Genomic DNA, 121,896 nt, shown 5'->3' on the forward strand with positions numbered 1-121,896 from the left:
TAGAACTCAGGAAATTATGTCCAGTTTTAACTGGTTTCATAGCACACATTTAACAACTGACTTGGCACTGATATGAAACACTTTTTCCCCATCCCTTCATTGTTTGGAAGCTGTATGTTTAATCTTTTCCAAAAGATCATGGGTACATAGATTTACAGTATTTACCACATAAAATGTACATTTTAAAACCCATTCACTGACATGCATACACATCCTCTTTGCTGTTTGGAGTCCAAGAAGTGTCCATATAAAATAATTTTAAATGTGAATGTTTTATTTCAACTCCATCTATACCATCTGGATTGAGAATGAAATCTTAAACCATTGAGGACATCATAGCAAGGCCTACTGGAGTCACTAAAATTATGGATTTGCCAGTCAGAGTTTCTATTATAGACCCTTATTCTCAAAGGTTTATAACTAGATTACAAAACTATGCTTGAGGATGAATGTTAGTTAGAAATGTCTCTTGAGAAATTTTCTTCCAAATTTCAAAACTAAAGTCAGCCACTTGTGTACAAAAGTAAACAAATACCAATTTTAGTTTGATAGACTCCTATCATTCACAAGTGATTTTGTGTTACAACTCATATCTTGCCGTGAGGTTGTCCAAAATGTGGAATTAGCTCTTTTGTTTTTTAATTCAATAGCTGATAAAAATAGGTGACTACATACTAGTGGATACATTTCTCCATTTTAATGTTATGTGGATTTACAAATATGCCTAACTGCTCTAAAGTTGTTGCAGTCCATCTGCTAGATAAAATGTATTTTTAAGTTTCCCAAATATGTATTTTCCCATCAAGGGCCATAACTGATGGTCAGATGAATACATATGAAGACCATAAATAAAATGCATATCATGGGGACTTACAAAATGTGAGCATAACCCTGAAGTCTTTATTCACATGAGTAGTTCTTATTTTCTCACAGAAGGGTTTGTAGGATCTTACAAAAAATAGGGCCAGTACAGTATGCCCAGAGTATGCTCAGTATGCTATGGCCACTGGCTTTTTCAAAAAAGCAGGGCAGCATAAGGACTGTGATTATTTGTGAAAGCTAGTGTGAATAACCAGTGTTTTGTAGGAAGAATAATGATCAATTTACAAGCCCTAGTCATCAGTTTACATTACAGGCTACCTTTGCAATAAAAGAACAGGACTTCTTTTAAAAAAAATATCATTCAGAATATGTGAAGCACAGAAGTCAAATTGCAAGAAAACAGGTGGTAGTACTCTTCTAAACTCCAGTCATAAATAAGGTCTGTCCAAACGAATCACCAAAGTGAGGCACCACTTACACTACATGGTGCAGATGTGCAAAATTGAACTGGCTCTCCATGATTCTATTAATAGTGTATGCTTCCTACCAAGCAGCTTCAAGATTTGCTAAGGCAGATCAACATATTTCTGTCCTTTGTATTGGTGACCAGAAGCATTTAAAAATGTTCTGTATTTTAACATTTTAATTTTTAGTTTTAAAGCTCTTCATAGTCCTGAGTCCTCAGATCAAAAGCCTGCTTGCAAAGTGAAAACTGGGGAACTCTGCTGATCAAGATGACAATTTGTAGACTTTTGAGAGGAAAAAAGTGAATATGTTCAGCAAAGGGAATACAGAAGCTTCTTACCCGTACTTGTTTTTGGCTGGAATGTCACAATATGACTTGAAATGGGTACACACAGAGACCAGAAAGGGGTCAGAGTTGCAGTTAGTCCTGTAACCATGACAGCTGCCAACCTGATGTTGCTATAGAAATTAGGGGCTTGATTCTCACTTACACACTGTGTACAGGGACCTTAAAATGGGTGCAAATGTAATTTTCACCTGCTTTAAGATCTCTTTAAAATGCTACAGCAGTGTAAAGAGAACCTCGTGTAAATGAGACTCCTTATCTTTTTCACTTCTGATTTTTGTGTTTGGATTTGTGAATTTGGCATTGCATTGATATAGGCTGGGCTTCTTGTTTTGGTGCTGTCCATATAATTATAGAGAGCAAATTTCCTGGGTCCATCTATATTGTAATATAATATTAAATCATATCAATATTTGTCTAATTTTCCCCTCCTCACAACAGGTTCTGGCTCTCCTCTACTACAGTTGGTATTGATACAGATGGAAGAGAGAGCTACTGAACCACTAATACTACATCTTGCAGCATCTTGAATTCAAGTCGGAAGTTTTCCATCTGAGTACTGGCTTGCCCTGCCTCTGCTGAGTTTGTAAAACATGATAAAAATCACAGCCTAAGGTGGTACATCTGCAGTTCACTTAGAAGGTATGTCTGGCCACCAGTTAGCAGCCAAACATCAAAACATAAGTAGATCTAAATGTTAGATCCTGAAGTGTATGTATTATAGAGGTATCTGAACTCAGTTTAGATTTCCTTCCTTATTATGCAGGCTTCGAAGTCAAAGAATTCTTAGAGCAGCAGTGCCATCCAGGGGCCAGTTAATTAATGGTGTGTAATAAAATAATTGCCTAGAACTGATAATATACGTATAAACAATAATTTCTGCTGTGATTATATTTGGAATTATTTCTTCAAGTGTATTCATATCTGATTTTACATAATCTGAAGAGTGCAACAGATTAAAGTGTAGAAATCTAAAACAATAACTTTGATTTTCAGCTGTGGCTGTGAAACCTGTAACTGGAATAACATAGGAAATATATAAAGTGGTTTAAGATGATTGCATTTAAAAATTATGTGGCAATTCACTGTAGCATAATAAATCTGAAGTAAAGGAAAAAGTATCTTTTGATGAAACCTTGATAAACAGTTTAAGCCTCAATCCTGAAAATACTTATACAACACATGTGCTTAACTTGACTTCATTGAAACTATTCACAGTGCATAACATTAAACATGTATCTAAATCTTTACATGGTTGAGGCCTTACATAGCTTAATTACTGTACATCCCATATTCTGCTTTCCAATAAAAGTGGTACTTTAATTAGCTTGGGTCTAGAGGAAGTTATTTTTTTACAGGCATTAAATTAAACAATTGCCAAGAAACTTATCACTCTGCATGTTATGCTCTTATTACTTTTTTATTATTGCTGTATGTTAGCCTTACAATGGCAGCAACTAGCATCAAAATGTGGATGTAATCCACTCCGTGGGAAAGACTTAATAAGACTGCTGTCTGGAGCATAGATTTCTATTAGAAGATTGTCTCACTACCAGCATTTATCTTCCATATTGCATCTGTGTTTTTTCATTTCTTTTTTAGGCTCCAATTCTAAAAAGACTTATGCATGTGCTTAACTTTAAGCATGTGAGTAGTATCACTAAAATACTGTACATTGAAACTACTTATTTTCACTTGCTCATAACTTTCTCCTTTTAGGCTGAAACTTTCCCATGTTTGATCTCTGCACAATTTTAAAACAATGTATTCAGCTTTTTTTTATTTATAAGAGAATGGGGAATAAATATATTGCTCTGTTATTAACATTGTTTAGATTTCTTGTGCATTCAATTAGCTGAATTTCAAACTGCTCACAGCTACTTTGCAGTGAGCCAAGTCTCGTTACATTTGAATTAAAACAAAAAGTAACTCTTCCTTTATTCAAATTCCTTTCCCCATGGTACCAAATTTCTTTCAGATTTTGAGGGATGTAGTATCTGAAAATACTATAGACTAGGTAAAAGCTTAAATTTTCAATTCCATAGCTGGTAAAAATAAATTCAAACCCTGTGGAGCATAATGAAACTCAGACACATGGGGTGACTGGGTGGCTCCCCGATGAATTCTTTATAATTCTGTCATTTTTAAAAACTTGTTAGACATGTAATTTGTTTATTATATGAAATGCAGCAAGGGCTAGACCCAGTGAATCTAGAGGAAGGTATATTTGTTTTACAGGGTTAGACTGAACAATCGCCAAGAAACTTGCCACTCTGCATGTTATGCTCTTACTACTTTTTTATTAGTGCTATATGTTCGCCTTACAATGACAGCAACTACCATCAAGTTGTGGATGCAATTCACTCCGTGGGAAAGACCTAGCACGGGCTAGAACCTGTGTCAGCATGAGCGTGGATCCAGGGGCAGGACAGCATGAGGAGGGGGGGCTATGTCCAGATCCTGCACACACACGTGAGTGGGTGTCTGTGTGCGGGATCTGCACACACATGTGAGTGGGTGTCTGTGTGCGGGATCTGCACACACACGAGAGTGGGTGTCTGTGTGCGGGATCTGCACACACACGAGAGTGGGTGTCTGTGTGCGGGATCTGGACACACATGTAAGTGGGTGTCTGTGTGCGGGATCTGGACACGCACGTGAGTGGGTGTCTGTGTGCGGGATCTGCACACACACGAGAGTGGGTGTCTGTGTGCGGGATCTGGACACGCACGTGAGTGGGTGTCTGTGTGCGGGATCTGCACACGCACGAGAGTGGGTGTCTGTGTGCGGGATCTGCACACAGAGCCCTCCCCTCCCAAGCGTGAGCTCGATCACAAAGCTCCATTATTCAATGTATAAAACGTCCTGACAGAGCCACAAGCTGAACTCACTGAAAAACAAAGGAAAAATATCTTCCCCCGCCGCCGCGCAGGTCACCCAGCAACTTCCTCCAGCTCTGCCCCGCGGTGTGCGTGGTTCAATCAAGTCCGCTCGCGCCAGCGAGACGCCGCCGGTGCCTAGACTGGCCCTCACCATCGAGACGCCACCTAGAGTGTCTCCGCAACGCCGAGAGCAGTGCGCATGCGCGCAGTTTCGTTTCGTGCTCGTCTTTGCAAAGAGCGTGAGCCGGGGGGCCGCGCTTCCCCACGCCCCGGGGCTGCTGGCTCGCGTGGGCTGTCGCGGTGTGGTGGGGCCCGGAGCGGCGGCCGCCGCCATGGCGCAGGTGCTGAACCTCAACAATGAGGTGAGTCTGCACGCGCCCCCCCTCCCCCCCGCACGTGGCCCGCGCCGGCGGTTTCCCGGCTGCTCCCTCCCGGGGCTCAGAACCGGGGGCCTCTGGCAGGGGGTGCGGCCCCCAGGTGAGGGGCGTAGGGAGAGCGCCGGGGGGCGGGTCCCGGGCTGCGCCTGGATGGAGGGAGAGTGATGGGGAGGGGGGTCCCAGCCGGGGGCGAGTTGTTTCTTGGTCGTTTAGCTCGTCTCCCATTTCAGGGGGGCGCTGGGATCAGTATGTTGTGGCCCCTCAAAGCCTGGCCAATACCAATCAGAGGAGGCCCCAGTAGCTTTACAGTGTGGCCCATGGAGCCCAGGGTGTTCACAAGTAGTGGCCTGATCAGATTCGTGGTCCATTTTGGTCAATTTCAAGATCATCGGCTTTTAAACATAGTCAATTTCAGGGTTTTAGATATTTACACCTGAAACTTCACAGTGTTGTAACCATGGGGGTCCAGACCCAAAAGAGGTTGGGGGGAGGGGTTGGTATTTTCACCCTTATTTCTGTGCTGTTGGTGACAGCTGCTGCCTTCAGAACGGGGCAGCTGGAGAGCAATGGGCTGTGCAGATCTGAGGGCTGCATAGTATGGGGGCATCAGCACTTTTGGGGGGCAGGGCTGGCCTTATGGCAGCCTCCACTAGTAGCTGGAGCCTGGTGTGTGGTAGGAGCCCCTGGTGGGGCACCCCCAGCCCTGCCTCTCCCTGGCAGATTTCATGGGGGGAGACCAGATTTCACAATCTGTGATACATTTTTCATGGCTGTGAATTTGGTAGTGTCCTATTTATAAGTCTCTAGAAATGTTTGGTCCATGTTCTGCCTCTGTCACCTGGATTGGGTGGACACAGGATGGTGTAAACTTCATGTTACACCTTCATGTTGACACCACTGGGATTGAGAGATGGCAGGTGGAGATGTTGTCTCATGGGCTGCTGTTGTTTGGCTCCATGGGTTCCAGTGGGCTGTGCCCTATCCTGATCCAAGTAACAGTAACCAACAGCAATGAGTACCAGCCCTTCTGCGCAGCTCAGAATGGTGTTTAACCTGATGGACTCTGTAATTTTGTTGGCTGTTCCTTTTGCTTTAAAAGTAAGAGCAGGTTCAACAGTTTCTTCCAGTTTTTAAAAACTACATGCATCCCTTTGGCTTCTGGCAGATTGAAATGCTGCCCTTAGATGGAGCTAGCCTGATGAAGATTAACAAAAGAGTAGGTTGCCATCACCCATGTTCTGGGTAATGCCCTAATGGAAAGCACAGACTTTCTCCCTTGAGGCTGCTGAGAAGAGAAAGGGTGCTGTCATTCAGTGACCCTAAGAGCCTCTCAGTGCCAACTGGCAAAGGGTTCACTGTCATGTAACAGTAACTCCTATCAGGACTGACAAACACACTACATCTAACACATTGCTATCCTCGTATTTAAATATAAAAATGTCTTGTAAGGTATTCAATGAAAGCCAGTAGCCCACTGGTCATTAATATAATTGTGATATGTATGTATCTATATGGAGAATTATGATACTTGCTGATGATATACTTTAAAGTCTGTAGTCAAACAAAGGGAGAAGCAGGCTTTCTTCCACACAGGAGGGAAGGTATTTATCTCCTTGTCTCTAAAGTGAATTAAGAATTGTGGAACCAACACAAAGCCCTATTTGCATGTACCTCGTCAGGAAAAGCTAGATTGTCTGGAGGGATGTAAAATCAGCATAGAAGGAGACTGGAGTCTGAACCCCAAGCGTTCATCTGGAAACAAATACAGTAAGTTCTGGGGAAATAAAAAGTGAAGCAAAAAGACACTTTGGTGATCCATCACTGAGAGCAGGTCTACACTTAAAACACTGTGACAGAACAGTTGCACTTCAGTTAGGACACTACTATACCCATGGGAGACCTTCTGTCAGCATACTTTATCCACTTCCACCAGAAGTGGTAGTTAGGTCAACAGGAGAAGCCCTCCTGTCGACATAGCGCTGGCTACACTGAGGGTTAGGTAGGAATTACTGTCTCTCAGGAGTGTGGATTTTTCACACCGCTGAGCCACATAGTTATATTGATGTAAGTTTATAGAGTAGACCTGGCCTGAGAGAGCAAAGAGGACTGTGTCTTTGGATCCATGTTTTGGACCCTGGCCTGGAAGGGACTGGTAACTGAGAAGTTGCTATAGGTGAGAAACTTAACATAGACATAGATTTTAGCCTGTTGGAGTTGTGTTTCATTTCTCAGAAGCATGGTATACTTTTTTTTCATTTGTAACAGTATCTGTTTCCACTATCTTTACCCAGTATCATTCAAATCTCTATTTATTAATAAACTTCTTTGTTTATCCCAAGTAGATCTCAGTACTTTAATATTAAGCAAAGTGTGAATTCTTTGTTGACTCAGCTAAGCTGGTGTGCATGCTATCTCTTTGGAGGCAGTGGACTTGGTAATTACTGAGTGTCCAGTGATGGACTGGATACCACAGGAGAATGCTCTTCTCGGGGCTCAGGACCTGGGATACTAGTGTTACCTGCTAAGCAAAGTGACAGAGTCCTGAGAAGTTTCAGTGGTGGCTAACAGACTAGCTCAGTGGTTTGAGCATTGGCCTGCTAAACCCGGGGTTGTGAGTTCAATCCTTGCAGGGGAGCATTTGAGGATTTAGTTGGGGATTAGTCCTGCTTTGAGCAGGGGGTTGGACTAGATGACTTCCTGAGGTCCCTTGCAAATCTATGATGCTGTCACCCAGTTTAGCTCCAGCAATTCTCTGTTGCTAAGGCAGAGGGGTTGCCAGGTCACCCATACTTGTGGGTGCCCTGAGAGTGTCACAGGTTCCAACTCACATGTTATCCCTAAAACCTTTTAGGGGCTACATCTTTCATATTAGCTTCTGTCAAGTATTTGATAATATGAAGCCATGCTCACTCCCTGATGGAAATAGGAAGCCCAGTCTTTCTTGCCTCCCTCTGAGTCTTCAACAGGAGGACTGAGGACAAAAGGAAGAAGTAGATTTTTCAAGCTCGCAATCAATACCCAGGTATATTGCAGTAGACAATTAATGAAGGTTTAGAGCTAATGAAGGGTTAATGTTTTACTCTCACTTCTCTCAGTATGCACAGTATCTTAAAACAATTCTTAAGCCTTGTTTGTATGTACAAGGAAATAAGGATATTCTTGACTAAAGTTCAGTTGTTACTCTAATTGAGACAGGTAGCCAATCGATATTCATCTTTCCGGAGACATTCTTTTTGGATTAATTGCGGTAAAACTAAAAACTCTACTTCTTTGTTCTGTTACAAATTACCGAATCTTTTAAAACATTTCTTCCTAATTTAAGCTGTCATACTTTGACATCAGTTTTAAATGGTCCTGCATTATTGAGAGCTTTCAAATTAGAGAATAAAATACCTGCAGTCTGATTTTGTCCATCTTGTGAATGTGCAGGACAGCAGGGGGAGCATGAGACATAGTATTTGGGCCTGTATTTTGCAACTGATAGTTGAAGTTAGGACTGGTCTACAAAGGGGGAAATTTCCCATAACAAATATTCTACGTATTCTTCAATAGGTATTCTGATATAATTTAGCTAACAGGTATAATTCCCCTTTGTTGTCACTAGTCTGCAGTAAAAGTGACTTTAGTCTGGAATAACTACTCTGCTTTGGACACAGAGTAATTATTCAGGAATAAAATTACTTATTTTGGAGTAGAGTGTTAATATAGTAAATTATTCAGGAATAGATATCTGCTAATGTTGTGCTGGTCAGATGTCTGTAAACAAGCCCTTAGAGGAGGTGACACAGATGCAAGGGATCATGCATTTGGTTGGGTACGGTTGCCGACTCAGATCCCTATTATACACTAAGGTTATAGAAGCCTTAGAGCTTAAGCTTACTCTCTCTCTGACTTTAATCAGGTCATTAAATACAATTGTTTTGTATTCTTTTAACTTCTTGTAAATTGGGTAGGTTCTGGGCTAAGTCGGTCTAGATCCAGACCTATCCTTTTGACTTCCAAATATTCAGCATGATAGAAACCAGACAGAACAGGCAGTCTGTTCATACAAAATTGAAAAATAAACATGAGTATCTGTTTAGTGACTTTGCTCTTTGCGTGCTACCCCACTTGAGATTTGGGATTCTAAAATATTAATTTGTACTTGAAAACAAAATTGCAGTTCTACTCTCTAAAGTGTTTTAAAGCAATTCACTGTGCGGCTCCACATTTTCCAAAGGTCTACGGTTACTTTTTGCAGTTTGAGTATAAAGATACTGTTTTTCTAAGTGCTAATCATGTAAACTTTTAACTTGGATTTGAAAGTCATGTTGTGTACTTTCCTCCTTGTAGGTTGATTCTGGTAATAAAGATTCAGCTAAAAGGCTTAACCATGTATAACTGAGGTTGTTTGGAACAGAATTAACTATTCTGGATGAGTTTATGGATCAGCCAGAATTGAATCCAGCTTGCTTGTGCAGCTGTGTTGACTTTCAACTGCTAACAAGAATAAAAAGGACTACAAATAGGCTTGGCAGAATTCAATTTTTATTTTTTATAATTTTAACAGATATTGGTTTATTTTAAAACATTTTAAGACTTTTTATTTATTTAAATTTTCATAGTTGCACATAATTAGAGGGTCTAAGCATTTTTAATTTTTTTTATCAGTTTAGATTTTCACAGTTGTGGAAACTTAGGAGAGTAGGGGTCAGACAATGGGAATCTCACTATAATTTAATATCAGTAAACATTAACAAATAGTTTAAAAGCTTTCTATAATTATACTATGACAGTAGACATTGAGATTCAAAAACTTAAAAGCTTTGTAACTGTTAAAACACAAGTTGTCAACTTTGTGTGTCAACATCTACAAAGCAAATATCGATAAATCAAACACTAATAACTAAGTTCTCAAGCAACATTTTTCTTACGTTGCCTACCTGTAAATTTTGATTACCATCAATAGAAATACTTTTTCGTTGGTTTGTATGAATGGTGAACTGGACACTTGCCGATAATCTAATCTTCCCAAACCTAAATATAAACTTATTTTTGGCCCTAAAGTTAGTAGACATGATTTTAAATACACAGAGGGAACATATTTTTGATTGAGTGTAATTTATACAGATACTTTTCAAAGTAGAACCACACTAGTAAAAATAACTAATGAATGTGGGAAACATGAGTGGTGAAGGCAAGTGTGTTACACGCTAGTTTTGGCAATTGTTTCATTTAGTGTTATCACAAATTGCATTATTTTGTCTTTAAGATAATAGAAGAGTTTGTGAAGTCCTGGAATTGATACCAGTAATCGTAAAAAAAAAATAATACAACTTAAAATGAGTTGGCAAAAATCAAACAAAACCAAGCCACACAAATTTTGTGAAAGGTCCTGATCTCATTTAACATAATACATTATTATACACTAGGGAACTAAGCAAAAGACTGACCACAGAATACATGCATATTGCACTAGTACATGCTAAATTAGAAATATCTTTTGAGTTAGTGAAAAAAATCCACATTGGAGTTACTCAGGGATGATAATATAGCTAGAAAATGAAGAGAAGATATGGTAGAGCTGAACAATAGTAGTACAAGAAAAAAGCACTTTCAAACAAAGTATACAGGTAAGATGGGAGACTACTGGAGGTACTAAGTGATGTGGGGGAAATGTGTGGGTTATTTGAGAGGGTATTATGAAGATTCTTGATCTTGTTAGCAGCTAATAAGGAGGAACAGAGTCTGGGCTCTGAAATCTTGTGGCAGTATTATGAGATATTGATGAATGACCATGTTTTTTCAGGAATCTATAAAGGGAAAATAGAAGGGATACTGAATTTCTTATAAAGAAGCTAGTGTTTGTATTTAAGATATTCATCTTGCAGGCAAAGAGAGGAGCTTTACCATTTTCCATCTTGGGCTTGTGCATTGTTTCAATCATGTCAGCAGAGAATCTAAGATGAAAACCAGTCAAGCAAGTATTCTTAAAAAGGACTGTTGATGCTCAGCAAAATTTAAAATTAGTTATATAGAAAAAATATATTTTCTGGGAAACTAAACTGAAATAAATTACAAGGGCAATTGTTAATAGACCAGGTAGAACGCTCTGTCCTATGTTCAGGAGATAGTGGAAATTGACAGCGTTGGACTAGTTTGATTGCATTGCCTGAACATAGTGTTTCTCTTCTCTTAAAATCCAAACCAAATACCGATCCACAAATTGAAATGCTTCAGATAAGCTGTTTAATTTTTTGTTTTAAAAATGTACACCTTTTTTTATGGCTGCAAAGAGAAACATTAAATGTCACATCTATTAAATAAAAGCAACAAAGAATCCTGTGGCACCTTATAGACTAACAGACGTTTTGCAGCATGAGCTTTCGTGGGTGAATACCCACTTCTTCGGATGCAAGTAATTTATAATTGCAGACATAGTTAAATTTGTTTTGGGTTCTGTAAGGGCAAATGTTTGGTTACTTACTAAAGGCACCTCTTGGACTGCAGAAGGCTTTTAAAGCAAGGTCTACAGTCATTTAATGCTGTAGTCACCTCTTGTTTTTCTTTTTCCCCCCATCCTGTAGTGATACATCATGGAGGTGATCTGAGCCTGCTAATTCCAGCCAATGTTTTAAAGATGCTTTTTGGAAGCAGAGAAATTTTCCAGCTGCTTTTCTCAAATGCCTTTTTATTTTGGGAACCCAGTTACCCATAATGTGGATATCCAGTCTGAACTATGACCATGTTTATTTACAAGTCATGTGCTTGTAGAGTTTATTTGAATAGAGACTGTAGCTTGTCCAAGTTTCTTTGAGTAAACGGCACTGTTTATGCTGTTTTGTGTTTTTCTGGAAGCATTTATCAAAACAAAACACACAATCTGAGATCTGATCATGTTCAAAAGTTTTCAGAGATACTTGTCATTAAGTGACGGCTGACAGGTTGTTAAGTCGACAGTGTTGATGTCCTGCTGGGAACTAGACTGAGGCAGAGGAAATTTATCTCCTCAGTGGAGTATATGTGAAATCAGATTTTCAAAATTGCTGTAAGGTAAGGTCTGGTACTCTTAATTTTTTTTAAGTGTTTAACTTACTTTTTACAAAAATACAAAATTTTCAAAAATTGGTTTCATACTTGGTCCAGTAATCTGATGCATTTTCTGTATCTAATCTGTGTCAGGCATTGTTAATCTGCATTAAGATTTTTATGGATTTAATTTCTGTAATTAGATGTACTGCTTTGACTACCTTTTGATATTACGTTGCTATTTTCCTTTTCATTCCCTTGGCTAAGAGATCATCAATAGGAGGACCCACCCCCCCCCCCCCCCCCCCCCCCCCCCCCCCCCCCACCCCCACCACCCTCACCCATGTGAACCCCCCCCCCCCCCCCACCTCTCAGCCTATATTTCGTGTGCAACTATCTGTAACCTGTTGTTTGTATGAGTGATGTACCACCGCTACTTGCCTGTACCTACTTGAACTGACACCCCACCATACCCATGGGGGGGACGACAGACTATATGTATGTATATGTGCTGCAACACCAAAAAAAAAACATCCCCCCACAATCTGTATGTAACCCCCAATGACACAATAACTGACGCATCAAACACTTTGTATCGTTTATTATAAACATTCTCTAATAAAATTTATATCTGAACAGACAGAGTTTGAGAACAGTGTTGTTAAAAAAAAATCTGTTGGTTTATGGTAGTAATAGATTAGAAGAGTCATATTAGTGTAAGGGAACCTGAACTCCAGTTGTCACATCTGGGCTTTTTCAGAGGCTGGGCAGAGCAAATAAAGAACTTCCTACATCATGGAGGGGTTAAAGAAAGGTTTTGAAAAGCTTTCTTCAACCTGTTTCCTAAACATTTCTCAAGGAGAACTTTTTCACTGTTAACATTCTCCTTCCTCTCTCTCCTCCCAAAGGATGGTCTAATTCCTAATCCCAGTCAGTCAACCTCCTTCTCAGAGCACACACCCCGTCTAAAGAGTGCTGAAGCAGTTACTAATTTTCTCTTTGCCAGCCCCTGAGCGTGAAGTACTTAATTGTACAAAGTGATTGAGGTGGTCTGGGGGGCCCTGCAGCTGGTCTCTGGGCGGAGGGGTTCCATGATCCTGGGCTCTGAGGGGTAAGGGGGTGGATGTCTTGCCTGGGGGTTGCCCTGTAGCTCATCTGGGGAGGATAGGAGGTGTGGGTGTCTCATCTGGGGGGTGCCCCGCAGCTGGGCTCTGGGTGGAGGGCATGTGGGTGTCGGGGCACCCTGCTGGGCTCTGTTGGGGAGGTGGCAGAGAAATAGGAGCTTGGTTGTCATGGAGGTTCTCTACTCTTGGGGGAACTTTTTTTGTTTCTGTATTGTTGCAGCCATACTTACTGATAGGTATTTTGAAATAAATTACCAAGATAATTGAAACTGGAGTGATATATATTAGTGTTATTTCAACAAATAAAATATGCAGAATCTTAAAATATAGTGTGCTGAATTCCCCCAGAAGCAAAGTGTAGAATTTCCCCCCACGTAACTGCACTCAAAAACAAAACAAAATGTAAAACTTATAGGCTCTAAAGTCCACTCAGTCCTACTTCTTGTTCAGCCAGTTGCTAAGACAAACAAGTTTGTTTACATTTACAGGAAATAGTGCTGCCCGCTTCTTATTTACGATGTCACCTGAAAGTGAGAACAGGTGTTCTCATGGCACTGTTGTAGTTGACGTTGCAAGGTATTTACGTGCCAGACATGCTAAACATTCTACAAGTAGAAGCATAATCTTTTATCTTTTTACAGTGCAAATATTTGTAATAAAAAGAATATAAGGTGAGCACTGTACACTTCGTATTCTGTGTTGTAATTACAATAAATATATTTAACTATGGAGAGAAAATATTTATAATTTAAATTAGTACTCTGTTTAACAGTACGATTAAAACCGCAATTAATCACAGCTATTTTTTGTCTCATGATTAATTGAGATTATTTTTAATCACTTGGCATAACTAATTTTTAGTTATGTTTTAACTTATTACTTAGCATGTTTCTAAAATTTAGTGTAGACAGAACACAGACATATGTTGCCAACTCTAGCTACAGTCTTCATTACAGTGTTAGCTCAGGTTATCTACACTTGGATTAATAATTTAAGTTAGCCTAGCTAAAGTAAGGGCGGTCACACTGCACAACACTTGAGCAGTCAGAGTGTTTGTATTTGCAGCACAAAGTAGTTGAATCCTCTCTGCATTACTAGCTGGAGCATCAGCAGCACTTGAGCTACAGCCCCCAACCCTGATGGACAAGCTAGCTCAAGTTTAAAGGATCACTTAATTTGAGCTAGCGATTTTTGTGTGTGCATGGGAATCAGGTTAGGAGCAACACTCGGATTACACCTCAAGTTAACACTGCAGTGAGGACATGCTCTAGGTTTAAACATGACTAGCAGCAAGCGTTCGTTTTGTCTACACTAGAATATTCAATCATATTAGTTAAAACATGACTAAAACCTCAAGTGTAGGTATACCATCATGTTTCCAGAGGATAACTCATTTTCTTTTCTTGATATGGCAGTGTTACCTGGAATGTTCTATCTTCAGTATGGTCATTTAATTCTGTGTTTATATCAATATTTTATGGGGTTTTAAGATATAATTCAACAAATATTTGACTGTTCTATTTTATACATATAGAAGGAAACCCAAGCTTTGAGAGAGTGGAATTATTCTTCCACATGGGCATGACTTGTTTAAAACACAGTGGCAGACATTTTGTTTACTAATCTTTTAGTATTCCATGATGTGTGACTTCAAAGTATTAGAGTTTCAAAACTAGTTTTGAAACTAATTCATAATTAAAAACAGCTATCTCCTGTATAACTGACACAGTTGTGTTAAAAAATTGAATGTTGATTTGCAGTCTGTCAGCAGAAAATTTTAACTAAGGAAATTTTAATCAAGAAAGCACTTAAGCATATGTTTAATGTTAAGAACATGAATAAGCATCTGTCCTGAATAGGAGTGCTTAATGTGCAGAAATAGCAGCAAGACCAGGTCCTAACTCATCAATGTGCTTAGTTCTCCTACAAATGTGCTGCCTTCTTTTTGAAATCCCATTTTTACATTCTGATGATGGCCACATTGGATTGCTTTAACCCCATTGGTGTCTGTGCATGCAATGTGCATCTGAATAGGTTTGATAATTCCATTTTTATTTCCATGTAGCACAGTGGGGTGGATAGGCAGAAAAAGGAGGAGGAAGGTAGAAAGTTGGAGCAAAGCGGAAAGATGAGAGAAGGGACTTTTTAGAAGGAATGTGGAGAATAAGATGCTGCTTTCATCTATAGTGCAAGGAAATGCATATTACCCTCCCCAACTGTTTTTCCCTAGGGGAGAGTGATAAGAATACAAACAAAAGTAATTTGGGGGGGGGAAATCTTTCATCTTGTGAACTCTTACATCCATTGCATACTTGTATGCTTCCAGTGTTTACATTCATTAGGCCACAATTGTCTGTTCCCCCCCTCCATCCTCTCCTTATGTCTGATTTTGTAGTGATCTTATATTGAAATAATATCTTGTCCATGAATTGATGACTGTGAACTTACATGAAAACAAGATCTGTGTTTGAAGGTATTTCTAGGAATAAAGAATGAGGGAAGAAAAGGATTAGAAAACATGGATAGTACACCAGACATATTTCTAGTTACAAAGCCTTCTAAAGTTTGGTCCTAGATACAGTAGTCTGTCAGAAAGCATGTGTGTGGATAAACTAAATTCTTCTGAAAAATTTTGCTAGATGGCAGCACATAATCAGTAACTATTCTTGTCAATGACAGCTTTAGAGAGATCTATGTCATATATATATTCAATAGGGAAAAAAAGGATTGTTTTTCATCTGCAATATAGAGTACAAGAGTGAAACTGATTACTATTCACAAATACAGTTATGAGATTTGAGTTTATTAATCATAACCAGTGATTTTAGGCAGTATTGGCCTATTTCTATTCTGTGGGACAGCACAGTTACAGAGACTGAAAGTACAGAATTTGGTCTTATTTGATTTTTTTTTTTTTTACGTTTCTTAGGTTTTGGAAACGTGTTGAACATGTGGTCAAACAACTGAGGTAGCAAAAACACAAAATATATATAAAAAAATGCATTTCACATATGTACATGTTAAAGTCCAGGTATAACAAGGTGTCATATTTTGTAACACAAATTAAATCCCCACAAAACTGGCAGTGGTGATCCATCACTAAGACATGCTGAAACAGGGTAAAACTGATATGACGGTTCGGGGGAAATAAATGAAAATCAACAATTATGTTTGTATATGCAAGCATTCATCATAATACCCATTTAACTGATTTTTTGTGGTGTGTCCTTCCACCACGCGTGCCTGCCCCCGCCCCCAAATAATCTTTTGGACTACCTAACAAATTCTCTCCAAACTGAGTTTTAAAAATGATGGGACCTGTTCCTGCAGAAGTCAAAGGCAATACTCCCATTCATTTTATCAGGAGCAGAATTGGACCATTAAAAGGACTGTATAAACCAAAACTATTCAGTTCCCAGGATGTGGAAGTTTAATAATCTTTGTGTTCTCCATGCGTATTTTGATTGCTCTATATATTTATTATTTTAATTTAAAAAATATCCCTTTGATCTGGGAAAAAGGTTTTATAAACACTGTCATTTTATGAAACATGGTGTTTCATAATCTTTTCTTACCAGAATGGTAAATCCAGTTCTGTCCAACAGTGGGCACTGCATATCTCTCAGATTAATAAACTGTTGATCTCCAATCACCTCCCAGAAGGTGTAGGTTAAGTTTTATTTTACCTTGGCTTGTAGTTCTTGCTCAGTCTTGACCAAGCTGAAATAGAAAACTCCATTAGTGGATTGGACCAGAGATGTTTAAATTATTAAGCATTTTAAATAAGGGATGCGCTCTGGAGAAAGGCCCCTCCTCCCGTTCCCCCTCCCCCGCAACTTGAACAATGAGGAAATGTATGACTATTTGGGCCCTTGAGATGGTAGGAGTTGTAATCGGCACTATGCAGCCAGAGGAGTGCTGCCATTGAGACAGTGAGGATAGTTGCTCTTCTCTCATGTCATCTTCTTGAGGAAGAGAGGAGATAATGGAGGAGATAGTGCTCCAGGCCAGAAGCTGCTTTCTCGTGGGTGGGTTTTCCCCCCTTTACTTTCCATGGTTCCTTGCTGTTCTATTATAGTGTATTTGCAGTAGCAGAGGGCGGGGTGGGGGGGAAGGGGAGCTAACATCCTAAATTTCTGAAATGTTCTGTGGGGTGCTTCCAATAGCGAGATGTTTAGAAGGGAAAGCTGAACTTGTAGTTAAAGCACTAAACTGGGTCTGGGGACACTTGAATTCCATTTGTAACTGTCACATAATCTTACTAAGCTTATGAACAGTACCTGCCTAGCACAACAGGGCTCAGATCTCCAGGGCCGCCCAGAAGATACAGGGGGCCAGGGGTCTTCGGTGGCAGGGGGCCCCCACTTCGGCGGTAATTTGGTGGCGGGGGGTCCTGCCGCTCCAGGACCCGCCACCGAAGTGCCCCAAAGACCCATGGTGGGGGCCCCCCGCCGCCGAATTACCACCGAAGACCCGGCACTTTGGCGGCGGGTCCCGCTTCGGCGGTAATTCGCCGGCGAGGGTCCTTCTGCCCCGGAGCCGAAGACCTGGAGCGGAAGAAAAACTCTTGTGGGGGCCTCTGCGGGGCCCGGGGCCTGGGGCAAATTGCCCCACTTGCGCCCCCCCTCCCCCCGGGCGGCCCTGCAGATCTCAGTTGAGGCCTCAACAGTATACTGTAATAGCCATTTTCACTCTCTTGTTGTCACTGTTAACAAGACCAGTAGGAAAATGTGGAGTGGGGGAGCTGTTGGGAAATAGTAGTGTGTCCTTAATGGCAGTGAAAATCATCTTTAGTTTGACTGCAGATTTTTTAGTCTATTATTTATTAGACCATAACTTACCAGAAAGTCTTTTTGTACTGATTTGTGTGTGTTTGTTTTTGTAGAGTGTGCAGGCTGGAGCTCTTAATTTCTAAATTTGTATTTGTTATACAATTGAACTATAACACTCCTTGTATAAGAAGAAAAAATAATATGAATATAAAACACGAGTGAAAATAGCCGTAACTTATGAAAAAAGACCAAATATATTAACTTTCAGAGCCCCCAGACTATACACCAGAATATATTCTCTCTGTGCCCAACTTGTCAGTCAAGTTTAAGAATTCGATCAGAGTGAAGCCAGAGGGAAGTTTTGATTTGGGGATCTGTGTATCTCACAGGGGACTGTGCATTCCCTTATTTGTGGGGAGGCTGGTTTGTATGTTGTGCTATGTAGCATTGATAAGTATTGTTCTCCAGGAGCTAGCCAGATAGTGGTTGTGAGGAAATTTCCACAGCTAAAATGAGAGAAGTACATAGAAAATCAGTTGGTGGATTCTTATTCCTTGCCTGTCTTTTCTCCAGAAATGTTATTTCTCAACTTGTAAATTGAATGGCCAAACACATTCTTTCATGGTATGTTCCTTTGCAGATACTGGCTTCTGTATAATGAGAAAAACATGTATTCTCAGTCTCCTTGGGGTAGAGGGTGGAATTTGAAGGAAGGATGGGAAAATATGATAGGGTGATATGTTCTGACTGAAGCTGAGCTGTCTGACTTGCATAGTTCAGGGCTGTGTAGATTAGTGTCTAAAATGTTTAAACAATGGCTTTTATATTTAATAGTTTACTTATCCATGTTAGACTTTATATCTTGCAAGTTTTACACAACTCTGCAATTAACACTATTAATGTCAATCTAATGGATCCCAGTACAAACTGAACAAATGAGAACCATTTTGCTGTCACTGAATGGTAATCACTCTGATTGCCATTAAATACCTTAAATATTTAACAATTCAGAGCTAATCCTCCATGATGTATATCTTCCATCACCCAAAGTTGGTTCTTGACAGATTTCTCATTCTTGTTTTCACTATAGCGCTCCACACTGGGACTCGTTTTCAGTTTGTGTGGCACTTATCCAAGTTTGCACTACCATATTGAATTGTCATCATAAAATGAAAATTTGAAGTTGTGTTAAAAGTAATGAACTCTTTTTGCTTTCATAGTTAAGGCTGGAAAAACAGGAACTACTTTTAATATGTGAGGCATCCTCTCACAAGACTCCCTCTTTTTCAAGAGAGTTGCTGAAACATTAAAATCAATTTGGATAACTTGTTTGGATACTTGGTGCATGCACCAAAAGAACAGACTAGGCCATGGTGTCTTAAACTATGGTCTGTGTAGTTACCTGTTGGTCTTCACAGTGGTGAAGTGTTAGTCTTCAAGCAGTGACACTTATGTGAATTAAAAATAACAGGAATACTTGTGGCACCTTAGAGACTAACAAATGTATTTGAATGGAACACACAGACAGAAGATATTTATACATACAGAGAACATGAAAAGGTGGAAGTACACATACCAACTGTAAGAGTCCAATCAATTGAGATGAGCTGTCATCAGCAGGAGAAGAAAACCTTTGAAGTGATAATCAAGATGACCCATAGAAGGTGTGAGGAGAATTTAACATAGGGAAATAGATTCAATTAAGCTTATGCTGAAACAAATTTGTTAATCTCTAAGGTGCCACAAGTACTCCTGTTCTTTTTGCGGATACAGACTAACACGGCTGCTACTCTGAAATTTATTTGAGCGTAAGCTTTCGTGGGCTACAGCCCACTTCATGGGACGCATAGAATGGAACATATAGTGAGGATATATATATAATATACACATACAGAGAACATGAAAAGGTAGGAGTTGCCCAACCAACTCTGAGGCTAATTAATTAAGATGAACTGTTGTCAGCAGGAGGAAAAAAAAAAACTTTTGTAGTGATAATTAAGATAGCCCATTTAAGACAGTTTGACAAGATACTTAACATGGGGGAAATAGATACAATGTGTGTAATGGCTCAACCATTCCCAGTCTGTTTAAGCCTAAGTTGATAGTATCAATTTTGCATATCAATTTTATGCATTCTATGCATCCGATGAAGTGGGTTGTATCCCACGAAAGCTTATGCTCAAATAAATTTGTTAGTCTCTAAGGTGCCACAAGTACTCCTGTTGTTTTTGCGGATACAGACTAACAGGGCTGCTACTCTGAAACCTGTCATTATGTGAATTAAGATTTTGATCTCATTGCCTCCAAATTCCTGAATTTGCAGGCAATTAGGAGATCTGGTACTAATAAGTACTATTGTACTTAGTTCTTCATCCAGGGAAAAGAATAGATAGATAATTGGGAAGAGAAAACCAAACAGCTGCACTGCTGAATTAAAGATATTTTATATTTATTTTGTTTTCTCACCTAATACTACTTTTTCTATGTAACCAAGGTCTGTTGTTGCTGTGGGGAAGGTGTTGGATTTGTGCTGTAAACTTGAGGTAGGTTGAGGGGGAGAGGTTCTTCGATAGATGAAGTTCAAAATATGAACGTTTGAGAGCCACTAGATAAACCCATTGGGAAGAAGAACTTTTCAGACAAGCTATTGCCACTGAAGAACCTACTTCTTATCTTTTTTTTTTTTTTTTCTTTCTGTTCACACTGGTGTGGGAAGAGTGTTGACCGGGATAGAAAGAGAACTTACTTTATCAGGTTGGGCTGACATTCCCCCATCTTCCTGGTCCAAAATAAAAATAGTCAAAAGATAGATACCAGTTGGGACCTTTTTTAATATCCCTTTTTAAATGGTTTGGTTTTTTTGAGGCCACAGCTTAGAAATGCTGCTCTACAGAATCTTATGCTTTTTATTTTAAAAAAATAAAACAAAAAGGTTAATAGTTGGCATCAAAGTTGATATTGCTGCTTAAGTAATTTTGTATACAACTTATATTTCTTTTTATTACATCTTTAATTACATTGCTGAGGAATCTTTATCAATTGGTGGAAAAACACTAATCCTAAATTATAATTTTCAAAGTAACTTTATCTCTAGAGCACTAAGCAAGGCATGAGAAATCATTAAAGCAAATGTACTGGCAGTTTCAAATTCTACCCCTTTACCAAATGTATTTTTTTCATGCTTTAGCCAACTTGGGCAGATACAAAATTTTAGTTAGTTAGTGTGTATGTATATAATATAATATGCTTTGACAGCATGTGTTATAAATGTGTAGGGTGTTATGAAGAAAAAAGTATGTACTCTTTAACCTCTGAAATACTTGGCAACAGTCATCTTTAGCTCTATGGAAATACATGTAAAGCTTTTTGTTTTACTTTTGTTCCTTTTAAATAATCCTCAATACAACAGTTTCTGGAAGAAAAACAATTTATAGCTTGGTCTTAAGTTCTGCCTGAAATGATTCATATGTTAAATTACTGACATTCTTTTACAGACCATCTAGATGTCCTAAGGAAAAGGTCTCTTTAAAGCTTATGAAATTTCCAAATTTATACCATGTGAGAGAGAATTCAGAGGAACAGTACTTTTTCTAGGAACTCTTCCAGCAGCTGTTTTTAAAGTTCCTAGAGATGCCACATCATCAGTTATACTCTATTAACGGCAAACTATGATCAGCAGATCACACAGATTTTCTTTCAGCAAATTGCAAAAGTAATTAAACATGTAAAGCAATCCAGTCTTTGCTGTCACCTATATTGTACACAAACAATATCAAACTACTGTACTTGAGAACAAGAACTGAAAGTTTTCCTTAGCTCTCAGTAGTTTATATAAAAGTGTGTGTGGTAGGCCACGTAGGCTAGTTAGGTGCTCTCATAAAATAAAACATCTGTGGTTCTTTGGTATGGCAGTGTATAATAATGAAAAAAACATGCACACACATAGTCATGAGAAACTGCTGTAGATTTTATTTTATTTTTAGCATAGCTGCAGCACACAGATTATGCTATATAATATAGTTTACCAGTACTAATTTATTGGTATATATGCATGTGTATATATGCATATGACAAATGATTTAAAAAGAGGGAGGAAATGCAACATACTTCAGTATGGCTTGCTGCTATCTACATAATGCAGAGTTCCCTCTCTGTTCAGCTTTTGAATTGTTAGTTTGCATTACAGGCTTGACGTGTACAAATTCATGAAGAAAAATGCAGGATTGTTGTGAGAGGAAGGAGGGGTTATGCTACAGTTTTTTCTTCCAAATTAGAATGGAGGTGCTATTGAGGTCCTTTTTCTAGAAAACTAAGAGCGAATAATAGTGAGTGATTATGACTGCTACCTAATTGGGGCAGTGTTGATGAACTTCCATTCAATTTGGCTCATGTTATGGAGTTAAATAGCTGTGACATTCTGATTTCTCATCTCTAATACAGAAGTTACCAGATAATCATTAAAAGTTCACTGAAATCAGTGGAAGTCTTCCTGTTGACTTCAGTGGTCTTTGGATCTTGCCTTAGGCTAGGATGAAATAAGCATGGAGTAAATTGAATGTCCTCTTGCATCTGTTCAGAATAGTACTTAAGTCTTTTTAGACTTATTTTTAAAAATGACTTAACTGAGATATCTTCTTTATTGGGAAAATGGTCCAATGTGTCTTCCAGTTTCTATAATAACAGCACTATTCACTATATTACAGTGTGTATATTTGAACTTAACACTTGGACTAGATTGTAGATACATTTTGCATAGTTTTTAAATGCAAGTATTCCACTCAAATTTATGTACTCTGTTCTGTGAATGTCTGGCTTCTTAAGGTGTCATGGCTTTCCATTTCATAGTTCATATTTAATTAAAAGCTAATATCGTATGTGGCATGGGATTTGAGTAATCATTCTTAGAGTATCTCCATTAAAATCATTGTGGAGTTAGACCCAGAGATCTTCAGGTTACAGCAGTGCAAGCCAGGGTTATCTAGGCACTCTGTTTCACAAACTTAATTTGTTGTCTGAAATCCAGGACTCTGTTCATTCACTCAGTTAGGTATTTGAAGCTGACATATGTGGTGCAGGGCTTGTTTAAAAAAAAACTTCCTCCGAGGTCAGGGCCATCATTACCCATATGCAAAGTACACAGCTGCGTAGGGCTCTAGGAAATTTGGTGCCCCACGCAGCTGCACGCTGCTTCAGCCCCTGCTCCACCTCTTCCCCCTGGCCTGCGCCCCAGCCCCGCCTCTTCCCATCCCTGCTCTGCCCCAGCCCCGCCCCCACTCCACCCCTTCCCCAAAGCCCCCGCTCCTGCTCTGCCCCCACCCTGCCTCTTCCCGGCCCTGCTCTGCCCCAGCCCCACTCCCACCCCCACTCCACTCCACCCCTTCCCTTGAGTACTGCAGCAGGGGTCAGGTCTGCACTCACCGGGCGATGGTAAGTGAAGTGACCTGGCCCCAGCCCGCGCCGCTGCTGGGGGGCGGTTCCACCTGTCCCCCAAGCCCCAAGGCTGGGAGCCAGAGGAGCAGAACGGAGCAGGCTGGGGCCGGGTCACTCCACTTCCCACTGCCCCGGGAGTGTGGGGTCGGGCCCGCCCTGCAATCACCAAGTGGCAGGAAGTGGAGCGACCCAGCCCCAACCCGCTCCACTTCACTCCGCCTGCTCCTGCTGGGGAGTGGTTTTCCCCCCCTTCCCCTCAAGCCTGCTCCTGTGCCTTCCCATCTCCCCCTGCCCCCTCCCGCCCCCCCGCAGAGGCCTGGGGCCACACCCTCTTCTCCCTCCCTTGGGGGGGTGGGGGCTGCATAGTGCACCAAAATGGTTAGGGATGGCCCTGTCTGAGGTCAATCAGACATTTAACATGAATCAGCACTAAGCAATCTCATTGAATAGTTATCAAATTTAAAATACTGTTGTATTCAAATAGTCTCCAAGGATAAGAAATGCATACAGTTATACAGAAAATTGAAGCTAATTAAACATAAATTAATGGTAAAATAGATGCATTGGTAAATGTACAGTGCAGATAAGTTATAATAATGAATAGGAACAGAAGCTCAGAGTAAGAAACAACATTTTAGCGAATGTCTGTAAAAACACTGCAAAGCTCTTTTTTGGAGGAGTTATGAGCAGGGCCCCTAAATAGTTTGTTTTGTGTATTCTTGAAAATTATTTTGGATTAAATTAAGTGTGAATTTAAAGCACAGTAGCAGTTCTGGAATAGCTTCCTATGTGAATACTCTGATTCTAGAGTAAGAGTGCCTTGTTCTGGTTTAGCTTAATCCGCTTCCAAACAATGACCTCATTATATCAAATTAACGTGAATAAACCACTTTCAAGCAAGGATTCTCTATACCGATTTTTAAAGTTGATTAAAATGTTATTTATCTGGGAATCATCTCTGCGCTCTTCTCTTTTGCATATTTCCCACATTGCCCTCATTTTTTAGGAACCCTCAATTCAATGGAAAATAAGGGCTGGCCCCGAGGATGAAATCAGCCAATGGAAAACTAAATTTGCCCAGCACGAGGGAATCATTCCTGAGGATTCACATCTCAACTCTGAAATATTAAGGCAGCATTTCTTCTTCTTTGAATAAAAGAGTGCGCTGTAAGAGCTACTCCTTTCACTTGGAATTATTAGAAAGCCAATTGTGGGGCAGAGCAAGCAGGAAAAGATAATAGGAATTTTAACTAAAACTCTGCATCAGTGAAGTGTTTAATAGTGTCTTAGAGGTCCTGAAAGCAACAGGCCTTGAATATCTGAATCTCTAAGATAAAATACAATTTTTCTCTTAAATTTGGAACTTCTGTGATGCATCAATTTATTATTTCAAAGTATAGCCTATAGAGTTTCTCAGTATTTGGGGAAACCATCTTCAGGCAGCATTCATGTCTCTTTTTTCAGCATCACTTTTATGCCTGTATCCAGCGTCCAATTTTGTGAGGGCTTAAGACAAACTTTTTACCTCTCCACCTCCTCCCCCCGGCACAGGGCGGAGCTGTGTGGTGCTCCTTCCCTGTCCCCTGTGGGGGGCTGACCTGGGCCCCAGCCGGGTCCCCGCTGAACATTCTCCGTGCCCCCCTAGGGGGCTTGCCCCACAGTTTGGGAACCTCTGGCTTAGGAGAAAATTGCTCAGAGACCTGACACACATGCTAATATGGGGAGATGAGTAATTAGAAACAGATTCATCAAGAGAGGTCAATGAGAGCAGTTTTGGATGAATACCAGGTCAAGAGTAAAAGATCAAAGGAGACCCATCATGTGTGTAGCTTAAGTGTCTGAGAGTGTTGAAACAGAGGTTGAAGTTGCCAGTGGTAGAGTCTGGAAGGGAGCGTGAGAGGGGGATCCAGGATGGAAAACAGGACTGAAGTAGTCTGCTGAGAAGAGGTTAGCAGTGCTTCTTTATGAGGAAGGGAGAAAGAGTAGCTGGAGTCTGGTGGAGTGAGAAAGTGGGATGCCAATGCTATTACCAGAGTTTAAGGGTAAGAGGTGTGAGAACGGTACTATGCAATGGCAATGGAGACTGAGTCATAGAGTGAAGGTTTTAGTGGGAATGAGGAGTGGGAGAGCATGTTTAATTGTTTGAAGTAGGCATTCCAGAGGGTACAGAAGAAAAGGGCAGTTGATGAATAGAAAGGATGTTGCCCCTTGTGGAACTGGTCTGGTTAGAGGAAGGAAGATAGAGTAAATATTTGTCCAAATATCTCTAGAGCCAAAGATGGAAGTGAGAGGTTGATAGAGTAAGAGGGTGTGTAGGAGAGGAGGAATTGGAATAAGCTAAAAGAATAGATCACACAAATGAAAATGGGAGAGCAGGTGGTAGTAGTGGGAGGTGGGGAAGGGGCAAGATAGAAGGGAAGAGATTCCCCAACAGACTGGTTAGTAGATGTAGAAAACGAGTCATCAGTACTGTGACAAGGCAGTAGATTTTAGTAAATGGGATTAACAATGTGAGAGCAGCTGTGTTCCTAAAGCATAAAAATAGACTTGCTGAAACCTTCCAGGGCAGTAATAAGTAGCACTTAAAAGATGGTGTCAGTAATATGTGGCATCTCATGTAGGTTGGGGCCTTATAGGCTGTCTGGGGGAGAATTAACTATGCAGGTAGGAGCTTTATACAAACGTATACTGTCAATCAAACCTCTAGCAGGGATATTTTAAGCTCTTTATTTCTTCTCTTGTCCTCTCCCATGGGCTTCACCCCCACTATTTGCTTTTTCTTGCAGAAAACATTTGTGTGTAGACGGCAAATTACTGTCCCCTTTTAATTTCAAACAAAATTCAATATCAAACTTTGTTAAACCTGTGCTCTGTCTGGCTTAATCAGTAAACGCCAGGTGGGGCTCAGAGTTCCTACTGAAGGAGGCAAATACACAGAAATGATAGAACTACCCTCAGAGGAGGAGCTTTTTCTTGTGGGATGTAAACACTTGCTAACACTGACATTATCCATGTGGCTATGTTTCACAATCTGGCTGGCCAATAATACCAAAGCATACTTGTGGGCAGCAGAAAGTCCTCTTCATCTTTTGGCATCTATAGTAGTTCCAGGCAAATGCAGGGTATTCACCCTCTCCAAATAAAATATGAAAAGAACTGAAGCAAATCTGTGAAACTTGTAGATTTAAATAAAAAAAGGAATGTTTTGGAACAGATACAACAGATGTGGAAAAATGCACCTTTCAATAAATTCACCATACTTCTGATTTCATTGCCTCCTGTTCTCTGTTCTTTCCCTATATCCTAGTTTTTTGCATCACAAGTACCACTTGTGTCCCCCAGCGCAGTGGTAAATCTTTCTTTCACGTTATCAAGCTATGGAAAACCCTATTTAAAATCAAGCTGTTGGTCAGCTTCAAACACATTTTTTATCAAAGCTCCTTTTTGTGGCTTTCATTAAATTATTTATCTGAATAAAAGAATCCAGCCCTACTCCCTGAGCCTCAGTTTCCTTGTACTTGGTCATTCTGTTTGAAATGTACTCGTATTCTTCATCACCTCTGTACATCTAACTTTGCTTTCTGTGTGTGATATTCACTGATTGCTGTTAAGGTGTTGATATCTAGGGTATATAGTTTTTTTCCCTAAAGTTTAATAGTGTTGTATTCATTGAGCTTAATAGGTTAAAGTAGTCAATTATCATAGGGCTTATATTTCCCAATAGGGGAAAAATATCAAAGAGATTATTTCTTTAGATAAACTTACATCTAGCCAAATTTCTATGACAAAAGCCTGTAGAAAATGTGACGACGACTTCCTAAGAGTAAAGTTCCCCTTTCAAGCCTTGCAGAGCCTTGACACTTTTGAAAGTCATGACACTTGTGTAGCCCAAGTTATTACAGAAAGAACAGATGTACTATATCTTTACAAAGAGACTTCATCTAATATGAGCAAACAAAAATAGGTGGGAATCTTCTAAGGAGAACCTTTTAAAGTTTCATTTTAGTTCAAGGTATGTGTTTTATATTTGGGGAAAGAAATAGAAAGTAAATGAATAAAAATATCACCTACTATTACACTGTACTGGAGTGCAGTTGTACACTATTCATTTGAAACATTTATTAGCCTGTATGATATGAAAACTGAGGAAGAATAAAGAAAAGAAGACAGTGACAGAAGGAAGAGGAAGAAGGAGAGGTTACAAAGGAAGAGGACCCATAGGTCTGTGTGATGAAAACAATAAAATGTGATCACGTGTTTTGTTTTTTTATCTGAAAAATGTCTTCCAAGATCTTCTGGGATTGGTAGAGCAAGTCCAGGTTGCTTGTTCTATAGAGGATGACCTTTTTCTGCTTATAAGGGTAGATACTAAATCTGTTACCAGGAATACAGTGGTCCCCTGATTTATTTAGCTTTGCAGGTCTAAAAACCATGGCTAGAACTTGAGCAGAGTCCACCAGAAATGGTTGAAAGGGCTCCAAATTGTAGCCCAATATTATCTGTTTAAGGGCTATATCCTGGACTGAATTGCTTTGTTGAATTAGAGCTATAGTGCTCAGAATCTTATAGGATCAAGCTCTAAGTGAATAGTTGTGTTTGCTTCAGACTGCTCAAGGGAAAATGAAATGACTATCCATTTCTGGGCTCATGTATTTGAGATGAAGAAAATAATTATACAAGTACATTTCTTTAACAACTAAAAGTTTAAACATGAATTAGGACATGGGTGATGTAAATATGATTCTTGTATGCAAAATTAGCTGCTACTTGTACATAGCAAAAGAATAAAAAGCTCTGATTTTATAATGTCTTTTTGAAATCTTATTCAGATCATCTAATACCTGTATTTCAATATTTTAGAACAGACTACACCTAGCTAGTCTTGGGATAATATGTGAGCATTGCTTATTTTTGTCCCTTAACCAGCTGGATTGTTAACTTCTGCAACAATCTGCTGACACTGTAGTTGAAAATATAGACATGTACCTTTCTTGCTACATCTCCCAAATCTTTAGTCATATTCTCCTAGATTAAAAAGAATTTGGCCAAATGTTTGCTTAATTTGGAGATGAGCTCCCTCTACAAACTTTAAAACAAGCCCCAAATGCATCCAAGCATAACATTTTATTCTAATGTAATATTCCTTTGAGAACATTTCCACCACAGTCCTTGAAATCTGTGGACTTAAAAAAAGGCTCTGGGAGGAGAGAGTGAGGACAAACCTCATTAGCAGTGGCCTTCTATGTAATCTATGAATGTCTTTCTGTGCCTGTATCTGGGATTCAGTTATCATTAATGCATATGTGGAGCTATTTTGGGGGAGAGGGAGGGCTGCGTTTTTTTCAGGTATCAGCCAGGCAAGTGGAAGGATTTTAATAATAATAAATTAATAATAATAATTTAAATATAGATAAATAAAGGATTTTTTGGTCTCCCTTCTCCCCCACTTCTCATCAAGAAACTAGCAAAGCATTGTTTGTAGAAATTGCCAACTTTGTTTAAATTGTGCAGGTAATTTCTCAAATAACAAGAAAGAAATAGAAAAGAGTGTGTGTTGTATGCAGTGACACTTTCTTCTCTTCTGTCATGCATTTATTTTGCTTCATACTATGTAAAAGCAAATGCTACTTGTCCTGTAAAGTTGGTCGGTGCAGCAGTCTTGATCAGAGGCTAGTTTTGGTAAGCACATCAGTAAGTTCAGTCACATTAACCAAGATGAAAATATATAATGGTAAGTAACATCAGAATCCTCAGACCCAATCTCAAAGAGCAAGTTTAATAACTCTGTTTCTACTTCAGGGAAAAGATGTTAGAGCTGTGAATATTTTGTGGGTATCAGACCTAGGGGACAACATATCGTGCAATGAGTCTAATCAATTTTCCCCAGCCTCTATTATGCTTGGTCACAGTAATGAAAATGGTAAATCTTTTACAGGATCCTAATTGATGAAGTCTTTGAGCAAGATGGTAAAAATATATATAACTCTCACAATAAGGAATGAAGGAAAAAGAAGAATCTCAACTGTCTGACTTCTATACAGTACTTGCAAAATTTAGATGGTAGTGTGAGTTACTACAGAGAATTCTTTCCTGGGTGCTGGCTGGTGTGAGTCTTGCCCACATGCTCAGGGTTTAACTGATAGCCACATTTGGGGTCGGGAGGGAATTTTCCTCCAGGGCAGATTGGCAGAGGCCCTGGAGGTTTTTCGCCTTCCTCTGCAGCATGGGGCACGGGTCACTTGCTGGAGGATTCTCTGCAGCTTGAGGTCTTCAAACCACAATTTGAGGACTTCAATAACTCAGACATAGGTTAGGGGTTTGTTACAGGAGTGGGTTGGTGAGATTCTGTGGCCTGCATTGTGCAGGAGGTCAGACTAGATGATCATAATGGTCCCTTCTGACTTTAAAGTCTGAGTCTATGAGAATATTAGAGGTGAAGGATTACATGACAGAGATGTGGCTAAACCCCTTGTTCACTAACTGGGTCTAATATTTGGATTTTCTCGGAAGTTGTAGAATTTTTTTTTAAAGAAAGTAACTTTTGATGGGGATGGAGTATGGTGAACTCTACTGAAGTACACTTTTCAATTTGATCTCTTTAACAGTTTTTTGTTTAAGAGTTTAAATTGGGTGGAGGTATTAGGCTAAAAGGAAGGAAGCCTTATCCTAACAGATCTTACGAGGCCTACCAAAGTGGGGTTCCCCTCCTGCAGACTTTGGACGGTACACAAGAGAGGTGTGATGTGATGGGAGTTGTATATGGATGGAATATATATGCTATGTAGTGGAAGGAGAGGGAGGCAGCTCTTTATCCATTTGAGAGACTTCAAGCACTGACACCCTGATTCAGCAAAATACTTCAGCATATGCCTGATTTTAAGTATGTGAGTACTCCCATAGCTACCCAGTATAATTATAGAGTGTTATATATTTCTCCATATTGATATCTGACCACTGAAATGGCAGAAGGCTGAAAAAGTACTCTGTTTAGGATTAAAATGCAATTAAGCACACTATTTAATTTTTCATTCTGCAAAAATATTGTATACACTATTTGCAGGATCAAAGCATGACTGAACTGTCTAGTTTTTTTCCCCTAACAGCTTGGACACCAGCACTTCTGAGAAACTACTAAATGCTGGGGAGGCATTCCTAGTGCTGGCATGCAAGTCAACATGTCATATATTTCACTTTCTCTTCTAGAGTTCCATTATCCAATAATGACACTGCAGAACACTACAAAATAGATTTTCCCAGGCTCGGACCATAACTATGTGCCCGTTTGGACCATTTTAACCTATCAATATAATAGAGCTACAGTGGTGATTAAACTTACTGTACTGATTTAAGCTTCTTATAATTGTTGCAAATGCAAATTATATCTAAAGTCAGTTTTGTTACTTACTCTGCTAATTTGTTCTTTTTCAATGTTTCTTCTTTCTGTTTCTTTCTGTAGAAAGGAAATATGATCCAGTGATTTAAACACAGTACTAGGAGTCCAGTGATGTGGATTTATCCTATCTGTTCCATAGAATTACTATGAGACCATACCTTTTATACCTCACAATTCTTTCATCTTCAAAATCAGGGATATTTATGTACTTAACTGTGGTGTTCAGAATTAGTTCACTGGTATTTTGTAAAGTGCTTTGCTATCTTCTAATGGAATATACTGTAGAAGTGCAAGATATTATGATTATTTTAATGTAGATAAACCCACTATAAATGAATCTGACGTACTTGAATGCATTTGCAAGATTATTTAAATGCAAAATACAGAACTCTGATTCATCTGTTATTATTGATCCAAATATTTAAGTTGTGAATAAATATATTATAAAGCATACATATGTATATGCTTAGTATTAGTCGTAATTGATGTATATTGGGTGAGATCCTTACTCCTGTCCAGCCCCTTTATGTTGGGTAAAAGGTCTGGAGCAGTGTAAAGGGCCCTAAAAGCCAGGGATTGATTGGGATAGTCATCAGCCTACCTTCTACAATAATGGTTCTCAACCAGGGGTACACATACTCCTGGTGGTATATACAGAGGTCTTCCAGGGGGTCTAGTTATTTGCCTAGTTTTATAACAGGCTACATAAAAAGCACTAGCGAAGTCTGTACAAACTAAAATTTCATACAATCACGTTTATACTGTTCTATGTACTAAACACTGAAATGTAAGTACAATATTTATATTCCAATCAATTTATTTTATAATTATATGGTAAAAATGAGAAAGTAAGCAATTTTTCAGTATCAGAGGGGTAGCCGTGTTAGTCTGGTTCTGTAGAAGCAGCAAAGAATCCTGTGGCACCTTATAGACTAACAGACATTTTGCAGCATGAGCTTTCGTGGGTGAATACCCACTTCTTCGGATGCAAGTAGTGGAAATTTCCAGGGGCAGGTATATATAAGCAAGCAAGAAGCAAGCTAGAGATAACGAGGTTAGATCAATCAGGGAGGATGAGGCCCTGTTCTAGCAGTTGAGGTGTGAAAACCAAGGGAGGAGAAACTGGTTCTGTAATTGGCAAGCCATTCACAGTTTTTGTTTAATCCTGAGTTGATGGTGTCAAATTTGCAGATGAACTGGAGCTCAGCAGTTTCTCTTAGAAGTCTGGTCCTAAAGTTTTTTTGCTGCAGGATGGCCACCTTAAAATCTGCTATTGTGTGGCCAGGGAGGTTGAAGTGTTCTCCTGTAGGTTTTTGTATATTGCCATTCCTAATGTCTGATTTGTGTCCATTTATCCTTTTCCTTAGAGACTGTCCAGTTTGGCCGATGTACATAGCAGAGGGGCATTGCTGGCATATGATGGCATATATTACATTGGTGGATGTGCAGGTGAATGAACCGGTGATGGTGTGGCTGATCTGGTTAGGTCCTGTGATGGTGTTGCTGGTGTAGATATGTGGGCAGAGTTGGCATCAAGGTTTGTTGCATGGATTGGTTCCTGAGCTAGAGTTACTATGGTGCGGTGTGCAGTTGCTGGTGAGAATATGCTTCAGGTTGGCAGGTTGTCTCTGGGCGAGGACTGGCCTGCCACCCACGGCCTGTGAAAGTGTGGGATCATTGTCCAGGATGGGTTGTAGATCCCTGATGATGCGTTGGAAGGGTTTTAGCTGGGGACTGTATGTGATGGCCAGTGGAGTCCTGTTGGTTTCTTTCTTGGGTTTGTCTTGCAGTAGGAGGCTTCTGGGTACACGTCTGGCTCTGCTGATCTGTTTCCTTATTTCCTCGTGTGGGTACTGTAGTCTTGAGAATGCTTGGTGGAGATTTTCTAGGTGTTGGTCTCTGTCTGCGGGGTTAGAGCAGATACGGTTGTACCTCAGTGCTTGGCTGTAGACAATGGATCTTGTGGTGTGTCCGGGATGGAAGCTGGAGGCATGAAGGTAGGCATAGCGGTCGGTAGGTTTTCGGTATAGGGTGGTGTTAATGTGACCATCACTTATTTGCACCGTGGTGTCTAGGAAGTGGACCTCCCGTGTAGATTGGTCCAGGCTGAGGTTGATGGAGGGGTGGAAGCTGTTGAAATCGTGGTGGAATTTTTCCAGAGTCTCCTTCCTATGGGTCCAGATGATGAAGATGTCATCAATGTAGTGTAGGTAGAGAAGGGGCGTGAGTGGACGGGAGCTGAGGAAGCGTTGTTCCAGGTCGGCCATAAAAATATTGGCATATTGTGGGGCCATGCGGGTGCCCATAGCGGTGCCACTGATCTGGAGATATATATTGTCATTAAATTTGAAATAGTTGTGTGTGAGGATAAAGGCACAGAGCTCAGCAACCAGTTGTGCTGTGGCATCATCAGGGATACTGTTCCTGACAGCTTGTATTCCATCAGTGTGTGGGATGTTTGTGTAGAGAGCCTCTACATCCATGGTGGCTAGGATGGTGTTTTCTGGAAGGTCACCAATGCATTGTAGTTTCCTCAGGAAATCAGTGGTGTCACGGAGATAGCTGGGAGTGCTGGTAACATAGGGTCTGAGTAGAGAGTCTACATATCCAGACAGTCCTTCAGTGATAGTTCCAATGCCCGAGATGATGGGGCGTCCAGGATTTCCGGGTTTGTGGATCTTGGGTAGTAGATAGAATAACCCTGGTCGGGGCTCTAAGGGTATGTTGATTTGTTCTGGTGTTAGTGTAGGGAGTGTCCTGAGTAGATGGTGCAGTTTCTTAGTGTATTCCTCAGTGGGATCTGAGGGAAGTAGCCTGTAAAATTTGGTATTGGAGAGTTGTCTGGCGGCCTCCTTTTGGTAGTCAGACCTGTTCATGATGACAACAGCACCTCCTTTATCAGCCTCTTTGATTATAATGTCAGGATGGTTTCTGAGGCTGTGGATGGCATTGCGTTCTGCACAACTTAGGTTGTGAGGCAAGCGATGTTGTTTTTCCACAATTTTTGTCTGTGCACGTCGGCGGAAGCATTCAATGTATAGGTCCAGACTGTCATTTTGACCCTCAGGAGGAGTCCATGTGGAGTTGTTCTTCTTGTGCTGTTGGTGGGAGGGTAACTGTGTATCAGTGCACTGTTCAGTGTTGTCCTGGAAGTATTCTTTGAGTCGGAGATGGTGAAAGTAGGCTTCCAGATCGCCGCAGAACTGTATCATGTTGGTGGGAATGGCAGGGCAGAAAGAGAGTCCCCGAGATAGGACAGATTGTTCTTCTGGGCTGAGTGTGTGGTTGAATAGATTGACGATATTGCTGGGTGGGTTAGGGGTACCATGGTTGTGGCCCCATGTAGCAGGTAGGAGTTTAGACAGCTTACAGTCCTTTTTCCTTTGTAGAGAGGTGAAGTGAGTAATGTAGATCTCTTGTCTTATTTTAGTGAAGTCCGTTTGTATGGAAGTTTGGTTATTGATGAGAGTCTCCAGGTTGGAGAGCTCTTTTTTGCTGTTTTCCTGTTTGCTGTATAGGATGCTGATCAGGTGGTTCCTCAGTTTCTTTGATAGAGTATGGCATAATTTCTCACTGTGGTCTGTGTAGTATGTAGATAGCAGTGGATTTTTTACCTTTAGTCCATTAGGTATGATGTCCATCCGTTTACATTTGGAAAGGAAGATGATATCCGTCTGTATTTGTGCAAGTTTCTTCATGAGGTTGATGGATTTCCACTCCATACGGCTAAATGCAGTGCCTTGCATGGGTGTCAAGTATCAGAGTGGTAGCCGTGTTAGTCTGGTTCTGTAGAAGCAGCAAAGAATCCTGTGGCACCTTATAGACTAACAGACGTTTTGCAGCATGTGCTTTCGTGGATGAATACCCACTTCTTCGGATGCAAGTGAGGTGAAACTTGGGGGTATGGAAGACAAATCAGCCTCCTGAAAGGGATACAGTAGTCTGGAAAGGTTGAGAGCCACTGTTCTAAAACACCCTTGAAAGAAATGGCATAGGAAGTATGTTGAGGGCATGGCTCCAGCATACAGTACTGCAGAGATTCTGGGTAGCATTGCAACCCATGGAGCAACACAAGAAGCTGCTGTAATTTAGACAGCACTAAGAGTCTAAATTTCATAGTCTATAAATTATAAGGTCAGAAGGCATCACTGTGATCTCCAGTCCCTGGAATAGCCCAGAATCAGGAGGGTGCATAGAGGTCTTGCAGCCACCTTAGCTGTGCCCTTCTCCTGGGCTTTGAGTTCTGTGTTGTATCTCCAAGAGGCACAGCATAGAGTTGCATGCATTATTTCTGGCAAGATTCCTAGGAATGACTTGTTAAATGTGTTGACATATCTTTTGCTACGCTAGTGTTTATTACACATTTGTTTTTAAAGACACAAAAACTGGTTTTCTTTCCATGATGACTTTTCAAGTTTTAGGTTTTTTATATCTAAGCCAACTAGACAGCACCATTCTGCAATGACTGTCAGAGCTGTCTTGACGGAAGGAGAGCCCCACCATTCCCATCCTGCATTGCAAACAATTCTTGGTCATTCTTTCCACTGGTAGCCACGTAGTCTGTGGACTTCCAGCCACTCTAGAATGTAATTTTCCAGGACTGCTGTTGACAGAGGAAATTATTTGGTTTGAGGTTTACCTCTGGGGTATAATTAGTCTCTTCTGATTTTTGTTTGTATTTTTATATCTATGTGGAAGGAACTCCCCATCACCAAGTTTCAGGGGCTACTAAGTCTGGGGAGTTCTGATACATGGTCGTGAGCCTACCTCATACCCCAGTCATTTTAGAGGCTTCATTTAAAAGGGCTTCCACTTCCTTTACTGCTTGACCTTCTGAAACATCAGAGTCCTGCTTGGCTATAGACCCTATTTAAAAAAAAAATCTTTCTCAACTGAGCAGTTATCCAAGAAAGAAACATCTAACCCATTTTTGGATGTCAGAACTCACTGAACATTGCTACAAATAATAAAAGATGATAATGAGGAGCCCCAGTCATGACCAGGACCCCATTGTGCTAGGCACTGTACAAACACAGAACAAAAAGACAGTCTCTGCTTCAAAGAGCTGGTCATTTTCATGGGAATAACTTCAAGAGGACTTCCAAGAGCCCAATTCACACATACCAACCACTGGGAAAGAAACAGCCACAGGTTGGTTACTTTGATATTTTGTGGCTGCTGGATAGTGGATACCTCTTCTTGTTCTCGCTGCCATCCAGCTACAGAACTTTATAATTGGCTGGCAGCTGAAGAAGTTGATTTTTTTTGGTGCAGCTGGTCCCTAAAAAACATGCTCCATCTGCATTAAATGTTCCTAGAAAAATACATTACAAAGCATATTGGAGAGGAAACTAAATGTATATGTTTGGTTATGTAATGACTAGCTGTGCTTTTTAAATTAGTGTATGCTTTATTCAAAGAATAATCTTGGGCTTTTTTATTATAGTGTGTGGATTTTTTGCTGCAGTGTTAAAGAACCACTATTAAAGCTTCCTATGAAATAAGACACACTCATTTTTTCTTTTCATTTAAGAAGTTCTGAATGATCTCGAGCTTAAATGTTTTCCAGTGTGTATTCAACTGTACAGACTGCAGTTGTCAGAACAGAGCTAGACGGGCAATGTCATGAACTCCAAGGAAATAGTTTTCTCTGTAGTTATTTAATTACATCGTCATCTTTGTACATTTAGGGGCAAGAGAAAGGTAATAATTGCTCAGAGCATCTATCACATCTATAGTTTACATTTGTTCTCAATGCTCATTTTGAAAAAGTATAACTTTGCAAGACTTTTTAAAGACAGACTTCCTATTTGTACAGTTGTTGGATAAAGGGTGTCTGCCGGCATGAAAATTTCTGAATAGTAAATTATTGCAGTTCTCCCAGACTTCACATTCATGACCAGTTGGTTTCAAGGTGCAAACACACTTTTGCTTTGCGGTAAACCTTTTAAGAACCTGTAGTTTATTCAGCATGTGCAGTGGTATACAGATGTTCCTGCATTAGAACTATTACTATTAAATTAAAATTGAAATAGGATCTGTACTACCTTGTGAGAAAAATGTGCTTCACATTCTGAATGTAGTGAGCTGAGTACACATAATCAATAAAAGCCAAGCTGAAATATTTGACACTTTTACCATTGAAACTTTAATCAGAACACAAATCATCTTTACTGTTTTTTTAACTTAGGTTAGGGGAAGGTTAGGGGAAGGGCTGGTGGTACTTCTCCCTTTTTCCACTTTTGGCTTCCTGAAAGCTTAGGACCCTTCTTGTGGGCTGAGGAAACAGACTTTTTCTTTGGACTATTGTAACACCCCTTGCAAAGGACAGAGACTCTGAATGGCACAGCCAAAGGGATGTGCCCTGGAGTCCAAGACAGTAGCAGTGCACACTTAAGGGGACACTAAAAAGATGTAGCCTGCTACAAATACTAGAGAATATAAGCGTTCACTTCCCAGCCCTGACACTAGGGTAAATTAGAGGGAAATTAAAAGTCCATACACGAGAGAGTCAGAGCACCCAAGCAGAATTGGTCCAGAGCAGTGGTACGAGTGACTGACAGAGAGCCAGAGACAACAGGCAACCTAGCAACAGCCATTCCAGCACCAACTGTTGCAACAGTGCACCACTCAACAACAGCTGCAGACAACCCAACAGCAGCAGCTGCTATGCAAGATGGTGAGCCAGCAGAAAGACTTGCAACAAACCCTGCTATAACAGCTACTGTTGGAGCTGGTCTGGGCAGCCAGGGATCTGATGACTGGGGCCGTGAGCCCAGGGCCAGTGCTTCCATCAGTGCCCTTTGTGATGCCAGTAAACCAGTTGCCAGCTCATGCCAAGTCTTTAGGCATCAGCTGATCACTGACAAACTCATAACTGGAAATCAAACCATCTCACCTGTATGTTATTCAGAATAGGTATTAGTCTTTTATTAGAATGTATTTAGTGTTTAGACTCTAATGCATACAAAAATTTACAAGCATTTCATAATCTCACTTGTAATGTCTATTCCATGCCAAAAAAATATGTAAGTTTTGCTTATAGCTTTGAAAATGTTTGCTCTAAACTTGTGAATCTAGGTATGGGAATCATCCCCTCCGCCTGTTCAGGAGGCCTGTCAAAATTAAGTTGGCAATTAACGAACATTGCAATACAAAGATTGGTGAATGACCCCATCACATCTTGGAAATGCTTCGTGCAAGGTTGCTCATTTCATGGGCTGGAAGGCTTAAATGTAAAAGATAAAATGGGCAAAAGTAAATTTTTCATTTCTTTGCTGTTTGAACTCTCACAGGGCTAGAGACACTAAACTAAGGCAGAGATCCCCAGGGATTAGCCTTGGGTCCACCTTGAAAGACATTTTGAATTGAAAGATTACTATGTTTAGGAACCATAGATGGTAACTCATTTGTGTGTATATGCTTGCTTGCTTTAACCTGTAAATAACTCTCATATTTATTTTTCTTAGTTAATAAACCTTTAGTTAGCTTATTAAGGATTAGTTAGAAGCATTGTCTTCGGTGTGAGAACTGAAATATAAATTGATCTGAGGTATAGACTCATGTGACTGGTTCCCTGGGACTGGAAGTAACCTGGATATTTTGTGATCTTTGGTCCAACATGCCTGGATGGCAAGATAGACTGGAGAGCCTGGGGGACTGTGTTACTGGGTTGATTAAATCTAATTACAGAGCATAGAGTTTGGAGAGTCTGCCCTGGTTTTTGACAGTCTGCCCTGAGGTAGGCACTTAGTCATGAGCTACTCCATGAAAACTGCCTAGAAACTTCAGAGATGAGGGCAGGGAACAGACTGAGGCTAAGAAGCCAACCCAACCTGATATGAACCCCAGGCCGAAGAGAACACTCTCTGTTCATCAGGGACAAGTGCCCTCATGTTCAGTGCATCGTGATTTAGAATGACTGACTTTGGATGAGTCACAGCAACAGGCTAGTAAGGGCCTGGACAAAACCTAAAGAGTGTGGTTGGCTACTGACACTGCTGCTATGAGGGAATAGTGTGAACTTAGATGCCAAACCACTAACCAACAAGATTGGTAGCAGGTGAGAGAATGGGCTCAGACCAAAACATGGTGGCCTATTCTCAGGTGGGCAGCCAGAACACTCCCAAAGAGAATACCCCTTTATGGAACGTGAGTATCCCAAGGTTTGGACAGTGGAAAGCTGAGTGTGGAAGACCAGACCTGCCAAAGTAATGGTCCCTGTATGGATCAATGGGACAGAAGTGCAAGATCGATTGGACTCTGTATATAGCCAGGCCCTGGGGCAGACTCCCTTACCTGGGGCAGAAGGGACCCCAGGGGAAATAATCTTCCTACAGTGCATTCACACTCAACTGAAGGCCTATCTCTGCAGATGCCTATGGCTGTCTGTGAGATGACATATGGCTCTACCCTCGCTGTTGTCCTATCCTGGGATTAGCAGTACCTGTGGGAAATTATCCATGAGCTAAGAAAATTGGATACAGTGGCTGCTGAACCCAGTGCTGGTACCTGGGGAAGATCCTGGAATGATCGATCTAGCTGAGTTAAGAGACTTAGGCAACCCCCTTTAGGGAAATTCAAGATTCACAGGTCATACATCCAGGTTGTAGACAGGAGTGGTAGCCAGGGAATTGCTGCTGCCAGATTTAGGGAGCTTTGGCTCATGACACAAATTTTGTCTGGGAGCAAAGAAGACCTTGTGCTGAGCAGGGCCTACAACTAAATTGCTGCTGTGAATGACAAGGTGGTAGAACCCCAACATTTGTGGATGTTACCCCAATTTATACTCTGAGAACAACTATATCACGTCGAACACGACAAATGCACGGGGGAAGAGGGTTCCTTGATTGTACCACTGGATGCTTCTGCAACTAGTACATGATATCACTTGTACTGGGCAGGAGAAGACTTGCATAGACTTCTGAAAACTTAATTCCGTCTCAGTTTGATGAACACGCAATGCCATGAGCCACTGGAACATTTAGGGTCTGCCCTAGGTATATCAGTATTTTAGATCTTATATGTGGATATGCATAGGGAGTGTGCAAGTATTTTAAGATTTTGTCTGTAGTTAAAAATAAAAACTCTGGGTACAATAAAGAGAGATTCCTCTATGGAATTTTAAGAAGGGTTTGGCAACTTGGCATACAGTACAAATTCTCTGTCCAGGAGTAAATTTTAGGATTTCGCTACAATTTTACCACAAATACAAAAATCAGACAATTTTTGTTCTGTTTTCTTTTTCTCTCCACTTTGTGGATTTTAACACTGTTTTACTATTGATGATGGTAAATCACTCCAAAAAAGAAAGTTTTAGAAAATGTATTTGGAAAATGTATTGCTAAATAGTTTGAAATTTCTGTACACTATTAATGTACACAAATGGCCAGGTCATCAGTCAGCAATGAGATGCTGTTATCATCCTACACCTGAAGTCCTTGTATTTTTATGAAAACACTAACTTTCAATAAGTTTGGCCCTGGAGAAATTTCATGGCAATTTCATTTGCTGGATTTACCATTTGTTTATCTATGCTACATTTTTTTAAAAAATGTGTTTTTTGTGGGATGGGCTGGGGAGAAATAAAACCCAAGTAGGATTAAATATATATTGATGTAAGTCTGTAAATTTACAATTTGCAAGTATAATTCTGGGTGGTGGAAATGAAACTAAATTTAATGACAGTCCATATGTAGCAATGTGGTTTCATTTGTTTGTCTGTCTGTTCTTGTAGAATTTAGAATGGCCTTTGACAGACGGTCTATTATTGAAGAATGAATAAGTGTTCGCTTTAGCAGCTTTTTAAAGAACATTTAAATTGTCAGTTAAAGGTAGTTTTGTTCCATATCGTGCTTTAACAGAAAAGTACAGGTGCATTTTCAATGAGGTGGGAATACAAAATGAATGAGCAAAAAATAAATGTAAGCTGTTCAAAATTCTAGGCCAGCGTGGTTCTAAGAATAATATTAAAATATGGCTGGTTAAGAATGCCTTGGCTTTTTCATGTCTTGTTCCTGTTCAGACCTCAGACACATTTTTAGACTGTTGGTTTGTTTTCCTCCTCTGATTGATGTTTATGGAAGCAGTTCGAGTTTAACAGGAATTTGAATTCATTTGAACTAAGATTTTTGGTAAGCAGAGGAGTGAACTGTGTTCTCAAAATATTTTTCTGTTTATTGAATCAGTTTAAAAAAACAAAGGCATAACAGATATATTGATTAGTTTCTGTACACAAGGATAAATAGCTTTTCTAACATATTGTCCTCCTTTCAAATAGGTTGTGAAGATGAGAAAAGAGGTGAAGAAGGCCAGAGTTCTTACCATTCGCAGACTCACCAGACACATTGCAAAACTTAAATTAAAGAAGTTAGTTTAATATTAATATGCCTTTATTTCTTAAAAAAATTTAATGCTGCATTTATTTTAAATGACTTAGATAAATATTGAATAAACTGTGGGGAAAAATGAGTGTCTACATAACATTATTTAACACTCCACACATTTGAGGTGGATAGTGGGGCAGTAAATTAATTGGATAGTTAATACTTTTATTAAGAACACAATATGTTTTTAGAATGGTGTTGGTCTTGAACTGTACTTTTATGAATGCGCATTAAGTGTGTAAGATGTAGTAAATCTTATTTATAGATTTATGTCAACATTTTACTTATCTTAATATAGTTTAAGGTAATATGAATCTAAAAACAATTTCTCAAAGCAGACTTGAAGTAAAGTTTTCAGAAGTGCTTAAGTGACTTTGGAGCCCAAGTCCCATTTTCAGAACTGGTTTAAACACTTGACCGAAGTAATTTTGAAAATGAGATTTAGACTAAATCACATAAGCATTTTAGAAAAGTTTAGCCTTATGTTTTAGATCATCACTGTGTTACAGAAAGCTTCAGCAGCTTCCTCAGTGCAAAGTTCAAAGTACTTCTGCAAATTTCAGTGCAAGGAGCACTTTTCGATATGCTTTGAACAAATAAGTACTGTTTTTGAAACTTTTAATAATGTTTTTAATCAGTGTTAATGTAATCTTTCACATGGGGCAAAGTGATTTGTGACACTTAGTACTGGAGACCAATGGAAGATGACAAATCTACTGTTGTGTTTAAAATGTGAAGAATACAGCTGTTTTGGTTTTTTTTAGACACTTCACCCACTGTAGCAAATTGTGTACGATTTTTAGCAGTATCGTGGCCTCCATTACATATTTAAATTTTGTAATTAACATTTAATTTTATTGTAAATTTTACTCAGAAAAGTACCTCTTGCCATCTAAATTTTCAGGATTCTATCTTCAGCTAACTCACTTTTTTTTTTTTTTTTTTGGTAGGTATTCTTTAATCCCTATCATCTCTTAAGGTTTGATTATTATATCCTATCTAGGGTCATTCAAAACTTAATCATAATGTACTTACACAAATTTTAGAAGTAAACTTTCAGCATAATAATCATTCTCGGGCTTGATTAATCTCTTATCTAGTTTGAGCAACCTTGACTTACACTGGTGCTAAACAATTTATAGTGTTCTCTAGACACTACATTTAATTCAACAGCTCCTATAGAGGATGCAGCAGATTCTTCTGATTTTAAAAAAGTCCTTGCCAAAATGTTGCTATCAGATATATTACTACTTGCCATCACGTTTTTAGAATTCTCATAATATTTCTTCTGCATACTAATTTCATCTGTAAAAGCTGGGGATGCATTGATGTTTCTATATCTAGTTAGTTGTTCTGAAAACTTACATTTAACATAAAATAGATATGAACAGTAAAATACAATTGTTTATGTTGACTTTTGTGATTTATGTTGCTGCAAATAGTAACTTCCTTGTTGAGAAATGATTGCAAATCAGTATGTTACCCAGTTAAACACAGTCTTTATCTACAGGGGTTCGGAAGATGTGGTACTAAAGAACCAAAGGCGAGCAGAGAGATTACTAGAAGAAATTCATGCCATGAAGGTAATGTCTTCATATACATATATTTAATATTTAGTGTCACTTATGTTAGTAACAAAATCCTGGGCTTGTTTTCGCGGAAGGTGAAATCATGCATAGATCTGTTTTGACTGTAAATGTAACAGGGTGGAACATTAGGAATTTTGCATAATGTAATGTAATTGGAGACATACCAATCTCCTAGAACTGGAAGGGACCTTGAAAGGTCATCAAGTCCAGCCCCCTGCCTTCACTAGCAGGACCAAGTACTGATTTTTGCCCCAGATCCCTAAATGGCCCCCTCAAGGATTGAACTCACAACCCTGGGTTTAGCAGGCCAATGCTCAAACCACTGAGCTGCCCCCCCTGTATTCCATGTTTGTTGCTACACCTGTCAAGGTGTTAAACTAATTTGACTGAGACTTGCCAAACTAAACTTGCATCTGTTCAGAAATGCTCCATTGCCTGAAGCTTTCATGGTAACAGTTAAAAATATAGGAATTTAAATATTTGTGCTGTTCAGGGGTGTAGATCTGTTGAAATTGAAGTTGCAGTGGACTGACGAGACATTGAATCGGATATATTTTCCTCTCTTTAGACAGGGTGTTTGTTAGCATAACTTTCAAGTCATTCATTTCCATAACACTGTGACATGTAATTAAATGTCTGGTTGTCTGTTTTATAACAGAACTTTAAAACCACATTTGACTAATAATTATCCTAAATGACAGGTTGAATTTTCATGAAGGTTTTTTTTAAATTATGAATATTGCATTTGAGTAAAATTCCAGCATTCAAGTTTGAGCGTAAGGATGCAGTATGCTCCGAGAGCTATTTTCTCAGTTAGATAATTGCTGAATCCCCATCACTATACCTGTTGTGTCTTTCCTCCTGATGTCTCTGGAGACTCTAGGTTTGAGTCATGTACAAAGGAATGCAAATTGGAAAGTCTTTATTGACAATGTAACAGTAAGTAAGCTGTTCTTGGGCAGATCTGTAAACTAGCTGGGTACGTTCTCTCCTCCAGCACGTTTCTCTTACAACTGATTCAAAACCAGGCAGTCTCAACAGATGAACAAGAAATAGACAGAAAAGCCTCTCCCATGTGGGTAATGAGAATACATAAAGTACTGCATTTTAACATGGAAAGGAATTAAAGAATGTCAGATAATTGATTCAGAGGCATTCCATGTGTAATCTTTCTGCTAGTAGGGTTGGCAGCAACAAGGGCCGGGCACTTATATTAGGGGATTCTCTATAGCTTCTGTTTTTCTTTTTGGCTCAAACCCCCACCAAGTAATCTGGGAACCTATAACCGCTCTGGGTGCCTTTGCCAAGCTAATCTGTACCCAGTCACAAGCACAGAGGTTTAAACGTGAACTTTATTGGGGAGAGGGGAGAAAAGGGAAAGAGCAGGTTGAACTGAGACAAGTATTTACAATTTAACTCCTTCCATCACCATTTACCGCAGAAGGGTGGAGGGATGGATAGCTCAGTGGTTTGAGCATTGACCTGCTAAACCCAGGGTTGTGAGTTCAGTCCTTGAGAGGGCCATTTAGGGATCTAGGGCAAAATCAGTACTTGGTTCTGCTAGTGAAGGCAGGGGGCTGGACTCAATGACCTTTTGGGGTCCCTTCCAGTTCTATGAGAGAGGTATATTTCTATGCGTAAGTCACAGACCCAAACAACTGGTCTTTCAATGGCTGATACTCTCACTCTGCAGCTCTCCTGTTGGAAGCTGTAGCCTGTGGGTGAATCCAACTGTCGCTTTGCTCTGCCTGCTGGGTGCTGTGGCTGGGCCCAGTTGCCGCTGCTCCGTCCGGAACTGTTGCTGGGCTCTGACTTCTGCTTGCCACTGGCTAGATAATGAGCCTTGGTGAGCTCTGCCCACATAAGGTAATTACAGCTCTTAGCTCGGCTCTTTCAAATACACAGGGATCAGTGGCCTCAAGAACCCATCAGAGTCCTTGTCACCTGAAGAGGTATTCCCAGCAGCAGTATAGGAATGTGCAGTCTCTATCCCCCTTGCTCTCTAGCTCTGTCCAGGGCCTCTTACTCCACCTCAGCAAACATCGGTTTTCATCAGGATGACGCCAAACCCAGTCATTGTTCAGGCTTTGCCCAGGTGGGTTCCCAACAGGGCAGTCTCAAAAATATGGGCCCCAAGTCAAAACTTAGTCAAATTATACCCCAATGTCCCCAAACTACCTGCAATTGGTAAACCTCTCTGTCGACTCCCCTGCTCTTCAACAGATGTCTGAAGAAGAGGTTACTGTAAGCTCAAAAGCTTGTGTGTCTCACCAACAGAAGTTGGCCCAATAAAATATATTATTTCACCCACCTTGTGTCTCTAATACCCTGGGGCCGACATGGCTACAACCACACTGCATCAGAGAGCTCACTCAGTTACCTCCCCTGCCTCATAGGCATCAAGCCACACAGCTTGCACATGCTTGTGACTTCTCCCTACCTCACATTCTTTACCTGTTGGCTTATTCATTGATTTTTTTTTCTTTCTTGTCCAACAACTGTAGCATGAGACTTAAATACATTTGAGCATTATTGGCACTTTGTACCCTAATTATAGGAGCCTATAAGAGATTTGAGCTATGGCATTTCAATATAAGAACAAGCAATATTTGCGAAAAGTTTAGGTTTAGGACTATTTGATCAACTGTTTAATAATAGCTGATGCTTTTTAGATAGGCACAAATAGGCATAGACTGTGCAGTTTCATATTTGTACAGCATGTCATTTTAAAAGATTGTATTCTGTTTAAAAAAAAAAAGATGTAAAGCAACTGCATGTAACTCAGCTTGGAAGGATTAGATTTTTATCAGTAAATGTCAGTTAAGTCAATTTCACTTGCGCACACCCAAACTAACTAAAAAAATATTTCCATCGATAAAAGAAATTTACAGATAGGCAACATAAGAAAAATGCTGCTTGAGAACTTAATGGTTTGCTTTGAGAATATTTATTATGTATATTTTGACGTGATGTTGACAATTTGTTTTAATGGTTATGAAGCTTTAGCTTTTTGACTCGGTGTCTGCTGTCATTAAGTAATTGTCTCTGCTCCCCCTCCCCCACAATTTCCCACAATTATGAAGATTTAAGTGGATAACAATAGAAAAAATACTTAAGAATAAACATTGATATGAATTCTACCAAGCCTACTTGTAATGCCTAGATATATCATTTGCCACTAAATAGCCTAGATAGTAGTATAGATGTATGTGTTAGTAAAGATTGCAGTGTTACCATACTGAACCACTTGTAAAGAATGTTAGACTCAAGTGAACTTATGTACCATAACAAATATGGTACTTTATTAAAAATATTCCCGTCATACATATAATGCCTATATGGCAAAATAAGCAACTTATTGTCAAATTCTACTTGCCGTTGATGTTAAAATATAGTATGTATGAAAAGTACTTTTCTCAAATGAGATGGGGAAACTTGCCCATCCTCACTCTCTGCACATCTGTTTGTCAGATGCTCTTTCACTCTGTCCAGTATTCCATGTTTTGGCAGATGTTACAAGAATCTCAGTCTCCTGGTGCATTCCTTTTCATAGTAAAAATCTTTCTCTATAGCATCAGTTCCCTGAGAGTAATTTCAAAGTTGGGTTTTCCTTTCATTCAGTCCTAAGACCAAGCAACTTTGACAAGACAAGCCTAAGACAAGCCTCTTCAGCTGTATGTGTTCCTCTTCTACAACTGGGAATCTTATTTGACTTTTGGATTTGGAGGCTTGTAGAATATGTCAGAGTTGAAATGGAGAAGTATGGCAGTCGCAGTGGAAGTGCTTCATTATTGACTATATAAAGTTTGTGTCCAGTTTCCAAATCCAAAAATGATGTAGGTGGCTTTGTTTTGGTTTTATTTGTTTGGGGTGTTTTCTTTGGTTGGTTGGGTTTTTTGTGTGTTTTTTGTTTTGGTTTTTTTAAGGTTCCCTAAAGGTTTGGAACTTTTGGACCCAATTCTAGCTGTCTATACTTGGGGAAAAGTCTCAAACCTCAGCTTTACTCTTAGGCTCTTTTTGAATTATTGATGCTAAGAGTTCAATGGGGAAATTCGTGATTCAGAACTTGTAGAAAGGAGCTGACGTATCAACTTTCTATCCCAAGAGAGACACTCTGATACGTGGTTTCAGTTGTAACTCTTAATTAGTGCTTTCTTAGGTCTGCCATTTTGAACTAATGTTTCCTACCTATATGCTGTCTGTTGGGCAGGAAGTAGCCCTTTTTGCTGTCCCTGAATCTTGCGGTTGTTCAACATTAATTTCTAAAAATTAAAGTGTAATATTTAATAATACTTTAGAAATATAAACAATCAGACAAGACAAATATCCACAAGATAAGATACAGGACATTAGTTTAGGAAAGTGATTGTGACGATTACTGAATTATTAACTGTATTTTATTTCTGCTCTGCCTTCTGATCTTCTTAGTAAGAGATCCCATGCCTGCATACTGTACAGCCCAAGTATGTTTTCTATTGTTGGCCTGAAATATGTGACTTGCAGCACACTGTTGCCTTTTGTTCTCTGAGTAGGATTGGAGCTTGTATTTTTTTCTTCACATTCAAAAGCAGGGGTCGGCAACCTTTCAGAAGTGGTGTGCCAAGTCTTCATTTATTCACTCTAGTTTAAGGTTTCATGTTCTGATAATACATTTTAACATTTTTGGAAGGTCTCTAAATAATCTATAACTAAACTATTGTATGTAAAGTAAAAAAGATTTTTTAAATGTTTAAGAAGTTTCATTTAAAATTAAAGTAAAATGCAGAGCTGCCAGGACCCAGGCAGTATGAGTGCCACTGAAAATCAGCTTGCGTACCTTTTTTGGCATGCGTGCCATAGGTTGCCTACCTCTGCTCAAAAGTATATTTTAGTAGGGCATGAACAATTAGGGTTTGTGCTCTTTGGCAAGTTCTTGTGCAGTTGGGAAAATTCCTGTGCCAGCAGACCTCTTCCTACTCTTACATGCCAACAATGGCTTGTGAGTTTTTGACACAGTTTAATATGGAGTGGGAACAGTTAAAAGAAAGGAAGAGTGGAGAGTTTAGGTCCTGTTTAAGATGGAAATTGAGGAACTAATTCCCCTTTACCCAAATGATGTCTTTTTAGAGATCAAGAGTGGTAAAGGGGCCAAAACAATATTGCATATTAGCTACTCTTGGTATTGGATTTTGAGTTGGAAAAAGTTCAGTTGCTCCAAGTTTATCTCCCTTCCATGTTTTGGGGAAGGAAATGTAAAATAAAAAATAATTTATTTCTCAGTGGAGAAGTAATGGAGAGTAGAAAAACAGGTCTGCTTTTCTTGAACTAGGGCCGCCCAGAAGATTCAGGGGGCCTGGGGTCTTCAGCGGAGGGGGGCCCCTTCTTCGGCGGTAATTCGGCGGCAGTGGTTCCTTCTGCTCTGGAACCTGCCGCTGAAGACCTGGCACTTTGGCAGCGGGTCCCGGGGCGGAAGGACCCCCCGCCATGGGTCTTCGGGGCACTTCAGCGGCGGGTCCCAGAGAAGAAGGACCCCTTGCCGCCAAAGACCCGGAGCAGAAGAAGCTCCAGGGGCCCAGGCCCTTCGAGAGTTTTCCGGGGGCCCCGGAGTGAGTGAAGGACCCTGCTCCGGGGGCCCTGAAAAACTTTCGTGGGGGCCCTGTGGGGCCCGGGGCCTGGGGCAAATTGCCCCACTTGCACCCCCCCCCCCGGGCGGCCCTGTCTTGAACATGCCTGTTAACGGACTGAGTGTTTTCCATAAATCAAAGAAGCACTAATAATAAGATTGGCTTTCAAAATTACAAATATATTTGACTGTTTCAGGCATAACTATTTGCCTGCTAAAAACAAATGGTAATATCAAAGAAAAAAGTAAAAGGGGGGGGAAAAAAGTCCATTTTTAAGCAAAGGAAAGACCTCTACATATCCTTTCCATCAAAGAAGAATCTTTAGCGTATTGCAAAGAAACACCACAAATTATCCTGTTCTTGCTTTCTCTTTTAATATGGTACTGTGTTTTAGTAGGACTCAGATATGCAAGACAGAATGGATATGTTTTTTTCTTCCTTAACATCACCCTCAAATGGTGGAGTGGAAAGAGAACCCAACTTGCCAAAAATCTCAGGAAGATCCTGGCTATGTAAATACTGTAAAATCATATCTTGAAAATTCATATTTTGTTAACTTTCAAGCCAAAAAAGATCCCCAGTTTGGAGGCCTGATTTGACTTTTCACTGAAATCATATATTTAATGTGTAAAAGCAGCAAAGAGTCCTGTGGCACCCACTTCGTCAGATGCATGCACGGATGCACCAAGTGGGTATTCACCCACGAAAGCTCATGCTCCAATACATCTGTTAGTCTATAAGGTGCCACAGGACTCTTTGCTGCTTTTACAGATCCAGACTGAGACGGCTACCCTTCTGATATTTAATGTGAGCATTCTGAATGAACAAGTAGTACATAAACTCTTCCAGATTACTGGGAGCTTAAGGTCTGGCCATATGTCATTCTCAAGAAAACTACCCAGATTTTTAATAAAATCTTCCTAAGCTGTGACCTCTGATGTTGATAGGGTATTTTTAATATTAAATGCAAAAGTATACATTGATATAATATGAACATTGGTCACTAAAGATAAGTCTAGAAATGTAATGTTCTACAACAAAGTTAACTCAGTCATTTTTCACTTATTTTCTATGATCTCTATAATAAGTTGAGACAGAGAGCATCCACCAATTCAGAGACCATACCTTTTGGTTAGTTTGCCCACAATCAGCAACAGACAGAGCACAGATGAATGCTTCAGGTAGGTGTTCTGAGGGTCTCCGAGAAATGGGTCCTTTGCATGCTTCAGTTCACCACCTCCATCTAGAGCTATATGCGGCTGTCCCTCTGAGCTCTGTTTTTTCTCTGCTTTTTTGTTTTACTTCAGTTTTTTTCACACTTTTTTTATTTCTCTCTCATTTGCTTTGCCTTCAAAAACCATCTTCAGAGCCTTCTCCACTTGGCCTGTTCAGACATACAGCTACAGGACCCAGGCTGCCAGTCCCTGTCAGTGTGCCTTCACAGCTGAAGAGTCAGAATGTTTAACCCTGCATGACTGCTGCTCTTACTTTGTCACCAGGCCTGGGGAATACAGCAAGGTTAAGGATGAGAAACGTAAAGAAGATAAAGACAAGGAAGGCAAATTTAGAGGGGAAAAACACAATAGTGGGCAGATAAATTAGCTGGGTTAGAGCCTAGGAAAGAAAATGTTATCTCCAGAACCTATTTAATCCATACCCTTTTTCTTCTGCACTTTTTTCAGTAGATGGCTACTGTAACAATATTTAGCACGTACAGTGTAGATGTCGCTACGCAAAGTTATTAAGGTTGCTACAGTTTTAAAGGAAACGCAGCTTTCTCAGTAATCTCAAGAAAGGAAACGTCAGTACAAGTTAGTCCTTTTAGGTTTCTGTGTAAAATCAGCAGAGGCAGCCTTTTTGTTCTTTCAGAACTAATCGTTGATTTTTTTTCTGTTTCTGAACACGCAGAGGACCAGAGTTAGACCACCTTTCTCCATCAACAAGGCTAACATTAAAAAAAAAAAAATTCAAACCTGGGAAAACTCGCACTGGCTTCAGAAGTGATCAGAAAGTGGTAGTCTGACTCCCCCTTTACTCAATTTCATAAAGTCCTCATTTCAAGTACACTATATGAAGAAAATGTTTTTCTTAAGCTTGATTTAGAACTCTGGAATCTTGGAGCAATTGCATTCTTGTTGCTCCTCTTCATCATTTTCAGAGCAACACTCAAGCATCATCTTTGCATAGAAAAAGTGTAGGGGATTTGAGCCCCAGTCTGAGGGACTTCTCTCCTCAGCAAGTGTAATGAGCTTTGAATTTCTGCTTGGAGACCCTCCTACCTATTCATCTCTCTGGAAATTATCGACATTCAATTGGATTAAAAAATAGCAGGCCTTTTTGTACTGATTCTTTCTCCTTTTCTGGGATCTGAATCTCATTATTGACCAACATTTAAATAATTTCAGTCTAGCCACTGTTATCCTGAATTCTTTTCTTTTTTCTTCCTGGTGGTGGCATGTGTGTCTGAAAGACATCTTAGTGCTTAATTACCTGGGAGATCTGCTGATCAGCGCTGTCTCCATGCAACACAATGAGAGTTGTAAATGCTCTGCCCTTTTCAGGATCAGACCTTTAACATAAGGAAAGCTTAAGTAACTAGGCCTGGAAAGTGAATTTTCCCAAATGTGTTTTCATGGTTTATGTATGTGTATTATACATGCGTGTTAAAAATTTCCCTCCAAATGTACATTTTATGTGCCCCATTTCTCTGCTTTGCATAACCAAACTAGTTTGGAGGGGGTATTTTTGTTTTTATGTAATTTTAAGAGAGAATTAAGGTTGCATGCCAGCATGCAAAAGTCCTAATATGGCCATATTAGCCCTGAACTTTGTCCCTGTATGTGTTAGGTTCAAGAAGAACTGCTGTCTTTTCTGTACCCAGACCTCTTCCCCTTCCCCTGCATCCACTCTTCTATCTAGCCAGGACCACCCAACCCCTCTCCCCTCCAGTTTAACAACATGGGAAGGGGAGAGTAGTTGCAACACCTTGACACCAGATTTAGTGCTAATTTTATTTCTCAGATAATACAATAGCAGACAATGAACTAATTTTACAGCCAGTATACCACGTTGGAGGATAATGTTATAGCATACCTGAAGAACAACAAATATTATGCCATGTTACAGAGACTTAACTTTTAAAAAAATCATATATAAATAGACATAGAGGCAAATAATGGTGAATATGTTGAAACCGAAGGATATTTTGTCACTTGTAGATAGGAAGAGCTTTTTTTATTTACAGCAAATTTGTTCATAGGGTAAGTTATATGACTGTGGTTTGGAACAACATTTGTTATTGATGCTTATGTATCTTGGGGATTTTTGGTAATACAGGGGAATTAAAGGACAAGTAGTCGCTTTAAATAACAGTGAAACGTGTTTAGAGTCATTGCATTTCTCAAGCACAGGAATTAGGAATGTGTTTTATGTGGGAGATGGCAGTGGTTAAAAATTCCAGCTACGTGGATGCAAGAACTAGGTTAATTGTTTGCAGGAGTTTTCAGAGCTATTGGAATAGAACAGTGTTTTTGGACTCTTCTGATTTCATTTTGCCAGAATTGAATAAAACATTTATTTTAATGTTTCTCAAAAGAAGAAGAAAAAAAGAAAAGAACAGTGTGATCCTTGGTAGCCTTTCTTATAAGTGATTTACTTTATAGAAATAAACAAATGACAAACTAGAAAGATAGGAATATTTTTAAAATAGTCTTTGCCTTGTTTAAGGTATTTTCCAAATGGATTATGGTTTGACTTCACAGAGTTTTTTATCCTATTTTTTTAAAAAGTGTAATATTTAATAATCTAGCTTTCTTTACACACTATACTGTCCAAATGTTGAACTAATCACAAAATAGCCTCTCAATTTTTAAATTTTTTAACAGAAATAGTACTTAGTGTCCAAGATTTAACATACCTGCTAAAAAAAGTCACATTTGCACATTGTGTGATTTGCATTATTAGATATTTACTACATTAATTGACTGTGCCCCTTTAAAAAAAAAAAGGCACTCTTTTTTAAGATTGATTTTGTTTTCTTATCCCAAACTTATCTGATGGGAGAATCTCTGTAGTGGAATTATAGAGGAAGGGTAAAGCCCTCCCCTTGATCAATAAAGGGAAATGTGTGGGTTCCACTTGCTGGTAGTGAGCAGCAGTTAACTGGCCAGTTCTACTAACCGAGCAAGAAGTTGTTGTTATCCCCTCAAACATGAGGCTCCAGGATGATTTTAAGAGCATGAGGCTTGAGAAGAAAATTAAGATCTAAATTCGTGAAAGCCATAGTGCAGTCAATGACATGAGGAAGGAAAGGCCTGGAGGAAAGCTGCAGTCTTTGGAAATGTTCCATTATAGGAAGATACTATTTATGCAGAGGGTTATTCAAGGCAGGTAGGCAGAGAGAAGATGATGGGAAATAAAGATGGAGTTATTGGGTTTCCACATAGAAGTGATGTCTAAAGCTGACGCTAACTATGAGCTAGAGGTTCCAAGGGAAAGGGGGACAAAAAATAAATAATAGAAGGGAAAATGGGAGATTTGTAGACTTTAAACCAAAAGAGTGCTAAGCACATTCTCTTCTTGCAATAGAAAGGATAATCAATACCAAAAATCACACTTGGATTCAGTGAAGTAAGAAGTGATCAGAAGCAAGGTTTAGGTCATTAACTCATCTAATATAGGGAAATCTCAGAATCATTACAAGTCTTGCTCGTTGCATTGTTTTCTTGGGTTTGTTTGTTTTTGTTTTTCTTTCTTTATTTAAAAAAATAGATTTATTTTCTAAAAGACTTGTAATGTGAATTCTTGTAAAGTAGCTACTTTTTTGTTTGATCCTTTCAGCTTCTGTAGCCTAGGTTTCAGTCAACATCCCACTGTAAATAATTGTATTAGGCAAGAACAGTGACTAATATTCCTTGTTGCTGTTTTGCTATATTTTTCTTTTGTCTCACAGCATATGTTTCCAACAAAAATGTGCTATATGTTTTGCTTCATATTAGGCATTGCAACATTCATAAAGTTAGTATGAAAGAATATTTTTAAGGCTTTTGAAAGAATGGTGTGAAGATTTAGAGCCAGGATACTTTCAAAAGTTCATCTATGTCTGAAGGTATAGAACATTAAAAGTGTATTAAGAACTCCTAATATGACATCAATGTGTATAAGTTAAAGTGCTTTGAACACTTGTATGAACACAGGCCTTAGGAGAATTAAGTTACAGCGAAGTAAGGCCATTTTACTCCTGAAAGAGAGCATTCATAATGGGATTTAACACACTTCAAGTTAATGTACATTGACTTCACATCTTTAGGTGATTTACCTTAACTTTCCTCAGTATCCCTATTCAGTATTTCTCAAAAGTGGCCACCAGTGGCTTTTTGTGCGGCCACAGCCTCCTGGGCCATGCGGGGGGGCAAAGCAGCCATAGGCGGCAGGTTATATATGTTTGCGGTGCCCGGGCTCCAGGAATATTCAGGGCTGGGTGCCCTGCTCCAGCAATATTTGGAGCTGGGTCTCTCCCCCGGCCCTGCCTGGATCGGGCCCCGGCCCCCGCGGGTCTCCCCCCCTGCCTGGAGCAGGTCCCAGCCCCCGCCTGCCACCCCCCCCACCCCCCCGCGTCCCGCTCTCCTCCCCACCGGTCTGCCTGACAGAAAGCAGCGCGCCCCTCTCCCCTGCCTGCTTCCCTGGCCAGAGATCAGCTCCCGGCAGAACTGGTGTCTGCTGCCCCAGGGTCCTAGCGCCCGCCATTCACTAATGGCAAGGCAAGCTGCCCTTACCCTGTGCTTCCGCCCTCGCCCTGAGCCTCCCCAAACCCTCATCCCCAGCCAGAGCCCTCATCCCCCCCTGAACCCTAATCCTCATCCCCAGCCAGAGCCCTCATCCCCCTGCACCCTAATCCTCTGCCCCAGCCAGAGCCCTCATCCCCCCTGCACCCTAATCCTCTGCCCCAGCCCTGAGCCCTCATCCCCCCGCACCCTAATCCTCAGCCGCAACCCTGAGCCCCCCACATCATGAGCCCCACAGCCCTCACCCCACACCTCTGCCCTAGCCCTGAGCCCCCTCCTGCATCATGAACCCCTCATACCCCAGCCCCAGCCAGAGCCCTCATCCCCTGCACCCTCATCCTCTGCCCCAGCCCTGAGCCCCCCCGCATCATGAACCCCTCAGCCCCATCCCTCATCCCCCTGCACCCTGATCCTCTGCCCCAGCCCTGAGCCCCGCAGCATGAACCCCTCATCCTCAGCCCCAACCCCATCCCCCTGCACCCTGATCCTCTGCCCTGAGCCCCCCTGCATCATGAACCCCTCATCCTCAGCCCCACAGCCCTCACCCCAACCCTCTGCCCTAGCCCTGAGCCCCCTAATGCATCATGAAGCTCTCATCCTCAGCCCCACAGCCCTCACCCCTGCACTCCCTCCTATCCCCAAACTCCCTCCCAGAGCGTGCACCCCCTCCCCCTTCCTACACCCCCACTCCCAGCCCAGAGCCTGCACCCAAACTCCGTCCCAAAGCCTGCACCCCTCACCCCCTCCTGCACACCCACCCCGTGCCCCAGCCTGGAGCCTGCACCCAAACTCCATCCCAAAGCCTGCACCCCTCCTGCACCCTAATTCCCAGCCCAGGACCTGCACCCCATACCTCCCCCTGAAAACCCTGCCCAGAGCCTTAGGCAGGTGGGGGCAGAGTTTGGGGGGGGTGGAGTTGGGGGGGGGGGTTCTGGGCACCACCAAAATTTCTACAAACTTGCCACCCATGAAAGCAGCCCCTCCCTGGGGCTGTCAGCAGGGGTTGGGCCTTGCCTCCCTCTGGAACTGCAATCACTGGAGAAGCAGGAAGCCAGTGTAAGTTCCCCACTTTCCTGGGGTCAGTGAGGATTGGACTTCTGGCTTCAGCCCTGGGCCAAGGGGTGTTGGGCTCTGTCCTCCGGCCACAGGGTTTCAGGCTCCGGTTGCAGGGCCATGGGCTCCAGCCCCAGTCCCCAGCCATGCAGCATTGGGTGCCAGCCCCACACTCACCCACACACTTCCCCCTCCCAACCCCCACATCGCTCTTGATCCCCACTGTGTTGTCTGCCCCAGGCTTCAGTCATGCGGGTGCATGGCTCCGGTTCCCAGGCTCTGGCTTCAGGTCACCACCACCCCATTTCCCCGGCCCCCACTGCCTTGCTCAGGCCCCGCTACATCCTGCCATCATCCCTGATCCCTGCTGCCTCCCTACCCACCTCCCCATGCAGGTCTTAATTTGTGTCCTAGCTTACCAGGGCTGAGTAAGTCTGTTGTGAAAAGTGATATTTGTTAATATCACTTTTTGCTGCCTCCCAGCTAGCTAGCAAGTCTGCTGCTATGAAAACTGATATTTACAAACATACAAATATCACTTTTCACAGAAGCAGATTTACTAACTAACTAGTCTTAAAAGCAACCAAAAAAAGCAAAAGAAACAATAGCAAAAAAGACAAGAACATGCAAAGCACATTTTGTTTCTGTTCTTTTTAGGTCCAGTAAAGAATAGAGACAACTCTGTTGTTTTTATTTTTGAGTCTGCAAAAAACCCTACATGAATAAATGATTTGGACATGTATAGGAAAAATACTTACTTAATTAACTTTATGTGCATATTTATTTTAGGAAAAATTGTCAGTGGCCACCAAAAATTTGTTGTGAGAACTCTGCATGTAGACAAGCCCTTAGACATTCAAGGGCTGATATATATGAGTAAGTGTACAAGGTTGTAGGTTTATCTCCCAAAGAGCCGGTGGAAGAGCCCCCATCATCAGTATCCTGCAAAAGTAGGCTGAATGAAGCAATTGAGATTATATTGAAGGAATAATCCTATATTTCCAGTTTTACAGACAAGACAGCTTAGTACATCATTTCACTATCAAATTTCTAGGATTCTTTCTCTCCCCCCGCGGGCCCCCCCCCAGTTTAACCCATCTTCCCCCGAAACCATTCCTCTCTTCCGTCTCACATAGAATTCTCCATTTATACAGTTGCTTAAAGTACCTATAGACCCTCAGTTATGCAGTAACACATCCATCAAATGTTTAGATGGATAAGAAGAAAAGCTCAGCGTAAGGTCTGGTCTACAATGGAGTGGGGGTGGGAATTGATCTAAGAATCGCAACTTCAGCTATGCTATTCACGTAGCTGAAGTCAAAGTATCCTAGTTCAACTACCTGGCTGTCCTCGCGGCGGCAAGTTGACTGCTGCGGCTCCCCCGTCGACTCTGCTTACTCCTCCTGCTGAGGTGGAGTACGGGCATCGATTCGGGGATCAATTTATCGCCTCTAGACGAGACGCGATAAATCGATCCCTGATAGATTGATTACTACCCGCTGATCCGGCGGGTAGTGTAGATGTGGCCTAAGTGCAAAAGCTCATCTCTCTCATCAACAGAAGTTGGTCCAATAAAAGATATTATCTCACCCACCTTATCTCCCTAATATCCTGCGACCAATGTGGCTACAACAACACTGCATACACATTTCATAAGGTCCAATAACCTCTTGTTAACTTCCTAAAGTAATAGAGCAGGCTGGACAGCCTAGTTAAAAAGTTTAAAAGTTGGTTGCTGTAATCTTACACATCAGTCACTGTCTATTAATTTCCATTGCTCTGCTCCTCTCCAGTCCATCTGTCTCCTATTTTGTTGCATGCTGCTAAAGAGAGAGTAGGTGTCCCTGTTCTCCTGTCAAATCCATTTGTCTACCCTTTCCAGGAAGTTACTGTTGTAAAGAATGAAGCTCTGATCTTTGTTCCACTCCTCTCCCAACCCCACAGTTTGTGTTCTAAAGACATTATTTCTACAGTCCACACGTGACTGGGCCTGTCCAGGGATGTCAGTTTATTCTCTTTTTCCGCCATTGGGGTTTTTCTGAACAGAAAAATCTACAGCCTTTTGTTAAAGTGGTACAGCAAGATGTGGCAAGAGCCACACGCTTAGTCATGACTTTTTCAAGATCCAATCAATATCAGTAGCTTTAATTACTTATCTATATTGGAGGGTATTGTTCTGTCATTTGAGTGTTTTCCATAGAATTCACCAGTTGCTGAAAATTCAGTTTCATATTTTCTTTTAATTTTGTGATTGTGTAGCTGAGTCTAGATAATGGTCTTTCACGTGGAGTTGTTCAACCCCTACTCCAGGATACAAGGACCTGCACTGGCAGATGTATTATTTTGTTGCTTTGGGAAATGAGTTATTCGTATCACCTGCATTTTTTTCTCATTTTTTCAGATGGTTTATTTTTGTTTTATTGGTAAATTTCAGTTTTAGTTCTTTGCTCTTTTGTTTTTGTTATATTGAAAACCAGAACATAATAGTGAAAATTGTCTTTAAACATAACAAAAGCAAGAAAGAAAACTGAACCTTACCAATAAAAATAGTAACTTACTAATTTTTTTTAGCTTCCAGGCTTGACTTTACTACTGATCTCTGTAACTAGATAATTGATGTATTAATATACCTGTTGTCACACAAATGCTATGCTATGCCTACCCACTCCAGTGTTCATGCTTCAGTGTCACTTTTCTACATATCTGAAACTGCTACTATGTGATCCCAACTGTATTACATTAGTACGTAAGAATTTCTGAGCTATTGGGCACATGGGCTAAAACTAACATTGCTATCATTGTAGAACTTGCTGTTTAAGAACTCTGTTTTCATATACCTCAATATGTGCCCCCATTAAGAAGTCCTTCAGATTTCTTGGCTGATCAATATGTGTGTAGTTTTTCCTTTAAGGCTAAAATATGTCATATTTGAAAAAACATGGGTATGGTTGACCAAAGGTGGGAATGCTAAAACATGAAGCTTAATAGGAGGAGGAAAAATACCCAATGTCTGCACCGATTTCCGTTTAATAAAATATTCTTGGAACCAGTTATTCAATTTACTCAATATTTGGTTAAAGTTTTGTCTTGGAATGGGATCTGCATACCCTCTGGGTTGTCTAATTTTACTGCAGCTAGTAAAAGTACCTCTTTAACTTCCTGATTCTAATGTGCTAACCTAAAACAGGTTCCCCTCAGCTCCAGTGTCCAGAAACGGCCAAAGAAATGTTTAACTTCAGCATTTTTTCTTTTTATAAACATTGATGTCAGGGAGCCTTGATTACCACTTTGCCTGTGTAGTGTAATGGGTTGCATACAGCTGCTCCTCCCTCTCTTTCCCCCCCCCCCCCCAGAGCTCAAAGATGAGCTACTGTGCAGTACATGGGCAAACTTAACAGCATAAATCTTTCGGTTTATTTTGCACTAGCTCTCTTGATTCAAACAACATCTTAGAAACGTATGACTTACTTTGTTTGTTGTTCAGTAATTGCGCTGGCTGTCATATTTTTGCTGACTTTTTTTAAGGATTCTCCCTGCCTTTCTCTTTCTGGAGTTATTCAGTTATATCAACTGCGCAAACAAAAAGTACAGAGAATGTTAAATTTACACAGTTACAGACACAAATATGAACTGCCAGGGGAGGAGTTCATGGCCTGGAGTGAACAATAGTTCATTTTCATAATTGTTTTTCAGTTGTGAAGATGGGGATAGGACTTTGACAACCACCTACTTCACAATTCTATTCACTTTAGAGGCACTTGTTGTCATCTAAAGCCTGGTCTACACTATGCATTTAAACCGGTTTTAGGAGCGTAAAACCGATTTAACGCCACACCCGTCCACACTAAGAGGCCCCTTATCTATTTTAATGGCTCTTTAAATCGGTTTCTATACTCCTCCCCGACGAGAGGAGTAGCGCTAATATCGGGATTAGCATATCGGAATAGGGTTAGTGTGGCCGCAAATCGACGGTATTGGCCTCCGGGCGGTATCCCACAGTGCACCACTGTGACCGCTCTGGACAGCATTCTGAACTCTGATGCACTGGCCAGATAAACAGGAAAAGCCCCGCGAATTTTTGAAATTCATTTCCTGCTTCCCCAGCGTGGAGAGCTCATCAGCACAGGTGACCACGCACAGTTCATCTGCACAGGTAACAATGCAGTCTCCTGAGAATCGAAAAAGCCCCAGCATGGACTGCACGGGAGGTACTGGATCTGATCGCTATATGGGGAGAGGATTCAGTGCTAACAGAACTGCATTCAAAAAGACGAAATGAAAAAGTATTTGAAAGAATTGCAAGGTCTATGACGGATAAAGGCCACACCAGGGACTCACTGCAGTGCAGAGTGAAAGTTAAGGAGCTCAGACAAGCCTACCAGAAAACCAAAGAAGCAAACGGAAGGTCCGGGGCAGGGCCAAAAACATGCCGCTTCTACGCTGAGCTGCATGCAATTTTAGGGGACTGCGCCACAAGTACCCCACCCCTGTCCGTGGATTCCGAGGTGGGGGTTGTAATCTCTGCCATGGCTGAGGATTATGTGGACGGGGAAGATGAAGAAGAGGACGACGAGCTAGCAGAGAGCACATAGCACTTCGTGAGCCCCAACAGCCAGGAGCTTTTTCTCACCCTGACAGAATTACCCTCACAAGCCACTACCCCAGACAATGAAGCCATGGAAGGGACCTCTGGTGAGTGTACCTTTGCAAATATCAAACATTGTTTTTTAAGCAAGCGTTTTTTAATGATTGATTTGCCCTGAGGACTTGGGATGCATTCGCAGACAGTATAGTTACTTAGAAAAGTAGGATACTTTACCACGCCATGCATGTAGCAAGTAATCAGGTATCATTGCATGGCAAAGCATAGCTGCGTATGGTCCCGGTGATTGCTGGCATTCAAGAAGCATCCGTTCTTTATCTCGCTGTGTTATCCTCAGCAAAGTGATATCGTTCAGGGTAACCTGGTTGAAAATCAGGAATTTAAGTAAGGGGGATGGCCATTTTCCTACTGGGTTCGTGGACTGCAGCAGCTTAAAAAAAAATCCTTTCCTGCACGTAGCCAAGCGGGGGGAGGGGAGGAGTGAAATGCCGATGATCTTTTTCGTGTTTGGTCAGCGGGGATCTTCCCCAAGCTACCAGCCACGCAGTGGGGCGGGGGGGAGGGTGTTGATTAGCAGGGAGCTAGCATGGTATTAGCCATGCGTTGGGGGAGGGGTAAATCACTGCAGAAGCCGAAAGACAGTGGCTTACCATGGCCGCATGCAAGCTGAATTCTGATGCCCGGACCTGTGTCTGTGAGATCTGTAACCCCAGAGCTGCAGGCACTCAGTATTAAGATGAAAAATGCGACCTTGTAGGGAAATCACATGTGCTATGTAAGGTGAATAGTGCTGTTCACTGTGAAAGAGTATAACCATTGTTCTGTAAAATGTATCTTTTTAAATACTTCTCTCCCTCATGCAGCTGCAAATTTTTCAAGCCTCCCTACTCCATCCCAAAGGCTAGCCCAGATAAGGCGGAGGAAAAAGAAGACGCGAGATGAAATGTTCTCGGATATTATGGAAGTTACACGCAAGGAAAGAGCTCATCTGAATGAGTGGAAGGACGTGGTATCAAATTACAGGAAAGATGCCAGTGAAGGTGAGGACAGGAGAGACACCCGAGATGAGAGGTGGCGGCAGGAAGACCGGCAGGAAAATCAGCGGTGGCGGGATGCAACTCTGGGGCTGCTGCGTGATCAAACTGACATGCTCCGGCGTCTGGTGGAGCTTCAGGAACGGCAGCAGGCTCACAGAGTGCCGCTGCAGCCCCTGTATAACCACCCTCAACCCTCACCATGTTCCACATCCTCCTCACCCAGACGTATAAGAACGCGTGGGGGGAGGCTCCGTGCACCCGCCCGCTCCACCCCCGTGGACAGCCCAACCAGAAGGCTGTCATTAATGTGAAATTTTTTTACTGGCCTTCTCCATCCCTCCTATCCTCCTCCCAAACCACACCCTTACTTCTCTCCCTCTTTTTATAATGAATTAATAAAGAATTCATGATTTTTAAACTATAGTGACTTTTATTTGCATAAGTAAGCTGTACTCGAAGGGGGAGGGGGAGTTGCTTACAGGGAATGAGTCAATCAAGGGGGGTGGGTGTTCATCAACAAACACAGCAGTCACACTGTACCCTGGCCATTGATGAAGCTCGTTTTCAAAGCTTCTTTGATGCGCACCGCTTCCTGGTGTGCTCTTCTAATCTCCCTGGTGTCTGGCTGCGCGTAATCAGCAGCCAGGTGATTTGCCTCAGCCTCCCACCCCGCCATAAAGGTCTCCCCCTTACTCTCACAGAGATAGTGGAGAACACAGCAAGCAGCAATAACATAGGGGACATTGGTTTGGCTGAGGTCTGAGCGAGTCAGTAATGTGCGCCAGCGCGCCTTTAAACGGCCAAAGGCACATTCCACCACCATTCTGCACTTGCTCAGCCTGTAGTTGAACAGATCCTGATCACTGTCCAGGCTGCCTGTGTATGGCTTCGTGAGCCATGGCATCAAGGGGTAGGCTGGGTCCCCCAGGATAACGACAGGCATTTCAACATCCCCAACTGTTATTTTCTAGTCTGGGAAGTAATTCCCTTGCTGCAGCCGTTTAAACAGAGTAGTGCTTCTGAATACGCGAGCGTCATGAACCCTCCCTGGCCATCCCACGTGGATGTTGGTGAAACGTCCCTTGTGATCCACCAGTGCTTGCAGCACCATTGAAAAGTACCCCTTTCGGTTTATGTACTGGGTGCCCTGGCACTCCGGTGCCAAGATAGGGATATGGGTTCCATCTATCGCCCCCCCACAGTTAGGGAATCCCAGTGCAGCAAAGCCATCCAATATGGCCTGCACGTTTCCCAGAGTCACAACCTTTCGTAGCAGCAGCTTAGTGATTGCTTTGGCTACTTGCATCACAGCAGCCCCCACAGTAGATTTTCCAACTCCAAATTGATTCCCGACTGACCGGTAGCTGTTTGGCGTTGCAAGCTTCCACAGGGCTATCGCCACTCGCTTCTCTACTGTGAGGGCTGCTCTCATCTTGGTATTATGGCGTTTCAGGGCAGGGGCAAGCAAGTCACAAAGTTCCATGAAAGTGCCCTTACGCATGCGAAAGTTTCGCAGCCACTGGGAATCGTCCCACACCTGCAACACAATGCGGTCCCACCAGTCAGTGCTTGTTTCCCGGGCCCAAAATCGGCGTTCAATGGATAGAATCTGCCCCATTACCATCAGGATCTCCAAAGCGCAGGGGCCCGCGGTTTGAGAGAATTCTGTGTCTACATCCTCATCACTGTCATCGCCGCGCTGCCGTATCCGCCGCCTCCTCGCCTCGGATTGAAGGTCCTGGTTCACCATATACTGCACGAGAGTGCGTGAGGTGTTTAAAACATGTACGATTGCAGTATTGAGCTGAGCAGGGTCCATGCTTGCTGTGTTATGGCGTCTGCACAGTTCACAAAGCAAAAAAGGAGCGAAATGGTTGTCTGCTGCTTTCAGGGAGGGAGGGGTGAGGCTGTACCCAGAACCACCCGCGACAATGATTTTTGCCCCATCAGGCACTGGGATCTCAACCCGGAAATGCCAAGGGGCGGGGGAGGCTGCGGGAACTATGGGATAGCTACGGAATAGCTACCCACGGTGCAACGCTCCAGAAGTCAATGCTAGCCTTGGACCGTGGACGCACACCACCGATTTAATGTGTTTAGTGTGGCCGCGCGCACTCGATTTTATACAATCTGTTTTGCTAAACCGGTTTATGTAAAATCGGAATAATCCCGTAGTGTAGATGTACCCTTACTCACACAGCTCTGTGGCGGCAAGTGCATATTTTGTTCCTTCACTCCTCTGCTGGGAAACAACACCAGTTTTTATGTGAATGGCAATAAAGGTATCAAGAGTCTGATTCTGCATACCAGAAGTGTGCAGTAAAAGGAGATGAGTAAGATGAAAGAGAGCTGGGGTGCCTCTTCTATACAGTGAACATGATTGCACAGCTGCATAATTACTGCTAGTTGGACTCAGGAATATGGCCCAAGAAAGGAGCATGCAGCAGGCTGAGGACAGCACTTAAACCTGTCTCCTCTGCAAAACCCATTTTCCAACACCTGTCTCTTTGCACTTATGAGATTCAAGGAGCTGGCACACAGAGGTCTGGAGATTTCCCTCCACTTTGAATAACTGTGCTTAGTGTTGAACATGATTTTCACCCATGTACAGTTTCCCTTCATGTGTGTGTTTCCTGCAGAACACCTACGTCCATGGAGGTACAGATTTCATTCGTCCTTTTTTTCTCTTTCATGGAATCAGTTGAATGTCTGATTTGCTCAAGCTTAGTAGGGAAGGTGCCTATGAGGAATGATCTATATACACACACACACACAAGTATTTTGTCTGCAGTGTCCAAGTTGCAGATACTGTACCAGTGATAGAATACTTAAAATAAAAACAAAGCCTTATTGCAAGATAGTTTAATTATTTTTTGTTAAGGTCCAAATTTCTTGATCAAGGTATAGTCAATGTCCACCAAGCTTCCCTCCCCTAACCCTCTGATTGCTCCCCTCCCCCGCACTCTCCTGCCAGTTCCCCGTTCGCCCTGCCCAGAGAGTACGGTGACTTTATTTCCCTAAACTGAAAATGGGATGCATGGGTCTGGCCTGAGCCTCTTGGTGTTGTCGCTTGCCCCTACCCCCAGTTCAGCCAAGTAACAGAGATAGGGCAGAGGGGGAGAGGAATGGGTATGGGCTAGGATCTGGGCAGCAAAACAGGGTGTGAATGTGAGTACTTTTGAGCTCAGAGCCAGGAGGTAAAGCTATTGGACTATGATCCAGCTAGTGGTGCGATGCCCTTTTGGGAGCTGGGATAGCAGAGGGGCAGGAAGGCATGCTCTGGGTAGCAGGAGAGACCAAGGAGACTCCAGGTAGCAGCTCTGGGGACATCAGGCTGGATGTGACGGAAGTGGGTAACTGGAGGTGGACTGGGGAGGGAAAGCTGGAGAGGACTCCGGGGACTGTCCCAAAGGACAGAGGATGAGGGGGATGTGAGGCCAGGGTGCGGGCTTCTGGGACTGGTTGGGGGTAGGGGGCACAAGGCCGGGTGTGGGGGGGAAGACGTGCTTTGGGGACCGCTCATGGGCAATGGGTACGAGACCAGGGTTTGGGGGGCACTCTGGGGACTGCTCGTGGATGATGGGCACAAGGCCAGGATTTGGGGAGATGCTCTGGGGCGGGGGGCATGAGGCTGAGGTGGGAGCACTCCAGGGACTGCTCAGAACATGAGCACTGCTCTACATGGCTCCAGCCTGAGCTCAGCTTAGCTTCAGCCCATGCGCAGAAGCAACACATAGCTGTGGGTAGTGTGTGCATGGGAGGGGGCGCAAATAAAAGTTCTGGGGGGTCATGTGCCCCCCAATTTCTCAGCACACCCAGAAGTGAGGAGGCAGTACTCTCCCTGGTAGCGGCATTCTCCATGTGTCTGTGCAGCGCAGGAAGGGAGGAAGCAGCAGGGCGGCTGGCTGAGCTTCTCTTCCCCGCTACCCACCACCACATGGGGCTGCTTTGCCTTCCCTGTGGCAGGAGTCCCCCACATTGCCTCTAACCAGCAGGTGGTCTGCAAAGCAGAGAGTAGTGCTGGGTCTCCAGCAGCAGGGAAGGTGAAGCAGCCCAATGGGGGTAGGGAGGAAGGTGCTCAACCAGCTACCCTGGTCTCATCCCACACTGCACGGACACACAGAGAGTGTGGCTGCCGGTGGGGGGGGGGGGGGGAGTGCTGCCTCCTCACTTCTGGGCATACCCTCCTGAGACATCTGGAGCAATAGGCGGGGGGAGCACGTGACCCGTCTGTCCCGCCCATGCGTCACCTCTGCCTCTGTGATCCACTGGGCTGGTGGTCCAGATTCAGATTGCAGTCCGCCTATTGACTACCCCGCCTTATTGTTAGACAAACTTAAGGGGGGTGGGGGCTGGATTTTGGATGAAAACCCTTTCTTTAATACACTAAATTGGGGGGGGGGGGGCAAAATAGCTTTCAGTGTCTATCATTTTCATGGAGAACATCAGTCATGATTTTGCACCAAAATATGTTGAATGGTTAATAATATACACACAATGTTGCTTTAGATTGCATCAAAGCCTGTGGCCCATATTTCTCAAATGTGATCGTTAATACCACCACCTTGATCTTGTAGCCTTCCCTGTTGACAAGAGAGTTGAATAGAAAAAAAATACTTGTCTCTTTTCCTTATGCCTACTAGACTGTTAAGGTGATAAAGTGAAACAGATCACAGAGGCAGCTTTTTGTTGAATTTATGGCAATGTCAGAAAAGTAGGCTAAATAACAGAGACTGTTGACAATCTTCATTTTAAAAAAAGTTTTGCAGGTAAAATTACTCCTTCCAGAGTCTTGTGTAAGTATTTTTCTTACTATTCTATTTTTCATAGGGATGTAAAAGAGGTGGTTTTCACTTTTTTTAAAAAAATAGGGCTTACAGATGAAACTCTAATTCCCTTCTGAGTCTTGCATAAGTGAATGTATTACTACTCCTGGTTTCATAGGGATGCAGTCTTTCTGGTAGTACAAAAAAATTGATATCCATCTTCTGCCTTATTTAGTCTAAAATTGGGTAAGGTCAGTTAACAAAACACAAGACTTTTTAATGTCTTGGCACAATGACTTGGCGTAGCCTTCTTTGTGTGTTCTTTTTCCTCAAAATTAACATTTAATCTGTGTATTTTCTACGTTCTGGTTTGTTTCCTCATTGACATCTATTATTATTTATTTGTAATGCTATTGGAATTTAGTAATGATCTGAGGATATCACACTTACTCAGGCCTTTGAAAAGATCTGTGTACCTCATTCAGAGCTTCTATGAAAATGTGACGTACCAAGTAATACATAACAGTAAACTGACTAAGCCATTCAGGGTTACCGAAGGTGCCAGCAAAGGTTGTCTTTGCAGTGTTTGTGTAGCTGTGTTGGTCCCAGGATATGAGACACACGGTGGATGAGGTAGTATTTTTTTTATTGGGCCAACTTCTGTTGATGAAAAAGACAGGCTTTTGAGTTCCACAGAGCCCTTCTTTAAGCCAGACCTGAAGAAGAGCTCTGTGGAACTCAAAAGCTTGTCTGATCCACCAACAGAAGTTGGTCCAATTAAATAAATAAATAAATAAATAAATAACCTCACCCACCTTGTTTCTCAAGAATGTCTTATGTCACCCATGATCTTTTAACTGGTAGTGGATTGGGTGATGAAAGAGACCAAAGAACAACCAAGGGATATACAAAGGGCTTTCACGCAGAAGTTGGAGGATCTTGAGTTTGCAGGTAACATCAATTTGCTATCCCATTCCCATGGAGAGGTGCAAGCCGAAACAAATCTCCACAGCTGTGCACAAGTAGTAGGGCTGAAAATCAGCATATAGAAAACGAAAAGCATGAGAATCAAAACAACAAGAAACAAAAAACACTTTTTGGACTGACATAAAAGCGGTTCAATATTTCACATATGTTGGCAGCATTGTAAGTACAACAGGTGGAACAGGTGAAGACATTAAAGCCAGAATGCTAAAAGCCAGTCATGCCTTTATAACGCTAAAGCTGGTCTGGAGAAACCAAAACCTTGCACTCTAAACTTAACTTTGAATATTTAACACCATTGTAAAGTCAGTCTCACTATATAGTGCTGAAACTTGGAGACTTAAGATCTTGTATATACCTCTAGTTTTCATAAACTGTCTTAGATAAATCTTCAGTGTCAGAGGGCCAGAAAAAAATCACAAGGAACTCTGGAGGAGGACAGCACAGAAATCAATAGAACAGGAAATTACAGAACGAAAATGGAGATGGCTAGCACATAGATGGAGAAAAACCCGAACAACAACCAGACAGGCATTGGACAGGAACTCCCAGGTTAAAAGATGACGAGATAGATCCAGGATAACATGGAAATGTTCAATAGAAGAATAACTGAAATATCACAATGACATGAGAGGAAGCTAAGACTGAAGCAGGAGAGTTGCAAAGATGAAAGGCAGTTGTTAAGGCACCATGTTCCTTATGGAATAGAGAAGTATGAGGGAGAGAGCAGAGTCCACATGACCAGTTAGTGCATGGCAGGCTAATGCGCTGTAGATTTACCCTCCGCTTCGCTTGCTGTGCACTAATTCTCCATCTGGACAAGCCATTAGTGCCACACATGGATTGCAGTACCATTGTGGATGCAGTAGCCAGAGTGTTACTTTGCAGCATGACTGCTCTCACTCAAGCAAGGCTAACCTGAGAATAAACAACTCAAGATAACTCTTCAGTGAAGACATTTCCTCTGTGTCTTGTTCTGAGATTGATTCAGTGCCAGCCCCAAGAAGCTTGATATCTAGTTAAGCTTTTGATTCCAAGCCTTTTGGTTCAGACCACTAACAAGAGACAGTTTTTTCTTCTAATGGATGCAGCATGCTTCCCCACCAACTGAAGGATACTTCTAGAGAGTAAAATAGGATTTGTTTATGGTCTACACTATGTAGAAATGTATCGTACACCATTTGGTCCCCCTAACGCTTGTTAGTAAAAACACATCACAACCACACATGAAAAGAAGGTTGAAAGAGAAGAATTTTTGGGGAGGTTTTCAAAGCGCAAAGGGCAGTCAGGTGTCTTTATTCCTTGAAAAAATTTTCCCATAAAGTTTAGTTTGCAGTCTCTATCCTGATAGTCACAGCCTTCCATTGGATTGGTCTGGGAGACTGCCATCAATGGCAACTATGCTCCACTAAACTAATTAAGGTATTTATTCTATTGGCTCGGGAGGAAGGAAAGGAGTGTGATGTTGCTTACTGTTTTTAATATTTGGAAGGCTCTCAGATGCTATGTTAATAAAAAAAAATTACCCAACTCTCAAATAGCACTTTTCATCAGCAGATCTCAAAGCACTTCAAAAAAAACAGGTCAGTATCATTTTACAGATGGAGAAGCTCAGGCACAAAGAAGTGACTTTGCCAAGCTCACCAAATAGGCAAGTGACAGAGCTAGGAATACAACCCAGGTCTCCTGAGTCTCAGACCAGTACTTTATCCATCAGATAATAGTGCCTCATTGGAGGGGCGGGGGGACTGGATGCATGACGACTTATGGTATAACAAAAAGGAAATGATTAAAAAGCAGTTTTAAATGCATCCTGTTAACTCTGTGACTCTTGTCCAGATTTTGACGTTTAATTTTCAGTGCTGATGGAGGATATGGAGCCATTGAGGTTGGTTGGTGGCTAGTGATGTCCACATCAGTTTTCTTGGGATACGTTTCAATGTGTAGCATTTTCTCTGACCAACATGGGATCTCGGACCATGGGTGAGCTGAGAGTAGTGGACTTGTTTTGGGAGGCGAGACTTTGGCATCCAGACACAATGTCCAACCTAGCGGAGTTGGTGCATGAGTATCATTGCTTCAATGCTGGTGACATTGGCTTCAGTGAGGATGCTGGTGTTAGTGCAGTAATTTTCCCATTTGCTGCAAAGGATCTTCTGGAGGCATCGTTGGTAGTACCTCTCCAGACTCTTGAGATGGTGTTGATAGGTCACTCATAAAGGAATGTAGGAAAATGAGAAGTATAAGACTACCTGGAGACACCCTCGCTCCAGGCATTGGCACTTTTGAATATGTTATTGTTAGAGCTTGAAATCAGAAGGATGTCCACATCAGGAAGGCCATGCATGGAACCGATGACTGTTTAAAGGTCACTGTTTCACTGCTCAAAGCACATAGGGAGTGGAAGTAGATGATGATCTTAAATCAGGGATGATCTGAGGATCTATGGATGGGCATTATTGGCCACACTCCTTTATCAATCACTTACTGTGGCCTGGAGTAGAAGGCTGAAACTGTTGCTATGTAGGAAAGAAGGAGGCTGCTGTCCTGCCTCTGCTTCTCCTTTGTAGTGTCTCACACCAGCAGTGAGAAGAGTGGCTAAGGCAAGGAAGAGAGGAAAGAGCAGATAACCACAGGCCTGCTGCCAGCAGGGCACAATGTCCACCTCTGGCAGGTGACCATATTTTTCTCACTAATTTTTTCAAAAACAAATAGTTCATCTGGCAACCTATGATATTGGCAGGGATTGCAAACACTGGGACTGTAATCCAAAACTGAGGATGGTCCCATCTAAAAAAGTATGGTAACCCTGAAGTAACACGGTGGTGACTTCAACTGTTAGAAAAGCGTTTTATGTAACAAATTGCAAATAGTAAAATTACAGATTGCACTACTTCATGTGACTACTGACATTCAAAACCAAAATATGCTTACGGAAAAAACATTCAAATGTTATAATTTTGGCTTTATCATACTTACCCTACTGAATAATGCCATGAGCTTGGTATTTCCTTTTGGGTAACTTTTTTTAATGTTTAACTGTGTAGTTTACTAAATACTTTCATACAATGGTTATGAAAAAACTATACCTACTACTTTTGAAATTGCTACAGAATTACAGACTTGGTGACTGCTGTTTGAATGTTAGGGTGAAGACAGTAAACTTTCCTCCACAAATGTGGCCACTGAGTCAGGTGGGAACCTCCAGAATTAAACAATCCATTAAATAAAATGCCAAGTTCATAATGTTCGTCTCTTTAGAATGATGTAATCGCTGGCATTTGACTTGCATACCTCTTGAAATATTAAATTAGTTTATAAACGTGGCAGAGGAGAGCAGCCTATACTTGCCAAATAAAGCTTGAGTATTTTACATCAGCTTAAGCAGCTAGCCACATTAACTCTTTTGTGCTCTTAAAAGGTATTTATTTTGTGATTTAAGCAATGAATAGGTTTCTCATGATTACATGTTCATATTTCCAGGGCTAGCAAACATTTTTCTAGATATAGAACTTTTTACTAGAATCATTCAGTAGTATAAAGTGATTTATGTTAGTACTTTAAGATAAGAAATTTTAGCTATTTAGGTGTGTGTGCATTCCTGGAAAAAAAATTAACATTTTGTAGTTTTACTTTTCAAAATAAAGGGATGAAATCATTAGTGTTTTACATTCTCTAAAAAACATTCTTTATACAAAGAATACATATAAAACTTCTTAATGTAAAGCTTAATTTCAATAAAATTAAGATTGAGTTTGACATTGAATTTCACTTGGACCTAAACTGAGACAGCACTGCATGTAGACATTTAGTAATGTTTAAAATTGCTGCCAGCAAAAACCTGACACAAATATAGTTCACAAAAGAACAATACCTAAACAAACTCAACTTGAAGTATTTTCTTACATTCCCAATGGTAAACTGTAACTTGGGACTGCTTTTTTTTAAAAGGTAAATAACATTAGACTACCATCAAAATCAAATGACGCATTGGCCCAAACTAAAGTTGTTGAATAGCTTTAGAATTTTTTTAGTTCCTATTCACGTCTATTGATCATTTTCATCTGCTGACTTTCTGCACTGCTTTTTTATTGTAATATTTATTTTGAATAGGTATTGCTACTTTTGTTTGTATCTGATAAATTCAGATTATCAAGAATAAACAAACATGCTCAGTTTTGTTAAGAGCGTCAAGCTTTTTATGTTTTGAAAAGTTGTGTGCTAAAATTAAAGGTGGTACAAATAATATAAATCCCTTGAAAATTAAAAAATTCATAATGGGAATGTGGATGAAGTTGCATAATATTAAACAATACACCGTATTTTCTTTGGCATATTGTTTTAAAAATGTTCTGTAACGTCAGAAACTTCTTTCTTTTGTGATGATGAAATCCTTCCTCTTGGCAATATATAATCTACATTTTGATAACTGAAGAAAGCTATAATTAATTCACAAAATCATAATGTTGTTAAGCCTCAATGACATGGGAGTTTACTTAAATCACAATTTATTTAATAATTTGAACACATTTTAGCTCTAATTACTGCTGTTCCTACTTGGTAAAACCCTTATTTTCAGTATACAATAGTATGGAATTTCCAGCATAAGCTATTATGTCTGATGTCTTGGAAACATTTTTTATATGTTCGCTAGACCAACAAAGCAAAAAAGCCTATGAGGTCTTTTTGTGGTGTTTCTCCAGTAGTTGTCTGCCCTCCATTGTGTGGGTTTAATGAGTATGTGGCCTTAAGGCAGGGTTGTCCATTATTTTTTTTCTTGGTCAAGATATTCCAGAGAAGAAAATAATTTTAAAAAAAGTAGATAAAAAGATTTTGGATTCTGTTCAAAAGCATCTGGTAGTCTAGATTTGGCCCATAGTCTGCCTATTGACTACCGCTGCCTTAGGGATAGGACACTGAACTTCAACTCAGGAGATCTGTTCTCTGTTCCTGGCTTTTCCACTGACCTGCTGAGCGACATTGGGCAAATAACTTCTCCTATATGCCTGTCTTCCCATATGTAACTTGGTGATGATGATATTTTGTAAAGGGCTGGAGATCTGCTGTTGAAAAGTGGTATAAAAATGTGGTGTTGATGTTATGGGCTCTTCAGTCTAGCAGACAAAGGTATAATGTGTACATTTTTTTACAGTGAGGGTAATTAAGCATTGGAACAATTCACCAATGATCATGGTGGATTATCCTTCACTGGCAATTTTCAAATCAAGATTGGTAGGGCCTAGGAGCCCCCAGTCATGGCTCAGGAACCCATTGTGCTAGACATTTCAAATACCATAAGAGCTCCTGCCTTAATAATTTAGTAAAGGTGATGCAAATACTAATGAAGACCTTCACACCTCACTCTGCACAGAACAAGTCTTCAATGCCTTAGGTAAATAAAACTTTAAATTCAGGAGCTACCTGAGCACACATACAAGCGATCAGGTATGGATCACCTGCCCCTGGAAATTTCCAGTGGGTATTCATCTGATACTTGACAGGTATGGAATGAGAAAGTAAGATACTGCTATTAACATACTACTTTTAAAGTTTCCAATTTGTGAATAAGTACCGTGTATACTCAATCATAAGCCAGTTTGTTTATGAGCCGACACCCTCTCACCCCAAGATGGATAAGTAAAAATGGAAAATTTTTATGACCTGTTCATAAGCTGACCCTATAATTCAGGGGTCAGCAAACTTTGGCTCACGGGCCATCAGGATAAGCTGCTGGTGGGCCAAGGTGGTTTGTTTACCTCGAGCGTCCGCAGGCATGGAGGTAAACCTAAGTAAACAAAGTGTCCCGGCGCACCAGCTGCTTACCCTGACGGGCTAGGACAGAAACTGGTGACAGTAACCCCTGTGGACCCCCCCCCCCAAACATGACCCCACCCCTAGCCCGGGAACCCTACACTCTCCCCATCCCATCCCTTCCCACCTTATCTGGAGAGGGCCAGGGAAGGATGTCTCTGGCCTGGCTGGAGTTGCTCCAGCAAGCCGGGCAGGGCAGCGCGGCCGCAGCATGTTCCTGGCTGCGGGGAGAGCAGAGTGGCCAGAAGTGGAGAGACTCTGGCCCCGCCTCTTCCCTTCTGGCTGTGCTGCCTCTCCTTGTTCCTTCTGTTGGGGGGAGGGGCTGTGTCCCACCTCTCCCTCTCTATACCCATTCATAAGCCGACCCCTTTCTCTGGTGCTTCCCTTTATTACTAAAAAAAATTGGCTTATGAATGAGTATATACAGTAATAACCTTAACATGTGATGATCATATTGCAGCAATTTCTAGGTAGACTTTTTCCATCTTCATCTGGCCAAGGGACTGAAACAGTTTCTCTGATGCTGACCTTGCCGCAGTGAACTATGCTTTTGTGCTGTACGTTGGGCTACACCTTAAATCAACCCAGAACTAAACATGGTGCAGCATTCTTAGGCTTACTTGTTAAGCAGTGTACCTTCTCAGTGCTCTGTGATCTGCACGGCTACCTGTTGGTTTCTAGATGGAATATTTAACACATCGGTTTTAACATACAAAGTTCTGATTTGGGACCAATGGTGACGTTTCTCTTTGAAAGCGTCAGCAAAATATGTTCAGCCATTTTTTAACTGTATTGTGTATGTTTAGTATACATACACTTCAAAGTCCTGTCAGAAGTTTGTGGGCACATAAATTAATAACTGAACCAATTTGTTTGAAACTTGGTCCACTTCCTCACTTAGATCCAATGAACAAGTAAAATATTAAATAAATTGGTTCAGACATGATTGGTGGAAGCTTTTTTTTCAGATTTTCCTAGCAGAATTGTCTTTGCTAAGTCTATACCTGAGAATCTTGGCGTTCTAAATACTACATAGACTTTGCTACATTTCTTTTTTTGTTTGCATGAAAGAAGTTCTTAATTCTTGCAGCTTTCAAGGTCTTTGAGGCTTGGAAACACTAAAGGGAGAAATAGGTAATATTGTCCCAGAAGGATAAGAACATGGCTGGGAACCCAGAACTCGTGTATTATTTCCCACCTCTGCCACTGAACAACCTCAATAGTACTTTGCTTTACAAACACTAGTTATGCATCGCAGCACTGCTTTGAGGAAAGGTAAGGTAAATATCACCTCAGTTTCACAAATGGTGAAACTGAAATACAGAAATGACGTGACTTGACTGGAAGATGCTGTGGTGTACTAGATTATGTATAAGCCTAATAGTCAGGAGAGCTGAGATGTAGTCTACTCTTTTCACAATGATTGTTCTGGTTACTTGAATAAGTCACTTAACCTCTGTCTGCCTTGTTTTTCACTATTGGTAAGTTGGGTTTGTAATACTTTGTTAAAATGCTTTTAGATCTATAGATGAAAAGCACTATAGAAACAAGGCCCGTGTACACCAGAGAGAGGTTCCTACATTTGGGTACTGCAGACTGGAAATTGTCTGGCAGTCTTTTAAAGTAAAATATAACAGTTCTAGCTTTAATATGAAATCAGTACTGACGCCTCTTTGTATTTACTTCGATAATTCAATTAGCTTAGCTGTCCCACATTTTTACTTATGACACATTTTTGTAATTGTAACAGTGTCCGGGGGAAGGCTGGAATTTTGGGGACTGGGGTGGCAATAGTTGGGAGGCAGTTTAGGGCACTGTCCCAAGCAAGAATGTGTTTCTGCCAAAATGATCAGCAGTCAAATAGTTAACAAAATTGACCTTTCACTTAAGACATTTCACATTTAACATCCAAATAAAGGTAAATGGGAGCAGCTCATACCTTTCAGACATTTTCAAGTTGTCTGCAGACCTAGGGAGGCAGCACTGCATCAGTTTATACTCAGTTCACATTTCAGAGTCCCAGCCAGGAAGGCTAGGTTTTATTTTTTTGTTAAAGAATGCTTGGATTCATAGAGCAGTGAGTTCCATTGCAAATTCGTCAACCACAGAATGCAGAATGCATTAGACTCTGTATTTTTTTCCCAGTATTACAGATTGGGGCATCAAAGTCTGAGAAGTTTTCTGATTTGCTGGGATGGTCATGGCAGTGGATTAGGCTTGCATTTTAGTAGGGAGGAGATGCAGATTCTTCTCTTTCCAGCTCTACTGCTGACTATGCGAATTTGGACAAGACCTACATTTTCTGTTTGTCTATTTATCCATCTGTAAAATAGGAGTTAATTACCGTTTACTATGAGGATTAATAAATGATTATACAATGGTTTGAAAATGTAAAGCGGTATATAGATGTTCTATTCAAAAAGGGCAAGTGAGATGACCCAGGAAATTATAGGCCAGGTTAGCCTGATATCTGTCAGAGGCCAAATAATGGAAAAGCTGATATGGGAGTTAATAAAGAATTACAGGATGGGAATATAATTAATGCTTATCAACATGTAAAACCTGATTTCATTCTTTGAGATAACAAGTTTGGTTGATAATGGTCACTATGTGTACATTTGGAAAGCATTTGACGTAGGACAACAAGACATTAATAAAGCACCCATTAAATGGATTAAGAACTGGCTAATTGACAGAGGTCCAAAAGTAGTTGTAAGTGGAATCATTGAATAGGGATATTTCTAGTGGAGGTCCTCAGGTATCATATCTAGGCCTAAATTTTTTATCAATGATCTGAAAGTATATATAAAATCACTGCTAATAAAATTTGCCGATTATATAAATATTGGCAAAGTAGTAAATGATGAGGACAGGGAAGTCAGAGATCTGGATGGCCTGGTAAATTGGGCCTGTTCAAACAAAATGGACTTTAATATAGCCAAATGCGGGATGATAAATCTAGAAAAAAACAATGTGGACCATAACTATTGAATGGGGGATTGTATCCTAGAAAACAGTGACTCTGAAAAAGATTTAGGGATCATTGTGGACAAATAATTCAAGGTGAGCACCTATTGTCATGCTGTAGCAAAAAGGGCTAATATGATCCTTGGATATATAAGTGGAGGAAATAGTAAGATCATTTTATAAGTGTGTACAAAGCTATTACAAGAGCTAGTGGCTGGAGGTTAAAGACAGACAAATTCAATTAGAAATAAAGCACACTTTTAACAGTGAGGAAGGTTAACATATCAAGGTGATAGGTAGATTAAACTATCAAGAGAAGGGGTGGATTCTCCATTTCTTGATATCTTAAAATCTCAATACAGATGTGACGCTGGTAGACTAGGTGCCAGCTCTTGCCAAGGCATCAGCTGAGCACTGACAAATTCACAGCTGGAAACCAGACCAGCTCACCTGTATGTTAGTATTGTTCAAGAAAGATGTTAAACTTGTAAGGATGTTTTTTAGTGGTTAAGACTTTCTAAAATGCATGCATTAATCTTACCTGTAATGTCTGTATCCCACACTACAAGGTAGTATGTAAGTTTTGCTTTATAACTAAAAATGCCTGCTGTGAACTCAGGCAGGAGGAGCAGTTCCCCCAGCCATCAAGAACAACTATCCAAACTAAATGAGCCACCATGAAACATCACAATATAAACACTTGACTGATGGTCAGTCCTCTTACACCCATGAAGGTGCTACCTGTGAGAGAGCACATTCTATCAGCTTGAATTCTGGAAGAAGGAAATAAAGATAGCTGACATGAAAATTCTTCTTCTCTTTGCCATTTCGATTCACACCAGGCTGGAGCTAGGAACCAAAAGCTGAGATTCCCCAGGGTTAGCCCTAAAAGACGTTCAATGCTGACCGATTACTACATCTGTCACCTTTTGGAACTATAGACTGTACTTGGTGTGTGTGTGTGTGTGTGTGTGTATATATATATACACACACACCATATATACTCAATCATAAGCCGGTTCGTTCATAAGCCGACCCTATGATTCAGGGGTCTGCAAACTTTTGCTCCTGGGCCATCAGGATAAGCTGCTGGTGGGCCAAGACGGTTTGTTCACCTAAATCGTCTGCAGGCACAAAGGTAAACCTAAGTAAACAAAGTGTGCCAGCTGCTTACCCTGATGGGCGGGACAGGAACTGGTGAGGAAATTTTTTTGGGGGGAGAAACTGGGAGTCGGGGGAGTAACCCCGTGACCACCCCCCACATGACACCACCCTAGCCCAGGACCCCCCCACTCTCCCCATCCCATCCCTTCCCACCTTATCTGGGGAGGGCCAGGGGAGGATGTCTCTGGCCTGGCTGAAGCTGCTCCGGCAACCTGGGAAGGGCGGCGCAGCCGCAGCCTGCTCCGGTGGGCCAGACCAGGCGGCGCGGCCGCAGCATGCTCCGGTGGCATGGCCGCAGACCGCTCTGGGGGACAAGGGCACAGCTGCAGCCTGCCAGTTCCTCCCCAGCCAGGCTGGGGCTAGCAGCTAGGAGCTCCAGCTGGGGCGCTCCTAGCAGCCCAGAGGAGATCAGACCCACTTCAACCTCCATGAACCTCCCCCAGCTGCAGGAAGTTCCACAGCTGCTGCCTTCAGAGCCCAGCTCTGAAGATGGTGCAGAAGTGAGTGTGGCAATCCCATAACCTCCCCACCCCTCCCAACAGTTTTGTGTGTGTGTGTGTCTCTTTCTCTCTCTCACACACACACACACACCCCATGGCCTCCTTTTGGATTGGGACCCCCACAATTACAACATACCACCAGTTTGGGTTATCTGCCCTGCTTTTTGATAGTCTACCCTGAGGTTGGCACTCATGGAGGTGAACCACGCCGTACAGCGTGACAACTGGATGAAAAACGATAGGGTGTATTATGCTGTGGGTCAGACAAGATGATCTAATGGTCCCTTCTGGCCTTAAACCCTATGAATTATTAGATTCTTGCAGCGTGGAGGACAAAGAGTAGCACTGTATGTGTGAGAGGCAACATCCCTCATTAAAAAGCTTTTCACAATCTCTTGTAATGGGAGATTGTTAGCGGATTATAAAGTGAGAAAAGCTGAGAGGAATTGTTGAGGCAAGAATGTTTGATGGGAACATTTTCTGCAGAGATCAAAGCTGTTTTAAAAAGGAAATGAAAGAGAAGTTACACAATGTAGCAATGGAGCTTGTTGGTTCTATGGTACAGAATAGTTTAGCAATTTAAATAGCAGGCTGGAAATATTCAGGCTCCCTGGAGCCAGGGTTACAAATGTAGGAGGGCTGGCTAATTCTTTCTTTCTTCCTCAAAATAGCTAAATTGAGTCCCATGTTACTCGGATTTTCCAGAAAAGAGCTTAAAAATTTACCCCTAGCTGATTTTAGTGGACTTTCAATAGCCTGTGGTGCAGTTTGTAAGAGCAGGAGTTTGCTCCAATGGCGTCATATAAGAGTTCCTTTCCATGAACTATTATGCAAAGTAAATAATAAGATATGATCTGTCCATCCCCTGAAGAGTTTAGTCTGAGACATGATGCAGTGTGAGTAACAAGCTATGATTTTGGGGGGATAAACAAGTTGGTCAAAGGAAGGACAAGAGTTACGGTAATAACAGTTTGGTTACTGTGCTTTGGTATATACACGTCTTGATCCATTTAAGTTCCAGATAATTAATTTACAAGTTCTGTTTCATTTCCCCCCTCTATTTATTAATTTTTTTAAAAGGAAAAATCTGGGGGCTGAAAAATAGCATTTTTGTAATGTTAATGATAGGAAAAGCAGAATCAAGGTTGAAAGTTCAGCCTTAACTGCTCCTTGTGCAAGAAAAACAAGTATTTTGGATCTTTTAAACCATGATGTTTAAATGTATAATTACTATGCAAATCTCCATTTTTATGTTAAGTTTTGAGTGTGTTTTACAGTGTGACATTAACCTATGTTTGTGCATTTCATTTTAATTCAAAGCAGGAAAGTCACCTTCCATACTACTTAAACTCTGTGGTAGAGACTGCAGTGAGGGGAAAGGAATGGGCAGAACAGCTTTGCAATTGGGCTTCTGAACCTACCCATGTACTTCAGAGATTGTTATTTATAAGTTTGCCTTATGTGTTATATTTTTCTAAAGAATTATTAGTACTAGTAGTATTACTGTAGTGCATAGGAGCCCTAGGCATGGACCGGTACCCCATTTGCTGGGCATTGTGCAAACATAGAACAAAAGGATGGTGACAGCAATTCTTGTATTGCCCTGGCAAGAATATCATTCAGCAATGCGGGAGTTTCTCTCACTTGTTAATTTATATCAAGAGAAATTTGAAGGAGTTCTATAAGGGCTTTAAGAGCAGTGTTTAAAATGTACAATGCTAATTTAACTTGCTCCCGGCAGAAAGTAGTCTTCTCTAATGAGAAAAAAAGACACAAAGATGAAACACAGGTTATTTTAAAACCTACTATCCCTCTGTGGAGTCACAGGGACTGTTACTAAAATAGATATGTGGCTTGGCAAGTATAGAGCTACTGAAGTCTGGATTTTTATTCCCCTGTCTTTCCCCTAAATGCTATTCCTATTTATACATTGCTCCAATTCTTCAGTAATAGGCAGTTTTAAAAGTGAGAGTTGAGAATTGGGTGATATCACATGGCTGAACATTATCTTAATGTGAATCTTTCATCTTTCAGGGTATTATTGCTGCCTTTTTTCACTTGTAACTTTTTATGTAAAACTTTAAAAGAATCCCAAATCTAAGTAAGAATTTGGAGTCACTTGGCTATCAAATTCAAATTTGCTTTGTTAAAATGTATACTATACTTTATTTGAATAAACCAGTTGGCACTATTTTGAAAGATAAATTTTGATGTGACATCTGGTAAAATAGTTTTTCAGAAATAGTTTGGGGTTTTTATTTTGTTGTTACAATAGAACCTTAATGAGATTCCCAGCTGTAGAAATTCATGTAGATTTGGATCACAATAGGTGTCACAGGATTTGAATTTGTAAATCGTGCCATGACAAAATGTTTTTCTTCTACTTCAGATACACCATCCCAGACTGATGTCACACTCTCCTTTTCTCCTGTTGATCAGGCAATCAGCAGGCCATTTAGAAAATAAACTTGTTACTGGCACCAAGATCCTTAGAAATGGGGCTCAACAATTGAACCCAACTGATGTGTCTATTGTGGATTTTGTTTCTAATTGGAAAATATTAAACCCTTTATGTGGACCATAGCTGGATTATTTTACTGAACTGTATCTCCAGCCCTACTTGGAACTTTCCCCCACGAGTTGCCAATATACACTCTGTCTCTTTGTAGCACAGCACATGTCCCAGAATGGTAACACGCTGCAACTGTCAGTCACAGAGTACATCTGTTCTTCACTAAATTTCAAGCTTTTTCAGATGAGACAGAAATGGGGGCTCAAATTAATCATGACATTAGACTATTCCGCCATAAACTGCTAGAAAAGGGCACTTCAGGAAACTGGGAGCTGACCTGAAAAGAGTCCTTCCCCACTAAGACCTCTACAGAATCTAAACATATTGGCAGGAAATAGCAAGATAAGATTGAATAACTAGGGGGAAAAAAATCAAGTTAGTACATTTGTGGAAAAATAATCTGAAGCACGGAAACTTAATGGGAGAAAAATACTTAGGTATTACTGCTATCTAAGCAGCAGAGTGGACAGCTATTTAGGTACAAATTTGTAATATTTTGCAATGGCAAAAAATTCTATACTTTAAAATTAGGGTACATTGTCTTGTCACCCAATAGTCTAAGCCAGAGGTTCTCAAACTGGGGGTCAGGACCCCTCAGAGGGTTGCGAAGTTATTACATGGGGGGTCGTGAGCTGCCAGCCACCCCAAGCCCTGTTTTGCCTCCAGCATCTATAATGGTATTAAATGTACAAAAAAGTATTTTTAATTTATAAGGGGGGGGTCTCACTCAGAGGCTTTCTATGTGAAAGGGGTCACTAGTACAAAAGTTTGAGAACCACTGGTCTAAGCAAAGTCCCTCCATGTGGCATTAGTGAGACTTCACCTAGAATACTTTATATAGTTCTCGACAATGCAGTGCTATCCATCTATCTAAGTTCTAATATTGTTATTGATCATCATAGTTCCTCCAAATACCAGAAAAGTGTTGTCTTTATTAGAGGGAATTTTAGGGTGGATCAAGAAATATGATTAAAAGACTAGATTGGTTTATTTAAGAAAGAAGACATATGCTGTGGATGATTGGGGAATATAGTTGATAACTAAGTATTTGAAGGGTGTAAACACTGGGGAGGGAGAACAATTAAATAGCATATGGGAATATAAGTAGGACTAATGGAATGAAGTCAAACAAAAAAAATGTTGACTGAATATCAGGCAGAATTTCCTACCAGTGAGGGCGCTTAGACTTTGTAATTGTCTCCCAAGGTAAGTGTTGACGTACGTTCCCTCTGAATCATCTAAAGCCATGCTGGAGAAGACAGCTGAGAATATATTTTAGTTGAACACTCCTGCTTTGGCATAAGGATGTCCAGCTCTAATTTATGTGGTTGTCTAGTCTATCAGGTTTTTTGTTTTTGTTTTTTCCTCATTGAAGCTATTTTATGAAATACATTCTAATCTACTTGTAGATTGTATTCTCTTCAAGTCAGGGACTGTCTTCATCTGTGTTTGGAAATCACTCAGTACACTATAGACTGCACTGCATTCAAAGTAGTCATAATCAATATAAATATAATTAAGAAGGCTAAAAAAGAATTTGAAGAACAGTTAGCCAAAGACTCATAAAGTAATAGCAATTTTTTTAAAGTACATCAGAAGAAAGAAGCCTGCTAAACAACCAGTGGGGCCACTGGACAATTGAGATGCTAAAGGAGCACTCAAGGAGGATAAGGCCATTGCAGAGAAACTAAATGAATTCTTTGCATCAGTCTTCATAGCTGAGGATGTGAGGGAGATTCGCAAACCTGAGCCATTCTTTTTATTTGACAAATATGAGGAACTGTCCCAGATTGAGGGGTCATTAGAGGAGATTTTGGAACAAATTGGTAAACTAAACAGTAATAAGTCACCAAGACCAGATGGTATTCACCCAAGAGTTCTGAAGGAACTCAAATGTGAAATTGCAGAACTACTAACTATAGTCTGTAATCTATCATTTAAATCTGCTTCTGTACCAAATGACTGGAGGATAGCTAATGTGATTCCAATTTTTAAGAAGGGCTCCAGAGGTGATCCCAGCAATTGGTTGAAACTAAAGAACAAAATTGTCAGACACAGCAACATAATTTGTTGGGGAAGAGTCAACATGGTTTTTGTAAAGGGAAATCATTCCTCACCAATCTTCTTAGAATTCTTTGATGGGGGGCAAACAAGCATGTGGACAAGGGGGATCCAGTGAATATAGTGTACTTAGATTTTCAGAAAGCCTTTGACAAGGTCCCTCACCAAAGGCTCTTAAGCAAAGTAAGCTGTCATGGGATAAGTGGGAAGGTCCTCTCATGGATTGGTAACTGGTTAAAAGATAGGAAACAATAGGTGGGAATAAATGGTCAGTTTTCAGAATGGAGAGAGGTAAATAGTGGTGTCCCCCAGGAGTCTATACTGAGGCCAATCTTATTCAACATATTCATAAATGATCAGGAAAAGGGGGTAAACAGTGAGGTGGCAAAATTTGCAGATGATACAAAATGACTCAAGATAGTTAAGTCCCAAGCAAGCTACGAAGAGCTACAAAAGGATCTCACAAAACTGGGTGACCGGGCAACAAAATGGCAGATGAAATTCAATGTTGATAAATGGAAAGTAATGCACATTGAAAAACATCATCCCAATGATACATATAAAATGATGGGGTCTAAATTAGCTGTTACCACTCAAGAAAGAGATCTTGGAGTCATTGTGGATAGTTCAATGTGCAGCGGCAGTCAAAAAACCAAACAGAATGTTGGGAATCATGAAAGAGAGAGATAATAAGACAGAAAATATAATATTGCCTCTATATAAATCCATGGTATGCCCACATCTTGAATACTGTGTGCAAATGTGGTCACCCCATCCCAAAAAAACTATTACCCAGGGTGGGCAGGGATGGTGTCCCTAGCCTCTGTTTGCCAGAAGCAGGGAATGGGCGACAGGGGATGGATCACTTGATGATTACCTGTTCTGTTCATTCCCTCTGGGGCATCTGGCACTGGCCATTGTCGGAAGACAGGGTAGATTGGCCTTTGGTCTGACCCAGTATGGCCATTCTTATTTGAAATTTTAATTTCAAATGCGATTTCTGCTTAGCATTTTAATGTTCAAGCTTGACTACTGGTTTCCTAAGTAAGGGTTATGCCTACTTTAAATGTATTTAGTTACAACAGGGTTTCAGTTATGCTAAATATCACAACCATTTCAGATTCAAATATTACTTATTTTAAAGTTTGTGTTTAAAATAATTTGATTGCTAAATACGCACATTAAGGAAACATTTCATTTTGCTTTCTAATATCAAAATTTGCTTTGTGTTTTAACTTTCGGTGACACCAGTCTTTAAGTTTGACACCTGTCACTAATCGTTTTAAAGAAATTTTTTTTTCCACTGTGCACTGAAGAAATCTACTTTCATGTAATATCCAGCTTGTTAACTGGATAAATGAATTGGCAAGCAGGTGATATACAGGAGAAAAATTGGTTTGGAGAAAGGTTACATAAAGAAATTAGGAGAATAAAAAAAAAGTGAGAAAATATATAAAAATATAAAAGGATTATCAAGAAGAGAAAGGTATTGAATTACAATGGGAAAATGTGTAGAATATTTAGATTTAAAGGGGAAATTATATTTCTGTAAATAAGACATAAAAAATTAAAATTTTATTTTCAAAATATTTTAAAAATGCTACTGCTTGTGAAAGATGCAAACTGGATACCACTGGGAACTGAAGTCTTCTGTTTATATGTAGAAGGAGTACAGCAGTGGACGTACAAGCTTCCCTACACTCCTGATTAAGTGCTTGGACCCTGTCCTGGGAGAGAGCACTTCTCAGAATGAGAGAATATGCTTTCTATGCCAATTTCATCCTTAGCTTCTGGGCAGAGGTTGCCAATAAGGAAGCCAGCTTTCGGTTCTTTAAGTGTTTGTCTACATGGATCCAACTCTTAATGCATGTGCACATGAGATAGGAATCTTTTGGCCAGCAGTGTCCATTGGAGTTGTGCCTGTGCCCTGAATGTTCTTGCTCCTTCCCCACAAATCTGAGGGCAGAAAGGATTGGAGTGAACCCAACTGTTGCTCAGTTTCTTCTTGCTGCCTGTGGCAACAAGAACCCCTGTTGTGTGTGCCTGCTTCGCTGAAACCAAGTTATAATTAGTGATTAGATAGTGGTGGTGTTAGGTAAATACATGATTCTTAGGGCTTCTACACACTAGCACTTATTTTGGTATAACTTAAATCGCTCAGGGGTCTGACAAAGCCACCCCACAAGCTACGTAAGTTACATCGACCTAAGCACAATGCTATGTTGACAGGAGAAGCGCTCCATAAAGCATCTGCAGTAGCAGTGCTAGAGGAGTGAAGCTACATCAGTACGGCTGTGCCACTGTAGCGATTTCTAGTGTAGACTAGCCCCTTAGTTTGCCTTTTGGCTTTAGCAAAAAAAAGGTTTTGCTATTTTTTACTACTTTTTCTGAGCCCCCTACATTGCTACTGGGACTCAAGCAATTGTTACAGAAGCTAAATTTCCAGGGTTTAAGACATGCTCCTCTGATGCTTCTGTGCAACTTAGTGATGTGCATTCTAAGTGCCTGTTTTATGTAGGTAAAGAGTATATCCATAATCATTTCTGCACCTGCCAGTCTTTCCAAGCAGACTCAGAAGACTAGGGATGCCTTCTAAAGCGGGGGTTCTCAAACTGGGGGTTGGGGCCCCTCAGAGGGTCATGAGATTATTACATGGGGGGTCATGAGCTGTCAGCCTCCACTACAAACACCACTTTGCATCCAGCATTTATAATGGTGTTAAATATATTTAATTTGGGGGAGGGGTGTCACACGCAGAGGCTTGCTATGTGAAAGGGATCACCACTGCAAAGGTTTGAGAATCACTGTTCTAAAGTTATTTCTTCTGAAGCGCTCCATGAACGCCTTTTTGGACAGGAAGAAGGAGGATACAGCTAAGGCTTAGTCCTCCCTCCAGTCCCTCTTAGGTAGGGACCCAGTAAGTTGTGATTCCACCTTGGCCTCTAGGGTTGAAACATGTGAGACTCCAGTTACTGACTTCAGTCCATTATTGACTTCTTCAGGAAGAGGTTAGGAAGGCGTCTCACTCTAGAGATAAGATGAGATATAGGTCTCCCTGTTCAAGACCCTCGGAACTGAGATATAGTTCAACATGTAAGATTTGTCTCAAGCTCCACAGCTGAAGATCAGCCAATGGCCTAAAATGTGACTCTCTGGACCTTTGATAAGAAAAGAGTGTATGCAGTATTGACTAGATCTGCTATGTGCCGTTCTATGGCACTGACTCTGGCACCAGCTTTTTCACTACCCAACACTACAGGCCGTTTTAGTCCCTGTGTGGCACCAAGTGACCTGCCTGTGGGCCTGGACCAAAATCCCCATTGTTGGCTTGTACAATGCCAACAGTGCTAACTAGTCTTCAGTCACCAAAACCACAGCACCATGTACAGCAGTTGGGGAAGTAGATTGTACCTCTACCCAATTAGAAGTGATGAGGGAGTGGTCTAGCACAGTAGAAAGTGTAGCCCCATCACTGGAGGATGTGTATTCTTTTTCATCTTCTCCACTGGGAGACATGATAGAGACTTCTCTTGTGTTCATCCCCCTTACCCTCTAGGGCATCACACTGGGGGCTTGGGTCTCACAAAGAACAGGGCCTCTTGTATCTTCTGTCCATCAGTCCAGTAATAAATATATGCTATGGGTCATGGTGCTACTGGGCACCCTGGGGTAGGCAGCCATGTGTCCACAATCCATCATCTTCTGCCCCCTTTTAGGGCAAAACACCTTTCCCATAAGAATTAGGAGGCTCAACAGGCAGAAATTGAGAAGGAATTGATCCTGGCAGCTATTTCATCACCCCTTCATCCCTTCTCCCAAAGAGGCAGTCATTCCCTCCATGCCTTGTCCAACAGATGATTTTAAGGTGTTCAAAGACCCTTGACATCCCCAGAAGTAAGTCAAGAGAAGTCCCACAAGCCACTAGAGATTGTGCTCCCTTCCATGCCTGGTAGATTTGCTATGTTTATTAATGACAGATTGTTAGAACTGCAAAAGATTTGTGGCAGACTCCATTGTCAGTACCTGCCATTTCCAAGAGGGTGGATAGATGGTCCCAAGTTCCTCTCAAAGGGTTCAAGGACTTTTATTTGTATTCCGTTCCAGGCTCACTTGTTGTTGTGGCTGTTCAGGAAAGATCCAAACAGCAAGGGGCCCCTAAAAACAAAAGGAAAAGAACCCTAAGACTGGATCTATTGGCAAAAAAATTTGCTCCTCTCCTGATATCCAGATATGCATTTCCAACTACTAGGTGTTTCTGGCAAAATATCACTTTCTGCACTGGGATGTGATTGTCTCTGTTCATGGAAACACTTCTGCAGGAGCACATGGAAGAATTAAAATTCATCATGCTAGAGGGTTTGCTAATAGCTAGAAATTCCCTGCTGCTTTAGATGCATCTTACACAACTGTATGCACCAGGGCCATATTGGTGGTGATGCAAAGGTCCTCCTATATGTGGTTTATTTTGTAAAAGGATTCTTAAAATGGTGGGTGAGGCTTAAATTGTTGCTGCTGGAAAAGTCCATGAAGCCTTCCATTTCTGACTCAGAGAAATCTGGTGTAGATCATTCTCACTCTGCTTTGGCACCGGCTAACTGTGGCTCAGCTTCCAGCTCTCACACTGCCTCCTTGCACAAACCCCACTCCTCTACTGACTCAGTAATTTCTGAGAGAGGAAGAAAAGAGTACCACTCTGGTGGACGATCAAAGTATAGGTCATTCTCCCCAACCCTGAGCAAGGGACTTAAACGTTCTCAGGCTTCATCTACCAAGGGTCACAGCTCAAGGTCCTATTCTTGTACACCAGCATCAAAGAGCAAAGTATCATTGATAGATCCTTTAATCAACAAAGCCCACACCATTTCAGTACAATGCTGATACTGGACACATCAACACCACCTTAAACATCCACCACTTCACCCCTGATACCTTCACAGTATCAATGGACATTAAAGTACTGAATGTCTCAGCACCACATATTCAAAGCCTTTCACTATTCATATCTATCCATAGCTCCAGTACCGGAGTCTCCTCTATGGGAATGCTTAAGAGATTTGATCTCCAAGCTGCTGTGGGGAAAGCTAAATGTTTTATACGCTTAATGGGGTAAGAGCCATCATCATATTATCGTAACAGGACACAGTCATTCAGTAACGCACGTGGAATGTTCATGCCTTTGTTGATAGCATTACGGGTCAGGCAGTATCCTTACGAGATTATCAAAATAGGTTTCCAACCTTATAAGAGCATGTTACAAGTTAACAAGATTAGATCCACCCACCACGTTAGAGCTTATTCTACTAGAGCACAGACAGTCTCAGCTGCATGTTTGAAGAATGTCCCTATTTTTGAAATTGTAGGGCAGCTACATTGAGCTTTGTCCAGACTTTTACAGGGCACTATTCTTTAATGGAGGCTTCCAGATTGGAAACCAGTTTTGGTAGGGCTGTCTCTACAGTCATTGTTTTAGTAGGATGCCTAGCACTCATCTCCAAGCCAACAGGTAACTGCGTGGTAGTTCCAAGAGTGGGATCCATGTGGACAGATACTTGAAGAAAGAATGGTTACTGACATTAACTGTCATTCTCTAAGACATGTTGTCCACATAGATCCCATGATGTGCCCTCCTTCCCTGATACTTTACAGTCATACTCTTCTGGGATTCTATATTGGTGAAATTACTGAGGGACTATTGGGCCCAGTCTGCCCTTAATGCCCCTTGGTGAGGGCATTCAAGGATAGCTAGAATTCAGACTTGGCCCCAGTGGACACTGCGAGCCAAAATAATCCTATCTCATGCACGTGGGGTGTATGCAGACTAAGAGTGGTATCCACATGGAGAACACATCTTGAAGAATCACAGTTACTGTAAGCTAAGTAACCAATGCTTTATTGAAGCAGTTATGCTGGTCAGTCTTGTGAGGTGAGCACCTATCCACCTCAAACTTGCATCAGCAACTCATTTCATATAGACCACTGAACTATAATTTGATGGTACTGAACGGGGGGGTCTATATTTTATTACCAGTCTAAACAACTAGCAAGTCCAAATTTGGACAGAACTATGGTCTGTTTTTCATAAAACTTTGATTTTACCATTGGGATAAAAATGAAAATGTTTAGCCTGTTTTTAGACTTCGTCTACTGTGGACAGATAAACCAGTATGCCAATTCTGCAGTCTGTTTTATTGAACTACACCTATAGGATTAGCTCTTTTTAGTGGGTTTTGTTTGTTTGTTTATTTGTTTTGGGTTTTTTAGCAGAGTATTTTAACCACCAATGAGCAGAGTTAATCTATTTTTGTAGATGATAGCCCCAATATCTGAACTGCCATATTGCTTAGGATGTCATGCTATGTGTATTGTATCACATGTCAAAGAACAAGCCTTTTTAGTGTGCTCTAAAAGGTTCAAACTAGGAAGTGACATTTTGTAGTATCTGCTGGGGCATTAGCAGAGAATTCTGTACCCACTAAAACTATTGCTAGTGCATAGAAAATATATATGGGTGGGAAAAGAACTCTTGAGTTTTGGAATTGACTTTACTAAGTATTTCTTTCAGGGACATAGGATAAGACTGTTATCAATTTAAACTGAAAGTATGGTTTTACAAAACTCTAACTTTGAATATAAACCTTAATATGAATAGAAGTGTTTCCTTGAATTAAATTTCAGTGCAGTGGTGTTTTTAAACTTTTAAACATTTTTTGAATTGTTGTGAACCCAAAGGACATCATAGTAACCATAGAGTTAGAAGGAACCGCAAGGGTCATCTAGTCAAACCCTCTGCCAAGATGCAGGATTTGTTGTGTCTAAAAAGCCATCCAACACAGATGACTATCCAACCTCCTTTTGAAAAGCTTCCATGACATGATTTTAGAACACTAATGGAATGTTATTGATTTGTGTTCTTAAGAACCAGAAAAAATGAAACTGACAAGAAAATTGAAGTTAAACTAAGTGGTAAATTTTTTCATAGTCTAGACTGAATGAAATTCCATATGTAAAGTATTCAGCTTTACTTGTTTAAAGATGTGTCTCTGCACTCTTTTCCCCCCCGCCCCCGATCCCTTGTCAGCAAGTCTCAGAGCCCAGGTCAACGGACTCAGGCTCACACTATGGAACTAAAAATAGCAGTGTAGATGTTCCCCACACAGGTTGGAGCCAGGACTCTGAAACACTCCCCTTTGCCAGGCTTCAGAGCCCCGGCTTCAACCTGTGTGGGAACATCTGGACTGTTATTTTCAGCCTCATAGTGTGATCCCAAGTCAGTTGACCTGGACTGTGACGCCCGTTGTCACAGGTGAATTTGCTGATTTTGTTTTTCATTGTAGCTGTACCCTTCATGACACTACAGTATATTGTTTTTTACTTTGTGTTTGTCTTAACAGTTCTTTGACTTTTTTTTTAAAAAAAGCAAACTTCCATCATTTGACCAGTCATAAGAATCACTACTGCAAAACTAATCGTAGAATTATAATTTGTATCATGTGTTTGATTGTGGCATATTTGTTTTTTAGCAAGCACAGAAAACCATAGAATCATTGAATTGTAGGAGTGGAAGGGACCATCTAGTCCAGCCCCCTGCACTCATGGTAGGACTAAGTATTATCTAGACAGAGGTGACCAACCTGTGGCTCCGGAGCCACATGCAGCTCTTCAGAAGTTAATATGCGGCTCCTTGTATTGGCACCGACCCCAGGGATGGAGCTACAGGCACCAACTTTCCAATGTGCCGGGGAGAGGGGCAGGGGGAGTGCTCGCTGCTCAACCCCTGGCTCTGCCACAGGACATGCTCCCACTCCACCCCTTCCCACCCCCTCCCTTGAGCCTGCCATGCCCTTGCTCCCGAGCCCCCTGCATGCCACGAAACAGCTGATCAGGAGGTGCAGGGAGGGAGTGGGACGTGCTGATCAGCAGGGCTGCCAGTGTGCAGGAGGTACTGGGAGTGGAGGTGGATGTGCTGATGTGGGGCTGATGACACATTACTATGTACAATCTAAACTGCCCTTGCTGCAGTTTAAGCCCATTGCTTCTTGTCCTATTCTTGGAGGTTAAGGGGAACATTTTTTCTCCCTCCTCCCTGTAACAACCTTTTATGTACTTGAAAGCTGTTATCATGGACCCCCTCAGTTTTCTTTTCTTCAGACTAAACAAACCCAGTTTTTTCAACCTTGTTTCAGAGGTCATGTTTTCTAGACCTTTAACCATTTTTGTTGCTCTTCTCTGGACTTTCTCCAATTTATCCACATCTTTCCTGAAATGTGGCATGCTGGCTGCCACACATAATAAGAAGACAGAGTCCCTTCCCCAAAATTGTTACTGTCTAAATAGGCAAGTTGAACAATAATATGCAGGTAACCTGTTGCAGTTGATGTTAGCTATACATCTTATCAGTTACATGATATTTTTATTTTAAACCATCCTCCCTTTTCCCAAAAGGCAGGTGCCCCAGCCTTTTGCATCTCCAGAAATATGACCACCTATCAACCTGCCCACCTCAGAGCCAATTAGATATTGCCCTTATTGTAGGCCTGACTTGACATGGGTGAGGCCTCATTTCTTAGGAGACTGGATTAGGGAAGTGAATGAATCAGTAGGCTAGGAACAGAATGTCTGTACTAGCTAAAATAAGGGGAAACACCCAGGAAACCATTTACAATGGACAAGAAAACAGTAGATAAGATAGGCCTGGAACGTAAGATAAGGTAAAGGATAAGTCGTTGATTGTGCGTCCTGTGTAGAAACCAATCCCTGTGACCAAGCCAATCTCCAAATGTCTAGTGTGATGTACAGTAAATGCAGTGTAATGTTTAAATGTATATAAAGGCAGAGATTTGCTGTGTAACTTTGGATATTGATGTGCCCTATGCCCACCCTCTACCCTTAATTCTGATTAACACAGTGTAGCTTTGCTGTATGCCAAATAAAGGGGCCTGAGCGATGAGACTAGAGTCAAACTAAGTTCTCGGAGAACCAAGTGGAAGAAGTCTTAGGGGAACCCAACACATTTTAGTACAATTAGCTTAAGATGGTCTTTGGTAGTTTCTGCTGTTCTATACCCTCTGGCCTCCCATGGAAGGTTAGGGAGGGGGTGTTTGTGGGGATAGTGTGAAAGGTTTGCATGGGTTCATCTGACTCTAGTCTCTACTGGCCCCCGCACAAATATAGGGGGAGTGGAGGCAGCCTTCTCCACTGGCTCCCCTGGCGTAAGGGCACCCGTTTTTGTTGGCTTCTGCTGTCCTTTCCACCCACCCTCTATGTATATGAGAGGAGGGGGAAGATTGCTCCTTCCTCTGGAATGTATGCTGTTCTTTCCCATGCCCCTAGGAATGCTCATTTTATACTGATTTTGCTTGCAATTTTTAATAGTTTTATCATAGTCATAAGGATTATACCATTCATTTCCTGTATAGATTCCCTTTGCAATGTACATTATAGCTTTGTACTCCATTTAGCGTATTTCAATTCCAAAGATAAGCAAAAATCCCCACTTTAAATATTGGTTTTTTTTCTAAATTGCTTTCCTGATTTAGCATAGGCAAGCAGCGTCGTCTAGTGGACTGTGCATGGAGTTGAACCTCCTAATTCTTAGCCCAGTGACTTACTGTGGACACATCACTTAACCACTCTGTCCTAGTTTTCCCATCTGTGTAATATTTGAAGAGTTATGGAAAGCTGAATCATAGATTCTAGGGATGAAAAGACCTGTTAGATCATCCTGTCTGTCTACCTGCCAATGCAAGATTGTTTCCTATTGTACATTTACTAGTGTGTTTTCAAGCTGGTTTTAAATATGCCAACTTGTGATAGAGCTTCTTCTAGTGCCTCTGGGCGATAATTTTAGAAGTTAATAGATCTCACCATCAAGAGGTTTTTCCTAACGTTCATATCAAATGTATTTTCCCTTTCTTAATTTTATCCCATTACTCTTGGTTATACTTTACTTTGCTGCAGCTGTTACTCATTAATTATTGTAAAGCGCATATGTTTTACTCAACACTTAATGACATAGATAAAACACATTCCATGCTTAAAGAACTAACGAGCTAAATAAGATGGACGCAGGACAACATTGTGAGAGAAGAAAACGTGCATGGATTATTAATGATAAAGGAGTAGGAACTGCTAGAAAGGTGAGTTTAAGGAGGGATTTTAGAAAGTAGCATGAGAATGGCTAGCAGATGAGGACGGGAAGACTAGGTGTGGGAGCAGCATGATAAGATGTACAAAACTGAAAATAGGAAAAAGTGACTAAGAGTGTAAAGCAGAAGGACTGGGATGCTCATTGGAAAGTAAGCAGGGGGAAATGAGGACCATCTCTCCTTAATGTTCACATTTTTCAGCTATTTATAGATGATCGTGTCATCACATAGCAAGGTGTGCATATATAGCACTTAATCTTTGAACGTAAATCAACCACTCTAGACCACTAATTGCTCTGGTTGTTATGAACTTCTTCCCTAGAATTTTTCTTCTGAGGTGTCCATATTTGAACACTGTGTTCCAGCTGTGGGTACAACACGGACACAAGGGTCTGCTATCTCCCTGTTGCGCAACACAGTGCCTCTGCATATATAGCCCAAAGTTGCACTGGTCTCTTTGCCGCCATATCACACTGCAAACACCGGACTAATTTACTCGTCTTTGTTATGTTTAAGTTGCTTCCCAGCTTTCTGCCTATTTGAATATCTATTTTATGAATTATTTTCTTCAAACATTAGCACCACCCATAACAAAGCAGGGCCTGGTGATGGGTAGGCCTGAGCCTAACTGCTGATTTCTTCCTTTACCAGTCTTATATGACTATGCACTATATGACTTGCATTATAATTTTTAAAACTATATATATGTAGGAAGTTACTTGGTCCTCATGTAATCTAGTAACATAAACTCTGTTTTAAAATGAATATATGGCAAACAATCTATAATGTAATTTATTTTCTTCAGTACCCATAAAAAAAAACAAAAAACCAAGCCAATATCAACTCTAAAACAGCTATTGAATATGTACCGTTGCTAAGATTAATAAGGATTTTAATATTATTTTGAATACATACAACTGTCCTAATTGTGGTCACAGTTAGTTTAAAATTTGCTTCTCTAAAGATGCCTGCTGTGCAGGATTCTCCCTTCCGGCGTGAGAATCCTGCATAGATGATAGCTTCAGAGAAGTGGAATTACAGGTAAGTAATTTTCCCTTTCAACCTCAATTACAGGGCTGTAATCAAATCTATATATTTACACTGGAAAGATTTCAGAGTCTCTGGTAAATGAGCATTACTAAACCTCCCATGGTCTATTTTAAGTGACAAATTCAGGCAATTGAGTGTTTCTAAAAATAAGATTGGATCCTGAAGACTATACTCACTCAAAACTCCCACTGGCTTTAGTATAACCAGGTACTGTTGTGATGGCTATGATATAAATAGATTAGGAAGAATCTGGTTTTAAATATGTAAGGCAACATTTTGCAAGTAAATTCAGTAAAATTTTACCTGTAAGTGTACATAAATACTGGTGTCTATGCCATCTTTGAAGAACTGATCCTATTCTCCTTTAAATTAGTAGGAATAATCAAAGTTTACTAAACCTTTCTCAGATTTACCTTCTTCATGAACATTATTATAAAGTACTGTTATTACACATGTCTAAGAAGAGTAAACATTTTTCTTCCACAGGAAATGAAACCGGATCAAGTAACCAAACTTGCTCTTGGAGGAGAGATTAATTTTGAGCAAGTCTGCAAAAAGGTATGACTTTTTTATCTTAGAATGATCATTAGGACACATGCAAGTGTGGGTATATGTATGCATGTGCATATTGTGTGTATGTATATTGATTTTTTTAATTAAAGGAATATACCGATCCACTAGGGCATGTGTGTATGTATTTAAAAGAGCAATTTAGCAGGAATGGCTTGTTGTTAGGGCTGGTAAGGCTAATACCTATCAGTAGCAAGCAACCACATCATTGGCCTATATAACATCTATATCAGGGCGTCATGGCCTGCCTAATATATTTGTGACCCACATGACCTACTCGTGGACAATGTATGTTTTCATTTTTTTATACAGTAAATTTCCAACCACTTTGGCTGCAGAGAGAAATGTCCAAATCTGAACAGGGTATAACTGATGTCATGGTGTCTGCAGACAGCCTGAATAATGACTGAGTGGTGAACTCCCTATTAATCTCATTGATGTATCACCTTGATAGCCTGATAATTAATTGTCAACATTAACTATTCCATTGCTGATGTTTTTAGCAAATCAGAAGTATATGAGGGTAGTAATAAGTTGTTCTGTTGGAAAGGAAATTCAGAGGGTGGATGCACAGACAAGATAATGGGAGAAAAATGGAGAAGGAAGAGTAACAAAGGGCAGGAATAAGAGAGTCTTAAAGGGGAGCATATTTTCCCACTGAGTAATACTGAATGTTACAAGAAGGCATTGAATCAATAATAAGTAGATACAATTTTGTTATATATATTTATTTTTATGAAATTTTATATTACATGTTCTTCTTTTGATCTGACATCAGTGGACTCTCCACTGAGGATTATGTGGAGTATGAAGTCTGGAATTTATATCTGAGGCTAACATGGAATTCAGCCATTTATGAATGGGCTTGACATCCCTGGGCTACTGTACTGCCTGCAGGGTGTAGAGGAGTCTGAAACAGCTGAAGTTTCTCAAGCCCCAGGAGCAGGCCCACTGACAGTGGGGGGCAAAGGGGACAATTGCCCAGGGGCCTGGGTTATTTAAAAAGGCCTGGGGCCCGCTGCCGCAGCGCAGCAGAGCTAAGGTAGGCTTCCTGCTCGCCCTCACTGCTGCTCCCGGAAGTGGCTGGAATGGCCCTACGGCCCCTGGGGGCGGGGGTCTCCACACTGCCCTGCCCCAGCACTGACTCCACAGCTCCCATTGGCAGGGAACTGTGACTAATGGGAGCTGCGGGGGCGGTGCCTGCGGCCAGCGGTGTGCGGAGACCGACTTGTCCCCCACCTCGGAGCTGCTGCCAGAGGGGTGTGCCAATCGCTTTCGGGAGCCGCCCAAGGTGAGTGCCGAACCCCTGACCCCCTCCTGTACCCCTGCCCCAGGCTAGAGCCCACACCCAAACTCCCTCCCAGAGTCCACACTCCCTCCCGCACCCCAACTCCCTGCCCCAGCATACCATAGGTGTGTAGTAAGTCAAAAATATTACAGTTCTATGATTTAGCTGTTTTGAGATTTAATCAACATATTTTTATACCGGATAGTCACTAGTATGGCAGATAAGAATATTAGATTTACAGTAGATAAAGATTATTATTTATCTGTATTGTGTTAGCACCTAGAGTCTCCGGGCCCCTTGTACTAGACCCTGTACAAACACTTACCCTGCAGAGCTTACATTATATTAATATTGTAAGAACAACCGGTGAATACTTCATGTTTGTGGGTACATCTACACTGAAAAATTGTGTACCCATTTTTTCAGTAGTGGTGCAGCTGCACCAGTGCTACCAACAGAATAACCTCTAGTATAGACCACAGGTTAGGTGACAAAGTGATAAAAATGTCTGCATGAGGGTAGAGTAGTAGAACTTATACTTAGTTGCTCTAATGCAGCTGTGCCAGTACTAAAAACTGGGACATAAATTTTCTAGCATTGACATTGTCTTTTAGGTACTGATTATGTGCTGCCAAAAACCTATATCTGTCAGCCAAACACAGGACTCTGAATAATACAGAAATCGGATCTGTTGTGGAAGAAAGACCCATTTATACAAATACACTTTTTTGACCATGTTTTTTGCATTTTTAGAGTTCTTATTGAAGATGTGCCCAAACTGGGATGGCACGTTTACTTTATTAAGTGTTTCACAAGCAAGAAATGTGACCAAAGTCGAGGACGCTCAATTTATAGTTCAGTGAATTGAGATGAAAATAAAACTCAGTGCAACTAGAGAACTTTCTAACATTGGGGATTCCCAAAAATGGGTGTAGCTGGTTCAGTCCTTTATTTTAAATTCCAAACCTTAAAAAAAATTTCATGTCCAAGAACATGTACTTTGTTGCATTCTAGAGTTAAAGGAAAGAGATGAGTTAAACACAAGAGTTTCTTCTCTCTCTCATAGTCCACAAATGATATTTGCATGAAGAAGCAGTAACTTTAGAATTTTAGTCATGAGAAGGGCAAAGGACAACTCAGATTTTTGTCATGGGCCTAAAATAGCATTTTGTGTATGAAAATAGAGGTGAAGTAGCAATGAAAATGTGGTTGCATTTTAGTGGCACTCACTGATGATCATCTGCTGTCAGTGGATAGAGGGTTGATATCCATTCTCATCCTCCTGGATCTCTCTCTGGTATTCAGTGCTGTTGACCATGAGATATTGCTGTGTTATCGGAGAGAGGTGACAGGGATTCAGGTGACAGACATGTTCACGTTGCTTAACATGCTACTGGAATACGCTAAAATGGTTTGAGTCATTTCTGGAGGGACGTACCCAATGACTAGTAGTGGGAACTCTACCTCCGCTACTAGATTGCTCACTTGTAGAGTCCCCAAAAGGATCAGTTCTCTCTCTGGTCCTTCTCAACTTCTACTTGCAACCACTAGATGAACAGGTCAGATGACATGGACTCAAATGCCAGCAATATGTAAACGAGACACAGCTCTACCCATCTTTCAATATAAGTGACCATGTCACTACAACAAAGATGGCCCAGAGCTTGGATGAGATCAGCTCATGGTTGAAGAACAGCTGGCTGAAGCTGAATCCAAGCATAAAAGCGGTTGTACTGGTGGGAGAGGAAAGTATTTCGAAGAATTTGCGTCCACAGTGCAGAATCCTCTAGTTGAAGGTTCACATCTACAGTTGGTCAGTTCAGTCTGTAGTTTGAGTACCCTTGGATTCCTTATTGACATTAAACTCTCACATAGCATCCATAAGTTATGCATTCTGTCACCTCCAGTTGGCTAGGAAACTGTCACATTCTGGCAGATGATGGCCTGGCCTCTCTTACTTACGCCTTTGTCACGTCTTGTCTGGACTACAGCAATGAGAAATATGTAGGCATGAAGCCTTCAGCACTTAGGAAATTCCAACCTGTATAGAAGACTGCAGTGCATCTCCTCAGCAACAAAAGCTACCACAATCACATTAGACCTGTGTGCTCTCTATATTGGCTTCCCATCAAATATCAAATGAAGTTCAAGGTCTCAGTTCTTATCTTCAAGGTTCTTCATGGTCAGGACCCAGGATATTTAAAGGTCGCCTAATCTCCAGGATGAAGACCATGGTCAATAACTATACTGCCCTAGCATAAAATGCTGTACAGCAAGGATAAAACTCAACTACGTGGATGCAGACCTTTTTGGGTGAAGCCCAAAACTATGGAATGACCTCCCCCAGGAGCTAATGACCTTCACCACTTTCCAATCCAAGTACAAAGTGCATTCAAGTGCATTTCTTCGACTTTGCCTTCTCTAACGTAACTACATAGCAACATGTAAAAACAAAAAACCCTATCAAAACAAGAAATTTCATTGCACATGTGTCTGACCCTGTGTAGTCATGTTGCTTAGTACATTACTGAAGGATACTCAGATACCATGGCAATAAACGTAGCATAAAAACCTATATAGAACAGAATACATTGAAATAATAATTTCACGTATATCCTCTAATATTTAATAGCAAAGGCCTTAAGCAAGCTCTAGAAAGGCATGTGTTAGTTGTCTCTACTGTCTAAAAAAAGATTTTTGGTTTCTTGCTGGTATAAAGAGCTATAGCTCCTAGTTTCCTAAGGCCTTGTCATGAAGAATTATATCATCTCTCTTCTTCAAATCCTCTTTCCTCAGAACAAAGCTTCTGAAATGGAATATAGATTCAGAGTCTTTTTAGGAAGAAAAGCATTGGGCTGTTAGATGTGTCAGAAGATTGGTAATGGAATGTAGTGCTTCTCGTATATAGGGTGCCAGTTTGAACCATTAACTAACTAGAAACAAAAACACAAACAACTTACAGGTGTGGAGAAAGTTCCAGACCAGAGAATTCTTCTATTGTGAAAAGACATATTTGCAGTAACTCCAAATTCCTTTCCCCATAGAACCCTATACACACAGCATTCTCTAGTCTGGAGACCAACTGATAGGCAGTAGCAAACAGTTTACTCAGAAAAGAGAGGAGGAAGAGCAGAATAATAAAAGTTTGAGAGAATGGCAGACTGTAGGACTCATCAGTTAAATGCAGCATCTGAGTTCTGTGCTCTGAGAAATAAGACATCCAGTCTTCTTGTGGATTTTTGAAATAGCTGATCTAGCTCACCTGGGGATGGTTTTCTTAGATGTTTTGAGATCTTGTTTCTTTTCATAGCATACAAGATAAACAAGGCATCTGATTTCCTGAAGGGCTTAGTTCTACATACGTATAAATTGATCATGCTCCAGACATCAAGCCTGTCCTGGTTGATCTCCTGAAACTTGGGACAGAACAATGGAAAAGTAATGGCATGACTGAGTTAGAGAAACCATTTTAGGCAGGAACTCAAGAGCAGGTTTAAGTACCATTTTGTCCGAGAAAATTGTGGCAGAGGCTTTTTAATACACAGTTCATTTTAATTCATTGATCCTTCTGGTATAAGTGATTGCAATCAAAAAGGCCATTTTGATTGCAAGGAAAAGCAAAACTGAGGGAGACAGTCTCAAAAGACTAATCTATCAGTTGTTCCAGGACCAAGTTAGGCTTCCAACTGGGGATCTAACAGGGGGATAAAGTATCACAATTGCTTTGAAGAATTTAAAAACTTGAGGTTGAGATGCCAGGCTTTCTTTACCTATCGAGATTCCCAATGCTCCCAGCAGCGACGTGGACTTGTAAATTAACCAAATATCCTATTTGCTTTTGTAACTGTGACTGCACCAAGATACCAACATCTTTTAAAAGATCCTGCACGTTTGGAGCACATAATTGTGTTAGTACATATTGGCAACAAAAATCTTATTTATCAAACGGCACTTAATGTTTTTAGCTGCCCAATCACATATGTGTCCAGAGTGTCTCCCAGTTCTCCATGTCTTCCTTTTATGAACTGAATAAGTTTTGTATCAAAAAATTTCCAAAATTGACATCAGCTTCCTCTTCCCAATCACAAACACATTACACAAATAAAACTGCTGCTACTACAGACTGCTAGCAACGCACTTTTAATTTATTTCAGTTCCAAGGCATCATCCTCCTATACATGGAATTCCTCTCTAATATTTTTTAAATTAGAAGATCTAGAAGAATAGTATGCTTCACATTGTAATCTGTATTTAGAAAGGAGTTCCAAATTCTTCATAGTTTTCAGTCTCAGTAGTAATTTTCACTGGGTAAAGAAAAGGAGAGCATAATAATGTACATGTTATTTTCAGTGCCAGAATGAAAAGATATTTAGTATTTCAGATCTTGGACTTTTGTGCTACTTTCTAACTGAATTAGAGATTGCTTGTTGCCAACTGATAAATGTGTGGGGGAAAGATAACTAGACAATTTAATATTCATAGACCTCAGTTGTATTTTTTTCCTCATGACATTCATGAAATGAAGACACTTGAACATGAATACAGTCTTGTAAATTCATTACTATTCATCATACAGTAAAAAGAAGAAAACTTAGCAAGATAGTGACACAAACAATTCAGATTATTTTTACTTAAGCATATCAGATCACTAAGCAGAATTTCTACTTGGCAGCGGGGAAGAGGATCTCTTAACGTGTTTTCTCATAATTTCCCAATACCCATAATGAGGAAGACAGCAACAAATATACTTCTTATATCCAATAGAAAACATCTTCCACTTTGGATGTAAATATATGACACAGTCCCATGTTATAACTATTTTTTTTTAAAATGGGAAATTTCATCACATAATTTTCAGATGACGTTGAGATTTCAGGCATATATCAGCGTTTTGAATGTATATTGTCTTTAAAGAAGAATGTTTAAGTTTTAAAAATAACCTTCAATGGCCAGGTTGCATTTTGCAAACAAAGCACGTAAACTAACTTTCCTAATGATGCCTTAACAAAATCAGCTTCATGTTTCCTTATCAAACCATATCAAACAGTTCTATTTTATCAGTGACTATAAAAACTAGAATACCTCAGTCTTAATCAAATCATTCTTGTGCTGCTTTATAGTCTTCCTTACTGTCATGTATTGTACACACAAAGCATTTTACAAATTCATGGTGGAAAAGAGCCTTCTGAAGGCACTTGTTTCACAATCCTTATTAAGGATGGTAGCAGCAGCAGGCATCTCCAAGGCAGGGCGAATCTGAATGTCTTTTAAGAAGCACAACATTAACTGCATTTCCTAGTTTTTTTTCTGAAATTTGAGGGGATTTGCTTTTTTTTAACCTTCCTAAATACATTTCTGTATCCGTAACTTCATTTTAACAAAGTATTTTGTGATAGAAAGTGTAGAAAACAAAAACAATGCTCTTTCTGGGAGAGTGTAATTCTCTGTGTATATGAGAGATTTGTGTGTGTGTATATGTTAGAAAAGTCACAAAGGGCCTGATCCAAAGCCTGTTGAAGACAGTGGGAGTCTTTCCATTGACTTCAAAGGGCTTTAGAACAGGCACAGAATTACTGCAGTTTTCATTTTGTTCCCAAATAAAGTCTGTTCACTACAGAAAACATTCCTGCAATGATAGATTCCTATTAGTGATATAAAACTTCTGGTTTTGTTGTTAGTGCCTTTTAATAGCAGCATAACCAGATAATTACTTGTGGATTTTTAATGTTCTTTGCTTATGAAAAAGTTCTGTTCACAGTCCATAAACCATAGAGAAATAACTACTGTATGCAGTCCTCTCTCTTTATTGGTTTATTATTATTAATGTGCTGTTCAATCTATTTAGTCTTTTATATTTTGTATAATATGCTTGTCATTGATGTCTTTCACTTAAGTATTTCTGTGTTTAATTATAGGCAGCACATTCTCACCCAAAATTCGCCATTTAAAAATAATCTGACTCGGTCATTGCAGTTTTGTCAATAAATATACAGTGGTTGTTTGGCAAAAGGAATTTTGCTGTTATTCCAATGCCAAGAAATTTGAAACAAAAAGCAGCTGCTGTTTTTGTGGGACCTATCAAAAATTTTATTCTGCTTTTTAGGGTCTAAATTGTGGCCTCATATGTAAATGTAAAACTCTAGATGAAGTAATGGAAATTCTACAAGGTCATTCAGTGCAGAATTTGATTCAAAATATGTTTCTGATAGGAAGCTCTACCTTTAATACTCATCCTTCTGTGCTTTAATAGTGTGTGTATATTTATAGCAGCTACTAGAAGTTCTGTCACCAACATATTTAATGTAGCAGGGAGTATTTCCAGTTATACAAATTTCCTCAGAAGCAGTAGTGATTATTCTATTTCTTTTTGCTCCAAAGATGAATATGCTGCCTTCTGCATCAATCCCCTTTCTTTACCATCTTAGGATATATAAAGCTTGTGTCCAGGCTCTCAGTTCGCTGCCCTTTATGGCAGCATATTTATGCTGAAAGTACTGAAAGGGAAATAATACGTGAATGGAAGTGCTTTTCTTTCCCCATTATTTCAGATGTGTTATACAGGGTGCAATAAAGAACTGTCAGGATCCCTTTAATGGAAATCTATTCAGTGATAACGTGTGCCTCAGCTTTACATTATATCTACATACTCAAAATCCTTGCAGAACAATGTGCATTATTCACTAAATAACATGGTTTCTTTTAGTACAGACACAAAATAACTGAAGATATACAGGAATCACCACTATAGGGTTGGGGGGTTTGTTCATTTGTTTGTTAAAATCTGCTTGACATGGAGGTGACTCTGGGTATATGAAACCACAGTTCCCTGAGAATTTTCCATAGCAAACATGAAATGTTAACTTCAAACAAGGATGGTTGTGGCTTTCATAAGACCATTGAAGATGTGAAGAATGTTGCACTAAGGTGTAAAACTGTCTGTCTGTGACCAACTCATCGCCTTCAAAACTGGATCGTTTAAACTGAACTTAGAGATACTTAAGGCCTGTCTACACAATTATTTTTACCACTTTAACTATATCCATTTAGAAACTGATAGTTAAAGTGGTACAATCATTTGGGAGCTGTATTGGTATAAAGATGCTTTATATCAGTAGACTTTATTCCCCATAATTTACAGGAATAAGCTACACACAAAACTACATTAAAGGAACATCAAGGCTGGTACAAAGGATAGCTCAGTGGTTTGAGCATTGGCCTGCTAAACCCAGGGTTGCAAGTTTAATCGTTGAGGGAGCCACTTAGGGATCTGGGGCAAAAATCAGTACTTGGTCCTGCTAGTGAAGGCAAGGGACTCAATGACCTTTCAAGGTCCCTTCCAGTTCTAGGAGATAGGTATATCTCCAATTATTATTATTTATTATAACGTTAAGAAATGCCAGAATTAAGGGTGCCCTTGTTTGGCCTACTTATGCATGTGCATTATGGTAGTCTTTAATTACATACATTTTTTTCCAGATGACTGATTAAACCCCAGAATAGGTCCGCCCTGTCCACTGAATGAGGCAGAAGTCCATTGGAAAAAAAAATGTGATCATGTAATTCAGGCCTGCACAGCTCGTAAAGCGGCGAGGGCCATATTACTCCAAAGAAAACAGCTGAGGGCCGAAACCCCTCAGCCCCGCCAAAACACCCCCTCCCCAGCGCTGTCCAGCCCAGCCGAAACACCCCTCCCCCCCATATTTCTTCACACAGCAATACCAAAAATTAAAATACTGAAAATGGATGCCCCCCTCCAGCCACCGACTCGCCACTTGCCTCCTCACCCCCCCCCCACGTATAAAGCCTCGCTGCCACTGCCCGCCCACCCGCTTGGCTCGTCATCCCCCTATGAAATAAGGGGAGGGGGAAAAAGGGGACAGTTTGAAGGGATTTTCTGAACTAAGCCGGGGAGGGAAAAGGGGGGCAGTGTGAAGGGATTGGATGTGACTGTCCAACACACAAACACAGGGGCCGCAGGGAGACCTGATGGGGCGGGGGCAGTGTGATAGGGGCTGGGGAGGGGGAAGGTCCCTGGATTAGGGAAGGGGGGCAGCAGTCGGGGCAGGGCAGGTGCAACAAACTCTCTCTCTCTCTCTCTCTCTCACTCACACACACCCACACCCACCCACCCCCGTCTACCCCTGGAGATTTCCTGGCTGCCCACATACAGTTCAACCCCTGCACCCCAGCCATCACTACAGAGGCGGCCCTGGGACCAACTAGTGCAGTAGCTGCCCCGCCCCTCCCCGTCCCCAACAGAAGGGGAGGTTTGGGAGGGTGTCAGCCCAGTCCTACCCCCGAGCTGCGGCTCGAGCCCAGGCCGGGCGCCCCTCCCCTCGCTCGGCACTTACTGGCTTTGCCTCATGCCCAGCGCTTCCCGCCTCAGCGGGCCCCAGAATTGACGCGCCCGCCACACACCAGGTGGGGGGAGCGGGAGATGGAGACACGTGCAGTTCTGGCATTAGGGCGGTTGGAGCGTAGCGCATACGCGCAGGGCTGTGAGGTGCTGCTCCTCCCCCCCCCCCCACCGGGCAGGGGGAGAACCCAGCAGCCCCACCCCGCTGCTTGCCCATGGGCTGCACAGTGAGCCCACATGGGCCGCATGTGGCCCAGGGGCTGCATATTGTGCAGGCCTGATGTAATTAAAGACTGTACCATACATATCCATAGGGGGCCAATTTAAGGCTCTACAGTCAATTGGGGTGGATTGATTTAAAGCAAAGCTTTTTAAAGAAATGAGGAGGAAATCTTGATTTAAATAATTTATTTTAATCATGTTTTTCTTTTATACTTTTTAGTTATTTTTTGGAAAGAGACGTTGATTTTCTTCAGTTCATACCCCTTAAAACATGTTAATTTGCAACTAAATATAGCCTTTCACTAAATCTTGTGCTTCTTTTTGCTAACCAGGCAGATACAGTATATCTATATAAATTTATTTGAGCTATTCAATAGGTTAACCTCCATTTATTTGTATTCTTAATTTTTACATTTTTATAGTTAGAAAATGGTGAATGATGCAGTTCTTATTTAGTAGATTAATTTTTTTACTTATGATTTGTGTCAAGCTGTATTTAGATGGAAAATCAATTTTAAAAGCCCCAAAACAGCATTTTACTTTTTTATTGAATAAAACTACCTTAAATGTGTGAGATACATGGGGGGGGGTCAAAACTTTTATTAAAACATCTTTTGCATTTAACATGTCCTTTAAGATTTTAGAACTAGTAGATGTCATCCTCTCAAACCTAGTTTTTAATTAATAAGTTGGAAGAAGATAACAAATTCCATTATTTTTCACCTTCCAATTGGGTTCTTAACTTTGAATGAACTGGTCATTGAACTGAACTAATTGAGTAAACAAAAATGAGAGAAATATTCTCTCTACACCTCCAGGAGAGGATGCTGCTTTCAAAATCTGGTTTAGCTCCAGCAAACTCTGGTTCCAGCAAACTCCATCTGCTTAGCAAATGACTTCAATTCAGTGGGGGACTTCCACCAGACTTTGTTTAAAATTTGGCAGCAAAAATGTACTGCTTTAATGTTTTTTGTATTTAATTTTAAATGATTTTAATTATAATTTTTACATAGGTTGTCGATTTCATATTTAATTTTAACTTTTTTTTAAAAGCCATATTTGCTTTAAATTTGTAAAAGTCTGCTTTTATTTATTTATTTTTTTAAATAACTAATTTTTATTCACCATTCAGGAAACTTTTTTCTGGCATTTCCTAACTTGAGGGCTTGGCATTGTAACCTTCGTCCTTTAATTTATTTTTGTGTGTGTAATTCCATATTTTTAAAATATTAAACTGAAAAAGCAGAAATGCCATAATTTGGCATCATATTTGGAATAATTTGGCACTGCTCATGACCCATGAGTCATCAGCAGTTTTGGAACTTTTAGATCTACGCAGACCTCTGCCACTTGAGCTAACAAAGCAACCAATAATAGTCATGTACCAACACTAGAGAAGCATCAGTGGGTTTCAGAGATATTTGCTGGCAGCAGAAGAATTTAGGTTCATGAATCTTGGATTCCATTCCTAGTTTTGGAGGGATTTGTGGTCTAGTAGGCACAGACACTTCTCTGCCCATTGCCCCCAAGCTTGATCCCTTCTGCCTCATCCCTTCAAACCTATCCCTGTCTCTTCCCTGCTCTTCTCCCCTCCCCCGCGCCTTGCCCACAGTCCCAGCCTCCACTCCCCAGGCTTCTCATTCTAATTCCAGTCTCTTTGCCCAGCAAGTGCTAGTCTCTCATCTCCAGACTCTACCTTTCCAGTTCCCCATCTAATCTGTCTTTTTCTCCAGTCCTGGCTTCCAGATTCCATTCCACTCCCTGCCCCATCCCATTTCTCAAGCTCAGTCCCAATCTTTTTGCCCAGCCAGTGGAAGTTCTCACACTGCACCCTGGGTCCTCTCAAATTGCCTCCCCCTACTTCACTAATTCTCAGTCCCAGTCTCTTTGCCCAACCTGCCCCAGCTCCTCATCCAATCTTAATCTACCCACTCTCCCCACCTACTGGCTCCCAGTTCACCAACCCTCCCCTCCCTTCCCTCCACCCCCCCCCCCCCAAAAAACCCTTACACACCTGGTCTCCTTGCCCAAGATATAGTTAACAGAAAATTGAAATAAACACTTATGTGCCTATGTTTCCCAGAGTGCTGTGAATGAGAGAATACACAGAAATGATGGGTAAAGGGCAGTTATGCATTGTACTATGTTCCCTCCTTGTTCCTCCATGCTAAATTATTTTGTTTCCTCTGTGCTGGGAAAATGTCATGGACAGTTCTGGAAAAGGATAGAAGAAATCCTGCACTTGCATGTTTAGAGGCTGGGAGCTGATTTCATCCCTGAATTGGAGGCATGGGTCTCAGATTTGTATATGTGATGTACTCATAAGGGAATGTAATTGTTTTTTTAAGTTGACCCACAAAGAGGGGGAAAATAAGTTTGGGCCTTTGGGGGTGGGGAAGGAGTCTTACAAGCCACCCCTGTAGATAACAAAAAGATGGGGGGGAAAATCTGCATGTTTTTACATGGGAACTTCATTTTTTGTCAGTTCTGCTTTTCCACCCCATTCCTCCAAAAAAATACAGATAGCTGGAGGGGTTGTAGAGTTATGATGTCACAGATATCAAGCAAATTAAATCTGTCTGAGGAGGGAAGTGGGTTTTGTTTAGTTTTATTGAAAACTTTTTTTTGTTAAGACTTGTTTAATGCAAATGTTCTGTAAACAAAGAAAATGAGTAATCTGTCAAAGATTCATCTCCCTTACATTTACGAATGGAGAATTCTCACTATACATGTCTGCATTTGAATATGACTGGGTCATACTACAGTAATTACTGTGGTGGCTGTAAATTGACCTAACCTAAGTTAATTTAAGATGTAGTGTAGACATGCCCTAAGCTATGCAAGTGTGGAGACACCCTTGTATTGTGCAGCAGTGTAACTGTTTCCTTTAAAAATAGTAGGGATTAGGGGTCAGTCTACTCTTGTCCTCGGGTGTATCCGTTTAAGGTTCCTGGGACTTTTCCGAGTGGACAAAGGCCTCGGGAAGGGCAGAGGTAGGTATTAGGACAGAGGAAGATGGTCCTGGGTGAATAGATAATGCTGGGGATGGGGGGATTTGTGGGAGAGAATCCCAGGTCACTGTTTCTGTGAGGGCCTGGGACCAAGGAGATTGTAGGGCAGAGTGGGGCAAGGCTTCCTGCCAACTGGGACAAGCCTTGGGAAGGATGGAAGCATCTATGCTGTCTCCTCCTTCATAACAGGAGAGATATCAACCGTGGAAGGACTGCTGCCCTTTTCCAGCCAGCGGGGGAAAGGACTGAGCTACAAAGGGGGACAGCTGGGACAAGCTGGTTTAAGGCTACAGCAGGCCTGAATATTAGCACAGCCCCAGAACGATGGCTGTGGGGCTCCTGTGCCTAGAAGAGGAAACCTGTTGTTGTCCAGGAGGAGGGCGGGCACAATTCCTGAATGAAGGAGGAGAACAGTTGGTCCTGAAGGGGCTACAATGGTCTATATTTGGGAAAGTCTAAATAAGACCCCACAAGGGGGCATATTATTAAAAGTATTCTGGCCTGAATATAAATTATTGTGAAGAACTAAGATGGAACTCAGGACATGGTGTCCGTAGGGCCACCTCAGACCATGAGGGGGTGCTCTGGGGCAGCACCAATCCACATACTGGCATAACTTCATTTACACTAGAGGGCTGTGACAATTTAACTATTTTGGTTTTTAAAAAAACCTGCCTGTAGACGGAGGCTAAGGAATAGTACCTCAGTAGCCTAGAGGAACCTAACAGATCTTCTCCCAGTATGATACAGAATCACTGATGTACCAAATGCTGAAATACCTACAATAGGATTTTTGAGCGCAGGGTTTAAATTCATCTCCAATTCCTCTATGGTATGTATGGAAACCTTGATTTTGCTTGAGCAGTTCTGGCATGTGTTACTCATTACTAAATGCATATATTGCCTAATGAACATAATGCTGGAAAATCTGCTTTTCAGTGCCAAGAAGTTGTTAATCTACATGTTTATCTCAAATGCTTTATAGTTTTTCAGTGAACTGAATTTCCATTTCTATGGTACGTCTTTCAGAAAAATGGCTAAACACATACGATGAAAATCTGTTTTCAATTGTGGGTAGACTTTGAGTGTAGTATGCCAAGAAATCTTTTTGTTTTCAATAGCAAATCCAGCTTTTAAAATGACACACTTATTGTAACAGTACCAGATACCCACTAGGTCATTTATCCCTGTGTGTCCTCATTAGCCCTCACCACCTTTGTAGCATGGCCCGAGGTTAACATACCTCTTCCCCTTGAGTCTAACTGCAGCAGCAATGATTTTTTTCCACCATGTCACAGGTCTGTGTGGGTATGAACTGCTCTATCGAGCTATACCTGATGAGTTATCTTTTGGGGTTTGTGTTTGTGCCTCGGAGCCACATAATTGCCTAATAATACTTTGAAGGTTAAATCCCCAGGAGTCCCTGTCTTCATCATTCCATCAGCAACCTAAATTTGTAATAAAAAGTTAGCTATGAGGATTTTAGTTCCAGAACTTTTCAACTAATAGTTTGATCAAGCAGCCGCTTTTCTTGGGCCATCACATAGTTTCATTAAAATAGAGATACGCCACCATCCTCAGAACTTTCCTTATTTATTTCTACTATCTACTTCCACTGAGAGCTTTTGGGGTATGGTCAGTGGTAAACTGCAGAGAACTCAAGATGCATTCGAGTTATTGCTAACTCCTAGTTTTTTCAGAACTCTGTCTCCAAATTGGCTTACAACACATAAGTTGAGGGGCACAGTTTGTTCTACCCTCAGCCTGTGTTCTCTTCTCCATTAAAAATGGGTGGTAATGTGAAACAGTGAGAACAATACTAGTTTCAGACTTTTCTTTTGGAGCTTGTTGAGGTTGGCTAGTTCCCATCATATTTAGACATCCAACTCCCTGTTGGAAGCAACTTCCTGCTCTAGTTCTCTCTAACCTGGCTATTCTCCATTTTCACTTTTTAGTGCTATATGATCAGCTACTGGTATATTGAGAGGCCAGTTTCACATTTTGCTGTCCAGAAAAGGTGAAACAATCAGTGTGATGCTTTCGGATCAGCTGTTAAATGGTTAAGAAATTATTTTTTATATATATGTTTACAATATGGCTCAAGATTTCATTCCAATTTTGTAACAGATCTTTTTAGTAAGATTTTTTTACATATAATTTACAATTTCTTATCCACTTACAAATAGTGTACTGTCTTTTGCTCAGCCCTCTTATTTGACCATGTTGTATTGATGCAACACAATCACTGTTAATTATCTCCTTATTTTTATGGAGATTGCCTGGTTTTTAAGTACTAGCATCTCTTCTGCTCCCCTGTTTTTTGCCAAATTTTGTTGTTCAGCACAGCAAAAACCAAATAGTAAAAATATTTAGCAATGGCATAGTTTTTTAACTTTTCAAAGAATTGTACAAATATGTAATCCCGATGAATAAATACCACTGCTGTCGTCTTTTTCTATATGAATTCTTACAGTATTTAATATACTAATACTTTTTCTAATATATTATTAAATTTAAGATTGGCAACAAAACCTGAATTGATTAGAAAGTTGGAAATTCATAAGGCAAAACTGAATAATCCAAATTACTTTCAGTATTTTTTTTTCATAAACAACTTTTTGGACAAGTGTACCTGGTATCCCTATTGATAGGAACTTAGCAATGTTTTTTGTAAATGCACTTTTTTCAACACTGAAGAAATTTCTAAAGTCAAATATGAAGAGTATAATACCCACCTACTTTCTAGTGGAAAAATTTCCCACTAGAAAAACAACATAAAATACCAATCAACATGACTGCTGTGTCAATTTAGGCCTGGAAGGATGAACTCCTGCATGGGTAGGTAACTCAGATCATGTGCATGCCCTGTCCTAGAACTTTTTGCTGTGGTTTCCCACTATAATACCAGTTGTAGTGTTGATACTATGGACAAAAGGAAGAAGTTAAGAATAATAATGGCTTGTAGATCACCACAGAACTTGCACTTGGGAGTTCTGATTATTATTCCAGGCTCTGCCATAGATCATTATAGTGTCACTGGACAGATCACTTAATCTTTCTATGGCTGTTTCACACTCTTAAAAAATAATTGCCGAGCTCACAGAGTTGTTAGATAGATAGCTAAATTAGTTTTGCCAGATTAATCCAATGGAACTACATTGACCATTTGTTGTATTATAAATCTATTAAGACTTGTAAAGTGCTTTGAGGTTTCATGGAAGACATTAATTAGAGGTTCAATATATTATGTCATCTTAATACTACCAAGTCAATTAATATAAATCCAATTAAGAGTGTGGGGAAGAGGGTTTGGGGTTTTTTTCAAAATTTTGAGGAAAAAAACTTTCTGAATTCATTCCAGGCAATTTCATGCCTCTGAATTTTCCCTTTTATGTGAAAATGTTGGTATGGTGGATATTTTTTACATCAGATCCTGCAAAGAAAATCTCTATAAAAGTTACTTTCACATGAAAACCATTTGCAAAATTCTGATGGGAAGTGGAGTTATGTCTTTGAAAATCCTCTTGGAAGAGGAAAGGGGAATACATCTTGGAAAATCCTCCTGTTGACAGGGTTGCTGGAACAATTTGTATGGTGGAGGTGCTCAGAGCCATTGAGTCAAACTGTAAACCCTGTGTATAATGGAATCCACGTCAAGACAAGGGATGTGGCAGCACCCCTTCTTCCAGCACTTATGCTTGTTGAAGGAAGGGGGTGAGAGACTGATAGAAACTCATTTACATATTCAAGTATACTCATTCTTTTTTGATGGAAGAAAGAGGCAGGTGTGGCTGTAGTGTAATTGGAGGACAGGATGCACAGCCTCCAACGTTTTGGGGATATACTTCACTTTATAAGAGGAATAGGGCTAAATGCACAGGATGTGTGAAAGTGGTTAGCCTTGGTCTCAGGCCACACATATAGAACAGGGCAATGCGCTTGCTCTTCAGCCGTGCTCAGAAAGTTGGATATTCAAGGTTGCACCTGGGTGCCAGACTCCACCAGAAAAGAAGAGTCAACAGCACTGATGCCACTCATTGTTATCACCTGTTGCACAGGGACAGACTCTCCAGACTGCTGCCTCATTCTCCAAATTTCTCTATGCATGTTTGCTGATAAGCAGAAGGTGGTTCAGGAAAATCCCTGGTTACCAAAAGTGGCCTTTGGCCCTTCTAAAAAATCATATCAGCTTTCATTTTAATAAAATAAAGCAAGCCTCTAGGCCAGCGGTTCTCAAACTGTGGGTCGGGACCTAAAAGTGGGTTGTGACCCCATTTTAATGGGGTCACCAGGGACAGCATTAGACTTGCTGGAACTCAGGGCTGAAGCCTGAGCTCCACCCTCACCCAGGGCAGTGGGGCTCAGGCTTTGGCTCCCTCTCCCCCTACCTGGATCATGTAGTAATTTTGTTGTCAGAAGGAGGTCATGGTGCAATGCAGTTTGAGAACCACTGCTCTAGGATTTTTACTTATAAAGATTACCTTGAAAATGGTAACTGATAGAAACCAAAGGGGACCTTAAGATTGCCTGCGTGTATTGACTTCTTATGTGAAATGTTTCAGTGAAGTTTGGGTCTTATTGTGAAGTATCTTGCTAAACCTCCACAAAATCCTTAGGCCAGTGTGATCACAGTGAACAGACAGTAGTGCTGGAACTATGGGTGCTGGGAATGCTACCGCACTCTCTGGCTTGAAGTAGTAATAACAAACATCAAATGCATGGTTTCCATCATCAGCACCGCCTTTATATAAATTGTTCCAGCACCCCTGTGGACAGATGTCAGCTACAGCTGAAAACATTTCATAAGCCTACTCAAAAATGCTAGGGTCATCTCTGTTGACATTTACTGACGCTCATGCTGAGTTCTTTGCTCACTCAGGCTGCTGCTGCAAGAGGAAGTCTCACCTACAGTGCTGCTAAAAGCTTATGAAAGTCACTGCATGTAGTCCCTACACTCCATACCACCCCTGACCCTTGGCAGCTGCCCCAACATTGCATAGAGAGGTGAGGAGGCTGGGTCAACTGAGTGGGAATCCTGCAGCTGCTGCAGTCCACCTCTCCCTTCCATTGCCCACCTCCCCATCCCCAGCTCAGAACTTGAGGAGCCAGTGCTGGTGTTCTTGGTTCCCCTCAATATATAGTTTTCAGGTATGAAAAGTAGCTTATATAACTAGCATAAAATGTCACTCACGAAGCTTAACTAGACATGGCAGTTGTTGACAGACCGATTCCTTTTTAAGTTATTGTAAATCAACATAAATATGTGCATCCCTTAACGAGGCTAAAAAGTTTTGAAGGAGCCCCTCGATAAAATGACCATCCTGCACCTGTAAGCGGATGGGTATTTGGCTGGCTGGCCAAACAAGGGAACTGTGCTTTAGGGCTTGGGAGAAGGAGGAGATAGAAAACTGCTGCAAAGGGTCAGCGAGGTCACTGACTTGTCCCCCAGGAATGAGGCATTAAAAAGGGACAGCCCTGTATCTTAACCCTCCCTTTTGCATGAAATGGTGTGGATCTGCAGGCACAGTATTGTTTAGGCAAGCATCCAAGTTGCTTGAGGGTTCACAGCTGGGCTTCAGTGGTGAAGCAGTTCTCATTGGCATGCAAAGAGGGGCATGTTATGGGATCAACTGATACAGCTGCTGTATGCTGTGCGGGCCCATCACTGGCCACCAAATATAGTTGTGGTACACCTTGGGGAAAACAATTTGGGAATGCTTAAAGAGGTGGAACTAATGCTCAGAACAAGGAGGGACTTGAGGCTGATCCTTGACATTTTTCCAGGAGTTAACATTGCATGGTCAGATATTCTTCAGCACAGGATCTGGCAGGGAGCCATGAGGCCCCCAAGGTGGACAAGGCCAGGAAGTATGTGAACAGGGAGGTGGCCAAATTCCTGGGGACCTTAGAAGGGGCAGTAATTTCACATCCTGGCATAGTATATGGAGCACCAGAGTTGTTTCAGGAGGATGGGTTTCACCTCTCAGAATTGGGTGCTGTCATGTTTTTGACTGATATAAAAGAGGGCATTAGGTGAGGTCTGGGAATCTTACTGGGTTTGGGAGGAAGCAGCCAAGCTAATGGTTTTCGCCTCCTTGTGGCGGATGTTCAGTGCAGGTACTCCATAGGAAAGGTATACAGTGACCAGATAAATGGTTTGGAAAAGCACATAAAAAGCGGTGTTGGTAAAGGAGCGAATGGGGGCTGGTTGGAGACTGCTATGATTGGTACGGCACGGAGCCAACCCCTATTATTATAGCCCACCTTAACCCTCCTATGAGGAAGGGGTGGATGGTAAGTTCCTGGCAATGGATTTGCTGGAGGGACCTGGATGGAAAAAGGGGGAGCTGGTAAAAGCCTCCTGGTTAATTATGGAATAAACATGGGGTTACCTGCACTGTACACTTTTATCTGCAGGGTAATCCCAGACATCTGATTAAACCTATGTCAAATATCTCCTGTCTTTTTTCCGGTATAGCCAGACAATGTTGGCATCTCATGACTGCCCAGGTTGCATGTTGAGTACAGAAGGAGCCAGTCACTGAACAGTAAACATATATTACTCGACTGCTTTATTCACTTTGCACCTCCCAGACTGGATGCTGAATGAGGGAGGAAGATCCTATGGAAATAATATGTTGTGATGCAATTAGGTAGTGTCAAAAATGCATATGCACAGGAAGATAGAGATGTGATTGTGCCTGCAGCCTTAAGCATTTTCTTATAGTTTGAATTTCACATTGCAACTTTTACATTTTTAGCATTGTTTTAGTTTAACATATTATCTATTGGATAAAAGACAGCTATAGAAATACCAAAAAATAAAATAATTTCTGTTCGTGCATATCTAAGTAAATGGTTTTGTAAGTGTAAACTTCTTGATAGAGAGCCAGGATTTTATTGTTGCATGCCAGAAACTTCCTTTATGACTTCAGGTAAGTCACTGAAACTAATCTGTGCTTCAGTTTCTCAGGCTGTAAAATGGGGATAATGTCTACCTTTGAGAATACTATGAGACTTGTATGAAAGACACAGATTAGTGAAAAGTGGTACAAGAAATAGTATGGTTTCATATGAATAAATATTTACCATTCCAGCATTTTCATAAATAATCAAATTTAATGATTTTTTTTCTCTGTGAATAGACTTAACATTTTTCCTTCTAAATTAGGTTTTCTGTCAGTGTTTTCCATCATATAAAACACTTCTGTTCAATTTGTTTTTCCATAAGCCTGGATATGCCAAAAAGTCAAAAAATAGGAAGTGTTTAAGGATAAGAATGTCACATTTTATGTTTATGGCTGCTATCTCCTAATGTAGATAGTGTTTGCAGGTATTTTTTTCTATAAGAAAAATGTGAGTATTCCATATAAACTGGCAAATAAATTTAAACCCTTTTCCATAAATACTTGAATTAAAGAACACCAGATGTTGCACAGAAGCTACTGCTGCTTTGTGAACTTTATGGTATACACTTTCTAAACCCACAGGAAGCGTCTGAGGGGGAAAGTATATTAATTAAGTTCAAAAATACATTTTCCAGCTATAGAAAAATCTCCAAAGAAAATACCTTTTGATCTTCAGCAATTATGAGCAGTGTGTCCCAGCAGTCTGGGAGCAGCATGCACCGTTGTCACATGGGATCTGGATTCAGGCTTCAAGTCCTCTAGGCCAAACCAGCCTGCGAGTAAGCCAGCTGAGGCCCATTGGAGATGGAACATGTACGTCTCTTGGATCATCTCCTCTGGACAATGTTCAGAAAATCGCAGACTGTCAGCAAAGGGAACAGTTTCCCGGCTCTCCTTGACCTGAGGAAAGATTTCTGCAATATAGGGGACTTGGGAAGAAGGGAAATTACTCACAAGCCCAGAAAATCATCTCATCAAACAAGAAATATGACCTAAACAATATGGTCTTCTGCTAAGATGTTGAGTTTCCCTCACTATTTTTGTAACATTTTCCCTAGGGCTGGCAAGAAAACATTTGTTTCCAAAGAGGTTAGAGAGTTTGAAATTTTGTTTTTATTCGGATATGGAATGAGGGGGAGAAACCCACCTAGTGTTGCCAGTAGCTTGATGTTTAGGGCACTCACCTCCAAACCAGGCACAGTAGGAACTTGAACCTGGGTCTCCCACATTCCAGGTGATAAACACTGGGCTATTAGCAGTACTGCGTTTGGAGTTTCTTTCCCCCTTCCTTTCCCCTCTACCCCACAAAATCCTCCTGGTATCTGAGATGCCTTCTCAATCAGTTTTGCCCATTAAGAACTTTTGCAGTAAAGTGAGGACAACGTCGTGAGCGATGAACAGTCTTTCTAATAACCGCCGGTTGTCTTCCAACATATGAAGAACTAGGAATTGAAAATCACAGGGTAGGAAAGGAAAGAAACACCATCTATAGTACTTTAACCCTAATTACTATAAATTCCTCCCTCTTGCCTCCATGACACCCATGCCTCCCTTATCTCTTCATACAAGAGACACAAACCCCAATATTATCCTTGCCCTTCAATCTGACCACGTTACCCTGCTCTTTAAATCCCTCCAGTGGCTTTCCTCTGCTCTGCTGCATCAAATTTAAACTTACCCTTGCCTTCAAGACCCTGTGTTAACTCTGCACCTTAACTCTTATCCACCCTTCTCTCTATCCATCTTCCCTTATCTCCTCTGCTGTGCTAACAATGCCAGCCTTGATGCCTCATTCCACCTGCTTCTCTCACAAATTCTACTCTCTATTCCTTTATCCAAACCACCCTCTTTGAGCTAGTCCTCAAGGTTGCTACCTTCTTCATGTTCAGATACTTCCTAAAAGTTAACTTCTACTGTGACTCCTACAGGAAGTCAGGTGGTTGCTTATTACTATTTATCCACAGTCTTGTCATAACCTCTATTTAAAAAACACAAGTGTGTTGTATTTTTCAAACTGTGTTACTAAGATGTGGCCATTTGCTACTTTGACTACTTTATTTACATATGTACACTTCTCCTCTACTCCTTCGTCTGTTTGCCTTTTAGACTGAAAAGTTCTTGGAGACAAGGAGCAATGTTGTCTCATGTTTGGAAAGCACCTAATACATTGTGAGCACTATTGGAAATAATAGTAATGACTTCAAAATTTAATCTCTAGAGCGCTATCAAAAAAGGAAGATGAACAATATTATCTGACTTAACAGTAATTACCCCTCCAGCCAAGAGGAGGTGGCCTTGTATATACAGTCCTCTTCAGCCTTTTTTTGAATTATTTTAGACCAATATAGCAAATATGCAGTGAATGTAAAATTGTAGTATGTTATCCAAGCCAGGAAGATGTGCAGACAATCTATTCTTAAACAGAAACATCAACAATATCACTCATATTTAACAATAGGGCAATTGCAATGGTGCATATTTGTGATGTTCTTATCAATAGCCCCATAGTCAAATTCTTCCATGCTCCTTGGGATGACGTGAGATTTTAATTTAAGACAAATGTGTGGTGAGCAGGCCTGGTAACATTTAAACTTGTATTGTCTTGGGGTTTGGTTTGTTTTTTAGTAGGCTGGGAGGTCCATAATCTGTCACTAGCGTATCTTGTAGTATGGATCAGGCAAATCTACACAACCACCTTATCACCATATAACATTTCTTACTTACTTTTTTATTTGTTGTATACAGCCAAATTCCACTGCAGCTGACAGAGCAACTGCTAGACTAGCAACACACCCACTGTTAAAGACAAAAATTGCTGATATTAAAGGTATGAAATAGACAATCTCATCTTGTTCAAATTCCTGTATTTGTTTATGCACATTATCTTGTTCTGTCCCTTAAAAATGGTGTTTTGGAAGAGGTAATATAATTACACTCTGTCTCAAACAGGGATACTTGCCTTAGCGCCACAGATGAATTTTAAAGGTTTTACAATTATATTCTGAACACCGAGGCTCCTTTTATTCTGTAAGGAACTGAATTTTTAATAAAGAGAGAAAATATAAATATATATAGTGTGTCAATAATGAATTGACTTATTATAGCCTGAATATGTTGGTCACTTCTGATTAATATTAAATTGCTTCCATATTTTTCTCTGCTTTTTAACCCACAGTAATAGTATTTGCTATTCTGGAAATTTCCACTACATGCATCCGACAAAGTGGGTATTCACCCACGAAAGCTCATGCTCCAATACGTCTGTTAGTCTATAAGATGCCACAGGACTCTTTGCTGCTTTTACAGATCCAGACTAACACGGCTACCCCTCTGATACTTGACAGTATTTGCTATTAGGTGTATGCACTGTTTGCTAATAGGTGTATGTACTGTTACACACTTTTATTACCAAACTTAAGCCAACTAGCTAAGATGAAGTCACAGACCTAAAATAGTTTTGTAATATTAACTACTAAACTGGTTAATAGGTGTAAAACTCTCAATTGCATAGCAGCTAGCAGAGAGAGGGATTATATAATTCATAAAATCCAGAAGCCTCTGCTAAATTGGTGCTGAATCATATTTAGGGCAGCACCTATATTGACTCTATAAAGACTCTATATTGGAGGTATTTAAGGGGGGTTTCAAAGTATTCTAAAGCAGTTTGCACTGTTTCCAGTATGGACATAGCGTGCTTTTCACCGCAGCACTCACATACCCTACACACCACATCTAGTGGTGTACAGTGTAGACGTAGGCTAAAAGAAGGTTGAGGCATGTTGGTTGTGCTCGCTGTTGGGCAGAAAGCAGATATGGAAAATTCCAGGGCAAAGGGTGAATGTTCCAGAAAAAATTAGCTTGTGAAAAAAGGTTATGGTGGAAATAACCTTAGCTAATGACAGGCACGTGTGTGTGTGTGTGTGTGTAACATGTGTGTTTGCAGTTTTTCCACACTCAAAATATCACCTGACATTAACTTGAATCAGTGAAAATCATCTGATCCTGAGAAGTTCATTACATGCAATAGGAGCCCTCACTCAGTTCTGATTTCCCCACTTTTCCTCTTTGACATTACTTCAAGCCATTTCAGCCCTTACTTTTACTTGCTAAATGATCTAGTGAAGGCACCAAAAATATCTCATACTTGTTCAGCATAGTGGATCTGACTTGCAAACTTAGTGTCATAACCACTTGAAAGTTGTTTTAACTAATGTATGTACTGTATGATGCTGCAATAACTCTATTTGCTATTATTTTTGTAGCTGCTGTAAAAGCCTTTAAGGATGCAAGACAGAAGCCACCTAAAACTCAATCTTTGTATGAGCATAAATCAGAAGAACAGCATTCTCAAAAGCCTAAATTGAGGCAACATTCTAATAGCAATCTAGATAACCAGACACATACACTGGTTCTAAAACAGCAAGAAGCTAAAACCAAGATGAATGTGAAAACGGCTACTAACATAGAAAATAAACAAATCTGTGAGAGCGAATGTGAGCAGAAATCTTCAGAAACTGAAAGAACAGATTCTCTGGGTGATTTGTCATTACAAACTTCAGAAGAACATGCCATAGTTCAGGATCAAACAGAAACGACAATTGACTGGCCAAAAAGAAAAAAACTTACAAGTGCGAATAGGTTCGGGATAACAAACAAATCAAAGAGTGATGTTAGTGATATGGAAGAATTTGATAACAAAGAATATTTTGATGACAGCACGGAAGAGAGGTTTTATAACCAGTCATCCGATTCTGAAGATAGTGATAGCGATGATGATTTCTTCATCGGCAAAGTAAAGAAAAAGAAGAAGAAAGTGGCACATAGTGACCTTTCTTCAGCAAAGGAAAAGAAAAGACTCGAAGCATTACTAAACAAAACAAAGGACTCAAAGTCTATGACGATGCAAAATGTCCTCACAGAAGAAAGTAAACCAAGTGCAAAAGCAATGAAGTTGGAATCAGTATTTTGCAATTCTCTGTCCAGATCTGATCAGAAATCCAAAAATATGAAGAGGTATTCTTTTCCATTTCAGTTACAGAAATTATAGAGTAATTATTATGACTTGTAATATTTCCATCAACTGAGCAGAATTTCAGCCAATCACTGCTCAGAGTATTTGGATTGACATTTTGTATCCAGTCACATCATTCTTCCTTGACCGTTATGCATTTTTCAAATTCTTCCCTGCTCAGGAAAGTTATTTGTGTCAGTATCAATAGAAAGTTCTAAAAAGATGCTCACACCAATGTTAACTGCTCCTGAGCTTCATAAAAGCTGAACTCAAAAGCTCAAGATGAGCCAACAACCAAAATCACAGTTATATACAAAAATATAAATTGTATATAGTTCTTGCATTGGTTTCATGTCAGTTTCACTTCAGTGTTAACCAATAGCAAAAGCCGTTTATTGCTACCATATCCTAGTGCCATATAGATTATCCAGCAAGTATGGTGGAATTGGCCATATTTTCCAACAAATCTTTTATTATTATTCTTTTCTTGAAAGATCTTTAATATTATTTTCTTGTTTTTTAGAAATGTTAACTATCAGACTTCCAAAAACAGAAGAACAGGTATGTATCCATGGTACTGCTGCTCCATTTGAATTCCTTAAAATGCCAAAGTAAAACCTGTCAAGCTACACTTATCCCTGTAGGGCTAATCACAGTGAGGTATTCTGGTTTGTTTCATATTTCAGTTTAGGACTTGTCTGCATGAAAACAATTAGTTTGCGGCAAGCTGGAGTGGGAATCTACCTCCCTGCTAGCCTGTGTGGACCCTCTTGACATACATTAACAATATGTTAATGTGCTTTGGTTTAGTTCCATTTCAGAGAGGACTAGATCAAAGAATGTTATCAAACCGTAAATGTGCATCATCAAGGTCTACATAGATAGTTAGTCTGCAGCAGGGTAGATTCCCACCCCATCTTGCCACAAACTAAATGTTCATGTAGACAAGCCCTTTGTGACATTTATTCAGATATTTCTGTTTGAGTCGTCAAGAGATTGCACTTGTCCTTTAACTTGTAGAAACTGTTTGATGTTATACGTTTCCATGGTTTGAAATAATCCTACAGGTCTGTACTCTGCCACCTTTCCCCGCGTTAATATCTTACTCCATGAAACTACTCATGGAAAAAGGTACAACCTGAGTGTGAGTAAAAGTGACAGAATACAACCCTCAATCTCATCAAGTGGTTCATCCCAGCAAATTATTTTAGCCACTTGAATATTTTACCCAGATTATGGCTCATTCTGCACTTTTAAGGATTAGAATTTTTTTTGCTGCATCAAAGAAATGATATGCCGATCTCATATTGAAAGCGCTACTCTAAAATGGTAATTAAATTCCACACAAATTTTGCATTGAAAGAGAGCCTTCTGCCATCTTAATCATATCATCTTGAGCATATCTGCTGTTCATAAACTAGCAGTTTGCTGATTTGTGAGAAGAGGGATAATCTTTCTTCCTCCTTAGCAATCTTTCTGGGTATTTAAAAAAAAAAAAGTATAAAGTATAATCATGTGTTCATATGTATATATTGTGCGTGTCTCATTAGGAATGGATATTGGAGATTATATGGTATGTCTCACATATTATATATTGGTTTAGTTATATTGGCTTCCAGTAAATATCTACCCTTATTTTAAGGTATTTATAGTATGTATTACCTGGTTTTGTATATGTTCATGACATAGTTGCATTTAATGTTTTTTATTGTATTTTATGCACAGCTTTTCCAAAAAATGAACTACGGGTAAAGAGAACACACCTTGCTAAAGCTGCAGGTGTAAAGTATGAAAATAAAAAAAAGCATTTAGAGCAACCGCTTCATCCTTCGTGGGAAGCAAGCAAGAAGCGTCGGGAACAAATATCTCAAATTACAGCATTCCAGGGCAAAAAGATTAAATTTGATGATTAAACTTTTTTAATGTAAATTCATATTGTTAAAGAAGATTCTTATAGTTCCCCTCTAGTTCGGTATCTACTTTTGAGCTGTAACAACTTGTGTTTTGACTGGACCTTTGTGACCCGGGTGTTATAGATTGATAAGAGAATATTTATCTTCTTGATTGAGATGATACTTGCAAAATTGTTTGGAAACTAAACCTTTTACAGTATTTGAGAACTCGTGCCTTTTTCAAATCATATTTACATGTTTTTATAAACTAAATAGTATCCTAATCCTGAGAAATCGGTGATGTAGTCTTTTAAGGTTTTTTGGCAAGGAAAAAGCTATTCCAGATTTGTTTATAATGAAGATTGAGCAAATGAAACAATTTGTGCTATATTAGTTGACTAATGGGGATGTCACACAGTATATGATTAAGAGTTCAGTTCTATAGTGCCACCACCTGTGAAACCCACAATGAAGTCGGGAAGGGGTTTATGGAGCTATTTTGTGCTCTGTAGTAGTTGGGAGTTTTGACTTGCTTCTCTTTCCTTTGTGGGGTTTTGCATTATGTAAGGTACACTCCAGAGAACTATTTAAGGATTTCAGTATCAGAAGAGATGGGAAGGATAAGTGCTCCTAGCTAAGAAAACGTAGTTAAAATAGTTCATTAATCTGTATGTTTAAAATATCAAAATATTTACTCTTGTCTTTGCTGGAAGAAGTTCAGAGCTCTGTTAGCTCTGAAGACATTTGCTAAATTCCATAAATGCATGAAGCAAGCAGAAATGCAGATCAGTAGTGTGTATGGCAAACTCTAAATAGCAATAAAAACTTGCCATCTAAAAAATTTTCATCTTTCTTGATTAATCAACAATTTTGATAACTAAAGCACACAGTTGTGAACATTCCTGTATTGAAAGGAAAATTCAGTGTGCCTCACTCAATTTAAATTGCACGTAGTCAGAGAATTAGGATCCCATCCTCCTGATTCCTAACTACCAGAATCAGTAAGAAGAGTATAAATTTAAAATGTATTAAATGCTATCGATTTGTTCGCCAAAGATCTTGGGTTTTTTTTATATCCCTAACTGTTGGAAGGGCATTTGACTGTATTGGATGGAGCTATCAGTTTAGTGTTCTGAAGTTCCTGGGATCATTATATGAAACTGGGGGGAGGGGGGAGAGGAGGGATTTTATACCAGATCGTAAGAGTTCAAGACATCTTCAATAGCAATAGACTCTTGTAAAAGTAATCTTGTACTAGGTAAGCAGCCAGTGGCTATACGTAGGAACTACATACATTGTATTTTGAACTTGTGTTTATCTTCAAGGAAAATCATGTTTTGAAGAAAAAGTCATCCTCTTGGAAGCAATATCTAGAATACTGTTTTACATATTCTAGACAAGAAACTTTTTTAAAGGCTTAGTACTAGTCCAAACAAATATAAGATGTGCAGTAAAGAGCAGGAAACTTTTTCTCTTTTTGTTAGCTGTAATCCTGTTATAAAAAATTTCTTCACAGACAGCTAATCTTTTCTGGGTAGGTGAAAGTTTCCAATTTTGAGAAGTGACTGATATCCATGGTCAAATAATTTAAAAACAAACAAACTTGTAAACTTAAAAACATAAGAAAAATGTAGATCATTTAAAAACTAGCTATATATTGTACAAGTTTATATCCTGAAGTCTCTCTTTACATATCCTTAGAGTGCAAGGACCATTTAGTTTTTCTTGGCAGTTAAGAATGCAGGAAGAGACTTTGTTATAGGTATGATTTATAACCTTAAGTGTACTCCTGAGGGTATCTGAAACACCAGAGCCTCCTTTTTTGTAAAATCACCTTTTAATTCTTCACGAGCTTCACAGGAAGGCCTTGATCAGAGAAATCCAACCATTATTCCATATTCTGATGCTCAGTTACTGTAACTTTGAGGGATGGAGAGGAAGGGTAA

At 40.7% G+C, this 121,896-nt stretch overlaps 1 protein-coding gene across 6 annotated transcripts; it reads left to right on the forward strand.

The window, feature by feature from the left end:
* The first annotated feature begins 4,573 nt into the window (after positions 1-4,573).
* On the forward strand, positions 4,574-121,005 carry SRFBP1 (serum response factor binding protein 1). 6 transcript variants are annotated; one of them, XM_039545006.1, is made up of 8 exons: positions 4,576-4,877; positions 40,899-40,987; positions 42,515-42,587; positions 93,179-93,250; positions 115,793-115,874; positions 117,310-118,060; positions 118,582-118,619; positions 119,784-121,005. In XM_039545006.1, the coding sequence occupies exons 1-8, from the start codon at positions 4,848-4,850 to the stop codon at positions 119,969-119,971; spliced, it is 1,323 nt and encodes a 440-aa protein (XP_039400940.1). In that variant the 5' UTR covers positions 4,576-4,847; the 3' UTR covers positions 119,972-121,005. The 6 variants fall into 6 exon arrangements, with proteins under 6 accessions (XP_039400946.1, XP_039400940.1, XP_039400943.1 ...); XM_039545009.1 differs by lacking the exon at positions 4,576-4,877 and adding an exon at positions 4,917-4,992; XM_039545010.1 differs by lacking the exon at positions 4,576-4,877 and adding an exon at positions 20,321-20,339.
* The last annotated feature ends 891 nt before the right edge of the window (positions 121,006-121,896 follow it).

The sequence above is a fragment of the Mauremys reevesii genome, linkage group 6, assembly GCF_016161935.1.
Source record: "Mauremys reevesii isolate NIE-2019 linkage group 6, ASM1616193v1, whole genome shotgun sequence".
NCBI classification, from domain to species: Eukaryota; Metazoa; Chordata; order Testudines; family Geoemydidae; genus Mauremys; species Mauremys reevesii.

Excerpts from the sequence above, each read along its gene's own strand:
- SRFBP1 (XM_039545006.1), top strand. The coding sequence starts at position 4,848 with ATGGCGCAGGTGCTGAACCTCAACAATGAG. Across the intron at positions 40,988-42,514 it reads GCAAAACTTAAATTAAAGAA|GGGTTCGGAAGATGTGGTAC; the intron begins GTTAGTTTAATA and ends CTTTATCTACAG. Across the intron at positions 115,875-117,309 it reads AAAAATTGCTGATATTAAAG|CTGCTGTAAAAGCCTTTAAG; the intron begins GTATGAAATAGA and ends TTATTTTTGTAG.